Here is a 144179-nt window from a genome sequence, read left to right as displayed (position 1 = left end):
CACCTGTTTTCACGTCAGCAACATCAGGGGTTGAGGGTGGTGTCAGCGCCTGGCAGGAGAGCCCGTCTGTCCTCCTGTCCACTCTGCTCAAGCCAGGAAGGAGACCGACCCAGAGGCACGGCATGGGCTCACCCCTCTTCAGTCCTGCACGCAGCTGTCCCCATCACTGGTCACAGAACTGAGGGGCCCAGGTCCCCAGGCAACAAGGCCTTCAAGAGGAATTCCAGTTGCTCAAAGCAGGGCTGGCTGTGTGAAAAGTCATGATGGGATGTCCCCTCCTTGTCCCCTCCTGATCCTCGGAAGTCAGTGGCCTGACCTGGAGGACCTCCATGTTAAGGGGAGACAGGCAGGTGGACCTGGGCCTGCAGCTTGTGGAGGTTGGTGCGCAGAGGCCTCTCTCTGATAGCCAGTCTGCCCCAGCCATCATTAGCTCCCAGACGGACGTGGTGGCGCCCTTGGGTAAAGGCCCAGGGCTGGGCCCTGACTCTCACAGCGAAGAAAGAACTCTGCCAACTGTGGTAGCCGGCAGCTGGGAGCTTGGCCAAACTTGGGAGTTTCCCAAATTAAAGAAACTCTTCTCCTTCCCTGAGCCCAGGCAAAGAGAAGAGTTGATGGGGACCTCTCCACCCCTGTTCCTTACAGCCACCACCCTCCTCTAATTTCACCCGGCTCGCAGGAGCAGTTCCCTCACCTGCGGCCAGAGGGCGCCCTGCTCCAGGAGGCCCAGCCCCTGCCCTCCTGCCTGCCTGCCTGCCTGCCTGCCTGGCTGGCCCGGCTGCCACCCGGCCAGCAGAGAAATAGATGGCCTTGGGCTCCTGGCCCTCTGAGAAGAGTTTGTGGGCTTGATGAGTTTACTTTACCAAGTAGTCCCAAGTATGATCCCATCTGGGGAAGAAGGAACCCTTGTGGCTGTGTGCGAACGTATGTAAATACAGGCACCCAAGCTGCCGGGGCCGGCAGAGGCCCAGGGGAGCCCTGGCGTGCCTGGGGGGCCAGCTGGAGGGGAGGCAGGACAGACTCTTCTCTGGGCTTCTTGAAACTTTCTAATCGACATTTTCCCTGTGCACTAGAAATTTTTAAAATGCAACTGGGCTTTTTTGCATATGCCACAGGCTTGTGGAGAGTCTTTTCTGTGTGCGTGCCTGTGCGTGTGTGAGTGTGGGGGTGGGTGTGATGTGCATGCGTGTGTGGGATGTGGGTCTGCATGCGTGTGTGCATGCACAAGCTTTCATCTTTGGCAGGTGGCCCCATGGCCAGGTGCAGGCCCAAGCAGGGCCCCGTGTCCTCTCCGGGGGACTGTGCGAGGTGAGGGTCAGCCACACATGGGGAGTCGGCAAGAGCAGAAGTCTGTAAATCCAAAAGCTCCTCCTGAGTCTCTCAAACAAGCAGCTTCTGGAACTACAACGTCCTCACAGCCCGCACAGCTGGGACCTGCGAATCCTTGCATGGCTCTCAGCTAAACGCCTCCGAGCTTCTCGGCCACCAAAGGCAGCAGAGCATGTCTGCAGTTCAGCCCCACAGGCCCCGTTCCACAAAGCACAGCCTGCCCCTTACGCCACGGCCTCTGAGGAGCCTCTGGGCCACTGGAGGCTCCTAGCACCCCAGGTTCTGCCTGGCTCCCCTCATTCCAGAGCTGCAGGTCTAGAGCCGAGAAACACAGGACCTAAAGCTACAGGAAGGGCCATGGGTCCTGACAGAGGTGGGTTAGCCAGGCAGCCAGGCAGGGATCTTCCACTGAACTAAGTGGCCCTCTGAGTTCCTCTTAACCCTGAACGTGCCTCTTCAGCTCAGTCCTAGTGAGAAAGGCAGAGGTGTGGGGGCCTCCCCTGCCATGTGGCCCGGCGCACTGGCGGGCCTGTGAGGACCTGTCCCACGGTGGTCAGGAAGCGAAGAAGGCACTGGAGAGGCCTGGCCAAGGCTGTCTGTACCTGTAGACTGTGTCTGGGCACAGTGGGAAGGAAAGCTGATGAGGGTGTGTCCCATTGTGTTTTCCCAAGACGTCCAGAGCAGTGTCCCCCATCTGGGTGCTTGACTGCAATTGGCTTTGACGTTCCTCCCATCAAGGTAGGGGAGGCTCTGCCCACACCCTTCCATCTGGGGAGGCTCATGACTTGCTTGTAGCCTGTGGAGTGATGCTGTGCGACCTCGCAAGCTCAGCTGGAAAAGGGAGAAGAGCTGGGTGATCACCTCTGAAGCCCTGAGCCACCAGGTAAGAAGTCAGATGATGTGAGGAAGCCCAAGCCACGTGGAGATGCCACGTGCAGGCGCTCTGGCCGACAGCCCCGGCTGAGGTGCCCGCCAACGGGCAGCATACGATGGGGTAAACATGAGGGAAGTTGCCTTCAGATGATTCCACCTGAGGCCTCAGACATCACGGGGTGGAGGCAAGCCAGCCTGCAGTGCCCTGTCCAAATTCTGGACCCGCAAAACTCCAAGTACAGGGAGTGGTTTTATGCTACTAAATTTGGGGATGGCTTGTTACGTGGCAACAGAAACTGAAGCAGGTGGCCAAGGAAGGCGTTCTGAACACTGTGTCAGGCAACCCTCCTCCCCTTCTCCGTTCACGGATACTGCCAGGACATAAGAGGCCACCAGTCTTTCGGAGAGCTGCAGATAATGACCCAGGCCGGGGGCCATGGGAACTGCCCCCTGCAGGGCAGTTTCACCGTGAACCCCCGTGGCCCTGGCCCAGGGAACCAAAGTCAGCAGGCACTGCCAGGCGGAGCTGGCCTGCGTCTTCCCAGGCCCTAGGAAGGCACCCGTGGCCAAGAGCTGGCTGTTCACACTGGCTGGGCTCCAGGACGGGATTTGCCCGCCTGCACTCGGCCTTTTTGAGCCTAGTGGCTGAATGGAGCTTTTGGGATGGAGTGATGGGTTACTGCAGCAACAGGGTCCTCACCAGGGGCCGGAAGCAAAGCCCTGCCACTGAGGAAAGGTGAACTGAGAAGCGGAGCAGGCCTTCCTTTTGCCCCTCGCTCCTGGCCGGGGCTCGGCCTTCCTCTCCATTGGCTACTCAGACTGCTTGGGAGTGGATGGGCCAAGGTTTCCCAAGAAACAGCAGGGCAGCAGGTGCCTGTGGCTGCAGAGGAGGGGCTGGGCAGGGGGTTGGGCAGCCTGACAAGTGCTCCCAGCTCCAGGGGCCGAGTGGTCTGCAGCATTCAGGGCCGGGGACGGTCAGCAGCCACCTTCCAGGGCCACCAGATGATTTGTTCCCAGGCCAGAGGCCCTGGGAACCCCACAACACAGATGGTGGGGTTCTCCCTGCCGTGATGCCTGCCAGGGGGCTAAGGGCAGGAGAGAGGCCCCGAGGTATGGGTTTGGCCTTCCACACAGTACAGCCGGAAGTGACCTTGACCTTCTCCGACCCCACAGTGCACGCCGGGGGAAACAAAGCCTCCAAGGAGCAGCCAACCCAAAATGTGTCGTCACCAAGGGCAACCAGGCCCTAGCGCTCCCAAGGCTGAGAAAAGGTTGTTGTTCTTCGCAGTGGGGGTGGGTGTTTGTTTTGTTTTGATTTTTTTTAAAGCCCAAACCCAATCAGCTTTTTAAAATGCGGCTCCAGGCCACGGCGCTGCTTGGAGACAGCCCGAAGGGGCAGATCCAGGCAGAGTTGCCTGCATCCCAGCAGAAGCCCTTGGGGAGGCCCAGCCACCTGAGCGCAGTGCCGAGACCAGCACGACCTGCCGGTGTTTGTCCACTTTGTCCAACGAGCCACGAAATGAAAAGATCGGGGGTTTGTAGGGGGTTTGCCCACAGTGTGATGCCGCTGCCATATTTTCTCTTCTCTGAGAAGTTAGAAATCTCAGCGAGGAGGGGTCACTTGTCATGATTGCATGTGGTCACACTCATTCCATTAATTGTCATAGCAGACCAAAAAGCAGCATTAATCCAGCTATGCGGGACATGACTCCAGGCGTCTTTGTGAGGAACCGTGGTCATTATGGCAGAATTCCAACCTCCCTTGTTACAAGGAACCAAGTCAGCAGAGGCCTGGCTGGTGGTTCTCTCCTCCCATCAGTCCTGAGCACCCACCGTGGCCCCCAGGCATAGGCAGCTCTCTCTCCAGATCCCCCACCTGGGACCTGAGATGCCTCCAAGGATGGGATCTCGAAAATCTAGTCATTAAAGGCACAACTGATTGTAAAAATTTTGAAAGGTCCATGATATCCAATGTTAGTGAGGCTGTGAGGAAATCCCACCCTTCGCAGACAGCCAGTGGAAAGGAACAGCCACCTTGCAGAACTATTTGACAGTAGCCATTAAGCCTTTAAATCCACGTACCCTTGGACCTGACTCTTCCATTTCATGTTTTTCTCTAAAGAATATGTCACGGCATTGCATGTATAATAAAAAATAATGATAAATCAGGTAAAACAGGACCACTAAAATTTTGTAAATTGGGTTTTAAAAGTTTAGGAGACACAAAACCACACCCTTGAGGGTGGCTGTTCTTTAAAAGAAAAACTGAAGTTAACAAGGGCTGATTAAGATGTGGGGACATTGGAACCCTTGGGCACTGTTGGTGGGAATGTAATAAAAGAGCTGCTGTGAAAAATAGTGTAGTGGTTCTTCAAAAATTAAACAGAAAATTTCCAGATGATCCAGCAGCTCCACTCCTAGAAGAAGTGAATGTAGGGACTTGAACAGATATTTGTACACACCGTGTTCACAGCAGCATTTCTCACAATAGTTGAAAGATGGAAACAATTCAAGCCTCCATCGCCCATCGGCAGATGCAGATGAATAGATACACAAAATGTGATATATACATACAATGGAATAATATTCTGCCTTGAAAAAGAAAAATTCTGACCCCTGCTACTATGTGGATGAAACTTAAGGGACACTGTGCTACGTGAAATAAGCCAATCACAAAAGGACAAATACTGTCTGACTGCGCTTAAAGGAGGTTCCTGGAGGAGTCAAAGCCATGGAGGAAGAAAATGGACTGGCGCATACCAGGGCCTGGCAGAGGGAGGCGTGGGGAGTTAGAGTTTAACAGGTACAGAGTTCCAGGTGGGGCGTTCTGGGAACAGACGTGCTGGCTGTGTAACATGGGGACTTCGTGCATTGTGAGTTCACGCCATGGAATTGGGCACTTTTTTAAGTTCAGTGGTTAAAATAGCAAATTCTCCGTTATGTATAGTTTACCATCAATGTTTCTTCAATGTTTTTGAAGTTGCAAGACGATGTTACTTCTGTAAATAAACTTCCTGGGAACCCAAGAGGAAGTCAGAAAAAATGAGTGTGGTTTTGCAATGCAATATCCACAGGGCCCACAGGCTGGTAGGCAGCAGACCCAGGCCCAGCATCCCCTCCTTGGGCCTGAGATCGGGGCCAAGGCAGTCTAGGTGGAGGGGTCTCCAGGCTGGAGCTTGGGTTCAGGTCCTTCATCCCCAGAGCCTGTGGGAGCCGCAGGCCTTCTGCTCCGACACGGGGCAGGAGTTCATCACCGCCCTCCCCTCCCCTCCGCCCCCACTAGATCAGGTCAAACAGATGTCTTTCTGTTGGCAGTCCAGTGGAAAGCAAAGAGCACGGTCTGAGGGGGGTCACACTCTGATTCAAATCCTGCCCCTCCCTCCAATGGGTTGACTGATCTTGACAAGGCCCGAGCTTCCTCAATTTCCCCACCTGTAAAATGAGGAAGACCAAATGAGAAAACGTATGCAAATCACCTGGACATAGTAGGTGGTTGGTAAAATGTTACTTATTTTCCCTTGTGGATTCCCTTGTGAACATTTAATTTCACGTGTCAAAGCCAGAAGTTAGCTCCCTCCCACTTAGCAGCCATCTGGGCCCCCTGTAGTCACCAGTCAACACGGAGCTGAGCCCCATGACTGGAAGGAGCAATCTCTGCAGTTGAGGGGCTTGGGGTCCAGCAGAATAAAGAGGAGAAGTCACCCACAGGGCCAGCCAAACCACTGCAGGTGTTATCACCACCTGTGTGGCAGCCACAGAGCTCATGAGCAACGCCAGACATGGGAGAGTGCCTGACGGTTGCAGCGCCTGGTGTCTAGGAAGTGCTCACTGCACATTTGTTTCCTGTTGCCTACCATGCAGACTGGAAAACTGTAGCCCAGAGACGCTGAGCGGCTTGTCTGCAATCACATAGGAGTGGAAGGCTCCACGTCTAGGCCTCTCTCCTAATTCCACTGGAAGAGAAGCCCCATGAGAACGGAACTCCTACACTCAGGGCTGAAGGCAAAGGGTCGTTCTCTTGGGATTTGGTGAAGTGCTTCAACAAGCCTGATCTGGCTGGAACATCCAAGAAGAAAACTGGGCTTCCTCCCCGTCGTGCAGGTCTCTGACTGTGCAAAGACCCTTTCTAAGAGGATGGCATCAGAAACTGCAGACTCTCCTGCATCTGGGACTTGGCATGACTCCCTTGCTGGGCAGCTGGGCAGCTGGAAAACTTAGCCACTCTTGGGTCAGGATGCCACTGTCCCCCCAGACTAAATGGTCACACTTATCAAGAGGATGGCCAGGTTCCATTCAACTTGCAATGAAGCTGACACAGGCTCCAAGGGGGCTGGTGGCTGTCACAGCTTCTCCTCACAAGGGGAAGCCCTCTGGCAGGGGACTCTGGCCCCTGGCTTGGCTGGGTCCCACCACCAAGACTGTCTCTGGAGCTCTGCTCCATCCTGACAGCCATGGGCCTCGGTACCCAGGGAAGTGAGACAGATGCAAACCCTCTGGTCCTTGGGAACAGGGCCAGAACCGGCAGCTGCCCTGAGATGAGGATTTAGTAGGCGATGGGAGCTCATTCCTTCCATGGCAGGGTGCCCCTGAGGGGCAAGGGCAGAAAGTAGGGACAGGAAGTGTTCTGGAGGCCCCCCCTTCTGCCCAGAGCTGACCTGCTCAGGCTGGACCAGCCCGTGGTTGAAGTGCTGAGACCCCAGGGCATCTGAACAGTGTACAGGTTTCCTCTGAAGCACCAAGACAGTAGATTCCACATTCCAGCTGAAACGCTGAGGGGCTAAAACGTCAGGGACAGTCAGGGACACAGAGCAGAATTTTAGAAAGAGCCATTGGTGTTCTTTGGGTTCCCCTCTCTACCCCCAAAAGGGGAAGAAGTGTAGAGGGTGCTTCCTCCTTCAGATCTCATCCTAGAGAGGACCCCTGGCACACAGCGGGTCAGTACCACGCTGTGGGCCAGCACACTGCTTTGATGGCAGAGTCGGGGCGCGGGCAGACTGCACCCCAAAGCTGGTCCAAAGGTTAAGTGTTATGGGCCAACATGCTAGAGAGAAGCTAGGGGCGCCAGCCCTCTGGAAATGTGCTCACCTAAGTCAAGGGCACTCAGCAGAGCCCAGCGAGTGCGGGGTAGGGTCCCTGAAGAACTCAGTGCCCAGAAAAGAGAGCCCTTTAGAATATGCAGCTGGTCTAGGGAGCCTGTGAGGTCTTAATGACAGTCCCAGCCAAGTAATAAATAGCCTCCCGGATGGCCCGCGCTCTTCTCCTTCTCCACTCCAGGACCAGGAGAGCTCCAGCGCCGGAACCAGGAGGGGGCGGGGAGAAGAGGAGACACCAGTGACTCCCTTCCCTGGCTCCCGGTTTCCTGAGAACCCAACCAGAAACTGGTGAATGCATTGCCCACCACTGGGAGGGAGGCGGACGCCCGGGGCGACCGAGGGCGTCTACGCAGGGGCTGTGCCAGGACTTGGGGCATCCAAGGAAGCGGGATTCTGCTCGAGATGGGGTTTGCCAGGAAGCAGGGACGGTTCTGTGATTGGGTGTCTGATAAATGATAAATGCTGTGTGCAGGAGGCAGGCTAGGCTGAGGGAGGGAAGAAGCAGTCACTGGTTTGAACCCAGGGATAAGGACATGAGCCATTTTGTGTTTGCACCTCGGCTTTGCTTATGTCTGTGCTTAGACGGGACTGTCACGTGGCCTTGGTCTATTACTGCGTTTCATCACGGCCCCGGGGTCATCTCGCCCGTGTTGATGCCCCATGAGGTTGTCTGAGTCCGCAGGACCCCGGGGCTGGGCTGGGAGTGCCAGGCCAGCCCCCACCAACCGCAAGGCCCATCTCCTGGATGCCAGGGGCTGCGCTTCCCTTTCCCGATAAAGACAGCTGTCCTCAGCACGGCCCGCTCTGTCCTCGCCCACCTCTGCTCCAGCCGCACCAGCCTTCCTGTGCCTTGGACACGACTTCCTCCTCCAGCCACGGGGCATGCCTCCCCCTCTCCCCACTTCCCTGTCTTCCGGAACTCGGTTGTCACTCCTCCAAGACCCCAGGATAAGCTGCCCTAGCATTTTCCTCTCTCCTACCACCGGCGCAACCGCGCGTTTATTCCCGTGGGCCTCTCACCGTACCACTCCCCTCTTAGCCGAAACTCCACCGGAGCCAGGACTCTCTCTCTTTTGCTTTCACCGTTGTACTCCCAGCACCAACTTTGGTGCCTGGCACTTAACAGCTATTGACTAATGTGCCCTGAGAGGCAAGCAGGCCAAGAGCCTCACTGAGAGTCCTGCCCGAAGTATGGTGTCTGAAAGGGGACGCAAGTCAGGGAGAGACTGTGACTGACTGGCGATGCCTGCCACAGGCATGGAGCTGGAGGAGATGGGACAGGTGCCTGCCCTTGGAGTCCTCCTGGAGCCATCATCTTCGAACTGTAAAGCCCAGTGGGACACAGAGGAGCTGGACTCAGAGTGACAGTCTCCACCCCTGCAAATTACATTTGAACGTTTGAAAGATCCTCTGATCAATTTAAAGCAGTCGTTGCCATTACTCTGCAGAAGAGGTTGGAAATTTAAAAACTCCAGGCCGATTACACCAGAACAGGAGGTTTTGCTTGGAAATGACTGTCTCCTTTGAACACTAATTAGGATGTTGATTTCTTGCCAGTGTTAGGAAATTGTTTAAGCTCTTTCCAAAGCCCCACAAGCTAATAGGAACTGAGGAGGCATGTTCAATCAATTCCAAGTTAAAGGCAGATCCCTTCACTTTCAGATCCCTTTTGGAGTTGCCAACAAATGTCAAAGCCCAGAGAGCAAGTGGCAACAAGGCAGCCCTCCGCCCCTCGGCCCGCTGAGTACTCGCAGGGGTGGCTCCCTTTCAAGGTCTGAGGCAACCAACGCTGCAGTTGTCATAAAAGTAGATGAGAATGTGCAGATATCCCAACCTTTTAAAACCACGTTTTTTTCCAGTTATAATCCAGAAGGCCTGGGTCATCCGTCCACACTCTGGCTTCATTTCCAGTGTCTGTGCCTGCAGAGTCGTTCAGGACTCACTCCCTTGACAGCTAGAACCAAGTAGCACCTGGTGGCAGCAAACATCCTGGGAGGAAAGCTGTGACATTCCGGCTCGGGTGATGATGGAAATTTTCCCCAAGTCAGAGTCCCTCCTGGAGAGTACCCAGTACCACCACACCCCTAAAGTGTCCGAGGCCACCCTCACTGGTCCTTACAAGGCGGGGCCCCTCCCTCAAGGGCAAGCTGAGACCCACCTGCCAGGTGGTGTTTGGCTCGGAGCCAGGTGGCTATTGCACACAAGTGTCCCTTCCTGACCAACTAAAGCTGACGCTTATGTCCTTCATCATCTGATCCCACGCTGATGAAAGTCAGCAATGGGTGGTCACGATGGCGCCCCAGGAAGCCCTGGGGTAGCTTCCCCAGGGCTGTGCTGTGATTCTTGGCTGGCCTGGCGTCGTGTTTGTGTGTCACAGCTGGACGACTTGGGGAAGCCGACTCATGTGACTACACTCAGAACTGCCACATGATTCATTCACACAGAGGGGGGCTCTCTTCAAGGAGCTGAAATGAACTGAATCCCCAGAAGGATTTCTGGCTAGAATTTCCAGAAAGCCAAGAAATACAGTTGGTGCCGGGTGCGCATGTGTGCTGAGAGCACAGGGCTGGGGAGGTGTGGGGAATCCCTCCTCCAGATCCAGGTGGGACCCAACCCAGCATCATCCCCTTGGGCCTGATGGATAAATCCAGACAAGCACTTCCTTCCCCCACTTCCCACTTCCTCGTCTATGTTTAGTAGTGACCACCCCTCTTAAATAAAATAGGATCTATGACAACAGTATATACAACAGACAATGCAGGAGTTTGCAGGCATAAATGTATTTTATGTATTTTATGTATTTTGATGTATAACCGTGGTGAGACAGGATGAAAATAATTAACTCGGGGTTGCACAGCCTTCATGCTCCTTGACTCTCACATAAGGGACCAAAGTCAAGAAGGATTTTCCAAAAAGGAGGAAAAGAAAGCAGCGAGGGTGGGAGGATGTGCTCTGGGAAGGATGCCACTCGCCCGGGGACCTCGACGTGGCGGGGGCTCACGGTGAGAGGAGAGCTGGGCACGGGACGGGGACTGGAGGGAAGGCAGGCATTCCCCTGGGATCTCAGAGTGTTAACAAGTCAGAGGGCTCGTGGAGATGTGAGCCAAAATCATTGCGGACCAAATACTTCGATGTTTTGGAAAGATGTAAATACAGTTGGAAATTACCACACGCACTGTGTCTCTTGAAGTGTGACACAGCTTTGGGCCTGGATGCAATTAAAAATGGCAAGTTACGGTTGATGGGGTTTCATATCAGCCTTATTTTCCAATTTGTTGTTGTTGATTTTTTCTGGTTAGAGAATATTAAGGAAATTCTGATTCACAGAGACAATTGGTTGCAAACAGTGATTGCTGTTAGTAGGTTTGTCACAGAGAGGGGGAAGTTGTCTCCTAAGGTTTACACTAAGCCGAGTTAGCCTGGCAGCACGAGCCAGTGTGTGGACACGTATGTGTTAATAGCTGGTCACTTTGAATGAGTGTGTGTCAGTATGTGAAAAAGGTGGGGGAGTGTGTGCTTAGATGCACGAGGTCCTGGGTTCAATCCCCAGTACCACCATTAGAAACAAATAAATAAACCTAATTACCTACCCCCCCCAAAAAAAAACTCCTAAAAGTAAAATAAATAAACCCTTTTTTAGAAACCTTAAAGAAAAGTCATTGATATTACATGTCCTCACCCTTTCCCCGCCCCTCCCCACCCCACCTCCACTACTTCATTCTCTCTCCTTCATACCTTCACATGGACCAGAATGTATTCAAGAAATCAATCATTTTCTGTTTGACTGAATACACTTTAGCAAAGGACTGTTTTTTCAAAACCAATCCCATCACTTACTGTCAATTGCCAGCTGGCTAATTTGCTAAACGCCAGATTCAGCCAAATGACATTGTCACTCTCCATTTGCAGACACTCAGTGTGACATCTCAACGCTGGAACTCCCTTCCCCTCAACACACACCGGACTGATGCCAGGACAGACTCTCGAGCCGTGAGGCCGTTGTGCTGTCTTTTCTGACTCTGTCCCCTTTGGAAATGCTGGATCCCTGCCGATGCAGCGTGACAGGTGACAGCTCGGAGGCTGGACACAGAACCCCCCACCCCCGGCCTCCTCACGACCTCTCTTCCTCGGCTTCCTGAGCCCCACTCTAATCAGACCCCAGTAAGGAGAATGTTCATGACATAATTTTTTAAAAGGAAGCAGCACACCAATGTTCATGGCAGCATTATTCGCGATAGCCAAACACTGGGAAAAACCCAAGTGTCCCTTGACAAATGAAAGGATACAAAAATGATACATCCCTACAATGGACTGTTTTATTAGCCAGTCTTTAAAAAGGAAATTCTGACACACGTTACAATGTGGGTGAACTCCATCCCCCTCTCCTTCTCTCATCCACGGGCCCACCCTGGAAGCTCAGAACACAGACAGATGCAGCCCCTCAGGTCTGACCCATGTGGGAGAAAGGAGCAGGGATGAAGCTGGGATCCCAGAACCCTGGTCCCAACCTCCTGGCCAGCTCTAGCCTCCCCTCCCCTCCCGATTCCCATCCTGGCCGCCCCTCCCATCAGCGCACCCACCCTTGCCAGATGCTGCCGCCACCATCCCCACCCCCACAGGTGTAGGTGCTGCACCTGGGCTCTGACGTCCCCATCTGGGAGCTGAAGAAGCACCCTCGTGTCCCCCAGAGCAGGAGGCCTGTGAGGAAGCAACACCACACCCCAAGGGACATGGGTGCTTTGTCTCTGTGGGTTCCAGGGAAAGCTCCCACAAGGCTTTGCAACAAGCTGCCCCCCACCCACTCCTCCCCCATCCCCGATGGGGACCCCAGAACCTCACCTTCCTGCCTGTGTCCAGTTGGGAAGCATCGATCTGGACTCAGGGCGTCAGATCCACCCTCCCTTCCTTCCACCACTACCTCTCCAGCTCTGGAAAGGTCAGTGACAGATTCTGTTGTCTTCAAGATTCCCTGGCCAGGGCTCCTGAGAAGAGGCAACAGGGAGCCTGGGTTGACACCTGCTTCAGGCCCAAGCTGGCGCCCCACAGCGATCTGCAGAATTCTGAACAAGATCCCTGGGAAGTTGTGGGTTGCCCAATCTAATATGTTTTACAAGTAGGTGCTTCTGGCCCTCGGGGTCCTTGCTCAGCAGCTGTGGGTACCACAGATGAAGCAATTCCTACCTTGGATGAACTCCCTGGGGCGTGTTCCCTGCTAAGCAGTGAATCCTGCCAGGGCAGCAGCAGGGCATCGGGCCTGGTGCTGGGTCCCTGAAGGATGGACAGAGACCCAGGGAGAAAAGTGGTGTGCCCCCCACCTCCACCCCGGGAACCTCCCCTTTCCCAAGCCCACCCTCTCCCTGGCTGCCCTCGTGGGGTTCACCCACCTCCCTGAGACCCATCCTCTAATTCTGAAGACAAGAGGATTTCAGCCTGTCCAGGCTGTGAGGACTGGGGGTAAGGTTCCCACTTCAAACTTTCAAATAGCCTATGCCTTCCTTGCAGTATTTCCAGTTTTTGTTCCTGTCATGTTATTCTTTTGAGTGGTTTCATTGATGGAAGAACAAACCACACTAATCTGGTGCCTTTGTGAGACTTTTCGTATTTCTATATAAAGTCACAAATCAGAAAAAAAATATTTTGTCAGATAAGGGTGGTGTTTATTCTCTCTAAACACGTATATACTTAATGTCTGTAGCACACATACACACGTATACACACACACACGCATATTTGTACATGATGGGTGTGGTAAGTTATCCCGACTCCCTTGTCCGTTCTGGTGTGGGGTTTCTCTGCTACCCACAGTGCTCCTCTCCTACCCATTCCCCCGGGAGAGTCTGGCTCCAGCTGGTGAGGGCTGAGAGCACAGACCCATGTCATCACAGCCAGCCAGGCCTGACAAAGGACAGGGCCCTGGAGGGTGATGACTCTCCCCGGGGTGGAGTTAGTGAGGTGGACAGAGGGAGGGGCTTGGCAAGGGCACCTCCTTGGCCAGGAAAGTCACAGAGGTGTGGCTGACCCTGCACAAGCATGTGTGTGTGTGTGTGTGTGTGTGTGTGTGTGTGTGTGTGTGTGTGTGTGAATTACATGCTCTTTGGTGTTACTGGAAAGTAAATGTAAGAAGTAACTAGCAGAAAATGAGTGAGTAGCCACTAGAAGTCAGGCCACGACAGGACACGTGGACATCCTCTCGTAGGGCTGTTGGCACCCTCAGGAGACACACAGGTCACCTGGGGAGCTAGGCAGAGGTGTCCCCAGGCCCAGCTCTCGGACCTGGTAGGACGCAGGAGTGTGCCTGTTTCACAAGCACCTGGATGACTCTGAAGCAGCCGTCTGGCTGCAGGCAGGAGGCCAGGAAAGAGGGCCTAGAGGCTTTCAGATCAGGGTCTGAACTAAACTACTGATAGGAGTTGAATGGAGGGATGGATTCCAGGGAATCTGGTCTTTTTAATTATCTTTTTAATTGAGGTAAAACATGCATATAGGGAAACAGAAGACACATTTGAGGGGGAGGGCATAGCTCAAGAGGTAGGGCACAGGCTTAGCAAGCAGGAGGTCCTAGCTTCAATCCTTAGCACCTCCTCTAAAAATCAATAAATAAACCTACCCCTGCAAAAAAAAAGTTTAAAAATTAAAAATAATTTAAATTTTAAAATAATTTTTAAAAATTTAAAAAAAGAAAAAAGAAGATGCATTTGAAAGGGCTTGGTGAGGGATCTGGGGTGCATTTATGTTGGGGAGTTACTGGGGTGAGTGAAACACCACCTTCCAGTTTGAATGCTGGCACTGTTGGAATCTGAGCAGGCTCTGGGTGAGGAGATGGTGCGCTCTGGTTGGGATGGGTTGAGTTTGAGATGCCTGGGAGTCATTGGAGTGAAGAGAGCCAGCCCTTCCCACCCACCCAGGGAGGCGTGCGCTACAGCGGGGCTGTGCCCATCCCGAGCCTGCTGGAGCACCAGAGTACCTCCCCAGCACGTCTGTGCCCAGAGCTGTGCAGGGTCTGCCTGCTGGTGGCAATCTAGTTTGGGATGCAATTCTTTTTTTTTTTTTTTAACAAACTTAAAAAAATTTTTTTTCTTGTTGGGGAGGTAATAAGGTTTATTTATTGCATGTATTTATTTCCTAGTGGGGGTACTGGGGATTGAACCCAGGACCTCAAGCATGCTAAGCAGGTACTCTACCACTGAGTTATACACCCCCCATGCAATTCTTAAGTAAAGACATAAAGACAGTCTTCAGGGCTGTATGCTGGGTAGAGGCCACTAGGCATTGTGCTTAAAAAGCCCCCAAAATGCCTCTTCTGCTTGACCCAACAATTCCAGTCTAAGAAGTTTTAGGAAATGTTCCCATTTACATTGAATTCACAGGTACGGAGATGTTCACTGCTGTGTTATCTAGGCTGGGCTCAACTGGAAACCATGTAAATGTCTAGCAAGAGGAGCTAGTAAAGTCAAAATGATGTATCCGCTTGAGATCACAATGAAGGCGACCTAGAAAACGGAAACAGCTTGCGAATTCCAGTACTGTGGCTGCCTTGCTTCTCATGATACCGACTGCACAAATGGCCTGATGACCACAACGCCAACAATGTGGGAGACATTTACTGCCTTCCCGACAAATTGTGACACTGTTTGCGCAATTTTTAGAAATCCTTGCAATGCTCTCAGCCTGAGGAATTCAAGGATCAAAGCAGTAGTTACTGTAGCCCCAGAAAAATAGTCTTGGTGGGAACAACACAGGACCTATTGCTTCACAGAAGAAGAGCCCAATCATATGCTGAAAATGAAAAGCACGTTGGAAATTTTAGTGCTAACACACCAGTATCGCGGAGTCTCCGAGAGAGTTTTAAGCTTGCTTTCTGTCTTTCCTCCTCCCTTCCATTCTCCACCCCCGCCCCACCTCCCTCCTTTCCTCCCTTCCTCCCATCTTTCTTTCTAACCAACATTCCTCTCACAAAAATAATCCACCCCATCACTAAACAGCATTAAAAGTTAAACCCTGGTATTCAGGGGGCTTATCTCCACCAAGTGGTACCTAGGGAGTTCTTCATTCTAAATTGCCTTGTGCACAATTCATGAAGCAGCCTTTCAGCACAGCCTTTGAGGAGCTGGTTCCTCCTCAGCCAGGTGCCGGGTCCCTGGACCAAAGCCCGAGATGCATTGCCATGTGGATCAGGCTGGCCAGGCGCTGGGGCTCCAGGGACACACTCTTGGTGGCTGCTTTTCTTTGGTTCTGGCTGAGATCTCTGAATGATATGTTCCCGCAAGAACAGCTTGGGAATATCCGGAGCTGTGAGGGGAGGCTGGAGGCTCGAGGCTCGCCAGCAGCTACTCTGAGGCCCCTTGTAGCATCCCTGGGTGCTGTGGAGGGCAGCCAGCCCTGGGCCCAAATCGCCCCACTGGATGCTGAAGCAGATGCCCCAGTTACAAAACCCAGCCAGCCTTAAGCAACTTCTAAGTCTTGGGTTGCACCTGGGTCCTAACCACATAAGGATGGAATTTCCACTGTGATTCTTTACCTGCAGCCTAAAATCCCAGCTTTGTAATGTGGCATCTGAGGCCTCCCTCTGTTGCCGGTAGATGCAACCAGTGTCCAGGTTCTTGTCCCATCCCAGAAAGAATTCAGAGACAAGACGCAGAGGTTACAAGGTTAAGAAGGTAAAGTGAGGATTTATTAAACGATAGAGTGTACACTCTAAGAGCAGTCAGGCTCAGGTGAGGGCTGCCCTGAATTTGTTTTGTTATGTTTTGTTTTGTTTTGTTTTGTTGCAAGTTGGTTACATTCAGTGTAAAAATGAATGGGCAGAATATTCATTGGGGAGGGAAGGGTTTGGGGTCCTATTCCCTGATTTCCATCCCAGCTCCACCTTCCTGAAGGGAGGAGGGATTTCTGTTCTTATTTTGTCTGGATCGGAAGTGTCACGGCATCGGTGCATGATGGGTACTTCTAATCTGCAAGGCTAATTTTATTGTAATGAGGATATAATGAGCAAAAGGTTACATTCAGACACTGAAGATTCCTGCCTTTTCACACCTTTCTTTGTCAGCCTCCAGGCAGCTCAGGACCCCAAAAGTTGTGACAGCTTATCAGCCCAGAGGTTCCTGCTTTTCTTTCTTCGCCCAGGGACCCCTGGTGCTTACATGATGTATGGTTTCCTGCATTTGGCCCTGTGTCCCTCCTTTCTGCCCCATTCCTGCCATTTGGCCTGTGTCCATCTTTCTCTGCTCATATCTAGCTGTCTGCCCGCTCTGACACCTCAACACGTCCTGCCTCTCCTGGGGATTCTTCTAGGACACACCGTCTGCCTCAGGCTTCTGCACTTTCAGGATTCTTACGCACCTCCCTGAATGCAGCCTGCTCCCTTCCAGAACACTCTTACCTTCCACCTGGGTTCACTCCCCATCCCCCCATCCTGACCGCCCCAAACCCATCTCAGTCATCACTGGGGTCCCTCCTCACTCTTGGCATTTACGTTGAGCAGGGGACCACCAGACACCCTAACTCTCTGCAGATGATCCTGGTTTCCAAACCTCCACCCTAGTGTCCCCATGGATCTTCAAGATGTCCTAGCAATTTTGCACAGCTTGCTAGCCACTAGCAGAAGGGATCATGCCCATAGTGATTAGAATGAAGACGCATCTCTGAGACAGGAGGGAAGGGGGCAGGACACAGCAATTAGCAAAAAGATGGTGGAACATTCATCTACCAGTAGACCTCGAGCTTCAATATACACTCATTGAAACACAACAGCTGCTAACTGACACTCCTATAGGTGCCAGGACTGTTTCAGGGCTGACCATAAAAGGTCAAAGGGTGAGTGATGGCCCATTTCCTGGGAATTCCAGCCCCTTCCCCAAAGTAGTTGAAATAACCCTCCCACTTGTTAGCATACGAAGTTCCCCAGCCCATAAAAACTAGCAACCCCCACACTTAGTGGCTGCTCTCCCTTCTGAGTGAGACGGCCCTTCTCTGTCTATGGAGTGCATATCTCTCTGAATAAATCTACCTTTGCTCAACTGTGGCTCGCTCTTGAATTCTTTCCTGCAAGAAGCCAAGGACCCACACTTGGTGGGGTGTGTCCCAGGGATTCAGAGGGAAGCAGCCTGGGCAGTAGTCTGGGATCTGCCAGCCCCTTCCCAACTGGGCAGGGCCCCAGGCTCTCAGAGGACCTCCCCCTTTGGCTTGGCTGGTTCCAGTGTCAACAGAGAGAGGGAACAGGGAGAGGGCCCCTGGGGGGTGGGGGGAGGCAGCATACACCCCTCTCCTGCAGGAGGGCTTGTCTTCCAGCATTTTTCCAGTTCAGCCCACTGGGCCGAGAGTTTCCTAGGACAAGCTCAGTTCCTGGAGTCTCGACTTTTCAGCCTCCAGTCAGACAGGACATCTGCACCCTGATGAGTGGGTCCCTCTTCTCTCATTCATTCATTTGCTCCTCACACTTAGGTCAGGTGCCTTCCATGGGCCAGGTTCTGGATCAGGCCCAGGACACCACGATGGATGTGACAGCCGAGGCCCCATCCCCCTGAGGAGACTGACATCAACAAGCAATAAGCAGCAATAATAATAAGAAATAAATGAGAAAGACCGTGTGGGGCATGACATGTGGTGGGAAGAACGTTGGGCCAGCAGGACACAGAGAGGCCTGGAGCAAAGCATCTGATGTTGGCTGGGTGGACAGGAGGCTGGAGGAGATGGTCTAAACTCAGCATGCTTACTGAAAAAATTGGGAGCAGACACCCCAACTCCAAGAGGGGAATATCCAAGGAGGCCAAGACTTAGCCAGGCCAGACTCCCTTCCTTCAGGGTGTATAGGGCTGGGACCTAAGCCCAGCTCCCCCACTGCTCTCCTGGGCAGGTTGGGGCTGCTCACGGAAGGCCCAGGGGATATGTAGGAACAGCCAAAGAAAGCTTTAAGGGAGGCAGCGCATGAAGGCAGCAGAGCCCTGCAGGAATGGAGTGGGTGAGGCCTTTGGGGTCAAATAAGCCTGTCATCCTAGCTCCTTTGGCACAAGGTAACTCAAACTCTCTGATCCTCGGTCTCTTCTCTGTAAAATGGATCCTGCCCATCCTTCAGACTTGGCTCAAGGATCAAATGAGGTAACATAGGGAAAGCGTCTGCTCCCTGTGATGCAGTGTGAGATGTGTATCATACATTGCAGGCAGCCTGGGATTGGAGCCAGTGGACCCCCACGTGACCGGCAGCCCCACTTCTCACCTCTCCTGTCTGTACAATAGGGAGATTCATGATCCAAACCCTGTGGTGGATCAGAGCATCACCCAGGGCGGCTCTGCATCCTGCCTCCCACAGTGCGTTGCGTCCAGCGTGAACAGGGACCCATGATTGCAGGGAAAACCTGCGATGCCACTGGTGCTCCTTCCATCGACAAGGAAGCCATTGCTGCAGAAATAGCATGTTCCTACACAAAGGCATGAGTGGAGGGGCCATCTCGAGATGTGGTTTTAGCGGAGTGCCTCTAACCTGAATTTCTCCAGGGCCGCAATGTCTCAACTCCCAGAGCCAACGTTTATCAGTGAACTCAACGGCCAGCAGCAGCGCGACCCTGAGGCGACTGAGGGCAGCCACAGGAAGTGCCGGTTCTGAAAAGCCCTCAGGCCTGGTGGGGGCCTCTGCCCGTGTCAGCCTCCAACGGGGCCTGGCCTCTGTTCTGCCTGCAGTGCCCTGAGATCAGTGCTCTGGGGAGACCTGGGGTCCTCGAGCCAGATGGAGAGACTCTCCGTCTCCTTCTGGTTTCCAGGAAGCTCACACAGGAGCCCTCTCCTCCCCTCCATTTGCGCTCCCTGCTCCCAGAGCATCTCACAGGAAGAGCCTCATCTCTCAGGAGGCAGAGGGAAGGTGGGAAGTTATGTTTTCCTAAAGCCCCGCCTCCTGCCCCGCCCCATGCCCCGAGCCTGCCCAGTGCCCCGCCCCGCCCCAGTGGCCCTAGAGCTGCATGAATGCATCTTGGGCTTCTCACGTGAGCCCCTGGCTCCTGCCAACGGGAAGGCAAGTGTCCCTCCCTCCCACTCCAACTGTCCCCTCCCCGGGGTTAGAAGAGCCCCATGGCAGGGAATGTGGCTGGGAAACCGCTTCCTCAACCCCACTCCCTCGACCCCACTCCCATATTCCTAGGCTGTCTCACTGCTGGAATGAAAGCAGAAAGCTTGTGGTGCTGGGATCTGGTGGCCAGACCTCCAGGGCTCCTCCACGGGAGAGAGAAGGGATCAGGGACTGGGGAGTGGGTCTGGGGAGCAGCCGAGGCCAGGGCCATCGCCTTGAGGACTCCCAACCAGGCGTGGGGCCTGGAACAGCTTTGTGGCCAAGGAAGCTGGGCCATCCTCCCCAAGACCCCCGCGGACCTGCTGTGTCCTGGGCCCCCAACTAGCCCAGCAACCAAGGTCCCTGGGTTGTCCCCTACCCAGGCCTCCATGGTGAGGGGAGGACCGGCTAAGCCAAAGTTCTAGGGGTGCTGCCTGCTCGGTGTTTCCTCCGGGACCCTGGGAACACGTCTCCCATCGCAGGGCGCTCTGAGCTGGAGTGTCCCGCTATGAGTGAGAGCCAGAGTCGCAGCCCAGGGCTGAGCTGCCCGCTGCTGAGCCCCAAGGGGTTCAAGCACTGCGGGCCAACTTTCCAGCCTGTGCAAGGCCGGCCCGCCCAGCAGTAGGCCCCCTGGCAGGGCCACCAGGGAGCCCTGTCCCTCTGAACACTGTGGTCCCCCAGCCCTGTGCTCAGGGCCTCTCAGGCAGGTGTCCACCACCTTCCAGAAGAACATATGAGGCCCACAAAGGCTCAAAGCTGCCCAGGATCCCAGACCCTGAGCCTCCAACCCCACAAGCTCCTCGCACCCAGCATCTCCCAGGCCTTCAAGGTCAGCCGGGTAGGTCCTTTGCAAACTTTCATTGAAAAAAACGTTTTTCTTAAGCAAAATCTGACCTGGACATTGGTTCCATCAGTGAAAACCTCATAAGGGCAGGAGTTGGCGTGGTGCCCCGAGCCTTGCTCACCCTGTTTGGAGACCCTCAGCAAAGCCCCAGAGCTCAGAAGAATGGGATGAAACCCTCTGATTTAGTTTTAGCTCGGAGCATGGGTGCCCCACTCTACGGATGAGGAAACAGGCCATGTAGGCAGAGTGTGTGGCGAGGCTGCTCAGAAGAGAGGCAGACGCGGGCTGCCCTGCCCCGCACTGTCCCCCCGCCACCTCCCCCACCTCAGCTCACACACTGGAAATCCATTCACACCAGCTTCTGCAGCCTGCAGACCACACTCTCCCTGGCTCCTGCCGGAACCCTGATGCATCCCATATTTCTGGTCTGACAGCCAGTAAAACTCAGCCTCCTCCTTGTAATCGCCAATTCGTTTCCCATTGGAGGAGCTGACTTTGAACTTGCAGAGAACAAAGACCTTTTTGTGAGTTGCTTTTGGGAAGGGAGACGGGAGAGAATTGCCTAAATAGTATGAGAAGCAGCAATCCCAGTGATATTTTGTAACCTCTCTGGTGAATATGAAATAAAAACCACTTTATGTGGAAAGCTGCAGCGGAGCCAAGTTTCTGCAGCCTGGACACGGAGGCTGGGGGCCTGGGGCCAGCCAGCGGGACAGTCGCTGTGCTATCAAGGGCAGCCTGGCCAGCTGTGAGCACCCCGGGCTGCTCCCCGGCCCTGCTCAGCCCTGGCAGGGCCTCAAAAAACATGGCATTAATATATTTTCTTCCAGCTGCAGGAAGTCCAGGAGGAAAGTCATTTCTTTACCATTCGGAGCTGGAAAGAAAATGACTGTACCCCTCCTTTCCCTGCTGCTCTCAACCACGCGTGTCTTCCCAATTTTCCCTCTGGTCTCTTCCTGCCAACACTCCGGGCAGGGACAGAGGGAGAAGGGCTGGGCCTGGGGCCCCTGCAGGGGCCAGGGTGGGGGCTGCAGCTGTCCCCCCTTCCAACTCCCGTCCTCCCCCCGCACAGGGGAGGCCGGGCTGCCAGCTCCCCGCTTGCGGTTTCTTCACACACTCCATATTCTGTCAGTTGCTTGGCCTGTGCCCACATGCTCTCTTCTCCCTGGAACAAAACCCCGTCCTTCCCTTAAGTTCAAGGCGCATGTCACCTTCTCTGGGAAGCCCTCCCTAAGTCAGTCGCTTCCCTAATCAAACTTCCCCTAATAGTACCAGGCAGCATGGACTGGTCTCAGGTCTGCCCGCTCAGTGGCCTGAGGCCCTAACGGAGGATGTAATTTATCCGTGTGCGCCCAGCTCCCAGCCCCGGGCCTGACACAGTGGGAGCCTGTGAACGGATGCACGGCCAGGTCCACGTGCTTCTTACCACATAATGGTGGAAAGGGGATTATGCCTGTTTTCATGTCTTTGTGTATTTAAGTAACATTATAATGAAAATAATTTAAGTCAATACTAGGAAATCAAGGCAATTTTTCCCTCTAAAAAGGGGTTTTACTGTGGTAAAATCATCCATCCCCTTTGAGGTATTAATAGCCAATAATCGATTTAAGGAGGAACTAGCCCTGAAGAGGGTCAAAAGCTCAGGGACAGCCCTGGGCTTGAACACACACCCCTTTATGAACTCCGAGAGGGGAAAGGGATTTGGTGCCTCTGAGCCAGTTTTCACATCTGAAAAGCAAAAGACGGGACAAGAGGTCGCTTTCCTCCAAGGGTCATCCTTCCGCAGGAGAGTCCACCCAGACTCCCCTGGAGAAGCACCTTCAGCCAAGAAAAGCCCTCCTCCCGGGGGAATGCCAGGCCCCTGACACTGAAGAAGACTTTTTCCTTAAGCAAAATCTGACCTGGACATTTGCTCCATCAGTCAAAACTTCAGGAGAGCAGGAGTGGGCGTGGTGCCCTGAACCCTGCCCACAGGATAGGAGAGGGTTTGGCTGGGGGATGGGGCACACTGGCCCCCCAAGACCCAACAGGATCAGCTGCCCTTTCCCCTGTGGGGCAAGGATCCCACAGCCCAGCTCTCTCAAATCCAAACCAAACGGTGAACTCAGCCTCACTGGCGGCCTCTCCTAGCAGGAGGAGGCGCCGCCACCCCCCCACCCCCAGCGCCAGTTTAGCTTGGAACAAGCAGGAAGGCCCAGCAAGTGTGCCTCTCGGAGCTGCCAGGAACTCCTGACCTGGGCTGAGGGCGGGGAGGTCGAGTTTCCCCAGGAGACCCAGGCCCCCAGTCCCGGCTGACAGCCTGCCAGCCTCTGAGGGGCCCAGCACGAGGCAGGTGAGCTGGGCCGGGCCCTGGAGGCCGGGGCAGATGGGCTGTGGTCCTCTCAGCAGGGGGCTGTGGTTACCCAGCGGCCTGGCACCCCGCGGGGCCCTCCAATCCCTGGCCTTGCTGCTCGCCCTGGAAGTTTGGGGCCCTGCATCCAGGGTCCACCGAACAGGAGCTGGTAAACTTGACTGACAAGGCAAGGATCTGAATATTTTTACTTTTCAGGGCTGCAGCCACCAAAATGAAGGCCGCTATTGAACCAGTGGCCACTAAAAATAAATATTTAAACACCACATTTGTGCAGCTGAGCCAGGCCACGCCTCAGAGGCACGCTGTCTCCCTCAGCCGCCAGGGACAATGACACCCCCGGGCCTCCAGCCCTGGAAGGACCAGGCCTGGCCCAGGAGGAGGACAAACACTGTGATGTCCATATTTCCCAGTGTCTTGGGGAGCAGTGACTGGTTAGAGAAGGTCAGAAGGTGACCAAGAAAGGGAACGCCTGTCCAGAGCGCTGTCCCCGCACTGGGGTGTGAGCAGCCCCCGAGAAAGGCCCTGACAGTCCTCCATGTCCTGGGTTTGCTCCAGCTGCGCAGGCCCCACCGGGACACCAGACATCACTGCCCTGCTGCAGGATGGGCTTCTCTGCCCCTGCCCACGTGGGAACAGGGCTTCTCGAGACCAAGGCCCCGCCTCCTGGGGGGCTGATCCTGCTCAGGAGAGCTTGCTGGGCAACCTTCTCTCCAAATGAAGTTGAACCAAGAGTCACAGGCAAGATGGAAAAAGCGGCAGCTTGCCAGGTACCTGTAGTCCTGGGCTGCAGCATGAAATAAGGTTTTCAGTAAGTCCGTGTTGTGAATAGCACAAAAGATTTCCACTGTATTCTTGTGGGTGCAAATGTTGTCAATTTGTGAATACATTGAAAATAGACCTCAGTGCTTGCAGTCTTGTTTTGTCTGTCTCCTATTTCTTTTTTTCCCCCCTGTATTGAAAAATTCAAAAAATAAAAGAGACCACAAGTTGCTTCCACCTGAGGTCATGTGATGTGCCAGTGTGGCTCTGTGAGGTCCCTGGTTCAGAGCACAACAGAGCTCCTGTGGGCCTGGCACAGGCTCCAGGACCTGGAGCAGCTCCTTGGGGTGATGACTGCCCCCTCTCAATGCTCAGATCCTCAAACCCTCTTTCCCCTTAGGAATCACTGCAACGAGGGGCCCTGAAAGCCAAGTCGCCCTGGGAGAGCCTGCTGGCTGTGGCACTAGCTAGGGCTGAGCAGCCAGGAAGAAAGGGGCTCCCAGCCAGGTGTTCCACCCACATGGGAGGACTAGCCCAGGCTCCTGAAGCACTGCCAGTTTTGGGTAACAGGAGTTAGTAGCAATGAGGCTCAGCAGAGATGTGGCATCCTTGAGGCTTGTCCCTGCCCCTGACTTAGCTGGGTGTTATTCCTGAAGGTGTTTCCTCTTCTGTCTTCTCCAACCCTCTAGAAACATCTTGAAAGAATCACAGTGATGAAAAATAATATTTCACCTTGTTTTCATCCCACAACATAACATAGTTACATATTTTGTCCCATTTGATGTTCACAAAAGCCCCACCTTTTCTCCTGCCACACTGTTCTGTGCTCTTTCTCAAACACACCACTTTCCTGCCCCAGGACCTTTGCACATCCTCTTCCTCCTGTTTTAAATACTCTTCCTCATGCCACATTTCCTCACTTCATTCAGATCTCTATCAAATCTCACCTCCTCTGAAAAAAACTCACTTTACAATCATGCATAATCCATGTGCAATCCAGGAGAATTTTCTTATTCTTAGGAGACACATGCTGATGTGTTTAGATATTGTTATGAATTAAAAATGGCCACAGATTTTTGAAGATTCATTGCAGCTTCTTCCATCAAAAGTCACAGTCTATTTCCTCACCCTTCTAATCTGAACCAACTTGTGACTTGCTTTGACCAATAGAGTGTGGTATAAGTGATGCCAACTGACTCCAAGCAAGAGACCAGGAGAACTTGCAGCTTCCACTCTCATTCCTTTGGAACCCAGGTGCCTCTGAGGAAGCCCAAGCCAGCCTGCTGGAGAGGCATGTGGAGAAGAACCATGGTGCCAGGCCAACAGCCCAACCAGAGGTAGTAAGTGGGACCACCTGGTGGCTTGTTAGAAATATCTAACTGAAACAAGAGGGTAGCATCAAGGTCTGCAACTTACATTTTTCAAAATTAGAAGTTGCTTTTAAATTTTTCAAAATGAGAAAGGAAGGACAAACAGAAATAAAACATCGAATAGCTACATCTCTGGTCAATTGAGTTTCACCAAGGATGCCAAGACCAGTCAATAGAAGAAAGAATGGTATTTTCAAAAAATGATGTTGGGACAACTGAATATGCACCAACAAAAGAAAGAAATTGGACCAGACTCGCAGCATGTAAAAAATTAACTCAAAGTGGATCAAAGACCCAAATGTGAGAGCTGTTAACTGAAATATTCTTAGAAATACACATAGACATATATCTTTTTCATAAAATTTTTTCTAATTTTTATATTTGTAATTAAAAATATATAATATACCGAAACATACATAGTGGAAGACATTCTTGATATTATCTTGAACAAACTGTTACCTGTTAGATCAACTAAAAATCAGAAAAATAGAAGTTTTTACTTTACCTGCACTTTCGCCGTCTTTAATGTTCTTCCTGGCTTTATGTAGATCTGAGCTTCTGGCCTACATAATTTTCCTTCTCTCTAAAGAAATTATTTTAACACTTCTTATAAGACCCGTCTAATGGCAATAAATTTCCTCAATTTTTGTTTGTCTAAGAAAGTCAGACATTCTCCCTCACTCCTTATTTCTCCTTCACTTTTGAAAGATAATTTTGCAGAGTACAAAATTCTAGGCTGCAGAATTTTTTTCCCTACAAAGTTTGAAACATTTCAGTCTACTATCTTGCTTGCATCGTTTCTGAGGAGAAGTTGAATGTTCTTATCTTTGTTCCTTTATTAAGTATGGTGGGTTTTGTCTTCTCCTCTGAATTCTTTTAGAATTCTTCTCTTTATCTTTGATTTTCTGTAGTTTGAAAATGATAGGCAATTGGTATAGATTCATTCATTCATTCATTCTTTCATTTGCATTTATCCTACTTGGTGTTCTCTGAACTTCCTGATCTGTGGCTCGGTGTCTGATATGCATTTGGGGACATTCTCAGTCATTATTGTCTCAAATATTTCTTCTGCCCTTTCTCTCTTGCTTCTCTTTGGTGGTATCATTACATGTATATTACACTTTGTATAGTTCTGGGTTTGTTTTCTTTGTTTTTCGGTTTTCAGTGTTCCTACCGATATATTCTTGAGCTCAGAGATTCCTTCCTCAGCCATGTAGTCTACTAGTAAGTCCATCAAAAGCATTCTTTATCTCTGTTACAGTGTTTTTGATCACTCGCATTTCCTTTCTGTCTTTTCTTAGAATTTCCATCCCTCTGCTTCCATTGCCCATTTGTTTTTGCATGCTGTCTCTTTGTTAGAGCTCTTAGCATATTAATCATACTTGTTTTAAATTCCCTGTCTGATAATTCCACCATCCCTGCCATGATTCTCTTTCTGATGTCTGATGGTTCTCTGTTTCTTCAAAATGTATGTTTTGCCTTTTAGTATGCCTTGTAATTTTTCTTGATAGCCAGGCATAATGTCCCAACAAAAAAAGAACTGCTATAAATAAGCCTTAGTAATGTGGTGAGGGGTGATGGGAGGAAGTGCTCTCTAGCCATGTGATCAGGTCTCAGTCTTCCAGTGAGCCTGTGACTCTGACTGTGAACTTCACACATGTTTCTCAGGGTTTTGTTGTTTTTTTTTTTTTCCTCCCTCCAGAAAGGCTGGAGTAGTCTGGAGTGAGTATTTCCTTTGCCCCAAGTCAGTTAGGCTCTGATAATACCCCAGCAGTTTAGGCTCTAGGTTAACTAGTTTCCACTGAGGGCAGATTTTGTTAAGAACAGAATGTTCTGGGTATATTTCAAAATGGTTCTTTTCCCCCTCTCCCACCAGATGCATGAAAAAATTTTTTTCTTCTGATACTTACTATGGGAACCTGGTCAACTCCTGGAGGTCAGTGTCACCATGGGGGCCCCTCTACCACTGGTCCCTGGAGTTTTTAATTCTCCGACTTGCCCACGCTGGGTCTCCAGCAGTTCGTCAATTACATTCAGATGTCCTGCCCTGGCACTAGTTCCCATGGTGGTTTCCGCCTGTGAGTCTCTGCCCTGGGAAGCTAGACAGTGTGTTCATCTCTGTCTCTCCAATCTTGTGGGCAGGGGTTGACCTTCTGTCCTCTCCTCCCTAATGAATACAAGAAGAGAGTTTGATTTTTTGGTTTGTTCAACTTTTTCCTTGTTAGGGCAGAGTAGCAACTTCCAAACTCCTAACATGTGGAACCCTGTCTATTAGTTTTCAATTCATACTTTTCAAAGAACATGTTTCAGTTTTAAAGGCACTATTCGAATTTAGTAAAATATTTCATATATGAAAAATTTGCACTCACCTTCCAGTTCAGACTGGGTTATACTGTTTTAAATTTTAAACACAAATAAAAGCTTCAGGGGTCACAAAGAATGGCAGAATGGAAGTAACTCAAATTCTGTATCTTCCTCTTTCTAATCACTGTACTATTGTCATTTTTTCATAAGCGCAGTTTAAATGGAGGAATTCATAGTTCCCCAGGGTTAGAGACAGGAGTTATGCCCCAAATGGCTTCCAATTTCTGACAACTTACTTTGGACAACACATTTTTGGGTCAACTGTACAGCTGGGAGTTCTCCAAATTAACTTTCATGTAGAATACAAAGTCTGTTCAAGGATGAGAAATAAAACCATGCTAATCTGTAGCATATATATATATGTATATATATACTCACAGTAACCCTAGCAATTGCTTAGAATTTAAACCAACAAAATACTGTCTCTAGGAGGAGTATTTTATCACACCAAGTGATTAAAAATAATAGCTGTCTGGCTTGGCGGATTTCATTAGTTTTCATCTCTCTACAGACAGCACCCCTTTACCGCCCAAACCCAGGCAGATGGCTCCCAACACCCTGCCCGTGATTCACCACCTCTAGTTTCTGTTCCCCTAATGCTTTGTAGTTTTTATTTTAGTTAGTCCTCAGGAGAAGTTTATGAGGTTATTCTACAAATGAGGAAAGACAGGCCCAGAGAGGTCAGTGGCTTGTCCAACGACTAGTTGGAGAGGACAGAGCCTGGCAGTCGGGTCTGCCAGACCCCAGGTCTCAGCCACTCCGGTTCGGGGCTCAGCTCCCCACCCATGGGACCCCATCCAGACTGGCCTCTCTTAATGCTGCCATTGGTGGATCCACCAACCACCTTTCTGCTGTCAGCCTCACCCCAGCCATACTCCTGGGAAGCTGTACTCAGCCTAGTATCTACTGTCTGCCTAGAAAGAACCCAGAAATTCATTCACACTAAGGTGTCCAGAACTGATAACAGGTATCTTTCTCAGGAGGTATTGCCTTGAACAAAGAGGGTACTTCTTAATTAGCAAAAGATGTTTCCAAGGACAAGCCTCACTAGGGTTCCAGGATCATCTGTACATAAATCCCTCTTCTTCCACATCACCTCAGGGCCCGGGAGAAGATGCTGGGAGAGAACAGAATCTCACAAACACTGGAAGCGCGTCCTGCCCTTCCCAGTGCGCCAAGATGCTCCCCTCCAGAGTCGCTGGATGTACCAAGCTTCTACATGCCAGTTTTCTCATTCTTGTCCCCCAAGACCTCACAACTCACTAAAAATCCTTCTGCACAGATTGATGAGGGAACAGGCCTGAGAAAAATGTATACCTGCTTTTGGGGGAAGAAAAAAAAATGGTTTCAGATTCCACTGTATATCAGTCAGGGTTTAGTTTCAGGAAACAGAAACCAAGCTAACAATTTTCAGCAAAAAGGGGTTTAGACAGGAAATTAGGAGCTTACAATTTTATTGAAAGGGCTGGAGAGGCAGACGTGGGCCAGGCCTGCTGGAGGGATGCCCAGGACAATGCCTGGGGACCGGCTGGTCGAGGGCTGCTACCTCAGCCCTGCCAGCCAGGTGGCGGTCAGGAGGTCACCACTGCTGCCTCTGCACCTGCCTCTTGACCACACGAAGGGGCTGCATGGACCCCAGAATACCTCTGCAGGAGAAACAGCCACCACAACTTTGCCGGACTGCAGGCACAGCCCAGAGCAGCAGGGGGACACTGTTGGCCTCAAATCGTAGTGACACGGAACTAACTGGCAGAACTGAGCATGTTGGAGCCAGCTCATTCCCGTGAGTGTGGACTGTGCACAGCAATTCTGGCTCCACATTCAGTGACATCATATAAGTAGCCTGATTGAAGTTGACCCTGGTGGGAGTATTTATATCTGGGAAATCAGCAGGCACTACAAACCAGGGTGCACTTTTTAATTTTTTTCCTCCTGGAGAGCTAGTTGTTCACTAATGACCAGCACACCACCAGGCTGAACACCGTTCACATCTAGAACTCTAGCTGCAAGGGAAGCAGGAAACACCATTGTTCCCCTTCCAGCCTTTGAAGGACACCAAAGGATGCTAGCTGCCAAACCACAGCCATTACACACGCTTCTGGGAACGCATCCTACAGTAAATTTGCACATGTGTGAAACGATGTATGACTGATGGTGTTGCAGGATTATTAAGAATTGTGTCCAAGCAAAATTTCTTAACACAAATTGCTCTGGAGCTTATGTCGAAGTTTATTAACCCTCCAGCATGGGAACTGGCAAGGTGACAAAAAAGTGGGTTGGTTCAAAGAGGGTTTGGAAGTTGTTGATGTGTATCTGCAGGCGGAAAAGAATGCTTGCATAAGCAGCTCATTAAGAAAAGAGTTAGCTAATAAGGTCAAGATTACAGTTTCATTTACCACGATCATTAAAACATCATTTCTGTGTCTGCTGCAACAAATGAGACTCGAGGCCCAACAATCCGAGAGATGACTTCTGGAGAGGCCAACTGTTCATCAGAAATAACAAGCTACACATCCAAGCCGTGCAGCATCTGGGGCTATTAATTAGACAGACAGAGTTACTCTGTTCCCTGCCCCAGCCCAGCTGGACACGGGCCAGGCAGCCCGGAGGCAGCAAACGTGTCAAGTAGAGGTCAGGACAGAGCACCGAGCCACCAGTTCCTGCTTTGTCTCCACGGCCAGCAGGAGCTGGCTTCCGGTTCAAAGGTGCTGAACAACCCTTGGTCACCTAATCCTTGGTTTTGTTTTTTATTTGACAAGAGCCAAATGTGGAAACAAGGTCTTACGAACTGCACTGTGTTCCCCCCCCCCACCGAAAATTTGGATGTTAAAGTCTTAACCCCCGCTGTGACTGTAAGAGGAAATAGGGCCTTTAAGGACGTAATTAAGGTGAAATGAGGTTGTAAGTATGGGTGAGGCCCTCATCCAACAGGACTGGTGTCCTTTTAAGGAGAGGAAGAGAGAGCTTACTTTCTTGGTCATGAGAAAAAGACCCAGCAAGAGGGCAGCTGTCTGCCAGCCAGGAAGTGAACACAAGAAACCAGCCCTGAGGGCAACTTGATCTCGGGCCGTTAGCCTCCGGAACTGTGAGAAAATAAGCGTCTGTTGTTCAAGCCACCCCGTCTGTGGCATTTTGTTGTTGGCAGCTTGAGCTGACTCCACAAAGCTAAATATCCATTAATAGGGAACTGGGTAAATAAATGATAGTGTATCTCTCCCGGGCCACATCATATACCATGTGAAGGGGATCCCCTGTTGTTGTGCCAACAGCAGTGCTGACTCCTACAACAAAACGCGATGCAAACATTAAAATACAAGCGCAAGGAATAATCTCCATAGTTGTAATAAATGAAAAAAAGGCAGGTACAAATTGTTATGTATCATATGCTGCTATTCAGTTGAAAAGTGGTCCAAGGAATCCATACATGTGTTTGCTCAACTAAGTAAAACCATCTCTAGAAAGACACCCAGGAGAGTGAGTCCACTGCCTGCCTCCAGGGAAGAGTCCCTGGAAGCAGAGCGTTTCACCATATGCCTTTTTGTACGTTCTGAATTTGGTACCAATGTGCAACTAGTGCCAATTCAAAAATATTTAATTTTCTAAAAAATGCATTTGCAGGAAGAATAACACACTGGTCATTGGAATGTGGTGCTTGGCCCTGGAAGGGCAGGGGCTGGGCTGGAAGAAGCAGAGCATCGCCTTAGGCACCTGCTTTCCTGCGGGAATTAACCCTGGACTTCAGGGCACACGGGGGCCTAGGGCCCCGGACTATCATTGGACGGGCCACTCACCCCTGTGGCCTCAGTGTCATCAAATAGACTGCCCTTCCTGGGGGACAGACAACACCTATGTTTGTCTGCACAAACCCGGTGTGAGGTGAGCTCTCTTCCTATGCGAGGCAGGGGTTCATTCAGGGCTTCATTGTTCCAGAGGCCAGATCAGACCCCAAACCAGACACAGCTATCAAACCCTGACCCTGGGCACCGACAAGAAGGCCACCTCCCCACTCCATGTGCAGGAGGACAATTGAGCCAGTGGTACCACTGGTCAGTAAGAGTGGTGGTTCTGGCCCCCGCCTGGCCCACGTCCTGGCCGTCCCTCACTACCCTTGCCCGTGTCTAACCTTGGCCCGAGGGACAAGCCTGGAGCACTCTGAGTGGCGCTGTGGGGACGGAGGAGACACAGTCCAGGGAGTGGGTGGCATGGGCCATGCAGAGAGGCTTGTAAATGCTTCCCTCAGGTCCAGCTCCAGCTGGGAGAGGCCATCACAGCTGCTTCGTGCATCCCTGTGGCTAAAACATACAAATCTTAAGGCTTGCTCAAAGGAACAGATGGCTCAGCAATGAGGGGTGGACAGGCTCCCTTTGAAGCATGAATGTAGTTGCCCTTGGCTGGCCCTGCTGGGCCCACTTAGGGAGGCGGGCCAGGCCAGCCACAGGGTGCTGTGTGAGAATGCAGCCAGGCCAGCCCCTCGGGCCAGCACCACTGAAGCCCTGGCGGGCCAGCAGCGTTATTCACTCATTCATGAAATGTTCTTCATTTGCCCTGTGCTCACCTACCTTTCCCCCAGCCCCCTGACCTCTGACCCTCCTCTTCCCCAGCCCTATATCCCTGCGTTAGGTTCCAGGGGTTGGCAGGACCCTAGCAGGCCAGGTCCTTGGTCTGGCTAAGCCCCAGCTGCCAGGCACCTCCCCCATCTGTCAGGGCCCCTCAGCCATTTGTTTCTAATTCCCTGAGGTCAGACTCCCAGGGCCTTGCCCACCACCCTTGAGAAAAGCCCCTTTGTGCAGAGGAAAGCGTCTCTTAGGGGTCTGGTCCCCAACAACATGGTATTGCTGCTGATCCCTGGGCCACATGGGTGATCAGACTCACCGCCCTCCACTCCTGACGACCAGAGAGGGGCTCAGAGTGTGCTAGTTCCCTCCCCAAAGGGCTTCTTTACTTTTGCAATTGCCAAGTTATCAACAGGGTGAGGCTTCATGCCCTGTGAATATCCCAGTCCCTAGAAACCTCTCACTAAGTGGTTTTAGCCTCCACAATGGTCCTGGGCTGAACGAGTCCCTCACTGAAGGCTGCAGATCAGTGGCCTCAGAGTCTCTCCATATTGACACTGTTATGAGAAGAAGCACTTCCCTCATCCCCTGGGGTGAACAAGTACTTCTAAAAAGGTGTCGTGCTCACCTCCCATGGTGAGCAGTGGGTTTCTCTTTCTCCTCTTGCTTTCTCCCTTCCTTTCTTTCCTCTTCTCTTTCATTCTTTGCCACTGTCTTTTCTGTTTTTGATGATCACAGTTGGCCGGGGATTTGTATGTATCACTCACTGTGTTCAGTTATAGTCATTATGCTCTTTGATGGTCCAGCTGCCCTAGAAATCTTTGAGCACTTCCTTCTTTCTGGCAGACGATGTCCCGGGCCCACCTCATGCTGTCCCTGCCCCAGACCTAGGACCAGCTGGGGTCCTTGGTGTGAAAACAGGATTTAGAACCCAGGATCTGGCTCTCGGGGTGCTCACTGCTGTGGGGGTGACCCACTTCCTTGTGCAGAAGAAAGATCTGACATCAGAGAGTGGCTAGGGATTAGCCAAAACCCACAGGCAGCTGGAGCAGAGTGGGGCCTGAACTCCGAGACCCCAGCTCTCCACTCAGTCTCTTTGGGGTGGGAGAGGTTTCCTGGTAGGTCAGTTCTAGATGTATATCCTACAGCCTGTGGTTTGCCCACGGAAGGCCTTGTCAGCGTCCTTTTCATATTTTTGGTCTCACCCCTGTGGTCAGGGCCTTAACCCCAGACGATGAGTAAGTTCAAGGGCACTGGAAAGCCCAACACAGAAATAGAGCTGCCCACCCACTAGTGGTGCCTAAAATTCCACCATGCACTCCTAAATGTCAAGATTTAGATCTCTATTTAGGAACAAGCTCCCTGAGGCGTTCACTTTAAACATTCAGGTGTTACCAAGGGCAGATGCCACTGATGAGACAGATATAACCCCGAGGTCCCTGAGCCCTAAGGTTGGAGGGACAGGCCACCTTGCATGGGGGAGGGGCCTGGGGACTTACACAGACTTTGGAGACTGTCTAAGTTCAGGCACTACCTCACAAGTGTGTGTCACAGTCTGGTAGGTCCAGCCCCTTGCCCACCCGCTGCTCTAGGGGCAAAAAATACATCACCTCTTGCACCTCCAAGACCTCCAGGGGGGCCCTGGGGCTAGAAGCAGAACCCCTAGCTTCTGCTGGGGCACCGAGGGCCTTTATGGCTGCAATACATTGAACCCATGATGGTCCATGAATAAATCCATGTGTTTCCTTTTCCCTTGTAACCCCCACCTTCTCCAGGGACCAACAAGGGACAAATGGAAATGTTATTCTTTTACAGAGTCGAGAGGCAGGGAGTGAAAGCATCAGGCCAGCTAAGAATGGTGGTAGGTGGAGTGTGTGTGGGTGGGTGTGTGCACGTGCCAGGAGACCTGGCTCGAGGTGGCATCTGTTTTCAGGAGTAGGCTAAAAGACTTGAAAGAGGCTACCACCTTTGAGCTGGGTTCACTCCACCACTCTGCTCTGCCCTTCCCACCTGTCCCTCTGGGATCCAAATACCTTTCAGTCAAGAAGCTTCTACCCCATTAACAGAATAAAGAAAAGGGTTGTTCTCAATTCACAGGGAGCTATTTCTGTTTGCGGCAGGATAATACTTCAACATATTAACCAAAGGGTTGGGTTGGGTTTTTTTGTTTGTTTGTTTGTTTTTGTACTTTTCGCTACCCCATCACTTAGCCCATTCAGACAGAGGGTAATTTTAGACAGGCTGTCCTCAAGGTGGGGCCAGAGTGGAGCACAGAGCACGGACAAGCAGGCTTCTGACTTCCACTGCTGGCGCCTAAGACTCAGAAAAGGATGGTAGGAGTCAAGGCTTCACATTGCAAGAGCCAGTTTTCGAAAAAGAGTTTTGGTTGTGTGTTTTGTTGTTGGACCTCAAAGGCTCCGAGGACAAGGGTTAACACCATAGCCAGCAGGGTAAGAAAGGATGCAGGCAGTCAGTGCGCCACTGGAGGAGACGGAGTGTGTCCAGGGGGAGGGTAGGAGCACAGAGCGGATGGCAGGAAGCGCGAACCCAGCCCATCCCTGCCCATCAGCCCCGGCCGAGGCTGCGCATGCGCAGGAGAAGACCATGACAACCCCGCGGAGCTTGGGAGAGGACCGCGAGTCAGGGGAGCCTCTCCCGCCAGCATTTCTCATCGCGGCAGGTGAGCTAGTCATGCTTAAACGTGGGGCCCAGGCCACCAACAGCTTTTCCCTCCACTGTCCCTGGAGTGTCCCTGGTCCTCAGGACTGGAGATGGGACTCTAGCCATCACATCCGTGCTCCAAACATCAAGATGGAGGAAGGGGGAGGGAGGGCAAAGTCTGTACGGCAGACATGTCTTCAAGCTGTTAACCAGTCGCTGCCTCACAGCCCTTCTGCCTTTTGGTGAGTAAAAGGTCACTCGGCCCCATTCAGGTGCCAGGAGGGCTGGGCACACATGTGGTCTTATTTCAAGCGGCCACGAGCCAGCTCAGTCAGAAGACCTGGGAGATGGTGAAGGGATGTGGCGTAGTGACCCGCGGTCTCGGCCACTGTGTGTCCAGGCAGGAGATGCTCCCAGCCGGCTCTGCAGGATTACTGTCCTGGCAAGACAGTGGAGGTCACAGGAGTCCCCAGGGCTGTGTCTGCCAACGTCTCTGCTGTAGTGGCACCCCTCCCCCCTCTCCCTCTGGGTTCTCAGGTTTAGGAGGTCAAGGGCTTCCCTGTCCTGGACCTTCCTTGGACAAAGCTATTTTACAAATGACAGCTGGCTCAGCCCACCGGAGCTATGCTGCCCCAAACAGCCGCTACGCATCTGTGGCTGCTGAAATATAAATTTAAATTAATTAAAAAAGTAAATTTTGGTACTTAACATCACTAATCGTCAGGGAAATGCAAATCAAAACCCCAGTGAGCTATCTTCTCACACCTGTTAGAATAGCCGTCATCAAAAAAAGGAAGTAACAGGTGATGCTGGTGTGGAGAAAAGGGAACAGCTGTGCACTGTCAGGAGTGTAAATTGGTGCAACCACTGTGGAAAACAGTATGGAGGTTCCTTTAAAAATTAAAACTCAAACTACCTTATGATCCAGCAATTCCACTTCTGGGTTTCTAGCTGAAGGACTGAAAACACTACCTTGAAAAAATATCTTCACCCACAATGTTCGCTGCAGCGTTATTTGCAATGGCCAAGACACAGAGGCAACTAAAGTGTCCATTGATAGATGAATGGGTGGAAATTGTGGTGTATATATACAACTGAATATTATTCAGGAGAAAAGAAGGAAATCTCGCCATTTGCAACAACATGCATAGAACTTGCGGGCATTATGCTAAGTGAAATAAGTCAGACAAAGACAAGCCATGTGAATTCTTTATTCACTCACAATCTGTTCTCTGATAGCCAGGTCTCACTCTGTGTGTATTTCTTCTTCTTCCTGTCTTGACATCACATGCTGTACAGACACCACCGTTTAAACATTTTTATAGTAAAAAAAAAAAAAAAAAAAAGACAAATACTGTACGATCTTACTTATATGTGGAATCTAAAAAACAAAATATAACACTCAACTCACAGATACTGAGAACTGATTGCTGCTTGCTGGAAGGGAGGGAATGGGGTTTGGGCAAAAAGGGTGAAGGAGGTCAAAAGGTACAAACCCTGAGCTGTAAAAGAAATCAGCCTGGGGGTGAATGTACATCATGGTGGCCACAGGTGATAAGACAGTGTTGTATATTTGAAAGTCGCTAAGAGAATAGACCTTCAAAGTTCTCATCACAAGAAAACAAAATTTCTAACTAGGCATGGCGATGGATGGTCACTAGCCTCGTGATCATTTCACAGTAATACAAATACCAGATCATTGTGTTGTACACCTAAAACTAATATAATGTTATATGTCAATTACATCTCAAAGAAAATATAAGAAACAAAAAAATTAAATAAATTTTAAAGTCAGCTCCTCTGTCACACTAGCATTTCAGCATTTTAAGTGTTCAGTAGCCACCTGGAGCTCGTGCCTACCATACCAGACAGCACAGATCTAGAACATTTTATCATCAAAGAAAGTTCTGTTGACAGCACTGCCCCAGAGATATGAGGGACCAGAGTCCACAAGCTTCTGTTTGGGGAACTATGGTGGTGGTTCCATTCAGAGATCCTGATTCTTCCATCACCACAGTCCCTACTTTGGTGATTAGTGCCACATCCCTGTCCCATCACACCGACAAATGGGATGGACACTGTCTGATGCCAAAGCCCAAAGGCCAGCCAAGTTGCAATGCCCCTAGTATGGGAGGGGAGACCAGCAGGGACAAGGGGGAAGACAGGGAACTGAGGGTGAGGACCGCTGGGGTGCTGCCAGCCTCTGTGGTAGCCGACTGGGCAAATGTAGGCAAAGCTCCACCCTCAGCTTCCTTATCCACCCACCCATTCATCTGTCCACTCGTCCACCCACCCATTTGTCCACCCGCCCGTCCATCTGTCCCACACTCCTGCTTTCCAGGCACTGTAGGTACAAAACAAACGAGCCCCAGTCTCCCACCCCACTGGGAAAACAACTAGAAGAGTAACAGCAACAACAGGGACACCAGTCGGCCTAGGTGCTGTGACAGGCGCGCTGACAGAGGTGAAGGGAAGGCCTGCTGGAGACACGGTTCACGGTAAACACTGGCTAAATGGGGAGGAGACCTCCCAGATCCCCCCTCCTCTAAGGAGTCCATGCTTCCCAAGGTGGCCTGAGGCTGTCAATCCACATGCTGGGGACCTCCCCAGACACCCTGAGGGAGGCTTGTGGGGGCTGAGTGACCCCCCAGGACTAGTTCTGGCCTGGTCACTCAGCCAAGGTGGCCTGCCCTGTGGCCCCATGTTCCCAGGCTGCCAAGTCTCTCCTCCCACAAGAGGAACAAACCCAGGAACTCCCAAGGTGCGGCCTCACCTGCGAAGGAGCCTGGCCAAGGCTCCCTTTGACTTTGGCTTCCCTTCTGAGGAGTTGGAAAAGGCGCTCTCAGGGCCTGGCCGCAGTCCCAGCTCCGTTGCTGTCTCTCTGAGGGCTTCGCTCAGAGCTTTGGAGGCCCCCGCTCTAACATGCAGACTCATTCATCTGGCAGAGCTGTGTGAGGATTGCAGCTGATGTGAATAGAGGCCTAGTTGGGGGCTGGCATACAGCTGGTGCCGACTAAATGCTATACATGGTTACAATGTGTGGAGGGTTTCCTTTCCACTCTCACACACTCTGATGCTATGAACTAGAGATGTGAGGCACTAGGATTATTCCTGTAACTTCACAAGCCCGGACAAAGCCATCCTGTGCGTGGGCTCTGGCCTGTACTCAGCCGGAAAGGACAACAGACCGTAAATCACAACCCCGTGGCATGCCTGGGGGGTCTGCCCTGCCACACACTTCACTGAGTCTTTGGAGAATTTTCATCACACATGTCAACGTGCCAGACAGCCAGGAAGTCTGAGGCCTCCAGAGAACTGCCTTTTACAAGCACGCGAACAACCACAGTGGCTCGATTCGTGGCGGGTGGTAGACAGAGCCCGTGCACACCTGAGGGCGGGCTGGTTGGCTGCATTTCACTGCTGGTGATGAAAAAAGTTCAAAATCAGTTCAATTAGTTGTAAATGCAGCCAGAGAGCTGAAGGGGCCATAGGTTTGCAAAACCTTTCTCCCTGACAAGAACATATCCTAGAGGCGATATTTGCCCAAGTGTTCAATTCAGATGAGGCAAGAAAGATCTCTGGAGTGCCGGGTGCTGGGTTATGTTTGAGGGGTAGATAATAACATCATTCAAACCACATTTATTTATGGAGTGCCTACTCTTCAAGGTACTCTGCTAGTCAATGAATACGGCAAGAGTGGTCCCTGCCCTGGTATTCATGTTGAGGAACAGATAAGGAAACAGTCAAAGAAAATGATTACAAGTGTTCAAGTGTTGTGAAGAAAGTTTAAAAAAGACTGAGATGATAATAGCACTGGATCATCAGAGGCTTATTTGATAGCGTGACATTTACACTGAGATCAGAAGGATGGAGAATGAGCCAGTTATGAGGAGAGTGCAAGGAAAAACATTACACACAGGGAGCAGCATGTGCAAATGCCCCGGGGCAGGAAAGAGCTTGCCATGCTCAGCTCCCTGAAAAACAGGCACAGTAAGGGAGGTGGGAATAGATGGCGTGGGCCATGGAAACCAGTGTAGAGAGTATGAGTTTTATTCTTAATTATTATTATTGTAGTATAATTAGTTTACAGTGTGTGTCAGTTTCTCGTGTACAGCATGATGTTTCAGTCATACATATATATGTATTCATTTTCATATTCTCTTTCATGATAGATTACTACAAGGTATTAAATAGAGTTCCCTGTGCTATACAGAATATGCTCAGTTAAATAAGAAGCTATTGGAAGGCTTAACCCAGAGGAGCCACGTGCTCACATTTATGCTTGAGTTGCTGTGTGGAGAATGGACTAGAAGAAACTCAAGTGGGGGCAGATCTGTTAGGAGGCCTTGGAGCAATCCAGGTGAAAACTGATGATTTGAGATGCCCATGGAACAACCAAATACAAGTGATCTACGGGCATCACGAACTCAGAGGAGAGATCTGACCTAGAGATAGAAGTGTGAGGTCATCACTTCATAGATGAAATTGTCCTGGTGGAGCAGGACACCTCGGACCGCGAAGTCAGGAGGAGGAGGGAGGGCAAGCTGAGAAGACAGAGTGGCCAGAGGAGGAGGAAACTCAGGCAGAAGTGGGGTCAGAGAAGGCTAGAGAGAAGCGCTTTCAGAAGGAGGAAGTCAACACGGTACCTTCTGCTGAGAAGTTAGATGAGCCCCGAGATCTGCCTGGAAGTCCATGGGGAGGTCATGGTAGACTGGCCAGAGCAGTTCCACTGGGGCTGTGGACAGCAGGCAGGGTGGGGAATGAAGAGTGAAGGACAGATGAGAAAGTGCAAACAGCAGATGGGGTGACACCTGTCATGTTTGCTGGCTGCCCTACAGCTTGAGAACACTGCAGCTCAGTTTGGGGACCCTTCGTACCTTAGGGGTCCTGTGTTCCTGAGTAGAATGGAGAAAACTCTTCTTGGTCGCCTTTGAACCCAGGGTGCAGGTGTGTGACCTGGGATCCTTCAGTTGGATTCAACCTAATGAGACATCACGATCTCTTCCCAGCTTTGTCCTAGATACGTGCACCCCAATGTCTGTAGCAGCACTATATACGATAGCCAAGACATGGAAACGACTTACATGTCCATTGACAGATGACTGGATAAAGAAGCTATGGTATATTTATACAATGGACTACTACTCAGCTATAAAAAATATAATAATGCCATTTTCAGCAACATGGATGGACCTAGAGATCATCATTCTAAGTTAAGTAAGCCAGACAGAGAAAGAAAAATACCATATGGTATCACTTATGTGTGAAATCTAAAAAAGGAAAAAGGAAGACACTAATGAACTCATCTACAAAACAGAAACAGACTCACAGACATAGTAAACAATCTTATGGTTACTAGGGAAAAGGAGGTGGGAAGGGATAAATTTGTGAGTTCAGGATTTGCAAATATTAACTACTACATATGAAAATAGATAAAAATCAAATTTCTTCTGTATAGCACAGGGAACTATATTCAATATCTTGTAATAACCTTTAATGAAAAAGAATATGAAGGTGAATATATGTATGTATATGCATAACTGGGATGTTGTGCTGTAAACCAGAAATCAACACATTGTAACTGATTATACTTCAATTTAAAAAAAATGGAACTAAATGGTCAGCCACACAACCTAGTAATAATGACCAACGAAAAAAGTAGTTATTTGGGAAAAACACAATGTGTAAACATCTTAGAATGACACATAATGCTTCCAGACATAGAAAACATATAAATATAAAATAGCTGTGTTAAGGTAAAACAAGATATAGAGAATTACATTTTAGTTTTCAATCTATGACGACTTTTATTTTTCCTTCCAAAGTTGGGTAGTCAAGAGGCCAGGTAAGAGCCACTTCCTTTTATTTAATTGGCATCAAAGCAAATTAGTGAGGTGTTCGTAAATATCTGCTACAAAAGTTTTCCAATTCATTTTATAAAGCTAGCAAAATGGTTATACCAAAAAAACAGACAGCAAAACAAATCAAAATAAAACAAATCATCCCTTAATATTTTTATAAATGAAAATTTGAAACCAAATAACTTACAATATTAAGAGAACAAAAGCTTGCAGACACATCCCAAAACTATATACATTTAAGAGTCACAAAAATAGGCGCCCTCCCTCCTCCTCCCCTTCAGCCCCACACCTTGGACCCTTCCCCCAGGAGTTCCTCTGAGTCAGTCTCAGCATATGACCTGATGCCACCAATCAGATTCAACCTCACAAGACATCCATCCAGAAGGAGGCTCCAGAGGGTAGCAGCAGTTGGGCTTCAAGCACCAAAGGACACTGGTGGTGGCAGCAGTGCAACTGCAGTGAGGTCATGCTCCAGGTAACAGACACGCTGTAGCATCTAGTGTTCTGTGGGACAACGGCAGTGGTTTCCTCTCTAGCCAGTCCTGTGACTTTATAGTGTGGGTAGTTGATCCTTGGGGCTTAGTTTCCAGCCTGCTACTTCAGCCTTTCCCACAATTCCCCTTCATAAACTCTTCTTTTGTTTAATCATCTTGACTCAGCTTCTGGTGCACAAACTAAGAAACCTGCTTGCTTTAGAAAGATAGGAGGAAAAAAATAGCAGAACAGAAAGCAAGGAAGAACCCGAGTGCCCTGACACCCTGGATGTTGGGTCATCCCTGGACTGCTCCAGGCTTCCTGTTGTATGAAAGCAATAAATCCCTCCCTATTAAGCAGTTTTCCTTGCATCCAGGTGCACTCCTGAGCCCAAATCTAGGAGCTAGCGGTGGAGTGCTGCAGGAAGGGGCTAAGGGATGTGGGGGGCAGATCATGAGAACCGCCAGCTCTGCAGGAAGGGCTGTTGGTGACCTCTGTCACACAGTGGCAAAACATTTGGCCAAATGGTCACTTGCTGCATGGTGGGTCATAGAGTGCCAACCGAGCCTGTAGAGTTGGGAAGATGTTAGGAAAAATCCAGAAGGGGGCTCTTAGTGTCACTTTGGTCAATGTTCCACAAGAGAGGAGTGTATTAAGAGCAGAGATAGCCACATTCTGGGTAAAGTAAGTCAGAAAGAGAAATACCATATGATATCACTTATATGTGGAATCTAAAAACAAAAAGGACACAAATGAACTTATCTACAAAACAGAAACAGACTCACAGACATAGGAAACAAACTCAGTTACCAGTGGGGAGAGGGAGTGGGAAGGGATAAATTGGAAATTCAAAATTTGCACCACTTGGGGAGTGATGGATAGCTATCTTGATTGTGGTGGTGGTTTCATTGGTGTATATACATCTATCAAAATGTATCCAATTGTACATCTGAAATATGTGTGGTTTACTGTACAGGAATCATACCACAGTAAAGGTGTTTTAAAAAAAAAGAGCAGAGACAGTCAGATGTCAGGCAGTGATGGAAAGGAATGTCACCGTGCTGAGAAGTGCCACTCCCAGTGGCCTGCAAGCTGAATCGGGTGAAAGTCCAAGAATTTAGAATCCTACAGGATTAAACACACACACACACACACAGAATTTCTTTACCACAGACTGAAGCTCTTGCTTGCAAATTATAGCCGTCGCAGGAGACACAATTGAGACAGACACAGGGTCTTTTGCCAGAAACTTCTGTTAAGAACCTTTCTCCAGAACCATCTAACAGAGGGGTCCCCAGAAAAGAGCATGTGAAGAGGGTATTGTTGCAGCAAAGTGTGTTACAGCTCAGTGTTACAGCTCAGTTTGACAGCAACCTGGATCCGGGCAAGAGACCAAGCAGCACTCAGAGAGTTGGAGAACTCAGGTTTATTATGCCAGTGGGCCCAGAGGAGTTAACACTCCAAGCACTGGATCCTGTCTATAGGTTTACACAGGCTTTCATAGGCTGCCAGTCTACATCACATGTAAATAAGTTGTAACAAAATTGACTAATTTGGAACGAGCTTTGTAGAAATGGACCAATCAGGAGTGATAGAAATGGGCCAATCAGGAGTGAGCTCCATGCAAATGAAGTGCTACAAACGGACCAATCAGGAATTAGCTCAGGGAACCAATAGACTCTTACGGGTAAGTTCCACTTTCCTAGAAGCTGTTTCAGAGGCAAAAAGCAAGATAATGCCGCAGGGCCAGGGAACCGGATGGTGCTGGCAGGAGAGTAGTGGCCCTGCCTGGGGTTCCTGCCAGTCTTTTTCATGGGACTTGCCACATCAGTATCTCCCATGAAGCTATTGTTTTGAATCACCCCAATACAGTAACCATTCAGTTAGGATGAGGGTAAAACACAGACGGCAGCCCAGTGACATAAATGGCCTTGCCAAACATTTTCTAATAACCGTCCATTTTCCAAAACAGGAATGATGCCAGCAGTGATGTTCATGGTGCAGTGAGCTCTACACTTGCAATTCTCCCAACCTAGTTAAGTGGAGTCAAAAAATAAAACAGATCTAAATCAGCGTTAAATTTTTATGATCTCAGTAAATATTTTCCTCTTGCTTTTGCTGACTTTCCCATAGAATAGGGTGGTTAAGATATGGAAGTTCCCAGACGGGCCTTTTGGGGATTCAGAGGTGAATCTGGAGGGAGCACCTGATGACTGAATAGAGGCACGTGCCCCAGACTTACAGTCTGGCTCCTCCCCAAGGGCCACTGGATGGAACGACAGAACTGAGAGCAGGCAATCAGGTAGTTAAACCACACAAATTCCTCCCATAGGCAGGAAAGTGTTGGGAAAAAATAATTTCCCCTCATAGTTTCAGAGCTCCCGCAGAGCATGGCCTTTGCAGTGGAGTCTTACATTGTGTGCTTTTGCCTCTTCTTAGAGCATCATCCTAGACTCATCACTGTTTTGGAGACGCTGCCCTTCCACCCAGAACAGTTAGAAAACCCTTGAAGGACATATAAAAAGGAAGAGGACAAGGGTCAGGAGCCCACATTTCCTAGGTGTCCACCCAGGCCAGAGGGCCACGGTGCTGTGCACATTCAGGGGTGTGATCTCACTTAATTCTCACAGCCCCCCTGTGAAGTAGAGATGACACCTCCATTTTACAAATAAAATAACTGAGATTAAGAGAAAAGGTAAATATGAAAACGAATATATGTATGTATATGCATGACTGGGACATTGTACTGCACGTCAGAAATTGACACATTGTAACTGACTATACTTCAATTGAAAAAAAAAAAGAGAAAGGGGGTAATTACCCAAAGTTGCCTGGCTGGAAAGTCACAGTGCTGGGATACAGCCCAGGTGCATGCTTGAAGCTACAGCTCTGTCTCCAGACCCAGCGGCTGGAGTTTCTTTAGGTGAGTAGGTGTGTGAGCATTTGTCCTTTTACGTCACTGAAGAACTGTAGAGGGCAGTGAGTAAACTCACAGACTCCAGAGCCAGACAGCCTAAGGGCGATTCCCAGTTCCCCTACTCACTGGCTGTGTGACCTGGGACAAGTTTCTTAACCTCTCTGTGCTTCAGTTTTGGCATCTGTAAAATGGGGTTGATGAGAGTAGCACCTACCGCATAGTTAGACTGTGTCAGCCCTGAGGACAGCGGCTGGCAAGTGAGAAGCCCTGAGTAAGTATGAGCTGTTGCTCGTTTATTATCTTTATTGTTGCTTTTATGACCATATGACGCCAGCCTGGGTGGAGGAGCCTGTGAAACTGTGTGGCTGAGGCAGTAATGGGGGAAAGAGTCCTGATCTCCGCCCACCCCAGAAGTCCAACTCAGCAGTGGCAGGCATGGAGGGCGGCAAGCCCCGCTCCTCCCCACCGAGCCCAGGCACTGGCCCCCCAGGAAGTGGTTTTGGTTTTGTCTGACATTTGTTCTGAGTGTTCAGATGCAGGCCTTCTCCGGTTCCTGTCCCCACAGAGCCTGGCACCCAGCTCCCCGAGTAAACATGCCCACCATCATGTCCTGGGCAGGCCCCGGCTCAGGCCTCGGCCTTCCTCAGGGGTGGCCAAAAGCGTGGGCCTTGACAGGCACTGTTGGAAAAGTTAGCCACCTCTGCTGGGGGGCACATGTGGGTCTGTGGCCCAGAGAGTGTGGCCCTCATCCTTGAGCCATGGGTCCTTGCCTGTCCCTAGGAAGGCCCAGTCACCAGGAAGAAAGGCTCTGGCTGGGGGGCAGGGGCTCCACTGCACTGCTTGTCTGCTCTGTGGGCTTTAGTGCCACCTGGACCCTCCTGTTGTTTCTCTGGGGGCCCTGCTCTGCCTGAGTTCGGTCCTGCATAGCTCTAACCGGCAGGGCCCAGCCCCTGTAGCTGGGACGCTAGCCTGAAGGTTCAGACCCCCTCAGGGCACTCTTGAGCCTGGCCCAAATCACCCGGGCCTGCACCCCTGAGAGGGCAACGCAAGGGCACTGGATATGCAAGGCTGCCCAACCATGGTTGGCAGTCCCCTCAGATGCTTCACTCCCCACCTCAAGTGCAAGTTCCCAGAGTGTGGGGACAGAGTCCCTGCAAATAGACCCTGTCACCCTTCACCAGATTCCCAGACTGGAGCCCTGCACAGCAGGCACTTGGCCAGAAAGTCCCCAAAATAACTTTATCAGTCCAGATAGCCACGAAGCCTTCCTGTCTGCTGCAGCCTGGTCCCACAAAAATAGAGCTGCTGATTAGAACCTTCCAGAAACACTAAGGCCAGAGCCCTCCAAGGTACTGGAGAGATGTTCTGGTGAGCTTTCCCTGCCCCACTCTCTATCTTTGAAAAATTGCAAGAAATTTATTTTGGGTTTTACAAATTAGCACAGCAGAGTGAGTCATTTTTCCTGGATATCGCCCATGAACACATGTTATTAAACTTTGATTTTCTCCTGTTTTGAAAACAAAAAACAAATTAGCACAGCATCTTTGAAAAGCAATTTACCACTGTTTTTAAAAAGACATAAAAATATCCATCCCCTTTTACCTAGAAATCTCATTTCTGAGAAAGTAGCTTAAGGAAATAGTTGAAGGGGAGAGAAAAATAATGGCTAAGGCTGCCCACGCAGGTGTGACCAGGGCATTTAAGCTGACTCTGGAAATGGCCTCCTTGTCTGTCCAGCACCAGAAGGACGCTGTATTCTTGCATGGCTGTCAACTCGATGGCGTCCTGTCTGGCTGTTGAAAATTATGTCTGTTTCACAAGGAAAAACATGTAAGTGACAAAGAATACAAAATGGCACATACACCAACCGATGTGTGCTTGCACGTCGCCCAGAAGGAGGTGTGTGTGGGGACAAGGGGATGGCGAGGCAGCCACCCTCCCTCCTTCCTTCCTTCCTTCCTTTCATTCTCTCTTCCTTCCTTTATCTGGAACATGGCGTTTACTCCTCAAGAGGCAGGGATGAGAGCCTCCAGGAAAGAGGAGGAAGTGCCCTCACACTGCTTCCCAGATTTGCTTGTCGCATCCAAATCCTTGCTCGCCTTTTCAGACCCTGCAGAATCCAAACAGCAATAAAGTAGCAGCAGCCACACCATTGCCTCTGTCGTTGAAGCGGGAGGCACCTTAAACACCCTCCCTGATGAATCCACATTCTCCCCGAGGCCCTGCCCTGAGACTCCAGCTCCAGAGACACCGCCCTGGAAGGCACCACATGGCAGTCACATCACAGATGCATCCCGGAGCCCTGATGTCCCAAGCACCAGTCACACTCAGTCATTCCAGCCAGTCCTGCAATGGGGAAGCACATTAGATGGAAAAATGAATCCAGGCCCGAAAAAGGAGCTAATGATGGTGTGTGACAGTAGTTAACGGGGTGGGCCTGGGGGATCCGGGGTGGGCCTGGGGGATCCAGGCTGCTCCTGGAAGGTTTGGGGAGAGGGGGGCATCTCCTGAGCTCACTCTGGCCCTGAGAGACCGGACTTGCGCGGACCAGTCCTCAGGAGGAGCAGACTGGGTTAGAGCCTGGGCACCAGTCCTTGGCCTTGAGCCCATGGCCCAAACATCTGAACCACTGTCTGCTCCCGTGTAAAGCGGGGATCCAGACTCTGGCCCAGGAAGGCTTCTTGGGCAGGAAAAAAGTAGCGCCAACTGTAAGTGGAGGATTGACTCATTTGACCACATTGAATTATGAACCGTTATCAAAATGTTGCCAGAGAATAGGTCCTTGCCTTGCACAGGAAAGAATTCAGGAGCAAGGCATAGTAAAGTGAAAGCAAGTTCCTTCAGAGAGAGACATGCTCTGTAGACAGAGCGCGGGCCATCAGAAGGCAAGAGAAGGAGCGAGCACCGAGGTGCAGCGTTGTCAGTTTTCATGGGTTCAAGAATTTCATATGCTAACAAGTGGGAGGATTATTGCAACTCCTTTGGGGAAGGGGTGGGTCTTCCCAGGAACTGGGCCCCTGCCCACTTTTTGACTTTTTATGGTGAGCCTAGGAGCTGTCGTGGCGCCTGTGGGTGTGCCAGGAGGCTCAAGGTCCACTGGAAGCCAGCTCTCCTGCCATCTTGGTTGTAACCAGAGTGCCCTGTCCTCACCTGCTGTATCATTCCTTCAGTGGTTGTGCCCTGCCCCCTCCCCTCCTGTCTCAAAAAGACATCATGAAGAGATTAAAGACAAGTCACCCTCTGAGAGTATTCACAACCATTGTAACCAGTTAGTATTCAAAGCATGAAAGAATGCCTCCAATCTGACAGGGAAAAGATAAGCAGGCCAGTGGGAAAATGAGAAAAAGACGCACAGAGGCATTTATTTGTAAACAAGCAAACTAAAATTACAAAGAAAGGAAATGTTGTTTAACCTCAAATGCACAAGAAAGTGAAGCTAAGAATGTGAAGTGCCGGGAATCCTCTGCTTGTGGGACTGTGATTCAGCACAGACGGTCTGGAAGCATCTAATGAGAAAATACCTACCTGCCCTGCGAAGGAGCAAATTCACTGTTGGGGGTACGTTGTAGAGGAAACTCATGCGCAGGCGCACTAAGGACCTGGGAATATTCATACCCCATCCTCCAAAACACAGAACACTGGCAAGGGTGCAAATAACCCTAAAAGATAGACTGCTACTTTTTAAATGTGGTCCATTCATTCACCAGATAAATCTCAAAAAAAAGTCATTTTGTGCAAAAAAATGGGGAGAGAGTCACAGAATTTAAAAAGAATGACTTTAATTTCATTTTATTTATGTAAAGCACAAAAATAAGGAAAATTGTCCCATGCATTAATTTGAGACACACACAAATGGGGGTGCTAAGAGCCTAGAGTTTGTCTTACCACCGCTATCTAAGATGTACTTGAAATGACATTTGTGCAGTATGATTCATTGCACCATAGTTTGTAATAGCAAAAGATTAAAACAGCTCATGTCCATCAATGTAACTTACATATCCCAATTCAATAGATTGCTTCCCCATGTGTCATGGTGCAAAAGTCAAAAAACAACCCCCCAAAGCAGGCTGGCTGTGTGACCAGTTTTCCAGATATATGGCTAAATGGGAGACATAAAACCAAGGTATAAAACAGGCTGTGGGAAACACACCTTCCTTTCCTGTAGAAAATGAAGAAAATAAGAAAACATTTCCGTTTGTTTGTCTTCGCCTGCTCTTGCTCCCCAAAACCGGGGTGACCATCTGTCCCCATCCAGCTTTGTGCATCCAAGATTTTGCAAGTTCCTGCATGTCCTGGCGTAATTGAATCATACCTTTCCCTGTTGGTAAGGTCTTGGTTGGAGCAATAAATTACATGGATCACCCGAATCCGAATCCATTTCTTCTCTGTCTTGAGAACAAAGCAAGACAGCATTTCTCAGTCGCTCCACAATTAGGCTTGGCCTTGTGAGTGAGTTCTCGGCAGTGGAATGTAAGTGGAAGTTGAGTCATGGTGCTCAGGCCTGGCCTGTTAAACTCTACCATGTGAGATCATTTCCCTTCCAGCTGGCTGGGTGTCAAGGCCAAGGGCAACCTCAGAAACCCTGAGCTGAAGCTAGCGCAGCCCCTGGCAGCCTGGATCCCTGAGTGACCGTGTGGAGAACAGCTGCCCACCCTCCACTCCCTGCCTCTGCTGCCCTGCTTTGATGAGCAGAAGGAAACGTCTTTGTGTTTTAGCCATTAGGCATTTGGAGCTTATTTGTGACATTGGTCACCTTAATTAAGGTGATTAATTTCTTATTAAAAAATCAAATAAATGTACAAAGATCTGTTACATGCTTCTTTATTTGTAGGATATATTTTACAGGGAAAATTTTTTAAAATAGAGATCCCTAACCCACAGGATTACTGTGCAGATTTAGAAAATAAGGTCTATAAAGTCACCCTTCCTCAGTGACTGGAGCAGAGTTGGTGGTCTAGAATTTGTAGTAACTATTAATTTATCTATTTATCCAACTGTCGAGTTGCAGGTCATTGTCAAGGCTGAACATTGGACTGTCCTGTCCCCAAAGCTACTCCCTCACTCTTTTGTGGATGAAGGAGCCCCACCTCCCCCCCAGTGGCACCTCCGGCGGGGGCCAGGGCTTAGTTCTGCAGGAGGCCCCGGCAAACCTCCCGTCGAGATCAGGACTGGAGAGGCCTTTCTGGTTCCTCAGACGGCAAGTGTCCCTCACCTCCACCCACCTGGCCACAGGCGGATTCTGGGCAATTAACTTCCTATTCCCTCACTTTTAATTTTCTTTTAAATTCTTAAAGTGTCCTTCTCTCCCCACCTCCAATTATGAAAGTATTAAGTTCTCTTTTAGGGAATTGGGAAAACATATTCAGGCTCCAGGAAGAACACTGAGAAGTCCACAGCCCCACCCACCAGAAATGACCTTGGGGCTTCCTGGTGAGGTGGGGTGTGTGTGTGTGTGCGCGCGCGCTCGTGCGTGTGTGTGCTAAACTATATATATACAAAATTTACCATCTTAGCCATTTTTAAGTGAAATAAGTACATTCACACTGCTGCACAACCATCACCACCCATCATTGCCAAAACTTTTTCATCTTCCCAAACTGAAACTCTAAGCCTCTTAGACAATAACTACCCATTCTCCCCTCCCCCAGCTCCTGAAAACCACCATTCTACCTTCTGTCTCCACGAATTTGTCTCCTCTGGGGATCTCATATAAGTGGGATCATACAGGATTTGTTGTTTTTGTGACTCACTTATTTCATTCAGCATAATGTCCTCAAGGTTCATCCTGTTGTAGCAGGTGTCAGAACCAACTTCCTTTTTAAGGCTGAATAATATTTCATTGTAGGAAGAGACCACGCTTGTTTACCCATTCATCCAAACACCATTTTAATCTGAGTGTTTTCTGTGAGCTTTCCTCCCCTCTAACACTTACTGGGACCCTGAGGGCCATTTTCCTCTCTCAATTCACAACAAAGTCTCATAGAAGGTACAAGAGCAGGAAACACAACAATTTGGATATACACCTGTAGGGCCGGGGGTGCGGAGGCTAAGAGATGGGGAAGAGGGGGAGGTGAAGTTCAGCTTATAACTGAGCAGGACCCTACTGTCATTGGTGGCCATCTGATATCTGTAATGGTGTCTGTAACTTCTTAACTGTATGATGGTTTAAAGGATTTCTCTCATACTCTTGCTGGTCAGGGTGGGGCTGGAGAGGAGGGAGGCTTGGGTGGCCCACCCAACCCCCTTGCGGTGCTGTGTGCAGGGAGCATGCTCAGTGCCCTGCTTTTGACCCCAGTGCCCTCCTCTTGACTCCTTGTGGTTTCCTTGGATCCTGTTGTTCGAGCTGCAGCCCTCAGCCTGCAGTAGGAGGTCTGAAGCTTCGGCCTGCTTAAAAGGCTAAAAGCATTTATCAACCTGACTTTAAACTGCACACGTTTTTCTCTAGAGCTCTTTTCCATGGACCCCCTTCCTATGTATCCTTTGTTCTAGGTGCAAGAATATTGAGTCCCAAAGCCAGAGGTGAACTTGCATCTGCAAAAACAAGGACAACTTTGCAACAATTTGTTACCCAGTATGTGATTTTGATGGAAACTAGCTCTGCCCCTTGAATTCTTGAACTTTTACTATAAAACCCCATGCCTTCTCTCCCCAGCAGGCTCACAGTCTCAGAAGCATTAGCCCACTGTGACCTCCTTTGCCTGGCAAAGAAATAAAGCTGCCTTTTCTACTTCATCCAAAATTCTGTCCTCAAGTCTCAACTTGGTAAGCAGGGTACAAAGGCCATGTTTCAGCAACAAGCTGGAGTGGTCGGTGGGTAGGATGGAGGTGGACAGGGAACTCTTCCATGACCTGGGCCTCCAGGTGACCTGTGCCTGACATTCCTGGACACCTGGGGGGCTGGAGGTCAAGGAAAGACCCTGCTTCTGACAAGAGGACAGGAACTGAACTAGGGAATGTCTTGGAAATTATCCTAGGAAAGACTGGTAGACACATGACCTCTCTTCAACTTGCACAGATCCATGGCCAAAACCCTCTGACCAGCGGGTGGGTTAATTGAAAGAGACGGTTAATGTGGAGAACGATGAAGGAAAACCACTCTTACAATTTTGTTTGTTTGGGGTTTTGGGAGGTGAGGTAATTCATTTCATTTCAAGGTTCATTTATTCATTTTTTTTTAAGGGAGGTCTGAGGATTGAACCCAGGACCTTGTGCATGCTAGGCACCCACTCTACCCCTGAGTTACACCCTCCCGCCTCAAGCTTCTAACTGAAAACATACTCAGCGACGACACTTTGACGTAGGTTCCTGGCCCTCTATTTGAGAATAAGCTACTCAGTGGAATTCCACATCAGCTTTTCTTCCCCCACAAATCATTTTCATGACGTAGGTCTTTAATTTCCACCTTGGTTGCCTTTAAAGTGGGGCCAGAACTGGGAGAAGTGTGGGAAGCAGGTAACTTGAGGGCAGGGTCCCTGTAGAGGGGGTTTCCTGATCTTTGCCCCTGCCTGCCCACATCTGGTTTGACAGCAATGTTTGTTAAAATGACTCACCTTATCAAGCATTTCCAGAGCAGTCAACTTACACATCCCAGAAACAACAATTCCTTCTTGTTACCCTCACATGTCATTGGTTTGCACCATATTTCATTAGATTGCATCCTTATTATAACAAGTGCAACTGGCATAAACAAGATTGGGAATAGATATGCAGAATTTTGGGGGTGGCTCAGCATGCTTTTGGAGGGAATGGGGAGCCCTGGTTACAGACCCCCACACACCTGCATAGGTCACAACATTGGGGTCTTGCTCAATATCAATGATCAATGAAATAAGACTTGCAAAGTGCTAAAACTACCGGCTGCCTTGGTACCTGTTAGCTGTTATAATTACTATTATGATTGGTTTCACACCTTTTGAGCATCTCACACAGGCTGGGCTCTAGAGGATGTGAGCAACTCACACCCCAGAAGCAGGGTTCTAGGAGAATGGCTGGGAAGTGGCCTTAATAGCATAGGCACAGAACGAGTCCCCCAAGCAGCACTAGCAAGAGGAAAGTCCACGTGACTTGTGGACATAAGGATGCGTAGTGCAGAAGACCCTGCTTCACCATACCCAGGTTCAAGAAACACTTCTTTATTTTTCAAATAAAACTTTCTGAACCTCCTCTAAGACAAATAATTGCTCGAGCAAGTTGTCCTGGAATACATCCCCACAGTGGAAGCCCAGCACCTGGAACCACCCTCCACACTGTTCCCTCCAACATCCAGCTCTGCCCGCCCAAGACTGAAACCCGAAGACCCATGGCTCCCCACGGGGCTGGCCCAGCCCCTTCCACCACCCGGGGGCAGCTTCCCCTTCCTGGGCTGGGGGTGGGAAACCCTCTAGGGAGAGCACAGCTGCAGAAAGAAAAAGCCACACACTCAAAACCTACAACAAGGAGACATCAGGTCATGTTTTCACCAATGACTCACCTTTCACACCCTCCCCCTCTGAGTCCTTGCAGACCCTGTGTTCCTCCTTCCTGTGCTGGGGCTGAGCCTCTGCCCAAGGCTGTGCTGAGGTGTGGGTGGGGGAGGTGGGAATGCCAGATTGTAATAGAAAAGAACAAAGCTGACTCCATGTTAGATCTGCTCCCTTGGCTCTAACCCTGTGCTGTTTCCTGGGCTTAGTCCTGCTGGTTCTGCACCTTTTGTAAAAGAATGTTGCCTAGAGCCTGAAATAGACAGGAGAGCCCAATCTCAAGGCTCTGGCCTTTAAGGGTATAACAGCTTTCCATTCATACAGAGATAAAAAGTTACAGACCAGAGAATAACACTTGTCTTGTTGGAGGTTTACAGGGACACCATGATCTGACCCAGGGGGACAGCTACAGGAACAGAGGATTCCAAGAACAAAGAATTCCTACACCAAGAAGTTTGCAACAACCAATGACACCCCTCTGCTTGTTAGTACAAAAGGAGCCTGAATTCTGACTTGGATAAGATGGTTCTCCAGGACATTAGTCTGCCATCTTCTCAGTCTGCTGGCTTTGCAAATAAAGTCGCTTTTCCTTGCCCCAACACCTCATCTCCTGATTTATTGGCCTGTCATGCAGCGAACAGAACAAGTTTGGACTTGGTAACAAAATGTCTCCCTAGCAAGTCTGCACCAGCCACCACAAGGATGATTTTTCTCATACTCATCTTGTTACACAAGGTACAGACAACGAACGTATAACACAGAGGCTCTTAAGGGACAGGGCAGGCAGAGAGTTGGAAATCAGAGCACTTGGAAAGCTGTCTCCCCATTCCCTGACTACTGGAGGTCCCTAGAGGGAACAGCCAGACATAAAAGAAAATAGGGCAGATCTGAGCTGGGTGGGATGAAAGGTAGAACCGGGGAGGTCGGGGAAGGGGGGAATGCATGGAGGGACCGATGAAGGACCTGGGAAGGGGGACTTGCATTAGTTTTCTGTTACAATGACAAAAACTGAATTCAGGCCAGCTTAGGCAAGGGAGAATCTATCGGCTTATGCACCTGACAAATCCAGTGGGGGATCTAGTTTCAGGTATGGCTGGATACAGGGACTCAAACAATAATATCATTCTCTCTCTTACCTGCATTCTCTTTTCATTTCCTTGTCTTGACTCACCTTACATTGGTATGTTGACCTTTTGTTTCTCCCTGCAGGTGGGCTATGCTGTCAAGGAAGAAGCCAGTAGCCCAGGCTTATATCATCCCAGCTTGGCAGGCCAACCAGAGGGAGACATTTCTCTCAGAGCCACATAGATTGGCTTGGCTCACATGTCCACCCCGTGAGCCAACCCCTGATACTACGGTGATGGAAGCAGTAAGACTGGGCAAGCCTGGGCCAGGAGGGGGAGGGACACTGTGACCCACAGCCCTACTAGAACTATTTCAATAGGAGATGGAAAAGGGTGCTGCAGACAAGAAAGAGTCTTTCTGCTACAGCTGTCCAAGTTGTTGGAATGGCATAAACAAAGCCCAGAAGATGGAAACATACAGCTGGAGCAAAACATTCTTGCTGCGAAAAGCAAGTGCACTGTTGGTAGGGCTACTAAAAGGCACAGCCACTGTGGAAAACAATATGGCAGCTCCTGAAAAAAATTAAAAATAGAATTACCATATGATCCAGCAATTATATTTCTGGGTATATACTGAAAAGAATAGCAAGCAGGGTCTCAGAGAGATATTTGTAAGTCTAAATTCATTGTAGCCTCATTCATGATAGCCAAAAGGTGGAAGCAGCCCAAGTGTCCACTGACAGATGAATGATAAATGGGTAAACAAAATGTGTCCTTTATATATAGAGAGGCCACATTTTATTTATCCATACACACACACACACACGACTATTATTCAACCTTAAAAAGGAAGGGGATTCTGACATATGCTACAACATGGATGAACCTTAAAGACATTAGATTAAGTGAAATAAACCAGACACAAAAGGACAAATAGTATATGATTGCATTTACATGAGGTTCCCTAGAATTGTCCAATTCATAGGCACAGAAGGTAGAATGATGGTTTCCAGGGGCTGGGGGCAGGGCACGGGGAGTTGGTGTGTCATGGATACAGAGTTTGAATTTAGAGAGATGAAGGGCTCCATGGATGGATGCTGGTGACGGCTGCACGACGATGTACGGGTACCTGTCTTAGTCAGCTCAGGATGCTGCAACAAAAGACTACAGACCAGGAGGCTTAAACAACAGACACTGACTTTCTCACGGTTCGGGAGGCTGGGAGCCCACGATCAGGGTGTCAGCACGGTCAGGTTCTAGTGGAAGCCCTCTTCCTTGCTGTGCACTCGTGGCCTTTCCTTAGAGGGTGCTCATGGAGCAAGAGAGAGAGGGAGAGAGAGCTCTTCTCTGCTTCCTGTAAGGGCACAAATCCCACCACCAGATCCCCACCCTCATGACCTCATCTAAATTTGATCAGTTCCCACAGACACCACTTCTGTCTCCCACTGCGATAGAGATTGTGCATATGGATTTGGGAGGAGGGGGCTGGACACAAACATTCAGTCCACAGTGGTAATTAGTGCCACCGAACTGTGTACTTCAGAATAGTTTAAATGGTACAATTTTATGTTCTAAGTATTTTACTAGAATGTTAAAAAAAATTACACAAGTGAAAAAAAGCCCAAAGATCTCCTGTGGAGTGAGTTAAAAACTGCAGTCCTTGGGCACCACCACAGGTGATCCAATCGCTGGGGCTGTGACGGGACCCGAGAGGCTCTGATCTTTGATCAGCTACAGGCAAATGAGGTACACACACCAGTCTGAGAAGCATCACTGTAGGCAACAGGGAGCCATAGACGTTTTCAGGGCAGGGCTATGCAAGATGCAAATAGAAGGTTGGATGGCAGAAAGAAGTTTCAGAGCCAGCCAGCCATCCACGTGGCTTAGGGCAAGAGGAAGAGGTGGGAGAGAGAGGAGCGAGTCAGGAGGGGACAGGGTTGAGGGGTCTCCAGAACAGTGTGAATGATCCCCAGAGAAGTACTGAACAGAAACCACTGACTGCAGGACCATTTCCACCTGGGCCAACAGCCCCGCTCAATGGAAGGGGAACTTGAACTCCTTGCAGCCCGCTCTCCTAGAACCCCCCTGACGGAGGTGGCTTGCAACAGGACCATCTGCAGACACAAAAAGAACAGCTTCTTCCACTGGAGGAAACCAGCCGGCATCTCTGGTGCCTTGCCAGGGACAGACTCCAAGCTTGGGAGCAACCAGCAGAGACAAAGGCATCTGTGCTGTCCCAGCCAACAGCCGCCGGGAGGGAAAGACGAAACCCTCTCTGGGAGCCCAGAGGCTCGGCTCTGACACTCTGGCCACAGATGACCGCTTATCATTTGAGGGGACAGTCCTGGTGGAGAGACATTCTGAGGCCTGCCTCACACTGGCTATTTCCGCTGCCGCTGGAGCGGAGAGGCCATTCTTGTTTGGAGACACTGCAGCGGCTGCGGGAGGCAGGCCTAGGTCCTGCTCTAAGGCAGGGTCTTGGCCAGGCGAGATCAGAGGTACGTTTCTCACGGGGCCTTTCTCTGCCCTCCCAATGCTTTCCAAGGCTCAAACCCAGCTCTGCTCAGAATAACAAAGAGGCTGTGGGAGCCCTGAGCTTGGGCACTGGTCCTTCCTTCCCCTCCAAGGAGAGTCCAGCTAGATGGCAGCTGGATTTCCCTAGAGAAAGGTCGAATGGGAGGGGGCCAGAGCCAGGGGTCCTTCTTTGCCCCACAAAAGAAGACCTCTGGTGGTGCAGGGAACAGATGGGTTTTACGTTAGTTCTTGGATTCTGCTGGCAAGGAGGTGATCGCTTGGAAGAATATTTTCAGATCAGCGTCCCTGCACTTGGTGCTGAACTTTGGCCTTGGACGTGCTCCCCTGGCTCCATGAGGCTCTTCCCAGCACAGGACATTGTCAAAGTCTCCATGACTTACCAGCAGAGAATCTTAGGTTTCCTCCCCCTCCCCCACATTATACATGCTTTTTGTGAAAGCCTGAACAATACCGTACAGGTGGAAGGGTAACTCCCTGGCCCTTAAAATTCATTTGATGGAGTCCTAATGCCTGGTACCTCAGAAAGTGCCCATGTTTGGAAATGGGCCATTTCAGGTGTAATTCATCAAGCTGGGACGAGTTCATACTGGAGTAAGGTGGCCATTAGTCCAGAAAGACCATGTTCTTATGAAAGGGGAAATTTGGACACAGAGATACACACATAGAGGGAAGACCACTTGAAGACATAGGAAGAAAGCCTACAAACCAAGGAGAGAGGTCTGGAAAAGACCCTTCCTTCCCAGCCCTCAGGGGGAAATGGCACTTCCGATGCCTCCAGAATTGTGAAACAATGCCTTTCTGTCGCTTAAACCACTGGCTTATAGTGTTGCACTCCGGCAGGCCTAACCTTAAACACAGAAGGGTAAAAAGTACAAAGGGAAAGCTGGCTCCCTCAGCCCCCTTCCCTCCGATTCCCCTCCGAGGTGGCGACGGAAATAAAATACACTGCGTAAAAGTTGAGAGTTATGACACAACATTGTAAAATGACTATAACTCAATAAAAAAATGTTTATATATATATTTTAAAAAGTTGAGAGTTATGTTTTATTCAGCAGACATTTTTGAGGACTTAAGCTTGGGATGACAGCCTCTGAGAGCTCTCTGAGGGACTGCTCCAAAGTGGCAAGGTAGAAAGAAGCCAGGATATATGAGTTTTTGCAACAAAGACCAGTAGTTGGGAATCAAATCACTGTTAATTAAAGAAAACCAGGTATCTCAAGTTAAGGAATTGAGCACTTTTCTGTGTATGGGAAGGTGCAAAGGTCTGGGCTCATTGAAATCATTCCTTTGAGACGCACCTGGCTGTCTCGGGCCAGTGCCCTGTTCTTCCACCTCCTGAGGCCCCTGAGGGGGCACCGTTGGGGGTGGCAGCAGAGTCCAGGCTGCCTGCTTGCCTGCACCCTGAGTTCCCTCTGCTCCCTGTCAAGGGAGGCAGTAGCAGCTGATGACTTGATGGCCACAGCGCCCTTTGCTTACTGAAATGGCTGGCAATGTTTTTTGTTCACAGAAGTAACCCCCATGGGTGGTGTGCTGGGGCCACGCTGCTCTAAACGCCATTCACCAGACTTTCGTACGCCTGGGTTCTGCCCATGAGTTAGGTTCACCAAGGAGGGGCATTCGTGTGCGATTTGAAAGGTAAGACTGAGGTACAGGCAAGCCTGTGGCTGCTCCTCCTGCTGGCAGATACAAGGCCATGGCTGTCCGTGGCCCACATCAACATACTGCAGCATCTGGAGATGCTTCGTGGGTGTGAGAGGGTGTGTGTGGCAGTGACAGCTGGGGCAGCAATGACCTCTGAACTAAAGCCACATGGTGCACTCTCCCACAGATCAGTCCAGTGTTAGCCTCTGGCTGCCTCTCTTCTTCCAATGGCACAGCAGGCACCTAATCTCCTCTGTTAAATTCCCTTCCTGGAAATGCCTTGAGAGGCTCCCATTTCCCACCATGGAGCCCGACTGATTGATAGAAATAATTTGGTAAGTCTTATTTCAGACTTTTCTGCAGAGAATTTCCTAACATGTATTGATTTCCTATTTAAAAGTAGAAAATCAACACCTGTTCATTAAAATTTGGGAATTACTTAAGAGTATACAAAAGAAAATAATCATTTTTAACATTTTTCAAGTTTTTCCATTCAATCTTTTCTCTGTGAATATGTACATTCCCCTCTGAGCTGGACTCATAGTGTGCACACGGTTTTGTAACTTGCTTTTTATTCTCATTAACATGTGAACAATTTCCATGTTGTACAATTGTCTTTAGGAAGATGAGTTTTAAATGGATATGAAATACAGGGCCAGAGTTCGTTTTTTGTTTTTACTCATTTCTCTTGTGAGATAACTAATAAATAGAAAAGAGACCATTAATATATATACAGTTTAAATAATAATTATAACATGAACATTCAGGTAAAGAAACAGAACATTTACTGCACCCCAGAAATCCTTCCTGGATTTAACCACTATCCTGACTTTAAAATATTCTTCCCCTGCTTTTCTTAGTAGTATTTTTACTATCTTTGGAGTCATCTCTAAGCAATATTTTTAGTTTGATTTTTTTTTTAAGTTTTTGTGAATGGAAACATACAGTAATGTCTTTCTGTTGGCTTCTTTCCTTAGTTTGTGGATTTATCTTTTGTTGCCTGTAACAATCGTTTGTTAGTTTTTGTTGCTATATAGTATTTCTTGTATAAATATATGCTTACCCTTTTTTATACATCCACTTATATTGTCTGTGGACCTTTGGGTTGTCCCCAAGTGTTTGGCTACCATGAACAATGCTATTATGAACATATGTGTATATGAATTCTAGGGCACATGCCATGCACTTCTGCTGGGTAAGCACTTCGAGTGGAATTACTCCCTAGACAAAGTATGTGTATCATCAAATTGATTAGATAATCTCAAACTTGTTTCCAACATGTCTACACCAATACACACGCCTGTCAACAGTGGAGGAGTTCTCATGTCTCTCCATCTTCACCAACACTAGGGACCATCTGAGGTCAACATTTTCACTAGTCTAGTGGTATGTGAGAGCATCTCATTTTGGTTTTAATTTTCATGCTCCTGATGGCTACTAAAACTGAGTTTCTTTTCCTATCGATTGGCCACTTGGATTTCCTTCACTGTGGAGTTCTTGTTGAGATTTTTTTGTTCATTTCCTATGGGTTGTCTGTCTTGTTTTTATTGGCTTATGAGAGTGCTTTACATATTCTAAATATAAGTCCTTTGTCAGCTATACGTGTTGCAAAATCTTCCAGCCCATGGCTTGTCTTTTGGTTTCCTTTACGATGCCTTTTGATGTGCATGAGTTTATTAGTCTTTGCCTTGATAGTTAGCACATTTTTGGAGTCTTGTTTAAAAAAACTCTTCCTAACCCCAAGATCAAGAAAATATTCTACTGTGTTCCTTTCTAAATGTTGTATTGTCTTGTCTTTCACATTCAGGTCTTTAATCCACCTATATATATATATATATATATATATTTTTTTTTTTTTTGCATATAGTGTAAGGTAGGGTTCCAATTCTCCCCATTTGTCCCAGCACCATTATTGAAAAGTCAATCCTCTCCCACAGATCCATGCAGGGGTCTGTAACCTCTGTAACATTTGGTATCCACGTATGCACAGACCTGTTTCTGAGCTCTCTAGGCCTCTTGCCCAGGGATCTGTTTCTCTGTTCTGCCCCCAGGCTTTATTTAAGAGTCCCCTCTTACAGAACAGTGTGGCAGAATCACCTTTTGAAAACAAATGTTCCCTCCACCCCACACCTTCCATGTTGTTCCCTCATTCCAGCAGCTGGCCTATGAGACATCCATTTCCTCAAGGGATGGTTGATGAAGCAGAACACAGATGAGGAATAGCCACATTCTTGACTTCTGAATTTCAAAAGGATACAGATAAGTCAGAGCGAGCATCTCATACCCACAAGATGAGGCAACGATCCCCTGGAGAGGAGGGGGAGGAGAAGCAAGGGGTGGAGAGGGCTGAGGGCAGGCTTCCTGTCTCTGGGCCATCTCTCTTGACTGCTTACATTATTGGGACTCTAAAAGAAGGAACTGATGCCCCAACCTGAGTAGGATTGGGGATACTGGTAAAACCTCAGATTTAGCTCTGTGCCTGGCATTGCTGGAGCCGTGAAGCAGCAGAGGCCCAGAAGAGGCCTGAACAAATACTTCCTGAACGTGTCAAGCAGCACCACTGAAACTGAGAAAGGGTGCCCCTGCAGACAGGCTTTGCAGTGGAGTAAGAGGACACGAGAGTGACTTTTGGGGACCACAGCCAGAGTCCTGTGCCCAGGACATTTCAGCAGATACTCCCCTCTGCTTACCAAGCCTCCAGCACAATGTTGAAGAGAAGCAGTGGGAACAGACCTCTTTGCCTTATTTCCAGTGATGTGGTAAAGTGGTCAATACGTCCGCATTAATGTCATAATGGTGACATTATGACACCATAATGACAGCACTCAGGGTATTTTGCAAACACCCTTTATCAGCCTGATGAAGTTCCCTCTATTCCTGCTTCATGGAGTTGATATCATGGATGAATGCTGAATTTTATCAAATGTTTTTTCTGACTATATGAGATGATCATATGATTTTCTAGTTTATTCTATTAATCTGATCCATTCTATTGACTGATCTTTGAATGTTGTAACAACCCTACATTTCTGACACAACCACCATGTGGCTAGACTCAGTTTGCTAATAAATATTTTATAAAGGATTTTTGTGTCTATGTTCATAAGAGACAATGATCTTTTCCTGTGATACCTTTGTCAAGTTTTTTATTGGGGTTATGCTGGCCTCAAAAATGAAATTGAGATGTGTTTCCTCCTCCTCTATTTCATAACAGAGTTTCTGTGAAATTGGTATCAGTTCTTCATTTATTATTGATATAATTAACCAGTGAAGCCACCCGGACCTGGAGTTTTTTCTCTGGCCAGGTTGTTTTTTTTATTACAAATTTAATTTCTTAGTGTATGTAGGGCTATTCAGATTCTCTGTTTCACCTGGGGTCAATTTTGGTAAGTTGCATTTTTAACTATGCCCATTTCATCTTTGTTATTGAATTCTTTGACATAAAGTTATCTCTTATTACTCTTTTACTGTAGGATCTGTAGTGATACCCTCTTTTTCATTTCCAATATTGATAACTTGTGTTTTGTCCTTTATTTTCCCCCTTGTGCAAACTGTTAGGATTTTACTAATTTCTTTCATCTTAAAAAAAAGACTTTTGCAATTTTCAATATGCCTTTAAGTCCATCTAGTGAATTCTTCATTTCGCATATTTTATTTTTCAGAATATCCAAGAAGTTCTTTTTTATGTTTTCTATTTCTCCTTAAGATTCTCCAGAGAATCACTTCTTATCTATTTTTCTAACAGCTATTTCAAAGACCTTGTCTGATCATTTGAAATCCTGGCTCTTCTCAAGATCTGTTTCTATTGCTTGAATTTTCTCTTGACTATATGTCACATTTCCCTGTTTCTTCACATGTCTACTAATCAGAAGTTACTAGTCAGGTGTGGCAGCCAGATACAGATCTTGGCCAAAGCCCCCATGTAAGTGCTAGAATTTTACACGGCACGGTGCAAAGAGGGTCCAGGATCAGAATGGGAGCCATGACTAAAATTCTTCCCAAGGTGCCAAGAAAGATTTGACTGAGAGGGAAATTCTGTATCTCATAGATGATCTGTTGTACAATGTCTGGATTTTGTTATATTCCTCTAAAGAGTGTTGATTTTTGTGAAATTCCTGACTGTTAAATTCCTGGCTGATCATTTCGATTTTGTGGAGACTTGTTTTTCACACTTGTTAGGGGAAGTCTGTTTTGATTTTGCCATTTAGTTTTACAATAAATCTGAGACATAAGCTTTGCTCCTAATATGCAGCCTATTTGGAGTTTCAATGGACATCCCAAGGTGTTTGTGAAGCTCCTCTAACTTAGTGAAATTCTAACTCCAGACTCTGACTTCCCTGCAATGGGAAGCAGCTGAAATTTCTAATTTGCTTTCCCAGCTGTTGTTTGCTGTTGTGTTCCTTGGAGTCACAAGGACAGCTGCAAGCACAGTACAGGAGGAGCTGAGGTCGGATGGGAGTTGATTTGTCAATCTCGGGGTCCCTGCTCCATGACTCCCTGCTTCCTGAGATCTCCTTCTTCTACTTCCCGCTGTTCTGTCAGCTCTAAACTCCATCCTCTGATGCCTCAAGTCAATAATGATGAACCTCTCTCAGTCCTAATCCCCCAGTGCTCTGTGGCCTGGAGAGTGCCCTCCAGGAAAGAGCTGGACAAATAATACGCATCATCATAACAATAAGCAATTCTCTTCTTTCAAAGGTCAAATCTCCTCCAGTATCTGCCTGATTTGGGTCACTCTCCAGTGCTTCAAATAGTTTTTTCCTTGTTTTTTTGTTTGTGTTTGTGTTTATTTTTTGCTACTTGGTCCATCACTGCTATCTATGGGATGGTTAGTCTGATATATGATACACCACTGTTACTGGAACTAAAACTCTTCTACATACTGTGTATTTTGAAAAAAAAATGTTTTTACTGCATCTATATATTAAATTGCATGTATTGGAATCTCAAAAAAAAATTCAGCCTTTTAAAAAGGCAGAGAAAAATCTGAAAAACAAAGTATGAGTTCTGATATTCTCCTATGGTTCTGAAAACATCCCTGTTCAGTGGGCTTCCATTTCCTGGTAATCTGTGAGCGCTTTAAATTGAGTGCCTTAAATCTCCCTGACAAGTAGACACGCTGCTTTTTTCCCTCCCAGGCATGGATTTTGGAAAAAAGGCTGGTCTGGTGTGAATTTTGGATCTGCCATTTATTAGCTCTGTGACCTTGGCCATGTTGCTTAAGCTCTCTGAGCTTCTATTCGTCCCCTGTAAACTGAGGTCAAGAATACTGATCTCACAGGGATTAAGCAAATAAAGTAACTTATATAAAGTGCCTGGCACTTAGTAACTGTCCCGTAAATGTTTCATAAATGTTAGTTTCATGATTCAATAGGGAAAGCATTCCATGTCTCTGAAGTAAGGTTCACGTTCTTACAGCGAAAGCTGTTTGATTGTTTCATCTGAAAACTAGATGTCTGAGGCTGTCTGTATAGATATATTTCATCGTAGTTATTTTCCCTTGGCCAATAACCCCGCCAAAAGCCCAGAAATTAACGGAAACTAAAGTTGGTGACACATCATGACCTGCCAGACCCCTGATGGGTCACAAACATGAGTAAGCCTTGGTCGTGGCCAGTCTGGTGTGGCAGCCAGGCACCCAGCAGACGGAGACAAGAAGCCCCCAACAAGGAGCTGGAATCTACAAGGGTGAGCAGGAAGGGGCCTGGGATGGGGTGAGCAGGGGCAATGAAACTCCACCCAAGTGTCTGGGGAAGGGTGGACTGAAGGGTAACACCGCCATAGAATCTGCATGTTTGCTCAGGGAGCAGGGAGGTGGGCCTTCCAGATCCAGGGCCAAAGCTTGGAGTTTTAAGAGAGATTTTCTGTCTCCCTTTGTGTGTTGCGGGGGGGGTGGTGGTGATGGGGGCAGGGGTTAGGGCTCAGATGAGCCTGGAAAGGCAGGCAGAGGTCAGGTCGAGCGCTTAGGGCAGTCAGCCATGACGGCTGAGCTTGAACCAGGGTCCTGTCTAAACAGAGTCCAGATAAGGTTTGCTTCTTTAGAAAGAAGAGTGTGATGACCGAGGAGAGGCCGGACTGGAGAAGCAGGACGTGGGCAGGACCATCTCTGTCTGTCAGCTCCGTGGGGAGAGACCGGGGTGGGGGTGGGGGGACCACCCTGGTGACTTTATCCAGGAGGGATTTGTGAGATCTGATGACTCACCGGATGTGGGTCTGGAAGGCGTTTTGAGCAACTGAGACTTCTAGGTGGGGAGGAGGAGTGGGGGTGACACATTAGCTAAAACAGTGACAGGAGGAGGGCCAGGGCCTGTGAACTCTCTCATCGGTCTTGGGAGGTCGTCGTAACTATGCCCATTTTTGGAGGAGAAAGCTGGGCTCTGCTGCAGGGAACTCGTCTGAGGTCACACAGCAGCAGGCAGATGAGCACAGGCATCGTCTACGGAGTGGACCCAACCAGTGCAAACCCGTGTTGCGCAGATAAATCCTGCTCCCTCTCCCCCCACCAACAAAGAAACCTGATTTGAAGCATTTGCCATTTCCTTTTCCCACCTCGGCCAATTTCAGGCCACCAGTGTGCCATCACTCAGCATGAAGTTGGGCAGGGCTTGTACAAGCCAGCGCCGAGAGCAGGTCCTGTCAGGTATCAGCCAGCACTGATACTGGGCCTAGCCGGTCCCATCAGGTACTAGCCGGTCCTAGCCGGTCCTAGCCGGTCCTAGCCGGCTCCAGCCCACCACTGACGCAACCCCACGTCTGCCTGGTACCGAGGCCCCTTCTCCCTCCACAGTGCCACCAGACACCTCACAGCTAACCCAGTCTTTGTGATTTCAGTCACTGTTCTTCACCCAACCTCCCAAGGGTTTATATACCCACAGATCGGTGCATTAAAAAAAGAAAGAAAAATACCATATATCACTCATATGTGGAATCTAAAAAAAAAAAGACAAACGAAATTATTTACAAAACAGAAACAGACTCACAGACATAGAAAACAAACTTACGGTTACCAGTGGGGAAGGGGTGGGAAGGGATAAACTGGGAATTCGAGATTAGCTGATACTGACTGGTATATATAAAATAGATAGACAGGCTTATACTGTATAGCACAGGGAATTATATTCAATATCTTGTAATACCTTCAGTGAAAAAGAATATGAAAATGAATATATGTATACTCATGTATGACTGAAGCATTGTGCCCCAGAAATTGACACAACATTGTAAACTGACTATACTTCAATTTAAAAAAAAAGGGTTCTGGGGAAGTATCTATCAGTAGGGCCGGTCACTCACCCCCATCCTGCGCCCACCCCCAGGCCTTGCAGCGTCAGGAGGCCCAGGGCGATCACATCTCCTGGAGCCACGTTACTGCGGCAGATCTCACGCAGGGGCCTTTCTGCTGAGCGCGCACGTGGTTGTGTCTGGAGGACGCTGAGGCGCTGCACTTGGCAGCACTCCTGAGCCTGCTGGACCGGATACCTGCTTACCATTCAGAACCCAACCCAGTGGTTTCCTGTCCCAAGTCGGAATTGTGTTGTGGTGTCACAGCCTGCGAGTGGGTTCCACCTGCGCACGCGGCACCTGGCTTCAGAGTTGGCAGTGCTGCATCCTCACAGACAATTCATTTTTGGGACAGTATCTGCAGCATTTGAGAACCACACTTACGAAAGTCCACACGTGTCACATTTTGTCCCTAGGCTTGTGGTTTGTGGGTATTTTCCTTCTAACTTGGGACTGACTGCTGCGGAGGCCAGAGGAAGGCAAACACCAAGCCAGGAATTAAGGCAAGCGGAGCCCTGCTGACCGTGCACTTCTGCGAGTGAAGAAAGGGGCTCTAGGTGAGATGGAGTGATTCTGTGATGAACTCACCTCCTAAAGCGACGAGGGGGCAGTGGGCAGCAGCAGCTCTGAGGGGATGGGCAGTATCTGGCCCGCAGCCTGGAGGCAAGGTGGGTGCACTTCAGGGCCTGAAAAAACGGAGGGTCTCGAGGCTAGAAGTGGAAGCCACGTGTCCTCCCAGCTTGGGGGACACCTGGCAGCTGAGTCCCAGCCCCTGGGCAGGCACAGCAGCCAGGCCACCCTGTGCCTCTCTGCAGAACTGCGGGCCCCCAGCTGGGGCTGGATGGGGCTTCCTAAGACCACCGAGCTGGTGAACACAAGCCTCACATCCTCCAGGGATGCGGCCCATTGGGGACTACGCTGATAATCCACCTCAGAGAACCTGGGCCTGGTGAGCTTTTGCTGGAAGGCACATCCTTTAGGGAGAAGGAAGGGCTCATCCCCACATCTGATTTTAAAAACGGCCCGTGAATCATAACCCAAACTACTCATTATCCAGGGGCTGTGTGGTGACTGCCTTAGACCATCAGCTCCAGATGCAGAGAAGTAGGGAAGGCAAGCGATAACCACATGATCCCTGAGCCCAAGACCCTCTCCGAGGCTTCCTGCTTACTGAGGCCCCACAGGGGTCTCCAGATGCCCTTCGCTACCACGAGATGCCCTGTATCTTGCCTTCACTACTGCTCCTGCTGTAAAAGGATCATTTACAGAGGCCCCAAGTCCCGGGCTCCAAATATCATCCTGAAATCTACTCATGGGCTTTGGTTTTCAGGGAGCACAGACACCAAGTAACAACAAATTATAACTAATACATATTTTCTATATTATCTAAAATATATAATGAACCGTCCAAACCTGCCCACAACATAGGTAAGGGGTCAGTGGTTTCATCTTTGAAGAGTAAAACTAATTTCCATCTGTGTTCAAAAGTATATTTTTCTGTCTGGAAAATGCAGGCTCGCTTCTGGCTGCACAAAGCCTGGTGCCTCTGGGCCCATCCACACCCTCCTGGACCCCCACTGCCTCTCAAAGTCTGGGAAGAGCCCCTCTTATCTTGAGCTGCCACTTCTGTGCCTCACCCTGTGCTTTGATCTCCTGGGACGAATGTCTGTGGCCTGGGAGTGAGGAAATGTCCCTGGTTCCCAAACAGGCCATCTGTCTGCAACTTGCCTCTCCTCACCCCCTGAGTCATTGGTAAAACTTTCTGCCTTTTTTCTCACTTTGCAGTGACTCAAGTTTTGCAAGAACAGAGTTGGGTTTGTGGGGTTTCCATTTTCCCCAGAAGATGTAACCAAGACACTGCGTGCAATATCCTCATAGTATTTCTTGAAGGTCACTTAGTTGTTCAGGTTTATTTTGAAAAGCTTTAATTAGAATGGCTGGTAGGTACAAGTGTCAATGTTGACCAAGCGAAATACCAGATGACTTAGTGTTATGCCGGAAGTGGCCAAGCACCAAGGTCCCTAGAAGGAAGGAGGTGACCTACTTCTGGAAATCTACTTGATGATCCAACGTATGCAAAGGGCTTTGCGCAGAAGACCTCAACTGTGGTGTTATCCAAGCTGGGACAGGACACTTGAGGCGGTCAACAGCAGGGAAGTTCTCAACTCGAGGAGACACGATGGCCTTTAAAGGCAATTTTAAGGAATTAAGGAGCTTTAAGGTGGGGAGGGGGAGCAAGACACCAAATTGGAGGCACACGTACATCAAACCCTAAATACGTTACAAAAACCCTGAGGAATCTGCCGAAGCGGGAGCAGGGTGGTGCAAGAGGGAGGTAACGCAGGCCATTCCTTTTCCTTCTCTACTTCTCAATAAATACATATTTGCATTGTGACGGCATTGTTATTTACAGCGGAAGACACAGGCTTCATCTGAAAACCCAAAACGCTTCCTTCCCAGCACGAATGTGCAGTTTCAGAAATGGTACATTTCTAGTTTGCAGGGGGCATTTTGAGCACATAAATGAATTCCCCTTTGGCTATGAAACAGGAAGTAGGTGTCTGCCTAAAGAAAGACCCAAACTTAACTTAGAATGAATGAATTTGAAGGTCGCATTGAGGTTGGGCTAGAGGTGTTTCTTTTTTTGCAATGGGTTAGGCCCTGACACTGGCGGAGGCGAATCAGCGAGAGGAGGTGGCACCCCAGAGGCGTCACCTGCTTAATTATGATTGCGTAATGGATAGAAATGTATTACAGGTGCATCAGCGTTGTTCAAGTAGATTCCAGAGCTGGCCTAATTTGCACTATTAAATGATTTAATCAGTTTATTGTATTTTCTCATTAGAAATTAGCCAGGCATAACTGACAACTCAGCCTTATTTTATTTTTTATTTCTTTTGGGCTTTAAAATAAAAAATTGGGGAGGGGGGTAATTGGGTTTATTTAAACGGAAGTGCTGGGGATTTAATCCAGGACCTCGTGCATGCTAAGCAGGCGCTCTACCACTGAGCTATACCCTCCCCCAACTCTTATTATTTTAAAGGAAATGTTGCTAGAATATTCTTAAAGGACAAAATTTTGTTTTTGTCTATTTGTAAGAAAAGAGGATCTTCATAACTGGAATATAATAAACGGTAAATTGGATGCATTAAAAAAAAAAATCTGACAGGCACTTAAGTGGTTTAGCTTGTGCTGATGACAAGCCAGCCCCTAATCTGGTTTGGCCCTATGGTTTCTGGTGAATATTTTTTATACTCCATCCCATCCTCCACTCTCACATCTCTGTTAAAAAACAAACAAAACCCTGAAGCATAGCAACCCTAACAAGAATTTGTTTTTTCCTACTGGAAATCACACAAAATGAGTTGCTGTCATTTGAGCCACTGCACTGTGACATTTACATGTTCACTGTGTTTATAACCAGTTAGGACTAAGCAGATTTGGTGTGGGCAGCCTTTTCCCTCAGGCGGAATGGAGGGCTCGGAAAGTAGTGGGACCCACAGAGACAGGTACCACCCTGTGCGGCTCCGCCAGCAGACAGGTCCCCCGCTGCCCGGTCACTGTGGCAGTAAGCGCCTTTGTGGCCGAGATTACAGCAGTTCACACGCAATAGTGCAGCCTAATCCCCTGGGCGGGGGCCTGTGCCCAGGAGGTGGGGCTGGCTCCGCTTCCTTCCGTGACAAGAAGGCACTTGGAAGTCTGGGGCCAGGGCGGAGCCCCTCAGCCATGAGCAAGCTCTCCAGGGAACAGGTAGCCCCCAAGATGTCACCTTCCCAGAGGACGGGCCTTGAAAGGCAAAAAAAGCTTCTGAAAACCCACCACTCCTTAACCTGACCACTGTCCTCGGCTCACTGGGGCATACGTTTTACCCCGGGGACACACCGAGTAGTGGACGGAGGTGGCTGCAGAGGATACCTGAACCTCCAGGCGACCCTTCAAGGGCATAGGACTGAGGCAAAACGTGACTCGTCCCCTAGGTTGGCCGCACATCACAACAAATGGTGTGAGTATTACTGGGTGAAGGTGTGTTGGCTGTGCCCCCGCGGCCACCACCAGCAAGGCACGTGTCCGCTCCGGGCTGAGGCTGGGCGTCATGAGGTAGGATGTGGTCAGAGGCCGGGGCAGGAAGGAGGAGAGGCCAGACTTATCTGCAGAGATCAAGAACCTGATCGTCTGAGCTGATGGTGTTCGGGGCGGCGAGGGGAAGACCAGGTCCAGAGCGTCAGATCTCCTCCTGTCTTGGGCTCGGGAAGGGCCCCGCTGAGGGGTCACCAGCATCGCCTGGCCCCTTCCACTCTGACTCTGAAAGGGACGGCACCTCCCTTGTACCCACAAACCTGGGCTGTGCAGGAAGGGCCCGAGGGCTGGATAGTTGGAGGGAGGAGGGAAACCTTTGTGCATTGTGACCCCCACCCCTCCCTTTCACCATCTTCACTTATTATCCTTAATTTTTATTATTAACAGGAGTTATCTGGTTTGGGGGTTATGGGCCATTTAATTTTCTTAATACTTTCCTGTATTTAATATAAAGTAATGCAAGCTAAGAGAAAGTCTAAAGTAACAATGCAAAGAGGTTTAACCAGAGTGTTCAAGAGTTTAAAGGAAGAAGGAATTATCTCTGGGTTATGATGCGGGGTGGGGGGGGGACAAGGTCACAGGCCACGCAGTGGCGGGTGGGAGCAGTGGGCAGGCAGGACAGAGGGCATTCCACTGGGAGGAGTGCATGGGGGGAACACAGCACTGGGGCCGGGTGGGGCACCACCAGCCATTCCAGAGGGCCCAGTGCGTGGGAGACCCAGGCCTGTCCTCCAGTGAGACTGTGTCTCACCTACACTGGAAGGGCCCAGGATGACACCAGGGTGGACGATGGGGGAGTTTTAGTGGGCCCCTGGAAGATAAGTCCAGGTGGTCAGTGGACTGTGGTGGGCAGAGAGCTCCAGACAAAGGGAAAGCACGGGCAGGCGAGAGACTAATGTCCCCACAAACCAGGAGCCCAGTTAGGCTAGAGGGGGGCGTCTTACAGAGTCCACTCTCCGGGCAGCAGGAGGGCACGAGAGCTGCCCGTTTAGAGCAGTGCTTTAGGAAGAGGGAGTGGACAGGTGAGGAGCCCCGCGGCCAGTGGGCAGAGTCCAGGCCTGGGCACTACAGGGAGGGCATCAGAGTGAAGCGGTCGGACGGCATTTCCGGAGATGGAGCCTGGCTGAAGTGAAGGCAGCACCTCCACCATCCGCAGTGGCATCAAGAAGAGGAACAGACATGGGCAAGAGCGGGAGCAGGGCAGGAAACAGCTGGTTTTAACAAAGTGTCACCAGGACATGTGACAAACATCGAAGTTCAGTAAAGCAGCTGCTCACACCCTGTCCTAAATCCCTACAGCTCCCTGTTACGATAAATAGAGAATTTAAACGACTTTGTCATCGAGATGTATACGCTTCCTTAATGAAGAATAAAAATGTGCTTTTTCCCAAGGGAAAACTAAACACTCCCACAAAGTAAATGGCAATAAGACTGAATGACAGCCATTCCTACCGTGAGCACAGTGTCATTATACCGGACCCTCACTGTCATCACACGGTAAACACCTGCCCTGGGAGTGTAATTCGCATCCACAGAGCTTGCTACCTTGGCATCAAAGATCTTACTTTTTTTGAGTCTTGGATTATACAGCGGCCATAGGCAATCTATCCTGTAGCTAGATCTACTCTAAAGCCCTGGGAATATTCATGTGCACAGTATCACGTGGGCACTTGTTAAAATGCAAATTCCGCTGGGCCCCGGCAGGTCCACTACGGGGGCCTGGAAGGTACATTTGTGCCAAGAAGCTAGATGGGGCTTGGACCTGGTCTGAAGCCCTTTGTCCTAGAAAACACAGATTCAGCAAGTTCTTTAAGAGGAAAAGAGGATGACAAGTTCATTTTAGGGCAAAAAACCGAGGAAGAGGCACTTGAAAGCTCCATTTCACTCCCAAACTGCACTCCACATAAACATTCCCCTCAAATAACTTGAAAAACCTTATGAATCAGTGTTTCAGTTCTTTACTCTCCAAATGTAATACAATTCTTCAGCTAAAACAGGAGTAATGAGACAAAATGGGTCTGAAAAGTACAATAGAAAAATACTGTCCACTGGTTTATTTTTCCAAATGAGCAGCAGGCTATTTACAAATAAGCAGATCTCCAATGATGTACATTAAAATGGCAAGTCTATTACTGTTGGAAATCTAAATGAAAAAAAAATTTATTAAGGCACATTTGATCTGTGAGTTTAAAACAAACTTTCTGGTGTAACGACAGATTCATTTCACTTTTGTCCCCAAAATATGTGAGCACCAAAATTGTCAAAGAACACTTAATATTTAGTAAAACAGTAAGGAATGTAAAAATTCAGGAGGGGGAAAAGCGGTTTCAAAAGGAACTCTTTGGAGATCAGTTTACTGCAAATAAAATACACTAAACACTCCCGATGCACATAAATACTCGTAACTAACAGGTACTCGGGAAACGGCAGCGTCCTAAACAATGGATATTAAATAAATTAAAGGTATTTCAGATACAAAGGATAAAAAAAAACAGTAATTAAAGAATGAAATAACCATCTCCACCAACATAACACAGACACGATGAAGTGAACAAAACCAAACACATTTTTCCTCAATGCTTTCACTAGGGCGGGTTTTTTCCATTTTTGTTTCAGCTCGCATACGTTAGATTTATTACGGTAATTCTTCTTTCCCTTCTAAATATTAATATTTTACCTTCAAAAAGAAGGGTCAGGAGGAGAGAAGATGCCAGACCCTTCTCGAAACTGAATGCCAGGTCCATTTAGGCCACACTAATTACAGCAAGAACAACCATCTACTTTACTGGGTTTCCTTTGTTCCCCTTGCTTTGAAAAACCTACAAAGAGGAGACACGTTTGGGGGAAACAATCAAACTCTGGAAAGCTCTCTGGAAGATGATACAACTACCATCACATTTCTTTATTTTACAACTGGAACACCAAACGGCTTAAAAAAAAATTGCTGTAAAAAAAGACAAAAGGGAGAATCTGTGCAAAGTTAACAGTTATAACAAAACATTTACCAGAGTTACAGTGTTTTGTCACAATAATGCTTTGCAGGAATGTTCATGTTTTCTGCCATAGGACTATAGCAAAGAGGTCTGAAAAAGAAATGTGTAAAAAAAAAAATGTTTTGTTCATCAGGTACATTTCAAGTCATAATTAAGCAGGTCTGCTACATAATGTTTAGCAAGAAAATATGTTCAAAGGCAAACATGATCACATTTTTGTTCAAAAAGCTCAATCTTCAAGGAGTCCTTTGTAAGAAAATCCTGTGTAAAATATACCCTTGTGTGGACTTCAAAAACTGATCATACAAAAACATTTTTAAAAAATAAATTAGATAATTAAAAATGTCTTTTCCAGCAGAGCTGGACATTAGGCTGTCCTCACTGAGCCATTATTATTGCTGCTTTTACTGTAACTTGGGTCATTTTTTTCTAGCCACATTTCAGCCAGCTGCTGTGTGGACCCATACGTTGATGCTTTGGACCCCAAGCACATTTTGTACTGCTTGGGGTCCAGGTTGGGATCACAGAAGACAGGATGGTGGATGTGGACTACTCCTACTTCTTGGCTCCTAAACGTCTTCAAACCTGCCTGGACAACCTTGTTGAAAAGGTCGACATCCTCGAGCCCCCAGCCTTGGATGGAAACGTCAAAGCCGCCTACTCGGACGAGATCGCCTTTATAAATGCAAGTGATGCCAAACCCATAGTTCCTCCAGAAGCCAGTCTTCTGAGTAAAGGCAAAATGGTTGTCGCTGGGACTCTTCCCACTGTAAACAATCTTTGGATCGTACTGGCTGAAGATGATTGGAAAATAGATCTGCTGGCCCAGAACTGTATTTGCTCGACATCGCTGAAGAAAGTCTGTAGTGAAGACAAGGTCGACGTCACAGAAGAAGAGCAAAGACTCGTTATTAAACTGGGAAGATCCTACCTCCAGGGCCAGAGCTCTTGAAAACTCTCCAGACACAGGCAGAATCTGCATGTCGGCCTTCGGGTACTTGACGCGGTAGTCTCTCATGAGCTCGACCTGTTTGGCCTTGTCAGGGTTGGAGTCGGAATTGAAGAGCAGAACAACGAGCTTGACGTTCTGATTCGGGATGAGACACGTCTTCTCAAAGTTCCCCATAAACCTCACAAACATGTCAAAACGTCCAGACAAAGGAATCAGTATGTTGATCTTTTTCTCTTTGGGTTCTTTGTGCTCACTCTTGGACCCAGGGAGCTGAAAGGGGACAAGCTTCTTCAGGGAATTCGAGAGAAAGGACAAGGACCCGGATTCCTGGTTGATTTTGTTGGCCAGATCCTTTGCGTCCAGCTCCTCATGCTCCACAAACTGGATCTTGCTGAAGGTCTGCTGCAGGTAGGCGTGCCTCCGCACAGGGACAGTCATCTTCTTCCCTTTGTGTTTCTTGTACAGAAGCAGCAGGTCCAGGATGTACTCGGCCCCGTACATGGGATTCACCCGGCGATAGCCATACTGGATCTCCTTAAAGTCGATGATGCGCCCTCTGGTCTTGGCGTTGGCATTGATCATCTCCATGACCTGCATGACAATGTCATCCAAGGCCTCCCTCTGTGCGGAGTCCATCCCTCTCCGGGGGGGCTGGCCGTCAGTGGCCGAGTACAGATACTTCCCAGTCAGGAACTCCCATTCCAGAATCTCCTCCCGCTGGCGGGGCTGAAACCGCGTGAAGGAGGGCGGAATCCCCAGCTGGAGGTCCTCTTTGTGAATCTCGGAGCTGCTGTACTTGCTCATGAGGACGACCTCCCGGTGCAGCTGGATGGTGCGGTGCCGGAGCTCGGCCACCCGGCGGCTGAGCACGTAGCTGTGCAGCCGGTACTGGTAGGGCGGACTTTTGTTGGGGTGCAGCGTGATGGCTCGGTGGATTTTGCTGTTGTGGAGATCTCTGATGTACCCTTTCTTGTTCTGTTCGTAATTCTCATAAAAAAGCTGCTGCATCTATTAAAGAAGAAAAAATAAAAGATTGCTGCTTTAGTGTTATGTGACTGAGTGGCCCTCTGTTCTTACAGTTCCTTACATACCTGCAGATTCTAAAAAACCTAAATGTTAGAGATCTTCCTAAATGAGCCACAGCTTAACCAAAGGCCCTATCTACAGCAGTCCAGTGAGAGCGGAAGAATGAACAGCTATATACTGCTTAAAGAAATAAGACTTCATCAGTAACCTCAGTTGGCCAATGTAATTCTGCAGGCAAAGAGAATTATGAAAAAGTTTCCCATAAAGAAAAAGAGTAACCTTGAGTTCACAGTGTGCCGACTCAGAATACCTGGAAGAGAGTACCACCCCTGGTCCCCACCAAGCCCACGAAAGGGACCCAGGAGCCAAGGTCCCCTCCCTGAAGCCTGGCGCCCAACAGGAGCTGCCATCTGCACAGGAATAAACTCCATCAGTAGAGTAAAAAGAAGAGCTCCAGAAGGACAACCTGAGCACAGGATTGATGTTGCTTCTAGGGAGCTGAGCAGAAGGAAAGCCATTCATCCACACGCAGGAAGCGGCTGCCATCAGGAGGGGCATGCTGTGGGTAAAACCAAGGGTCTGCAAGGTCGCTGGAAATGCACCGTGGGAATCCTTTAAACATCTGTGTGTTCCTGTGCAGGCAGGAGAGGTGCATGGGGACTAACACAGACAGGCTATAAGATAATAATTTAAAAAATGGGAGGAGTAAAAATTATTCTCAATATAGAATTCTCTTCCCAACTAAACAATCTATCAAGTAAGAGGGAGGAGAAACAGTTTCAGATATTCAAGGACTCGGTTTCACCTTGAATTCATTCCAGGTAGTTACTAGAGGATGTGCCCACCTAGAACGAGAGGATAAATCCAGAAAGAAGAGGACACAGGATCCAGGAAACAAGGGCTTCAACACAGAAGGAAGGAGAGCGGAGAAAGCCCCAGAATGACCATGCAAGAAGTCCCAGAAGGGCAGTACTAGGGAGCGTTTGGGTCCCCCCAGATTTGCATGTTGGAACCCTAGTCCCCAGTGTGATGGTATTAGGAGGTGGAGCCTTTGGGAAGTGACTGCGTTTAGATGAGGCCATGAGAGTGGGGCCCCCACGAGGGATTGGCACCCTTAGAAGAGGTGAAGCACCAGAGCACTGTCTCCCCACCACGAGAGGGCACAGCAGGAAAGCAGCCACTTGTAAACCAGGCAGAGTTTACAGACCAGCACCCGACCACACTGACACCTTGACCTCGGACTTCCAGCCTCCAGAACTGTGAGCCATACCTTTCTGCTGTCTAAGCCCCTCGGTCTACAGTATTTTTTTCTAGCATCCGCAACAGACTAAGACAAAGAACTTTGCAGCAGGCTGAGGGGGCCAGTCCACACGGGAAAAGGCACAGATGTTCACTGCCTGTATTCCCCAGAGTCCAGCTCAGTGCCTGACACACTGCAAGATGCTCAACTCAGAGTTGATGAATGAATGGTTAACAGTCAGGTCGTTAAGCACAGCAAGTATCAAGAAACTGAATGATCCTCAGTGCAGAAGAACACACTTAACATGGACAGACACAATACAAACTACTCGGGTTCCTCTGACCAGGATACATTTTAAAATGTAAAAATCAGCAGCACATTTTGAAGAGTATGTACTCTGCCACCAAAGGAAGCAGCTGTCATTTGTTTTTCACTGCCCAGAACACCAGCATATAACTGTACATTTTATTCACGGCTATCAAAACCCCACACGTGGAGAATGAGGTCCACTGGGAGTCCTCCGCGAACGCATGTCTTCCGTGCATGACTGATTACTTCTTACAGACTTGCTAGGACACCGTGTCCCCAAACATTTTCAGGAATACATTTCTTGAAATGTTTTAGAAACCATCTGTGGTCATAACTTTCATAGCGACTGAAGTCTAGGCAAGCTTTGCCTGAAACAGAGTGTGCTAATAAAGGCATAAATACAGAGAAAGGCATAAATACAGGGAAGAGAAAATTATTGACTGGCAGGCTTCTAGAAGCCTTAAAACCCCCTGGAACCACTGCAGACTGAGAATTTTAAGCTATAGTAAAGTTGTTTTAGGCACCTTCTGGCTAAACTCCGACTCTGTGTGGCCCTGTGCTCTGCCCAGATCCCCAGGGCCAGCCCCTGGCTGCAAGTGCACAGCACCCCACTCACTGTCATTCACCCCCATGGCCCTTTTACCCCAGGTCACCCTGTCCACTGTTCACATCAAGTTATCTTTTGCACTCTCGGCCCTCATTTCTGCCCTTGCATCATTTCAGGTATTTGCATTTGATTTTTGAATCCCTGGCAAAGTTCTCCTTAAATTATCTTTGTTTATCCCTCGACTAACTTCTAGTTTCTCTGCTGCTATTTGGTTCTTCCCACCTTCTACTTTTCTCTGAAGGTGCCCAGTTGCATTTAAGAAGGCATGCTGTGGGTGGGATGAAACTGAACCATTTCACTCTTAGGTACTTGAATGAGAAATAGATGGATCATGAAGCTGAACATCTATACCTTCCACCTACCGTCCCTCTTTCCCTCATATTATAGCTGATTCCACCACTCATTACAACGTCCCCCGTTAGGCAGGTAAGATGCAGGTAAGACTTAATTTCTGAACTCCAGGCAACTTTCTGGACTCAAAAGGACTGAGGTTCCCAATCTCTCATTATTCTAAGAGGAATAATCATATGACTAAAGGAAGTGTTTAGCAATTTTCTAGTAACAGAAGTGAAACTATTATTTCTCTTGAAGAAAGTTTAGAAGATAACAATTTAAAAAATAAAGGTTAAGAAATTGACTACATAAAGACATTTGCTGCTTCTAGGCCACCACTGAGATATAAGACCTTGGACAAGTGACTTGAATTTGTTGGGTCTCAAGTTTTCTCCTTTATACACGGACTGTATTGTACCAGAAGCTCTTTCAAGGTGAAGACTTCTAAGACCTTATGTGCTAATTTTAGAACCGGTCACATATAACTCTAAAGTCATGCCCTGATGTTATCCAGCCCACCCACCCAGATACGGCTGAAGGTGTAACAGCAGAACATTACAGGATTCTACCTTTGCTGAGTCAAACTGTATTAAAGGGTTAACAACACATCCCAAAAAACTGTTTCCATTCCATAACAACAAACCTCTAGTTCTGCTATAAATAAAAATAGTTAGGAATATGAGATTCGTAACAGTTCATTTTAATAACTCCAGAGGTAATACATATGTAATTTTAAAAATAAAGAATATATACTTTAAACAGTACCAAGTTTAGAATGTGGATTTTATTATTAAAAAAAATCTCAGTAATCTACTGGCACAGTCTTTGGAAGAATATTGTAAAATGGAAAAAGTTAAAAAGCACTGCAGAAAAAAACACAAATCAATGCATATAGGTTATTTAATAACCACAAGGTTATTCCTTGTTTAAAACACACTGAAGAAGTCTCTCTAAGATGCATAGAGTACCACTGATGGTTTAATTTCCACCATCCATAAAACAGCCCTTAATCTTTAAAAAGTACCCGCCTAATCCTGGAGACCAGCAAAGTCACCTCCCTCACTGCAGGATGTTCTAGGGCTCTGAGTCATTCCATGGTAAATCTGAGAGGGGATAATAAATGTCGAGGTCACGCTATTCCCAGGAACTTCCAGCCGGCTGGGAATAACCACGAACTACCCACATCTAATTTTCAGTTAACAAATACCTTCCACGGTCTTCGCTAGCAAACGTCCCCCTTGTCCTCTGCAACGAAGGCCAACGTTCTCATTAAGTCAAAGTTTCTCCCCATTAACTGTTTACATTAATGTCCTCATTAAGGATACATTTCAGCAACATCAACAGAGTGTAACTGCTGCAGACTGACAGCCATTTCTAATTCCGATTTATACGGTGTTTCAATTCATTGCAGAGAACTTGTTTTCTTATCCTTTTGTCCTGAAAATTGGTTCCAAGAAAATATGGGTTGTCCAAATATCAAGAGACCATAACTGGCGGTACTTTCAAAATAGCCATATTTCCAAGTTTTAAATGTTTAAATTAACACTGTCATATACCTGCACGTAGGGTTTCCAGATAGTTTATTGTCTGAAGCAGGATCTTCTGAGGTGAAACAGGAATCCGTTAATAATTAGGCCAAGACCACTGGCATAAATTGGGCCTGTCCCCAGCTCTCAAAACATATGGTTACCCTACTTGTCCCTATTAGGTCTCTTCTAATTAGTTTTGTGTAGGCTTTGCCAATTTTTATCCAATTAAGTTCAGGGATTAGGTGCTTTGTATTTTAAAGACTCCATTCAAAAAAGTAAGTTTTTCATGGGAATTAAGCTGGATCTCTAGTGGTGAAAAATGGGAACTGTGTGTGTGTTTGTGTGTGTGTGTCTCGAATCATCAGTGTCAAATTCTGGAATCTAAATACCTTTTAAAGAAGACTGACACATTTCAAAATAATTGAGAATTAAGCTTGGCAAAGCAAAACATAAACTACTGGCAATAATTTAAGATGTCTACCTAAGACAATAAGCAAAGTGATCAAGCTGAAATCCAGAGTTTGCAAATGAACGTTCCATGGTTTGAATAGTTAACAGCGACAGCAGACAGAGGAGAGGGCCCTTACCTGCAGTCAGGACACTGAACTCTCAGCTCTGCTCTTCACTAATGTCTGACCTTGTGGGAGTCACTTAAAGCTTTTTAGGCATCAATTTTTTTTTTTTTTTGTATCATGGCAGGATTGTGAAGGGTCAATGTATGCAGCACTATCTTTAAATGACCAGAGCCTTATGCAAATACAGAACCAAAAACCTCCTAAACATTCACATTAAAGACACTGTACCAGGAAGGGAAAATTCAGAAGGCCACAAAGAAAGGGTAAGTGCACATGAGTGTACACACACACACACAACAGAGCAGTGGGCAGCCTGACAACCCCGGCCCTGGGTCTGCTCACGAAGGACATCAGTGAGGGGCTTGGCTCTAAAACCCAACTCACAACAGATACCTGCGTCCAGCCCCCACCAGCCTCCATGGACGTGTCCCTGACCGGGCTGTTTCCTAACTCCAGTCGACCTGTGACCACACCCCAGCTCTCGCACCTGACTGAAAGTCTATATGATAAACCAGTGAAGCAGTGGTCTAGGGGATCATGAGAAACCAAACCCAAACAAAAGCAAAACTAAAGACACACGTCCAGGGGCAACACAGGGCAAGTGTACCAGGCTGGGGAGTCAGAAGAACAGGACACACGGGAATGTCACATGCCCAGTGCAGTCAGATCTTCTGACTTTTTAAAAGAGAAGCTAGAAATCTGGCTGTTTTGTATAGAGTATCTTAACTTTTAAATGTCAGCAACCAGTTCAAATTATAAAACAAGAGACAGACAGAGAAGGAAACATGAGCCAAAATACATCTGGGGGTCAAATATGGCCTGTAAGTTCACTTCTTTCTAGGATTTTTAAAAAGTCTATTCCTGATTCATTGTGGAATCTCATTCTATTTAAAGACATTTTGTACCATTTTAACTAACCACATTTATCAAATAATATCTTACCCCCCAAATCCCTAAAGATTCCAGCAGACTTTAAGGGACGATGGCCTAATGAGTTAGGACAACCCACTGGAGCTGCTATCACAAGACAAGGCCGACAAGGCGAGGGCAGCGAGCAAATGGGGTGGGGTGGGGGTGGGTGGGGACAAAAGCACAGCCCAGCTCCTGTGCACACAAGCCTTGTAAAGCGCAGCTACCACTTTAGAACCCAATGGTGTGTATCACAGCTTTGTTTCACACGTTAAAGTCAGTATTTCCGCCACGTCCACGGCGCTGAGGGATCTGCAGTGGGGGGCTGGGGGGTGCCCGGGCTTAACGAACCCTACGGGGTTAAGGCAACTCGTGTAAGTCTGAGCAGGGAGTCTCACTCCACAACTATCATACAAAGCCTTGAGTTCTTAAAGCTTTTATTCACAGAAGATCACACCACTCCCCTGGGATCTTGGAGGCTGTAAAAGGAGGAACAGCAGTACTGAAGCTGTCCTCACGGCGCTTGTACCTGCTACACAGCATGGGGGCTGGTTCCAAACAGGGCTGAAACAAATGAAAGAAAAAAGATCAGAAGAAAAACTGCTGGAGAGGAGAATGGGGAAGGACAGGGAGTGGGGTTTTTTGCGAGGGAGGGGAGATACTAAAGCTTTATATTCCATAGTGTCAAACTTCTAGAGAAGTGATACAAGTAAACGTTTTCCAAATACAGGCAACCAACAAAGGAGGAGAGGCAATACAACAGAGTAAAGGTTGTCTTTTCAACAAATGATGCTGGAACAATCGGACATCCACATGCCAAAAAAAAAAAAAAATCAATCTGGACATAAGACTTTAAACTCTTCACTAAAAATTATCTCCAACTAGATCCCAGACCTAAATGTAAAACACAAAACTATAAAACTTCTAGAAGATAACAAGAGAAAACCTAGAGGACCTTGGGTATGGAGATGGCTTTTCAGATACAACACTGAAGGCACAATCCATCAAAGAAATAACTGATACACTGGACTTCATTAGAATTAAAAACTTCTGCTCTGAGAAAAACAACGTCAAGAGAATGAGAAGACAAACCACAGACAGACAGGAAATATTTCCAGAAGGCACATTTGGTAGAGGACTATTATCCAAAATATACAGAGAATGCTTAAAACTCAACAATAAGAAAATTATTTTAAAATGGGCAAAGGCTGTAACAGACACCTCACCAAAGAAGATATACTGATGGCAAATAAGCATATAAAAAGACGTTCAACATCATACGCCATTAGAGAAATGCAAATTAAAACAATAAGATACCACTACACTCATTATTAAAATGGCCAAAATACAAAATACTAACACCACCAATTGCTGGTGGGGATGTGGAGTAACAGGAACCCTCATGTGTTGCTGGTGGGAATGCAAAATGGTACAGCCACTTTGGAAGACATTTTGGCAGTTTCTTATAAAATGAAATATATTCTTACAGTAAAATCCAGCAATTGCACTCCTTGGTATTTACCCAACTGAACTTAAAACTTGTGTCCACACAGAAACCTGTGCGCGAATGATTACAACAGCTTTATTCATAAATGCCAAAACTTGGATCAGCCAAGATGTCTTTTCAGTAGGTGAATGGATAAATAAATAGTACATCCAGAAAACAAAATATTATTCAGCAATAAAAAGAAATGAGCTATCAAGCCATGAAAAAACACAGAGGAACTTTAAATGTATATTATTACGTGAAAAAAGCCTATCTGAAAAAGCTTCATACTATACAATCCCAACAGTATTACATTCTGGAAAAGGCAAAACTACAGAAACAATAAAAAGATCAGTGGTTGCCAGGGGGTTGGGGGGAGGGGGGATGAAGAAGTGAAGCACAAGGATGTTTACAGCAGTGAAACTACACTTAGGACACTGTAACGGTGGATACAAGACATCATGCATTTGCCAAAACCCAGAGAATTTACCAAGAGGGAACCCTAATGTTAACTATGGACTTTGGGTAATTATGGGAACTCTCTGTACATTTTGATTTGCCTCAATTACTCTAAAAAAGTTAGAGTTTACTAATTAAAAAAATCATACAGGCTGCCCATTAGGGGAAAAAAACCCTCAAATTATTTACGTTAATTAAAGTAGATTCTAGGGGAAAACAGTAAATCTTTTTTCTCTGGATTGTTTATAATCAATTCTTTCATTCTTTCCTTCATTCATCCTTCCACTCACAAAACCTTTAGAGAAATATATAAAAGACTCTTAAGCTTCAGATCCTTTGTGAAAAGAGGTGGGTGGAAATAACAGTGATTATTCACAATAAGTGTCATTTTTTGCTCTTTAAGGCAGTCCTCTCAGCTACAAAGCCTTACAGAAGGAGAAGAAATATTTTTTGAGTGTCTGACCATCTGCTGTGAAACACCAGGCTTTCTCTCTGATTCTCTCCATAAATGTACACTCTTCACAATTTTAAACCCTTTGAGGGAAAAACCCTCACTGCCCCATCAGCACTTGCTGAGTAAATGAACAGATATTATTTCTCCCATGTTACAAATGAGGACAAAGACTGACCACTGACAGCACGTGGCTCCAGACAATATTTAACATTATAAGGGAAGAGCAGTGCTAGGCTAACCTTAGAAAAGAGAACTCTCAGCAAAGAGCCTACCGCATCTGCCCGCCTGGCCCCCTCCCCTCAAACTCCAGACAGCCCAAGGGGGCCTGGCGGGCAGACCAGCCAAAGGCAAGACACGTGAACCCTGTCGACCTCCACCCCCTCTCCGACTCCCAACAAAATATGGTGACAAGAGCTGAAAGGACAGGACTTGAAAATAACTTAGCCCTCAGAGAAATGCCAGAGGGAAAGCATCCTTAACAGAGGTTCAGCTGGAGCTCCCACACATTACACTACCCGTCCCTGTTGCTTGCCTCGAGTAAGACTCCTTGAAGGCAGGTCTCACCCCAGCACGCCGGCCACAGAGCCTGGCACATAAAAGATTCCCTTATCAAACACCCGCCCCAAATAAATGAGAATTTCAGTGCACGAAACAGAGAGCTCCAACCTGACACTTCCAGAACAACCCCCTCCGCCACGCAACCACCCAATAGAACCCCCTGTGAGTTGCACGTTAGAACGCGCGGTCTGCCCTCTAACCCTTCACGCTGGGCTTGACGAGCAGGGCTGGCTCCCCCAAGGCCCTGAGGGAAGTGCAGCACAGATAAGCAGCATCTCCGGGAGGCTCTGCTGGGCACCCCCCATGCACGCGCGCACGCATCCCAGGACGGGGTCCGGTAACTCTGCACGCACCACAGAGCGGGGACTTGGGTGTTTAGAGGCCTGCCCGATGCCTGATGGGGGTGGCCTGGGGGTGATGACAGGGGTGGCCTGGGCTGGGGCTGGGCGAGCCCTGCTCTCTGGGGAGCTCACACTCCAGAGGTGGTACAGGAAGTTGACAGAAACGAGGTGACACAGAGCTTTGAAGGAACAGAAAGCGAGGGAGACAGCAGAAGGGGGAAGGAAGCTCCACAGACTCGGGAAGGGGAAGGCTCTCTGGCAGGGGGAATCTGCGCCAAGACCTGATTCCGGGTCTGAGCCAAGCCCTGCACGGAAGGGAAGTGTTCTGGAGGGCACCGCAGGTCAGAGACCAGAGGGAAGGCCTGCTCCCTAGAACTGTCTTTTCTTCAGCGAATTTGCTCACCTACTCTGTGCCAGGAGCAGGCGCCAAGGCTGGGCACCCTGAGCTCACCAGCCGAGGGCCAACCCTCCTGTATCCACACATTTTACGTGTGTGTGTGTGTGTGTGTGTGTGTGTGTGTGTGTGTGTGTGTGTGTGAGAGAGAGAGAGAGAGAGAGAGAATTTTAACAGCATAATCAAATATGAAAGGTTTAAAAGCTAGAAATGACTACCCCAAACTTTCTGAACAAATACATAAACTGTGGAACCAAATTTTGGTCAGACACAGCATAAGAGCCAACAGAAGAGTGGAAAAGCCCCTATTTGATGTGTGCACAACACAAACATTCCTGGCACCAGGGAAGATATGGTGGCGGCACCAATCCTCCACACTGGGACAGTGGGGACCGTCACTCCCCGGGTGCTGGGAGCACAGTGGGCTCATTCTTACCAGTGAGCAGGTGGGGGCGCCGAGTCTCAACAATGGGGGCGCAGGAGAGGAGGGGCCGCTCCAGGGCTCGTGTCAACTGGCATCCAGCACAGACCTCCACACCTCCCTCTCCACCCACTTCCTTCCTCCTCCCGGGCCTGGCCCAGCACCAGAACAAAGAGGGATCCGAGCGCCAGCCTGGCTGGTTGTTAAAGGCTAAGTACCCAAAGCACTCAGCAGCCCTGCCCCAGTGCCCTCTGAAAGGGAGCGGCTGGGTCTCCGGCAGCAAAGGCACTGCCAGTAATAGAAGTTATGTAATCTTTAAGTTAGAAGTGGGGAGGGTACAGCTCAGTGGCTGGGTGCATGCCTAGCACGCCCAAGGTCCTGGGTTCAATCCCCAGTGCCTCCACTAAAATAAATAAATAAACCTAATTACCTCCCTCCAAAACCAAAAAAAATATATATATATATACATATATACATATATATATATACATATATATATACATATATATATATGTATATATATAATAAAAATTAAAATCTTTAAGTTAGAAAACTGAAAAGCAAGCTGTTCCTAAAAATAAGAACGGGTAACTTTTGTTTTATTACTAACATTTATCACTCATAGGCCTGGAATACTCCAAACCAAAAGGAAACAGAATGAAAAAAGTTCATTCACGGTAAAGTTATCTCCACTAGTTAAAGGGTTTACTCCCCTGTTTCTTACCCAGCCACACATTTCACATGGGGCCTCAGCTGCCTTTAAGCCGGCTAGCTTAACACCTGAAAGTATCTCAAAATGATGTATTTTAACAACTGCACTTAAAACAACTTCTAAATTAACTTTCCTCTGAATGTTGTGGCCAGTACAACTCTCTAGCCACCAATTTCACCCGCATGTCCCTTGCTTCCTACTTAATATTCTGCACCATTAAATACAACAAATAATCAAGTACTAGGAAGAGATTGGTAGGACTGCTTCTAAACAGCAGATGCAGTGGTCTTTAATCACACCCAGAACTTTCTGCTCCTGCTTGGAACAGAACCACTGCACAAGTCCATGCACACCCCACCTTCTAATCTTGCCTCTATTTCTAAATCAAGTCACAGTCTCCGACTGTGTGTGCATGGGTTTGGTTGGGGGAAAAGATGAGAGCCATGAAGGGAGATGGGGGGGGGGGGGGATGAAGACTGGTGCCTTGAAAAAGCCAAAATTCTATTTCAAGAGTATACTTCTGAAAAGGAAGCCAAGCTTCCCCCCCCCCCGCAAAACAAACAAACAAAAGACTAAAAACTCAGAAAAACAAAAAAAAAATAAGATGTCATCTACTTCTTTGTCCAAAGTTTGAACATTTGTGTCTTATAAAAGACCAACTAGTGAAATAAAAGAGGATTTCATGAATGTAGTCTTACACACAACACTTCGTAAGACTGCACTGTAAGCCAGTGACTCTTAAAAATGACATCTTGCAAAAACACTTAACTCACTTATAATTACTATTTTTAAACTTTTTTGTTATTATAAAGTAACATACATTCATTATAAAACACAGAGAAGAGAATCACTCATAAACCTGCTGACATTTGAAAAATACTCGTTCTAATTCACTCCTATGAATATCTTCTTTATTCACCTACATATAAGGTTACAGAATCAAATTGTACTTGGCAAACTATATAGTGCGTATATACTTATAAGTACATCATATCTGAGTAATAATTCTACTTTTGATCACCTTGTTTCCCTGAAACAGTTAACAACACCGACTGCTAAATAAAATCAAGCTGTTCCACTATTTGTCAATCAGGACTTTAACCAAAGAAAAAGAGACACTAAAATTATAAGCTACAAGAAAAGCAAAAATTTCATAGAAGTGAGAAAGCTTAAAGGCTAAAAGTAAAGGAGTCAGTCATACATCAACCAAAGGTTAAAAGTACAAATTTCTGTCATAAAAAAACTGGGGGGGAGAGGAGGGGGAAGTAACGAGAATTTTATGTAGACTCAAATTCAAGTTACATATTATCTTGACCCAAGTTAGTCAATACAAATTATGTTTAACTACACAAAGTAGATGTATATGTAAAATAAACATACTCTGACTAAACAATGTAACACTCGTAAAATCCCATAAATACGAGTTACACTAGAAGAAATGAAAACCTTTTTCTCAGCCTGTTGGTCAGGCATTTTCCTGTGTCCCACTCTGATGTTAAGTCCAAGTGTCAGGTTGTCCTGTGCCATTGCCAAAAAAAAAAGAGGGGAGAAGTTTATTACACTGGCAGAAACCAGGAAAACTCAAGAGAGGTAAAAGGAAGCAAGAATTCTGTTCTTACTCACCAGCAATAATCACTGTTACTATCTCAGAGTACAATGAATGTCAAAATAACTGAGAAAAGCCACAGTACCATAATGCCACCAAGGAGGATCACATGCTGAGATCCATGAGTAAGGCTGCAAACTACAGAACCATTAGCCAATGTGAGCAAAAAAGCCGTAATTTAAACGTGAATGCTCTGGTCCTTTCAGATGCATTAGTCTAAAGCACTACAATCTTACACCAGGTGTGTGTGAGCCTGCCAACTCTCAGTGAACCACAGGGATATTCCTAGGACACAGAGGAGCAATGCACATTTAGCTTTAGTTATTTCAGTCTTTGTCGTGCCTTACAAGTGCAGCGTATCTATGCAAATACGTAACAATCAGAGACTCGGCTTTACTTCTTCCCAAAGAAGGTGCTGTTAGTCCAATTTATTTTCCCTCAAATTATTGATAAGCTTGACTGAAAGCCCATTAATTATTATTCTTTCTTTAAACATCATGTTAAGCTTCGATAACCAATAATAAAGCATCTCTATGCCCTCCAAATGCAAGTTTCATGACAAATGCATTTTCAGTCCCAATTTTACAGTTAGGGGTAAAGCTAAAAGCCACAAGATAAGTTTAAAAGGAGACACCCTAAGGGAACTTTCCCATCTGGACTGATTTGCCAGTTTCAGGCTGTATTTTGAGACTATTCCCAAGTCCTTATTATATCCTACTATTACAGCCAGAATGCTTTCTCATGGGGAAAAAAAAAATTCAGGTGAAGTATCTAAGGACACTCTGAATTATGGCATTTATATAAAGTTAAATTGTAAGAGCATCATACATACAGCAAACATGAAGCCCAAACCACAAATGAAACCAAGGCCCTCTAAGACCGAGCCCCCTACCAAGTTTATGATTAACCTCTCCCACCCCAAACTGTATCCCCTTGCCTGAAAGCCATCAGGGAGCTCGGGCCTTTCAGGTTATGAGCGGCCCGTTCTCCTTGCTTGGTGCCCCGCAAATAAATGCTGCACCTTCCCCCACCACAACCGAGTAGATTTTTTCACCACATTCAGCAGACTGGCTTTGCAGCACATGGGTGAGCAGGCCCAAGTGTGGTTCGTTAACACAAATACATACTGATCACCAGTTCCTAACAGGCAATGATTCTTGCCAATGGAAATGCTTGCTAGAAACCTATTTCCTATTTGGGTCTCCTATTATGAGTTTTTTAACCTAAAGGTCAGCTAAATGGCATTACGCAGCTGTACTTCTTAGACATCTGACCTTGGTACACTGCCATGACTTCCAATGTCCAGATGTCTTACACCAGCAACCTGAGAAACGAAAATCCAGTCCCCCAACGAGAGGAAAGGCTGCTCTGGATTCACTACAGGATGTAAAGACTTCTTCGGGTCATGTGGCACAGACCTGATGGCCATAATCTGTGCCCCCTTCCTCTGTGGCGAAACTAGGCCTGGCTCTGGCTGCTTGCCTCCTACCCCACTCCAGTTAGGTGTGGCCACATAGCCAAGTTCTCCCCGGTGGGCTGTGAGTGGAAGCAAAGGGCTCCTCTGCCAGCTGGTGCCTTGTTCTCAAGGCCTGGCTTTCTCCCCAGACCCTGGTCACCTCCTGTAGCAGGAACACCATAGCCATGTGTTTGAGGACCATGCTGAGCAATGCAGAGAAACAAAATCGGAGAACCTGGGACCCTAAATGACTGTGAGGAAGAGTCCCTGCCATCCTGAAACACATACCTCCCTGGGCAGTTTACTCCAGAGAGAAATGAACGTCCATCTCCACTGTATTCCTCAGGTGGCCGTCACAGTGTCAAGCCCTTTGTCTACTATATTCAACACGTGCAGCAATGCATAAACCATGATTTAGTGCAACTCTGAAGGATGGCACCTCACAAACATTCCAGTAGCAACTATTTTCTGGGCGGCATTTTGCATGTTATTTCATGTAGTCTCATGCCAGCCCTAGGGATTATTCCCATTTAATAGAGGAGAAAAAAAGAGCTCTGAGAAACTGGCTGAACTGACAAGGAAACAGCAAGTAACAGCAGAGTCAAGGTCTAAAACACCCATGCCTGTAACTAGGCCAGAGGTCGCCAACTACCGCCCGTGGGCCGAGAGGTGAAATTGGCCTGCCGCGTGTGAAAAGCTTCGTGTGGACACAGGCATGCTCGTTTGTTCAGCTGTCGTCTGTGGCTGCTTTTGTTGGGACAGAGACATTATGGCCCACAAAGTCTAGAATTTCTACTCTCTGGCCCTTGACCCCTGATCTGGAGTCATTCACCATCGCAGATGCAATCCAGGCATGTGCAGACTTCGCCCGAACAGAATATGTTCCCCAACGTGATGTCCTCCCCACACGGTTCACCTGCCCGCCACAGCCCGCGTCTCCTGGCTCCCCGCTCCTGCCCCCTAACCCACCATTCCTGACCACTCAGGCTGCGTTTCCCTAACACAAGACACTCCGTTTCATCCGTGGAAGTCATGACCCTGGCTTCCGACCTTCCCAGTGCTAACAGAAGTCCTTCAAAAAAAGTAATTTCCAAATTAGATTTTTATATAAGTGGCTTAAAAATAAATGCATTTGGGTCAAGCTAAATTAAAAACCTGAAAGTAATAACATCAGAAAACACAATGCATCAAATTCTGCACGCCTTATACTTTGTGGTATACATTCATCCTCCTTTGGTTTTGTGCATAAAAGGCAGTTTCAAGACACTAAAAACAGACATAGTACTCCCCAAAATAGAACCCTCAAAGACCACGAACAGCAGAGTTACGCTCATTTTACCCGTTTCTAACCATCATGAGAGCTGCCATCAGCAACTGGATATGAATGAGTCACAAAAGCTCTCAGACACATCATTCTGAATAAGGTACAAGAAAAAGTGACTTCATTCAGACAAATCATTTCTCACAACAAATATTTTGTGATTACCCATTATATGCCAGGCACAGTTGTACAGTTATCCAATACTCTACAGCATGAAGTGAGTAGTTTTTAATTTCAAATATTCATCATTACTCAGGTGACAACCTAGACTGAGTAAGACAAAATGCTGTTACCACACGTAGTCATTTCATAAGCCAGCTTACTTCTAGAATTCTTCTTTGATTTTCATTTTCATGAGTTTTGAGGTTAAAAAAAATAAGAGAAGCCTTGACCCTCGAATTGCCAGCTATGAACAAAATTACGAGGGTGTGCTGTACTGTGACGTCTTATGTGACTGGGGAGGATGCTGCGAAGAGGAGACTGAGAAGCTGATCCTGCTCTGCTCCTCACAGGCTCTCTGTCCTTTAGTAAGTCTCAGTTTAATTGTGGAATCAGGGAGTTAAACAAGAAAAGTCCCTTCCAGGGTTAAAATTTAGGGCAAATTAATAGTATGAACAAGATTAGGGGGGATCACTTGAAGACTGTTCTCCAAGACAATAAGCACAGGCCCTGACAAGGATGCCTGGTTGCCCCCTGTCCCCAGCCTGCACCCTCAAATTGGTCAGTGACCAAACTGGGAAATGCAGCCTGAGTCTCTCCGACATGTTCCCTCTCTGCAGCCCACCAGCAAAGGCCCTGCTTAGCTCTGACCCTCCTCATTTCTCAGCTGGCTGCTGCAGAAATCTCTTCTGTCCTCCCTGCCCCCAGCCTTACCTTCCTCTAAACCTGCTGGAGTGGTCTTTCAAATGTAGAACTCTGTCCTGATGTCTGTTTGTTGGGAATAATCAAATCCATGGAAAGAACTGCTCTAGGGCCCCTCACATCCCAGCCACCTAAACCAGGCTCAATTCCATGGCAGCTCTGTGGCTGGGCTGGCAGCCTGCACCCCCCTCCCACCACGTGCCAATCTCCTGGCTTGGTCGGCCTCTGGGATCAACTCTGTCCATCTGGGACTCAGTCCTTCTCTGAGCCAGTCTGTGGACCCCAGCAGGCCTGGGCACTTTCTGTCACACAATCCCCCGTTGCCTGTTTCTCAGCTCTCCCTCACAAGATCTCCCAGGGTGTGTCCACAGGTGTAGGGGTGTGTGTGGGCCTGTGTGTGTCTGTGCACAAGTGCACGCACACGCTGGAAGGTTTGAGGCGAGACAAGATCAGTTTCCTTCCATTCTCCTTATAGAGCAGTGATTCTCCACAAGGAACTCATGGCAGAATCATCCGAGATTCTGATGCGTGTCACCTGTCCCTGGCAACATCCACTCTATGAAGAGTATGAGGAGGCTGATGTTCGGAGAAAGGAACCTCAGAAAGTGTTCCCTGTTGCTCCCGCCTCCCCCTCCAAGAACACGAACATGAAGGCACTCTCGAGAAGGGTCATCTCTCTAATCTTAGGGAACATGGTGGGGAGCAAATGACTGAACTAGAAAGGACTGCATAAGAAAGATGCTCAGAGTGGACAGGAGGCTGGTTAACAATCCCAGTCTCACTCCTCTGTGCCTTTATGGGGCTAATCTGCAGCATTTAATGGGTGGAGCAGTGGGCTCCTCTTCCAGCAGGACACTGGGCGGGCAGGGAGGGCAGGCAGAAGGCACCGAGTCAAAGGAGCTAAATCTGAGCCGAGGGTTGCAGCTGTGAGTCACTGCATGGAGAGATGACAAGAGGTTAGAAGCACCAGCAACAAGGAAGAAATGCAGACAGGCGTTCCCCGACAGCTCTGGTGGCCCTGGGCTGGTAAGGGCTGCCCTTCTCTTTTTATTGGAGGGATGTGTTCTCAGGAAGACCAGGCTAACCAGACGGAAAGGAAGGAAAGGAAGAGTGTCACCTTCCGCCTTTCCTGAACTGAGCCCAAGAGAGTGCTAGAGGCTGCCTTCGGGCCCTTCCAGCGGTGACAGGAGGGGTTAGAAATGATTCCAAGTCAGCAGCATCCGAGCCAGGGCCATCACCACAGCTGGAAACAACTTCTGATTGCACCACAGCTCTCAACCCCAGTTAATGTGATGGGTCAGACTGCATTCCACGAGCTTCAGCAACTTCAGGGGCTACTGCCACAAGCTCTCGTCCCCACCCAGCCTGCCATGGAGGGAGGAGACGGCAGGCCTGGAAGGGGATCTGGGTTTAGGAGTAAAGTCTGCAGTGTTAGGCCAGGGCTTCTGTGACCACTGGTGGCACTCACTGGTGAGACAAGGTGACCCCAGTTTAGGGTGTTGGGTTTTTTCTTTAACTTTAAAAAGGTTGATTTACAAACAGTAGTTTGCATGTTTAGAAGTTGTGGAGAGGTTGTGAAGACTGAATGATAAAGACCATTAACTGAGGACCAATACTTACTGTAACTTATTTAACAGGGAGCTATTTAATAGAAAACACGCAAGAAAAAAAAAACCCAAAATATTTGTGAGATAAACTGCTTTTGTGTTTTAGATGGCTTTTTATCCCCACCAGCCTGTATCAGCTATATTTGGGGGAGATTACCATATGTAGACCCAGATTCCATTTTTTTCCCCAAATCTACTTTGCCCTGTAATAGAAAGGTCACTTGTTTCTAGAAGAAAACATTAACAGCATCATTAACATGTAAAATTTTTTAAAATGTGATAACGGGATTCAGTAACATCTATTTCCAATTAAAATCATTCTACAAAATTAACCACAGATCAATTTTGTTAAGAACTGTTTACACCTGAAACCAAGCCTTAATATGGACTATGCTGGGTTCCAGAAGCCACAAGCCCCTGAAAGAGGGAAGCGAGGTGGAGTGGAAGATATAAGACAGAGCCGTCCCCAGAGAGCGTGAAATAGGTCCTGTCTCACAACGCCCACAGGCCACACACCTCCTCCTCCTGGGCGCCCGCTGCACAGGTCAAGGTCACCACCCAAGAGAACAGGATGACACAGGAAAAGGGAAACACTACTTAATTTCAACACAAAGGTTTCTCACATTTACAGTCACCTAAACTACTTCTAAGAAAATAAACAATTACAAAAAGGCCCAGTTATAAAGCTGCTGGGCATAAAAATGACCATCTGGTGGAGTCAAGAATATCACCATTTGACAAACATCAGAGTAATTAGTTCAGGTAAGAATCACGAATGGATGCTAAAATTAGTGGATGGCATTAGAGGAGGAATAGGATAGCTCATGGTCTCAAAATACAGCCCTATAAAATATGTACATATTAATTACAGAGGGAAAAAATAGTAATTTTGCAGCAGAAGCTCGGCAAGTGATCAGAATTACTTCTGCCTGTTGGAGTCATAATAACACCATGTACTCCCATTATGTCCTTGTTCTTAGAAAACACACAGTGAGGTATTTAGGAGCAAAAAAGAGTATTATGTCTGCAACTTACTCTCCAGTGGTTCAAATATATATCCCTAACCCTAACCCGTACCCTAACCCATACCCTAACCATATACATATTTATTCGTTTTATACATATATATAATACATATATAAAATGAATAAATCATAAAGCTGATGTGGTAAATGTAAACTACCAGGGAGTCTGGGCAAAGGGTATATGGGAGTGTTCTGTACTATTCTTGAAATTGTTCTAAGTCTAAAGTTTTTTCAAAATTTAAAAAATTACCAAAAAGATACGTTAAAAATGTCGGTGGTTTTTTTGCTGTTGTTAATACTATTCTTAATAGTACTGTTATTGTTGTTAATACTGTTGTTAATACTCCATTCACCAACAAAGAAATCACAAATGACGGTAAGAGATTTCTTAAAGGTTCTTCAGCTGTTCATCACAGAGGTTTTCCGAAGTATAAAGTACTTCTGCGATCAGTTTTATTACATCTATTGTTTAGATATTTTGTGTTTTGGATCATTATCCCCCCCTTTAAAAAAAAAAAGTTATCAACATGGCAATACCTCATTATATCCTTTGAGGTTTCCTGGACAAAAACCCGTTACTATTTCTGTCTCTAATTCATCCTTTTTGCCTGCTGTGCTGTGGGTATGACATCAATTTATTATAACCAACAATTTACAGTGCCTCCTAGTCACTAAATTACCACCATGCACACTGATGATTCAGAGGCGGAAAAAAAGCTAGCATATACCACTGGAACCGGCATACTCCTCAGTTAAGAAAAAGCTTGGTCCTTATATTTCCCCTTAACAAACAAAGCAGCCATCAATACCAATCTACATGGATGTTACAAACCTTCCTGATAGCTGGAGAAAACAGAGCTCTTACAGATTTTTATAGCTACTTGTTGAAAGATACATACTGAAACCTAAATGGTATTATAACAAAACTTATGAAACTGACACTTCAATTGATGACTATTAGTACTAGCCACTCTGACATTTAGACACATAAACCTCCACACTCCTAATCTGCTCCAAGTGGGGAATGTTCAGAAGGTGGTTTAATAATTTGTTCTACCTCCCATGCCCCTGGTATGGTACTGTTTTCTATTTCAAGAGCCCACGGCCAGTAAAACGTTCCATCCTTATAATAATAGTATTTAAGGGCATTCGATTTTTGATGAACGTTACATAGTGTTTGCAGGACTAAATAAGAAGTTTAATTTCAACCCCAAGTCTGCACTCCTTTCTCTCCCCCGGCAGTCTCCAAGCAAAGAGATACGACCTAGGAAACAGACAGGCCACACGAGCCTAGTCAGGCCCACGTGCCAGGCGTGAGGTTACCCAGATGACGGAAAACTTAACAGGTCTAAGAGCAGCAGGAGAACCACTTCCCACGGGCTTGTTTCTGAAGAGTCGGATGATCTATTAAAGAAAGCAACGAAGGCGCCTGAGACTAGGGTGGGGGCAGGAGCGGGCGGGGGGAAGGCACCTCACAATACGCTTGGCGGGGAGAAGCAGCACCTCCTCCGTGGGCTTAGCTCCCGGAGCTCTGAAGGCGGCAGTGTGCTGAGCGCCACGGTCACAACTGAGATTTGTTTCCCATGGAAGTGGTCTGGAACAGAAGCATTTATGTGGCCCAACTTCATACAAGTGACACTTGAGAAAAATAAATGAAGTTATCAAATCATTCACTGAAAGAATATGGTGTTCTATGGAGAGTTAGTAAACTAGGGAAGCTGTGAAGCTAGGAAAGGGAACAGTGTTAAGACAACATCAACAAACTGGCTTCAGAAAAGAAAAGGGTAAAATCGACTGCATAACCTATGAGAAAACAAATGTAGTTTCTTCGTCTTTGGCCCACGGAGTGCATGAATGTTCCCACAGTTTGGGGGAGGGAGCCTAGCCGAAAGCAGTCCTCCAATAAATATTACAATTCTTTTTTCATTTTTTATCTTAAAAGGTCACACAAATTTACCTTATAGTCTATGATATCCATGTTTGTTTCATTGTAAAAATGTCTCTCCCTCCCCCCGGACTTGATATAAAATTAATGCTCCAGGGACTTAAGCCATGTTATTTTCTGACTACCAGGTACCCCCCTAGCATCTCAGCACACACCTGAATAATCTTTTGGAGAAACCTAGTTCTAAAATTAAATTTTTATTTAAGAGAAACAAGACCAGACAAAATGAAACAAAACCAACAGCAAAGAATTAAAACTTAAAGGGGGAAAATCCTAGAGGAATATCTGAAACAAATCTTGTCTATTCAGAAATAGTCCCACTCCTGACAAATGTGATTTTATATTAACATAGCATTTAGTCAAAAAAAAAAAAAAGAAAAGAAAAGAAAAGAAAGAAACCACTCACTACCTAAAATGGGAATAAAAGTCTTTTCTTCTATACTTCATCTTTGGAAACAAAAAATTTTGGCTAAAAGAAGAGGAAAGAGTTACACCCACCAAAAAAAACTTCAGAATGGGAAGAATTAGTATCACCAAGTGCTTCTCAACTTTGCCAACTAACAGTATTTTAAAAATTATTCATTCCAATTTTCAGAGAACAACTCATGATGCTGGCTGGCTGGCAACACCTATACACTCCAGCACTTTATATGGTATTTTATCTCAAAGGCAGAAGACCACTTTTCTTAAATCTCCAGGTAATTTTTAAAATCATATTCCCTATATATGCTAATTTATCGTTAATTATTAATAATGCTTAAGACATTAGCCTCTAAGAGGAATACAGAAATGGTTAAGACCCAATTTACTAGGGAAAAAACAAAGTCGAAAATCTGGTGCAAAGAAACATCCCAGAAAAGAAGATCTTCAAGGAACATACTATCAAACAGAAATACTGCTTCGCTAAATTTGCCAACAGGATCTTAAAAGGAGGGCTATGTTGCCATGTGACAGGGTCAGGTACGTCCTAGAATCCAGTAACTGAAACTACAGAAGCCCATGTCAAGATGGATTTAGGCAGGCTTCCGGCCCACCCTCCACCTTGCTCCTGAAGTAAAGCCACCAGTGAGGCCAAGCAAGGTAGGGTCCCCAGTTGGGGGCGGGTAGTATCCAGCATGGGGTGTCAGGGCCTGAATAGAATGAAAGAAAGGGGGTGTTGCAGCAACAGATTAACTACATACAACAGAAACTTGCCCAGTGCTAAAGGATAATGGGAGCTAGATTCCTCAACCATCAGAGAAAGGAGATCTAAGCATGGAAAGGGAGGTAAGAGAATGAATCCTTTCGTGTGGAAATGGGACTCTGGGTATCAAAGTAACCTCATGGACAGACAGATGCACACACAATCCCTGGTTCAGTTCACTGAACAGGCCTGAGAGGGGCAATACCCTGACAGCAACCAGCAGCACACTGGCTTCTAAGTATTTCCCATTAAAACAAACCAGGGTCTCTTAGGAAATGGCAAACTGCAGAGCTGGGGCAGTGAGAGGAAAAAAAGTGCCTGGAATATCTCGTGCCAGAAAGCAAGAAACTTGCTCAAAAGAATGACAGAGACATGCCAAAAAGACACAGAAAAATATAATAGTAAAAGATCATAACCCACTGAATAAAACAGGAACAGAAGAGTCCATCCTCATACAAACACATACACGATTGCATTCATGGGAAGAACAAGCTTTCACCCTACGTTCAACTTTAAAGGCGGAAAGAAGGACTGGAGTTAGAAAAGCACCATGTGGCAATCATCACAGTAATCATTTATTCAGCCAAGAAACATCAATGGTTGCTAGAACTAGTGGGTGTTTGAGTTTGATGGGGAACAGGATCTTTACATAGTCCAAAAGTACCTCTCCACAATGACACTTCTTAATTATAATAACAAAGAGAGTAACTTTACAGAGAAACCTGGCCAACAACACCTCAATCAAGTGATCAGTGTTAATAACACCAAGAGCAGAATAAATCAATGTCATGAACTCTCAGAACACAAGAAGAACCCAGCGTCACTTCTGTAATATTCCTGCCCTAAATGCGTAACTTGAGTTTAATCATGAGGGAACAATAACAAGTCCAAACTGACGGACATTTCACCCACAACCAAAGAAAGACCGAGGGCCTACTTCAGACTGAAGGTGAAAAAAAGAGACACACGCTCAAGAGCATTTAAAATGCCATCCACAGGTCCAGCTGTAGCAGGATGCTGAGGACAAGGCAGTCAGTGTGTGACGGGCCTGCAGTAAAAGATCGTTTAGACAGCAAGTTCAATACAGAAAGTGCAAAAAGTGCCTTCAGCCTTGTAGCTTAGACCCTTTAAGATCACTACGGAGTTAGTGGTGTTCAAATACCGATCCAGTGTCTCAAAGTTCTTGTCTTGGACTTTCAGTCCAGTATCTCTCTCACTGCCTATTCACTAACCCTGGTAAAACTTTCTGGATGCTTCAAGGAAAAAGCATGGAAAGGAAAAAATTAAGCTCAAAAGATCTCTGTTTTTAACCTTGGTACAAGATTTGATTGTAATTACTCATTAAATAGTTTCATTAGACAGAACCTCTTATCGGTTAGGTTTTTTTCCACGCAATTGGCCACAGGAAGTTAAGGTTAAGTGGTAGAGTTTAGGATCCTCTTATCCTGGAGCAGAAACAGCTCAGGAAACCTCTTCAGTAAGACTCTACAACACAGCTTTTCAACTACACTACTCTGCACTGACGTCTTCCACAGAGTGTTGTTAACTGTCAGGAACGTGAAGGAAGTTTAGAGTCCTTACTTCCATCACAGAACGGGATGGTTCTGATTTGCACAAGTTCCTTCGGACACACCAGGCAAGGTAAACTGGGCAGATGTGACGCCCTTTGAACAAATAAACTGTGGAAATCTTTAATCTCTGCACTGTAATTACTTTATCTGTTACACAAAGCTTACCTTTTCCACACAAAGACCTATTAGTTTACTTGTTAGCTAATCAGGTAAAAGGTTTTTTTGTTGAAACATCAAGAAAGTCCGCACAGAATAGGCCACATGCTGGGTACCTTTATCCTCTAAAATAAAACCTAATCACTTTAATCCATCCATCTTTCCAGTCTAATTTCCCCACCACTCTGGTCAGTCATACTACGCCACGTGTAGTTTCCACAGCAGGTCAGACTGTCCCATCGCCCCATGACTTCATACTTACTGTTCCCTTTGACAGGATGCCCCACCCATGTGAGGTCGAGACCATCCAGGAAGGCTCTGGGTAGCAGTCTCGCCCACACGGACTTCTCCCTGCCACCCCACTCCTCCACCCCGAGCAGTCTGTCTTTGGTTTCCTTGAACACCCTGTTCCCAGCTCTGTCAGCACTTCCTGCTGAGATGTGTGATTACACATGTGCTCTCTCCCCTGCGGGATCACGGGCTCCTTGAGAGTAGGGTTCTGTCTCACTCATCTCTGATCCCCTGTCCGGCTAGGAGGAGGAGGAGGAGTCCTGTACCAGTCTGTACCGCTTCTATTAGACAGTGAAACTGTCATCCAGAAAAATCCAGTCTCTGCAAAGTGCACTCAGTTATATCTCTGGCAATTTATTGGTCTATTGGGAAGTGGATGGGTGTGAAGCATGAAAACCACCTCTGCGGGGGGGAACATCAAAAAGAAGAGCGCTATTACTGCACATTTCCAGACTCGACCATCTGACTACCCTTAACTTGGCCCCCGCCTGCTGGTTACACTCTCCACCAGAACTCACCCTTCAGACATCTCTCCCAGAGCCCCCGCCCCATGCACACAGCTCTCTGCACTCATCTGCACAGGGGCACCATCACTGCAGTTGATCTAACAGTGCCCTGGCAAGGGTGCACACTGCAGAGGACAGGGCCTTGCCCACTGCTCAGCCCGGAAGCCCCAGTGCCAGGCACAGAGCCAGCTCACAGACATTTGCAAAGTGTCAATTTTGCTGAGTGTTGAATGAATCATAGAAGGTTATACCTCATGTCTCTCCCATTAGAAAAACTCCAACACGGCAAGGATGGGGACACAGTGACTCCCTGCAGAACCCCTGCCAGTCATACAGCACCACCACCTCATGGCTGGCATTTCATGATTACTTATTGAATGACAAACGATGAACAACTCCTGTATGCCTCTTCAATATCCCTCTCACATTGTTAACAGTCACCTGGGTATGAAACATGGAAGGTAATCATCTCCTGTACACTGTTCAGACTTGTTCTAAAAACTTTTGCCATTATTGTTAAGGTTAAATGCTCTGTATTAATATTCTAAACGCCTAAGGCACATGAACAGACATTAAAAAAAAATGGGGAAAAATTCAAACCCAACCTCAGAGAAGATCAATTCAACAATTTTCCATATCCTCACTATAGTCAAGCATAAACCTGTCCAAGCTTAATATTATAAAAATACAGAAATGGAAAGAGCCTGAAATATAAACAGTCAGAAATAACAGTACCAAACAAAAGCGCACCAGCCTGGACTAAACTATACACAGGGTCCTAAAATCCTCTTCCTGAGACAACAACGAGACATTAGGACGCACCTATCAGAATGGCTAAAATCCGAATCACTGACACCCCAACTGCTGGAAAGGATGAAGGCAGCGGGAACTCTCCTCCATTGCCAGCGGGGATGCAAAGTGCCCCAGCCACTTTGGAAGACAGTCTGGCAGTTTCATACAAACCTAAACACATTCTTACTGCAATCACACTTCTAGGTATTTACTCAACTGACTTAAGTACTTACGTCTACAGAAAATCACACACACGCAAGTTTTACAGCCACTTTCTACATAATCGCCCTAAGCTAAAAGCAACCAAGATGTCCCTTCAATCAATGGACAGATTAACTGGTATATCCAGACAATGAAATATTACTCGGCAATAAAAAGAACTGAGCTGTCAAGCCACAAAAAGACATGGGTGGAATCTTAAATTCATATTCCTAAATGAAGAAGCCAGTCTGAAAAAGCTACATAGTGTATGATTCCAATTCTATGACATTCTGGAAAAGGTAAAATCACACAGATGGTAAAAAGAACAAGGGCTTAGATAGTAAAGGGAGGGAGGGAGGAGCATCAGACAGGTGAAGTACAGGGATTTTTTTAGGGCAGCGAAACTATTCTACATGGTAATATGATACCGTAATGATGGATTCACGAAACCACGTATTTGTTAAAACCCACAGAACTCCACAGCATTTAAAGTAATTTTAAGTCATTTGAGAGGTCAGGGTATCCGGGGATAGAACATAGCCTATGACAAAACAATCAAACTGTTTTACGAATGCATGAAACTATCTCAGTTAAGGGAGCTGGGGGGAAGGTGCTGACTTAAGCAACAATGGAAATGAGTAAAGACTAAAGGCAAATGGAACCGTACGTAAGCACTGTACTCTAGGTGGTAACGTTTCTCACGGCATACATGTTGACAATTCTGAAAGCACTACACATATATCCTGGAATTGAACAATCAAGCAAAGGGATGGTGGATGGTGACAGCCAGGTCTCTCACTGCTGAAGTGGGAGGGTTACGGTGAAGCAAAGGGAGAAGGCTGGAGTGATCCAGCCGGTACTGATTCCAGCTGGAGACATCAGTATCAGCTCATGTTTGGTCTAATCAGATGCAGGCGGCTATATACAGAAGTATTTACAGATCTGTGTGTGTACACGGGTCACCATCCACGCACCAATGCCCTTGTTCTGTCATAAGAAGGGGCCTAAAAGCAAATGACACCCCAACAGCAACAAGCACACCCCCCGTTGATCTTGATTTCTAACACCATTCTCTAAAAGGAGGAGCCTGGGCTCCTTGAAGAAATGACTGATTCTAGGGCTGGGGCAGGAAATCTACAAGAAGAGCCTGCAGCATCTTCTAGCGCCAGAAAGTAAGAAAGGGAATCCGACTGAAAGAACTCCCAGTGGCCGAACCCGGAACAATGTTAGCAACCGACCAAAGCAGTATGTAACCCAAAATACCCATGAGGCCACAGGGGATATAAATTAGTAACTGAATAAATAATGGCAGAAGAGACACATCTGTGCAGAATTCTAAATAATATACACACACACTGCAACCTCAAGGCCGGGGGGGCATGACTCCCCACGCCTTAAGAGTGGGGGCTGTGCTGAGTGACTTCCTTCCACAGACCACAGGGTGGAAAGGGAAGAAGAGAGTTTTTAGAGGAGAAACCTGACACTCCCTCGGCCAGATGATCAAGGTCACAATCTACAGTGATAAGCCAGGCGATGAGGGACATGTCATGAGACCTCAGGGTCTTCCTCTCAAAAACCCCAACCTCGGTCTAACGTGAGAAATACAGGACCATCCTAATGGGGGACATTTTACAAAATACCTGACCAGCACCGCTCAAAACTGTCAAGGTCGTCACAAACAAGGGAAGCTTGAGAAACTGTCACAGAGCAGAGAAGCCGAAGGGGACAGGGTGACAGAAACAAGGCAGCAAGGAAAAGCCAAGGACATGTGCCTAAAGTACGGCCTTTTCTCTTTCTGCTCACTATTCTGTAATCCACCGAGCCTCACACCAGGGATTCTCAAAGTGTGGTCCCTGGACCAGCAGCATCAGCATCACCTGGAAACCTGTCAGAAATGTGAGCTCTCAGGCTCCACCCCAGGTCAGCTGAGCCCACTCTTGGGATGCGGCTCGGCAATCTGTGTTCTGAAAGGCCCCTCAGGTGGCTCTGGTTTCTGACGCAGGAAGTGGGTGGGGCTTGAGAACCAAGTGATGCTCAGGCTGCTGCGCTGGGGACCACGCTGTTGAGAATTGCTGCTTTGGACAAACCAAACGGTCAGAATGGCCATTCGTTACTGAGCGCTCTAGGTGTGCAGGCACTTAGCACAAGGCACCTGTGAGAACGGTTCCACCACACCCACATCACGAGAGTGCTAATCCCCAGGCCACACCGTCACAGGACGGGATGCTGGAGCCTTTCACCTGCCCTCTTGAGGGGCTATTTTTCTGGGTAACATTCTGTATTTGTCTCCTGAGGCTGCTGTAACCAATTACCACAAACTGGGCTGAAAGTGCCCAGCAGGGCCGTCCGTGTTCCTCCGGGGAGCACTCAGTCCTCACCTCTTGGCTTCTCGTGGCTCCAGGCCGCACAGCTCCAATCTCTGCCTGTCTTCTCCGTGTGTCTGTGTTACGTCCTTTCGCGTCTCTCCCAGAAGGACACTTGTGATGGCATCTGGAACCCATCTGGATAATCCAGGGTAATCTCCTTATCTCAAAATCCTTAGTCTGACTACATCTGCAAAGACTCTTTTTCTAAATAAGGTAATACTGACCAATTTGAGGGACTGGGGCTTGATGCCTTTGGGTGACCATTATTCAACCTGCTACACATACTGTATGTCAGGATGCTATTCAATGGATTTCCCCTATAAAATTATAGCAGAGAATAAAGATTTCTGGCCAAGGATCTGTCAGCTGTTTTCTTTCTACAGGGGTGACCACAGGATAGCATACAAAATCAACTGCAAGTGTGGAATACTGCCAGCTTCTAAACGATCTAAAATTCAACTTACAGTTAACACTCTCATCAAAGCCAGAGCATCCAGGGAACTTGTTTTGGAAGATCCTGATCAGCATCTTTTTTTGAGACTTTTGAGAAATTTTAGGACTAGCTAAAAGATTTCTCAAGAAACTGATCTGGGAATGTTTGCTCTGTTATGTTTATATTGACAATTTCCTAAGAGTAAATCTAGGGACTGGAAATCAAACTTCTCTTCTGTTTGTTCTTTGGTTGAGGTTCACCACTTTAAACCCATTACACCACTGCTTTAAACTAGCCATTTACACTGGCTCAGCAAGAGTTGCAAAGAGAACTGACAGAGTGCAATGAGGTTTAACTGGTGTCAGTAAGATATTGTCTTAAACACATGAGTATGCGAAAAACACCCCACCAAACAAAAGAACATTAAGAACCATGAAAATTTTCCCTTTATCTAAAATTCCTAACAACTGAACTTTATTGGTTATTTTCAAATGAATACTGGCAATATTGATAATAAAAAGTAGAGTGCACTGCATTATACAGAAAAAGAAAACATAATTTCATCAGAGCGAGAACTGCAGGCTCTGAAGTTAGAATGCTTTACCATCTGTACGGCCCTGGATGAGTTAAGTAACCCTGTTTCAGAGAAGAGGAAACAGTCTTGGAGAGCATAGTTTAAAGGAGTTTTCTCTCTGTACTGAAAGAATAAAATATCCTTTAAACCTCACCGTGAAAACATTATTTATTACAAGGTGTAAGTGAATCAATGTTCAATTAAAACTTTCTCCTAAAATTAACAGTGATTTCTGCCAAGTTAAGCACCCACTCGCAAACCATACTGATCTATCAGAATTATTACAAAATGACTTAGCTCGCCTGGTGATCAGCAAGCTCTCCATCAATCAGGAGTTTTATGGGCCAAAAATTATACCAGGAAGGCTGAGCCCCTGGTCCATTTCTCTATCAATTTCTAAGGGTTGTGACGTGATTCTATGATGACGTGTCATTCTATGGAGTGGCTTATCTTTTTAAAAATAAGCACAATCATGCAGTTTGAAATCAATGTAAGTGCATGTTCAATTTTATGATGAATAAAACCTCTATAACACAGGGCCACAAGCCTCAGAGCTTACTACTCCAAGCAAACAGTATTTGGCTTCTGACCAGGTGCTGACCACCCATCACCTGTGGTCCACTGGTCCTTAGGCTGCACCTGGGGTTTATCAGTTTTAAGTACTATTCCACATACCAGTCGTCAGCAGATAAAAAAGTCCTTCATCGTTATGCCAGCACACCTCCCACCCCGTCTACCAATGTCAGGAAGTTCTCTTTTTAAAGAAGATAATGTTCACTCTTGATAAAAATCTCCCACATAACCACCTTCCAAGCCAACTGTAACAAGTGCCAAATGGTCGGTGTTTAAACATTGCAGGTTCAAACTATGCAAACATCCATCAAAGGTAAGGTCTTCTTCTCATTTCACTGGCCTCCCCTGCTCAGTCTCCTCTGCTGGATCCCTCTCCATCTCTGACTTCTAACCCCTGGCAGCCTCTGGGCTCAGCCCTAGGCCCCTTCTTCTATCTCCATTACCTCCCTAGGTGATGTCACCTGTCCTTTGGCTTTAAATAACATCTAGATGCAGATGACCCACATTTGTATCTCTAGCCTGAACTTCTCCATCCCTCAGTGGCTCAGGCCACTTTTCTCTCCCCACCTCTTATCCCTCAACGAGTCCCATCAGTGCTATCTTCAAAATTCATCCACAATCTAACCACCTCTCCCTACTCCAATGCTACCACCCTGGGCCAAGCTACCCTTCCTCTTCCTGAGTTACTACACATGCCTGCTCACCAATCTCCTTGCTCCCACTCTTGCTCCCCTGCAGTTTCTTCTCTGTCCACAAACCACAGAGGTCCTTTTGAAATATCAGCTCCCCAAATTCCTCTACCCTCAACCTCCAGTGGCTTCCCAGCTCAGAACCCAGAGCCCTTAACTTGGACAGGCCTTACAGGATCTGGTCTCTCTCGCTCATATGCTCCAGCCACCCGGCCCCCTTGCTGTCCTAATCAAGCACACAATTCCCTGCCCTAGGGCCTTTGCACACCTCAGTCCTACCACTGGAAATGACCCTCCCTGGATATAACAAGGTTCGCTTCTCACTCTCTCATCTAGCATAGCATTCCCCCACACTCCATCACTCTATCCCTTTACCACGCTTGTATATCTTTAGATGGCTTAGCACCACCTGCCAGTATATATTTGTCCCTTTATTCTCTGATGTCCCCGTGGAGAAGTAAATGTGTCATGAGCGCAGGCTGTGCTGTACTCCCTGCCGCAGTCTGTGTCTAGAACAGGGCCTGCTACAAAGCAGCCATGCAAACAGAACTAAATCAATCATTTAAAAAATTTTTAATTATGTTTGCATCATCTCGGCTACCATGTCCACCTGAGCCTAATAAAACCACCAGAATTCTGAGTTATTACAGAATCAATTTATAAAAACCTAAAAAGCAAACAGGTATTCCTTGGGTGGTAAAAAAGAATTAAGAATGGATTCATCCTTCTGCCTACAATAAACCACATCGTGATAAACAAAAATAAGCTTTATGTCTTTAAATGAGTGTTCCTGGTGAAGAGGAATGAACAGATGTTAACATGTATGAAAGGGAAAACAGCACCTACAGTATTTTAAAAATACCTCTGAAAATAAGTGCCAGACATCAAAAGAAGTAACTCCGCACTGATTTATGCCTGCAAGGGTTCACTGAGAGAAAACACAGAGACAGAACACTGCAGGGTTAACCATAGCGACGTTAGCAAGAGTGCTAGCGTTAAATTGCTGAGTGAATGCTGAAAGCTTCTTTTTAGCCAGGGAAAACTTTTGCTGTAACAGTACCATTACAAATTTCTTACAGTAATAACACGGTACATTATAAGCTTGCTCGAATGATAAGCTCTTTATGAAGGTTAAAAGTCTGCGGCCCTCTCAAACAAAGGCCTTTCTGTCCTGGATTTCCTAGAAGTCAGTAAGCTAAAAATCACATCCTGCATGATACCCACTTAGACCCACAGAAGAGCCAGTCTTCTGCGGCTTCACCCGGCTCCCCAGGGCACTGAGCAGTCAATGGGATACAGAGGCAGAGACAGCAAGCTCGCTTCTGTGTCCAATTAGATCATCTCTGGGTTCTCTCTGCTTTTTATTTTGAAACAATTTCAGATTTACAGCAGAGCTGGAAAGGCAGCAGAGAGAGTTCCCATCTCTTCACCCTGCTTCCTTCAGTGCTAACATCTTGTGTAGCTAAGCGACACATCTCAAAACTAAGAAAGTAACATTAATACAACACTATTAACTGAACTATAGACTTTATTCAGATGTCATTAGTTTTTCCGCTAATGTCCCTTTTCTCTTCCAACCCAGGACCTCACAATGCATTCAGTCATCACGTCTCCTTGGTTCCTTCCATCTGGGGACAGTTCCTCAGCCTTTCCTCGCTTTTCGTGACCGTGGCACTTCTGAAAAGTGCTGGCCAGGTGTTCTGTCTCTCAACCTGGGCCCATCCGTTGTTTCCTCGTGACTAGAATGGAGTTACAGCTTTGGGGGAGCACTCAGGCGGACGTGACGATCCTCAACCCAGCCCATGCCGTCCCGTCTGGGAGTGCATGAATATAAACACGGCTTAATACTGCTGATGGGAAGGTGGTGTCCGCCAGATTTGTCTACTATAAAGTTATTATTTTTCCCATTCCCTACTGCATTCATTTAAAAAGAGTCACCAAGTCCAGCCCACAAGGTGAGGGAAATTAAGTTCCACCTCCAGAAGGGAAGATTATCAAATAATTTGTGAGTTAAAACCATCATAGTGATTAATAAATACACTGTAACCACTTTTTTTAAATTGAAATTTGTCTGATATACAAATCTCAAGTTACGGTTCATGGCAACTAGCAAAAGCAGAGGCTTAAAATAGAAAAAGAAGAAGAAAGCAAACTGAGGCTTGAGAAAGATTTATAACCAGAACACACAAACAGGCATTTGTGAAATCATCAATTGCAGAGACAAAAAGATATTTTAAAATATCATTTAGTTTTAGCTTTAAAGTATTTGTCAGTTTAATATCTGGCCAAAAGTTCTTCGTTTTCATCACTGCATCTAACAGAGCTTCCTCCCCTGTCATTACTCAGGATTTACTGCTGACCAGCACTCATCATCCCTGACTTTTATCTGGCTACACAACTCACTGCAATTAACATGGCTTCGAGGAGAGAAGAAAGGAAGAAACATACAAAGCATGAGCCTATCAAAGAGATAGGATGTGCCAGGTCTGGCTTCCCTACCAGCTGGACTCTACATTCCTTACCAGATAAAGACAAAGGTCTAAACTGCTTTTCTGTCTCCTCCACTACCCAGGACAAAGCTCTGCACAGGACAGGTGCTAAATAAGACGACGCCAATTAACCGAAACAGAACTGCATCCTCTACGCAGTTCTAAAACATCACTGGATCAGGAGAAGTTTTGTGAGGGTATAAACGGCACTGATGGTTCTTAAACACGAGCAAGAACGAGAATCATCAGAGAAGCCTGCGAACAGTGCAGATCATCAGACTACACCTGTCAAGGGGCCAGTTCTGGGTCTGGGCCCGGAAATCTGCTCTGTAACAAACACCTCAGGTGATTCTCTTACAGATGAATCTCCCTTTAAGAAAGAGCAACCTGGTGTAAGACCTACACGTGATGCTACTGCTTAAAGCACACATGTGCGCATGCACACACACCCACAAACAGGAACAGACATACAATTTTCCCACTGAAAGAGGTCCCTACGTCACTCAAGGTTGAGAAACGCTGACTTACAACACACTCCCAAACCTTACGCAGCAGCTTTACCTCTGACTGCTTCTTCCTCAGTCAGACGTCACGTGCATTCTTGCTCGTGTTCCTCATTTGTCACTTTCTGGACATCAGACAGGCTCATCCATTCAAAAAGATAATTAAACGCGGGCATTAAAACCTTTAAAAAGCTTTGCTATTGCCATTCCTAGATCTCTTACAAATCTGATGGGACACCGTCCTGACTGTTCGTAACAATCCAGAAACCCAGCCATCTTCAGAGAAGGGGGAGACCCAGATGACGCAGGCCTCCTCCACACTGTCCGAGCAATTCACCCCACCCCGCTCCAGCCGCCCCCCAGACCCTGCACACTCTCCTGTGTGGCTTATGCTGTTTTCCCCTGGTTTATTGCTGGTTTAAAACTATTATTAGGTAGTGAGGTTATTTTTTCATATAGATCAATCCATTTTCACATACTGATAATATGTTTTTAGAGCTCATTTTACTCTTTCTACCTCAAAATGGCTCATATAACACTTTGACTACAGAGATCCAATTTAAAAGGTAGACTGTCAGCTTATTACAAGAATCAGAGTGATAACATCAATCTTCTCAACTATACAGGAAATGCTCTTCTGCTGTATTTTAAGATAAAGAGGAGGATATATCCATGCCACAATGTCCCCTTGCGCCCGGCGCAGCCCTCCAGCACAGAGGAGAGCAGAGCCTTCCCTTTCTGCACCGCTGCCTCCATCTAGGGCAGTGTCTGGGTTGTGTCCAAATGTAACTGGAAAAATGAATGTGTGTGACTATTGTAACTGATTGGTCGGAGGTCTTTCTAATTTTTAGGGTGCAATTTCCTGACTTCTTAGAGGACACTCAGAGTGATATATCTAATTGTGAAAAGCAAAATTAAAGCTGTGAAGCTAAGGCCACATAATGGATAGTCTCAGTCCTCCGAAACTTCTCTCCTCCACAAGAGCAAAGATAACATGGGCAAAAATTGTTTCAGGCAACCTTTTCAGGACTCTGGATGTTAGCCAAAGGCTTGCAGTAATCCAGGAAGCATTTGTGCAAGAATAACAGTGAAATTTTGGTAAAAACAGTGAGCTCTGTGACATTTTAACTTGTCCTATATTTCCTTTCCTGGATTCCCCAGCAATGTGGTAAGTTTGAAAACCAAGAGTCCACAATCACAGTGAAAACCAGCAGCCTGGCAGCCATGGGAGGGGGCAGAATGAGGCTAGAGCTCCTTCAAAGCCCCATTCCCAGAGAACTGTCATTATCTGACCTGTCTGGTGGTTTCCTAGAAGACCCCACTTGCAAGGCTGTCTTTATTTGCCCTGACCCAGAGCTCTCCCACTGCAAACAACCTCTTGGTGGGGAAGAGAGGAGATACTTGTTAAAAACAATCACAGGCAATTGTTGAGTATCATCTGCCTGGAGAGGAAGAGGAGGCTAACAGGGCAAACAAGGCTAACCAAAAAGCTTAGAGAAAAGCTGGGGTATGAGACGTCCATAAGGGGCTTTGAAAAGCGTTACCGTATTCCTGGAAATCTAGAAGGTCATCTACATGCGTGGGGCTGTGCGCATGCCCAGGGAAGACCTGAGAAGGCACTAAGCTCTCATCTCTGATTGACCTTGAGGCTCTGCACAAGCGGGAAGCAAGGCTAAGGAAGAGCTGAAAACTGCATGGTGAGTGTTGAAGGCAAACACCAACAGGTACACAGAGCCCCCCAGCGAAGACTAGGGAACGTATTTGTTCCAGCACCTAAGGAAATCTCCATGCAATCATTAGCTGACCACTAAGCAAACGAAGGAGAGGTTTTAGTGACCACAAACACAAAAAGAAGACAGACTTACAGAATTAGAGGGGAGGGTATAGCTCAGTGGCAGAGCCGGTGCTTAACCTGCATGAGGTCCTGGGTTCAATCCCCAGTCCCGCCATTAAAGAAATAAATAAGTAAATAAATGAATCTAACTATCTCCCTCCCCTCAAAAAACAAAAACAAACAAAAAATAACACCAGGCTTACAGAGTTAATTCTGCAAAGTCACTAAACAACAGCAACGTCATCAAACCATGGGAAGGGGGCAGAATCTGATTCCCAAAGTTGCTACATTATTTAAAAGGTCCAATTTCCACCAAGAAGTTATGAGACATGCAAAGAAACAAAGTATAAGCAGCCAAAAAAGGGAAACTATAAAGAAGAGCCAAACAGAATTTTTGGAGCTGGAAATTACAGTAACTGAAATGAAAAATTCACAACACATCTGAATAAGTAGAAGAAAGAATGAGCAAACCTAAAGTCAACTGAGATCATCCGATCTGAAGAGTAGAAAGAAAAAGGAATAAAGAAAAACAAACAGAGCCTGAGCATACGTACAATGGCAGTCCCAGAAGAAGAGCAGGCAGAGAAAGGGGCAGAAAGATGACTGAAAGAAATAATGGCTGAAAACTTTCGAACTTTGATGAAAAACAATCTACACACCCAAGAAACTGAACAAACTCCAAGTACAATCATCTCAAGAAGAGCCACATCACAGACACATCACAGCCAAGCTGGTGAAAGCAAGCGAGGATTAAGAAGCAGCAAGAGAAGCAATGCATCACACATGAGGGGTCCTTAATAAGATTAACGGCTGATTTCTCATCAGAACCCACGGATACCAGAAAGCCCCATTCCAAATGCTGAAAGAAAAAGACTGCCAACCAAGAATTCTTCATGAACAAAAGTATCCTGCAAAAGTGAAGGAAAAATTAGGACATTTCTAGATAAACAAAAACTGAGAGAATCTGCCACGGGCAAACGTGCCCCCTGAGAAATATTGAAGGAAGTCTTTCAGATTAAAATGAAAACACTAAACTGTAACTCAAATACACATGAAAAAAGAGCCCAGTAAGGTTAACCACAAAGGTAAATAGAAAAGATGATAGAAATGTAGTTTTTCTGTTTGTAATTCTTTTTTCCTCTAATCTGATTTAAAAGACAACTGCATAAAGCAATAATTATAAATCTGTGCTGATGGGCATGTGATACAGAAAGATGTAATTTGTATGACAATAAGCATCAAGTATTTGGGGGGAGAATGGAGCTATACAGAAGCAAAGATTTTGTATACTATTGTTATTAATTGGTCTTAATTTGAATTAGATTATCGTCAGTTAATGTGTTAACTGTAACACTCAGAGTGACTTCTAAGAAAATAACTAAAAATAAGGTAAAAGAAATGACAAGAGTGAAAATGTACAGAAAATATGTATTTAATACAAAAGAAAGCAGTGTAGAGGAACAGAAAAGACATGACATAGAAAACACACAGCAAAATGACAGATGTCAACCCTATCAGTAATGACATTAAATGTAAATGGATTCAACACTCCAATTAAATGGTAGAATCAGCAGAATGGATTAAAAAATGATCTAACTATAGCCTTCTACAAGACACACTTTAGATTCAAAGACACAAATAGGCTACAAGCAAAAGGATGGAAAAAGATATGCAAAAGTAACCAAAAGAATGCTGGACACAAATGACAAATGCTGGAGAGGCTGTGGAGAAAACGGGACCCTCCTACACTGCTGGTAGGAATGTAGTTTGGTGCAGCCACTGTGGAAAACAGTATGGAGATTCCTCAAAAGACTAGGAATAGACTTACCATATGACCCAGGAATCTCACTCTTGGGCTTATATCCAGAAGGAACCCTACTTCAAAAAGACACCTGCACCCCAATGTTCATAGCAGCACTATTTACAACAGCCAAGACATGGAAACAGCCTAAATGTCCATAAGAAGATGACTGGATAAAGAAGAAGTGGTATATTTATACAATGGAATACTACTCAGCCATAAAAAATGACAGCATAACGCCATTTGCAGCAACATGGATGTCCCTGGAGAATGTCATTCTAAGTGAAGTAAGCCAGAAAGAGAAAGAAAAATACCATGAGATCGCTCATATGTGGAATCTAAAAAAAAAAAAATACAAAACAGAAACAGACTCATAGACATAGAATACAAACTTGTGGTTGCCAAGGGGGAGGGGGGTGGGAAGGGATAGACTGGGAGTTCAAAATTTGTAGATACTGACAGGCATATGTAGACTAGATAAACAAGATTATACTGTATAGCATAGGGAAATGTATACAAGATCTTGTGGTAGCTCACAGTAAAAAAAAAAGTGACAATGAATATTTATGTATGTTCATGTATAAATGGAGAACTGTGCTCTACACTGGAATTTGACACAACATTGTAAAATGATTATAATTCAATAAAAAATATTAAAAAAAAAAAAAGAACACTGGAGTAGTTATACTAATATTAGACAAAACAGACTAAGACCAAAATTGTTCCTAAAGACAATTTTTATAACGATAGAAGGGGTCATCAATCAGGAAGATGTAACAGTTATAAAAACAAATGCACCTAACAACAGAGCCCCACAATACACGAGGCTAAAACTGACATAATAGAAGGGAGAAACAGACAATTCAACAGTAATATTGGAGATTTCAACATCCCACTTTTTAAATAATGAATAGAACTAGCCAGACAGACAAGGAAAGAGAAGACTTGATCAACATAAAAACCAACTAGACCTAACAGACGTCCACACAGCAGTCCACACAACAGGAGCAGAACACACACTCTTCTCCAGTGCAAAGGGAACATTCTCCAAGGTGGGCCAAATGTGAGGCCATAAAAAAGTCTCAATACATTTTTAAAAATTGGAAATAATACAAATAATACAAAGTATGTCCTCCAACCGCATGGAACGAAATTAGAAAGAAATCAGTAACACAATGGTTGGCCTCAGACTGCTGTCTGGTCCTGGTCTCACTTTCTCTTCTCAGTTCTCCTTTCCACTCAGTACTGATACAGTCTTTACATAATAGCCTTCTTTTTTGGGGTGGTAATTTGCCCTTCTAATCTATTAGGGGCTTGGAAACTGAACCACCAAACTGGCAGAACAAGAGAATGAGGCTCAGGCAGCATCAGCGCTCAGGATTGAAGCATCTATTCTAGTCACTTAGAGGGCTGCCTGGTTCTTGGAATGGCACCCCCATAACACAAATCCACTTACCACAACTAGCAGTTAACACATTTCTTCTGCGATTAAAGAAAAAAAAAATCCCAAGCTTCTAACGTAAGGATGTTCAATACTCCTTTGAAAGCCAGTTAGCTAATAAGGAACAACTTCTCCTTTTACATATTTTGCTCTAAACTCCCAATTTCCTTGGTGATATACCTCTCTATTAAAAGAACATCATAGATCTTACCCTCCCCTGTACTGTTTTATATTTAAAATCAGCATCATAGGGTTTTACACTTTTAAGTTTTTTCAACTTTTTCACAAACACACGTTTTTGTCTCTTCAACTAGACTACAGTCCTTGAGGCAGAGAAAAAGACCATTCACGTTTCCTTCTTCTTTTGCGATCTCCTGCCAGTTCAGAAGGCAGTACCGGGCCCATTAACGGTCCCTTAACAAATACTTACTGGTTAACTCATAGCGTCCCGACTGGTCCTGGTACGCTGGTATATCCCAAACAGTTCTAGACGCGCCAAGATAACAATCCTTTCAGGTCTGGAGGGGGCGGGGGAAGAGGACAGGGGTTGGGGCGCAGGGGCCTTTTCGGGGCAGTCACCGCAATACATGTGCCATGGTATGAAAAAGGTTGGGAAACGCTGGATAAATGACTGGTGAGAAACACTGCTGAAAAGAACTGGAAATAGCCTGAATGTCTGTAACACAGATGAAGCTCTTTATGTTCCAAATGGAAAATCTTCCAAGACATGGAACTGAAAACCAGCAAGATGTGCACAGGATGTAAAGCGTGCTACGGTTCATACGCAAGGGGGAAGATACACAATCTTAACTGCCTATGTATGCATAAGGTCTGTCTGTAAAGATGCACTACAGGAGCTGCCTCATGAGGGAACCCAGTGGCTGTAGACAGAGGTGGGAAGACTTACCCCTATAAACCATTTGCACTTCTCAGTTTTGAACCATGTGACAGCATTAGCTATTTAAAATTTTTTTTTTTAATTTTGGTAGCCGAATCTATCTATGCCTATTACTAACTTTCATTAGTAACAATTATTTTCTACTCCAGACATTCATTACTAGTCAAACATCGAGTCAGAATAATAAAAGCAAGATCTGGATGCTGGCTACCCAGCTGTGTCCAGTTTGTGAAAATCCACTGAGCTCTACACTTATAGATACATGTACTTCAATAAGAAGTTAAAAATATGAATACATTACTTACGTCAATTTTCTTTTTTCTCCCTCTTATTAAGAGAGTAGCATAATATTTCATATATTTGCCTAAATAAAAATTTCCAAAAATTTCAATAATGGTTCTCAAAAAAATAAAAAACTTGGCATAACTTGAGTTAATAATGCTGACCCCGTGTGACAAGGGGAAACCAGGCTTGCCAGGTCCTCCTTCCTCTTTTCCAGCTGTATTAAGGGCCTCAAGCCCCACTCTCTCTGCTGCTGGGTCCTCAGAGTAGGCAGTTTTAATAAGCCTTGAAGAGCGTTACTAAAAACTGTCTACTGGTTTACCATATTGCAGTCACATTTTTCCATTATAAAAATGAAGCTTTTAAAGCCACTTAACGAAAATCCCAAGGTCATAAAAGACAAAGAAAGAGGCTGTGCAAACGTTCCAGATTAAAGGAGGCTAGAGACATGACAGCCAAATGCAGTACCTGACCCCAGGCTGAAGCCTGTGATGGAGAAGGAAGAGCTGCTATCGGGACTTCAGTGGGTCTGCAGAAGTTAGATTAAATTTACTTAAGCTGTACTGTGGTGGTTGGCTTTTCCTATTCTTAGTTAAAATACATTAATGTTATTTAAAGCGAAGGGCCACAAAGTAAACTACCTGCCCTAAAGTAGTGGTGGGTTAAGTCTACATCTCGGGGGGGGGGGGGCACACTCAGAACACAAGCAAATGATAGTGCAAATGGAGTAAAACCTTAACAGGTTACTCTACGTATAGTGTGTATGGATGTTCTTTGTCCTTTGCGGTTTTTTTTTTTTCAATCTCTGTAATGTTTCTGTGAAATTAAAATGATTTCCAAATAAAGTTTTTAAAGTCATGTATTAATAATTAACCACCAATAATAATCAAAACAAGCTCAGAAATGAATTTGGATTTTGATTATGACAGCTGTTTCTGAGGATCCACTTTAATTATGTAAGTGTAATCCCAAGGTATTATTTCGACTTGCAAAAAAAAAAAAAATTACACCTTCTGGCTAGGTTTATAATAGAGCTAAATAAGTACCTTCCAAGACCCAAAGCTTAACTTAATTGTCTTTAACATAAGACTCCACCTCAATAATTTCTCGTAATGTGAGCCTTAATGGAGAAGCTAGATTTACAGGAAGTTTAATAGAAGTTCCTCATGCACAAGAGGGATTAATCTTGCCTGAGTGGTGAACACAATGATAAATCCTAATGACAACTTAGGTTAGAAGCACTTAAAGCCCGACAAAAAAAAAAAAAAATTAAGAAAAGAAACAGAAGAGAAATTAAAGAGTTAATAAAATGGTAAATGTCCCGACAGATTTTTAAAAAATGATTAACGATGAAGAACTACACGTGAAAGGCAAAACTTTAAATTTACAGAAAAATATATAGAAAACTCCTGTGACCCCAAGGAACGGAAGAATGTCCCAAGACAGAAAAAGCACAAACTGCATGGGAAAAGAGTAACAAATGAGACTGCACTTAGATACGACAATCTGCATATAATAAAAATGCCAATTTAAAGTGAAAAGACAAGCCACTCTCTGGGAGAAGATATTCTCCCACAGAAGGACAGTCGTCTGGTACATGCCGGGTGGAGAGCAAGCCAGCAGCATCCAGGAAAAACCCTGGTCATTGGGCACTTAGAGGAACGCAAAGCAGCAGGGACAGCAGGAGAAGCTGACTCGAGAGATCCTGGGCAGGGCCAGGGAGTGACCCAGGGCAGGAGCTTCCTCCCTGACCAGATCCCTTTAGCTAATAAGGTCATTTACCAGATGCATCGAGTCTAAGCAACAGCTCCAAGCGTGCAGACAGGACGATTCCCAGAACGCCGACGTCGGGCCTTAGAAAACGTGGGCGATTACATCATAATAAAGGGAAACAATCTCAAAACTGTCTCCCAACCCCTAAGTCCCCAGGACAAAACTTTCTCACTCTATCTTGGCGAAACGCTAGGTCAAAGTCCTTGATAAACTCAAGATACTGGCTCTGCTGGTATCTCTCTGGCAACATATACAATCTAACAGCAGCGTATTACTCAGACACAGAGGTTTAAAAATTCTCTCTCAAAGGCAGGCCTACCCTTTACAGTTCCAGCAGGAAGGCCAGCTTTTCAGGGATGGAGGCAGCATAAGCCACTCCAAAATATTCAAGGCATCACACATTTTAACCATAATGAAACACGTAAAGGTTAAAACTAACTAAAGACGGGGAAAATGCAGGAATACTGCCAGTTGTATTTTGCTTAAAACTGCACAAAATCCCCAAACAGCTTTCCCAGTAGCAAAAATCCATGACAAGAGAATTCTCCCCTAGATCCAGTAAGCAATGGCCCGTGTGCAGGGGGGCACACACAGAGATCAGAGGGTTTGCTCAGATCACATTTGCGCTCTAAAATGTATCTTTTATAATTAGAAACTACATGTAGACTACTTCCTGTACACTTGAAAACGTCCACTTCCCTATAAGTTCAAATGAAAAAAATAGTGATTAAGAGACATTTAAAAGCAAGTCTGGGGAAAAGCCAAGTACAGGCAAGAATTCCATTTCTTCACACGAGCACTTAAGAAAACTAACTCAGGAGAAACGCTAACAGTTTACATCTGAAAACGAGTTTCTCTTTCTTGGAAAAAGGTCTAACAATTCCCTCGGCTCCTCACAACTATCGGTAGTTTATCAATCTAAACATGACACAACCTAAATAATTTTTTCCATTCTGACTAATATCACATCCTGCAACTGCAGGCAAGCGGGGCATATCTGCCAATAAAAACAAAAGTCAAAAAAGCTAACTCATTTTCTCCAGAACTATTAAAGAGAAAACATCTCTAAGTAGGTTTCCTTCAAAAATTTGCATGTATGTGTCAAAATAACTCAGAAATTGACTATTCTGAAACGAACAACTATATTACAAATTACAGACCATAATAACTCTCTAAAAAAGTCAAAGTTTAATAAATGCAAAGCCGAATACTATTGGCTTTTTCACATCATTACTCATTTTATGAATTCAAAACATGTAAGTTTCTAAACCGTGTGGGTCAACATGACCAGATGAGGCCTCCGGGAGAAAGGGACATTTGCAATCACATCTGCAAAATCAGATGAGATGAATTTTTCTGAAAAATCATGAAAACATCACTGTGACCTGCAGCAAACCTTTTCTTTGGGTCCCGAATACCATTATTTATTAACTGAGGTATTAGGACAAATGTACACAAGGCATGTTCTAAAAACCAAGAGAAAAGGTATTAAGAGGGAATTCAAATTAAAAGAACCAAGTAAAAAAATGTATAATAACTTAAGACCAATTTTTAAGCCTCAGAGAGGATAGTATCACTCATGGTTTCCTACGACTAGTCCAGAACTAATGACAAAAGTAACAGATTTTCTTCTGTTCTTACCTCATAAGACCAGACACACTGCACCCCAGCAAACCTCCGGACACACCTTCCCACCTCCACATCCTCGTGGGTCGTGTACATTTCCCGGAGGCACTTGCCAATGTGAGGTACCATTCTCCGGAGAACCTCCCGGCTCATGATCACACCAGGGCCCCCCATGCAGAAGTTCTCGCCAGGTTCCAGAGCCAGTTTCCCCATTTCCTCCGTGGTGCCCAGTCCCGTCTGTCCGAGAAAGAGGGGTTCACTGCTATTCAAACTCCTCAGAAAATTCTCCAGACGGTCTCCTTTGATGTAAACATCGTCATCTGCTCTCATAAACCATTCATATTTGTCCAAGTAGTGGTCATGCATGTACTTGAGCATCATGAAAGACTTCTTCTGGGGTGGGTAGGAGTCGTCCACGCCCCGCAGTGGCACTACTGGAATCGGGATCGATGTGTCTGAACCCTCACTAGAGAAGAATTCGACTTTCCCAGGAATTGTCTTGGACCATGTTCTGGAATTAAAATAAACATCAGCGAGAGAACAGTTTATTCCAAGCATCCCATTTCCAGAAATTCCTATATCTACTCATGTTGAATCACTGCACATTCAAAAGGCTAATAAAAAGCTACTTGATCTGCTTACTTCCTCTTAACGGAAACCCACGTTACCGGGTATTGCAAAGTCTTAATTCATTTTCAAAAGAACCCCAACAACAACAACAAAAAATGATGATGTGTTAACATATTTCCAGGACAACTATGTTTCAGCTATGGCTGAAAACCAAATTGTCAGGGCACCAAGACTAAACATTCAGGTTAATTTTTTGATATTATCAACTCCTTATCTACAAATTTCTGGGCTCTGTAAAACCAAAAATTAAAAAATAAAATTGTTCATTGGATGCTTTTTCTTTGAATGCTCGTCAAGTGCCAGGTATGTGCCAGGCCACAGGGATGAGTGGTGAGCAAAATGCAGACCCTGCAGCTGCCATGGAGCTGCCACGAGGAGGGCCAGACATTAACCCACGAGTCCCACCAGCGCACACCTCATCGTGAATGAAGACAAGTGCTCTGAAAGCCAGGCGTGCAAACAAAGAATGCAAACCAGACCCGGAGCAGAGAAAGCTTCCCCAAGATGAGGTGAACGCCAGGGACAAGAAGCAGAAATGGATGGAGTGCAGCGTGCGGCAGGGGGGGGGCTGTTGTGAGGGGGCTGGGGGAGACTGCAGGGCCTGGCAGACCCCCAGAGATGGGGCCCTGATCCCTGATGCTTCCAAGCCACAACAAGCCACTGAAGTCAAGGTGAAGGGCCATGTATTCTCAATTACAAGAGTTTAAAGGGGAATTTGCTCATCTCATTGCCAGAGGAATCAGTGGTCAATTCAGAGGAAACAGAGTGAAGAATCTCGCTGCCAAACAACCGCCTTAAGGCCATCAGGCCGCATTTTTCCTGATACCTTCTTATGCTGTGTATTGAGAGCTGATGTAGTCTAGCCACAAAAATGCATTTATATACAGACAGCTCCTGGGAAAAACACAGAGAATAAATGAAGTAGTACATTTAGCCTTAATGCAATCAAAAAAGCACAGTTCCCAGATGATGGCCTCCCCAATGTATTTTTATCTTACTTAACTGTTACAACTGTATTTCTTACAGTGAAAAGTGACATGAAGGACCAACAAAAAGCATACCTATCTTCACTATGTAAACCTTAGGAGAGAAACACCTGAAAAGATACACCAACCTCTGGGGAACAGGTACAGAAGTAGGGAAATGGGGAGGGGCTGGGATTAGGTAAAGATGACTTTCACTTTTTATTCCAAGTAGCTCTATATTGGGGGAAACTTTTATAAACATGATACTACTTTTTTGAGAAAAAATTTAACTGTGATAAAATATGTATAACTTAAAATTGATCATTTTAACCATTTTAAAATAAAGTATGATGTTCAATGGCATGAAGTCATTCACACTGTCCTGCAATCATCACTACAATCCATCTCCAGAACTTTTTCATCTTGCAAAACTAAATTTCTGAAGCATGGCAACACTCCGGTAATTTTAAATACAACTTACAATGAAATACTCAAAAAAATAATCACTGGCTTTTAATTCTCTTCCTAACCCAAATATAAGGAATACAAAATGACTTCAAACTTATCCAAGCAGAGGAAAAATTCAATGAGACTGAGCTTTTGTCAAACATGCTTCTGAAAAAGTCTGAGGATTAAATATCTATCAATTTCCTCAACTCTAGGATGGTCATTATAAGATGCATCACTGTTTTATGTACCAGTAACAAAGAAGAAAACACAGGCATACCTTGTTTTACTGCACTTCACAAATACTGCATTTTTTCCTTTAAACAAATTGGAGGTTTGTGGTAGCCGTGCATGGAACAAGCACCACTTCTTCTAACAGCATTTGCTCACTTCATGTCTGTGTGTCACACTCTGGTAATTCTAGGAATATTTCAAGCTTTTTCGGTACTATTATATTTGTTATGGTGATCTTTGATGTGACTACTGCAAAAAGAGTCCCACTTGCTGAAGGCTCAGATGATGGTTAGCTTTTTTAGCAATGAAAGTATTTTTTAAACAACATATGTACGTTGCTTTTTAAACATAATGTTATCGCATACTTAACAGACTACAGTATAGCCTAAATGTAACTTTTATATGCACTGGGAAGCCAAAAAAATTTGTGTGACTTGCTTTCTTGAGATAACTTGCTTTTTTTGAGGCAATCTGGAACTCCCACAATATCTCTGAGGTATGCCTGTGTAGCCAATCACAATCACATCATGCCAGCAACTGTAAAATGCATCTTCGTTTCAGAAGTGTTAACATGTGAGAAAAAAAAATGCACATCTTAGAGTGGATGTTACACAGTAGCTGTCACGTTTCTCCCTTAATGCCCTGGGTTTAAAATGGACCTACGGAGTCTTAGGCTACTTTCAGAACTCTTAAAGAAGAATTTGACACATACGAAACCCGAAGGCACTACACATGCTGTAGTGGGTACTTTACTTCATTTTTACAAAGGATATATGCTCCTGAAAAAAAAGATGTAAACATAGTAGGAACAGGGCAATTAATTTAAAGAGAAATCAATCCCCGCCATAAAGAGAAAAGTCCATTTTAAAATGGGAATGAACCCCACCTACAATAAACCGTATGATAACCTAAGCACACTCTTCTGACACAGGAACATCATAGACATATCCCAGCCTGGGGAAGTCGGCGATGATGACGTTGTACCGAGAGAAAACCCCTCATCCAAGTCAAGGAGCCCCTGACTCCTCCCTTTATGCAGAAACGACTTTTGTCTGGCAGTCACAGCAATTTTTGAAAGACGTGAGTAATTTTAGTGCTTGGCACGTAATAGAGATCAATAAATACTGCTCATCCACGCGAAATAAGTGACTTAAAGACGCCATGTGTTGAGTGTATGCAAAAGGGCAGAAATTTTTGTCTCGTATCTTTGAGAAATTTCCAGGTAAGCACTAAGACCTACCATTTTTACAGGCAAAGAAACCAACATAATGAAAACACAACAGGAATACACAGAGTAAGAGGTAAAATCTACAGGAATGCTAGAGTTGAAACTTACTACCACTCGTGGTACTTCTGAAATATAAATTTAATGCTAAATAATCTAGAGGATCTTACAATTGATTTTAAGAGAATAGTGAATAAAATCAACTTAACTTTAGCTTCTACCCAACCGCTTCAGTGATTAATAAAACAGAACAAGTTCAAAGTAGTACTAAAGTAGCCAACCCCAGAAGCCATTGAACTATGGAAGCACCATGGTATTACTGAGAGCTTGGGGTTGGGGAGACACACCTGCCTTCAGAGGAACAAGCTGCTGGGAAGACAATACAGTGTTTGATCCTTAAGAGCATGGACTCCGGAATCAGGCTGCTGGGGTGAGAACCCTGGCTTCACGCTGGGTGACTTACTCTGTGTTTCTCCCTCCTGATCTGTAAAGTGGGGATAATATTAGTACCTGCCTTACAGGGTTGTGGTGAGGGTGAAATGGATTACGATATCCAAAGTGCTTAGAAGTCCGCTTGGCATGAGGCAAGCATTACTAAGTGTGACTTACTAGGGAAGATAAGAGTTTGCAAGTAAAATAGGGTATTGAAAGAAAAAAACAAGGGAGACAGGAAAGTGTGGGCCGAACTTGAATCGTCAGTCTCAAGATGACACATCTGAGTGAAGGCACTAGGAAAAATGCTGCTTCTCTGATTTCTGGCTAAAATCCTGACACTCAAGCTATATAAGAGAATTCTATTTTACTATCACTCTCAAGACAATGTCAGTCTAAAAGACCTTAAAAGTGTTTTCACTTAAAAACACTAGAATCTTGCATAGTAGACTGAGGATCAAAATTCATCTTGTCCGGCCCTGTTTCCTACGTGCCATGCCAGAGAGAATACAGTGATGGAAGCAGCAGTGGTACCACCATCACTGATGCGATTTAATACCTAAACTGTAACTTGAAATGGTGCAATTCGTCCAAGAAGAGAAACCAATTAATTTTAAAAACAGACAATCTAACCTCAAACCATCCTTAAAAGCCTCTCTGCAGTTTTACAGTCACTCCACCCAATTATTATCTTTTTCTTTTTTAGGTAAGCCAGGGAAAAACCTCATGTTGCCCTTTTCTGTTCTTAAATGACTGGTGATTTGGGGAAAATCTCTCTATGTAAAGTTTTGGTAAATCCTCCAATCTTAAGAAATTAGGATCTTTTTACTCAGGGTACCTTGAGCTTAAATGGCTCCATTAAGTTCAAGAGTTCTGGAACATGAATCACGAGTCACCATCCCCGGGTAACCAGGGGGAGGGCATCAATGATTTCAAAGAAATGAAGAAAATGCTGCTGAAGGTGCAAGCTGCCCCCCTCCTGAGACAGAAACCAGTCAGCTTTCTTTATTTTCATAAGCAAATGTTAACTTTGCCATCAACACATTTGTTACCAGGAGCAAAGAGCTCTCACTTAATTGAAACCACAGAACATTTGCAAAGGCCGTTGCCGGAAAGCTTCAGTTTTCAATGGACTGATAACCAACTCTTGCTGAAGCACAGATAAGACAACTGAAATTGGAGAGTGCCAAGTCAGCAATCTTCCTTTCCTCCGGGCTTCTAAATGCTCTCCCTACACCAAGTTAAATCACAGTTAAGCAATGCAGCTGGCCAGCATTAGCTTCACTGGGGAATGCCTTTGCTGAGTTAGGATTTAGTAACAGTCTCCACTTCCATTCATGTCACTCTAAGAAAAACTACGTAAAATACATTTCTGTACAAAACTGCATCTATGGCATGACTAATGTCCTGGGTACACACTTATAATATACGGGTAAGCTTAAAAAGCAAGCAATAGGATACTTGTGACACAGACTAATACGGGAACAAGAGCACACATATAAAATAAAATAATATACAACCCTACCCCAAAGTGTTTACTATGGTTATTTTTGGAGAGACGATCAGAAGAGATTTGCTTTTCTTCATGTTTTCTCATTTTTTTTCAGTTTTCTGCAACAAACAGTTGTATTTAGAGTTTAGGGGGAAATTTTATTTTTAATCTAGGGCAAAGCTTTAAACTATAAAGCATCCAAACAGACAATTTTATTTGCGTAATAAAAAAATTTTTAAACTCTATCCAATGGACAAAAACTAAAAAAAAAAAAAAAATGAAGACTGAGTACGTTCTTTCACATTCTCTAAACTTCAATAGTTATATTAAGTTTTATAAATAAGAAGGGGAGATTTTTCTGAGTTCCCCCAAGTTACTATTACGTGTGTGGTCTAATGGTCACTGTGGTAAGTTTGAAAGGATTCAAATTATCAAATAACCTCAGAATGTGGAGTCAAGAAAGGAAGGGAGAATAGTTTCCCCCCTGCAGAACTGAAAGGTAACAAGAACTAAATGGATACATTTATATTCTTCCCCATGTGAATTGAAAATACTGTCAGCCATGTCAGTAAACAAAGGATGCTGCCACCAGCAAGTCATCAGCGGCTACCACCACCCCTGACAGTGATGGGAGGGAACTCAGGATGGAGAAAAGCAGGCAGCCCAGCCTCTGCTGCCACCCTCAGTGGTGCCCCCTTTGAGGGAGGGAACTCAGGATGGGAAGGAACAGGACACTGGCCCCAGACAGCTAAGGTGCACATCAAAGGCATGATCTCCATGAGCCCAGACCTTTGCACCTTCCCATACACAGAAAAGCCCTAAATTCCTTAACTTGAGATGCCTGGTTTTCTTCAATTAACAGTGATCTTTTGATGTTCCGACTACTTGGTCTCTGTTGCAAAAACTCCTGTATATCCTGGCTCCTCCCTTGCTTCTTTGGAGCAAGCAGTATCTTAGAGAGGTCTGAGAGGCCGTTTTCCCGGCTTGAGTCCTCAGAAAGTCTACCAAATAAAACATCTTTGAATTTTTTGGTTATGCTTTTTTTTTTTTCAGTCAACTCCCATTGCAGAAAGGATTTGAGACAACTTAACCAAAATGTATACAGGATGAAAAGAATAAACAAGAAAACCAGGCCAAAGAGAAACAAGCGTAGGAAAGTGGGAGGAAGGAGTGGAGGTGGCGCCTGTAGCAGGGAGGGGAGAATCCGGGTAGGGGCTGCCCGCTCAGCTCTACACTGGTGGAAGGACCTATCAGCCACCCTGGGGCCTCTGCGTCTGCTAACGTGGGGCCAAATTCAGCTGTAAGTCTTTCAGCTGGCAACCAAGAAGTCACAAGACTGTGTCCCACTCTTTAGGGGTTAAGTGAAATGATGATTCCAGATACTGAGACCTCAGGAAAATTTCTCCCCTGATCTATGGAAGAGAAGTGCGGGAAATTCATCGAGTATCCTTACAGGAAGCACAGTGTGACTGACGGAGCAGCAATCTTAGCTCATCCTCCCAAAAAAAGTACATAGAGGACAGTTCTATGCTGCCAGGCAGAGCAGCTATGAACCTGGGAGAACCCAGAGGGCTTCCCAGGCTCCCCAGGGAGGATTCAAGGCCTCTCCTGGAGCTGAAGGAGCACCCCCAGTGATAGGCAGGACGTTATAAGCCTTATTCAGCCCGGTATCTCTGGGTCTTGTTTTGGCGTGGGGAGCACTGCAGTCAGAGTACTTAGCTCCAGGTTCCCCCTTCTGTTTATGTGGTTTCCGGATATGTGGCTTCCTCTTTTAAATTCTGTCTCACTGTGTATGACCTTTTGATGTGAGCAATCTCATGTTCATTTTGGAAGGAGGTGGATAAAGATAACAGTGATCACAAGTGGTGGGGAAATTTTTTAAAAGAAAAATCAAATTAGACTCTTTACCATTAATCCTAAAAAACAGACTAAAGGTGAGAGCAAGCATTAGAGATCCTTTTTCACCCTCAATCAAGCTACTGAGGGGTGGATTACAGCCTCCCACCTCAACAATGGTCTGGGCACCAGCCCAGGAGGCAGCTCCAAGGCATTAAGAGCTAAGAGCAACCTGCCCTCTGAGCCCAGGTTCACAGCAAACAATGGTAATACTCATCAGCAGAGACCACAAATATGCCCTCTTTGAAACACAAGAATTAAAATTTGGAGTGTTAATGGCAGAAGGCAAATTCTGACCTTATGATCCATTTCCAAAGCTTCAAGTCTTGGAGAGCTACTGTATACAGTTCGTATTTTGCTGCTATACACTTAAAAGTGTAAATATGCAACTAATTCTGAATCCTGCACAACCAAAATTAGTTTTGAAATCTAATTCTAAGCAAAAAAATTTGAAGAATCAGTGTTGTTTAATGCAAACAATAAAACCAGCCTGAACCCAATTTAGCCAACTCTTTCGCAAGCCAGTCTTCCTCTGTTGAGGTGTTCCCTGGAAGCAAGCCTGCTTCCCAACTGCCAACAGCCACCCGCCACTGAGGAGTTAAGGCATGTGGGGCACTGTGCTGAGGGCATCAGACACTCAACCTCATGACAGCTCCAGGAGCTGTGAGAGGTCCCCTGACCCACATTTTACAGATGAGAAGACTGAGGCTCAAAAGCCAGGTAAGTAATTTGCCCACGAAGACAAAGCTAATAAATGTCAAAGCCAGGATGCAAGAGAAGTCTGACTTTAACACCAACACTGGCCAGCCTGTTGGCTTGTCCATCCCCACACCTGTCTCCCAGGTCATCGCCCACATTTCTTCTGCAGTCCCTCCTCTGCTGCTAAGGCTGAGAAGAGAGTCATCACAGATAAGGAGAGAAGCCTTACACCCACTTCAGCCACTTCCTCCCATTCCATCTGCCTGGCCAAGCCCTGCCCGTCAGGGACGCCTTCAGAGTCTAGGCTGGTACTGAAGGTCAGAAGACTTTACTCGAACGTTAGCTTTGAAACCTTCCTTCTGTGTTTGGGTCCCTTTGCTACTGTAAATTCTGCCCAATCATTTTCTGACATTAGGCTGGAAACACACAGAACAAAATTTAACACAAAATCAGCCTCTGTATCTAGGTAAAGATTATAAAACAATTGTCTCAATGGTATTAAAGTCTACATTTTCAATAATCCTCAAGTTTTGCAAGTTCAGAGTTGATGTCAACTCAGAACAGACTACACCTTATTTTTAATCACCCATAAAGAAACGTACTCAACTACAGAGCAAACACGGTAGCTATGAACACTTGAGAAAACGACACGGAATTAAGGTGAGATGGACAACCTCAGTACTTTTAAATCGTAACTAAGTTTCTTGTTCCTCCAGTTCCACCCAGAACCAGAAGCCAAAAAGATACTGACAATAAGTGGAGGTGCTGAACACTTACATGAATATGTGGCAGCCGGGGCCCTCACGTTAAAAATGCTGCCACCCGATTCTCCCAAGTATCACCTGGAAGCGGGGAGTCACAGTAACTGAGGAAACAATTACAGTAATCAAACACAAGTGTTAGCCCTGTATTTGGGGGCAGGAGCAACTGTCAGTTACTGAGACAAGAACGACCCTGACTTGAATCCCCAGGAAACCCCAGGTCAATATGCCATCTGTGCACAGCAGTCCTGCAGGTACCTACAATTTAACCACTCAAAACTACACTCACATTTCCTCCCAAGAGCTGTCACCTCCTTTAAAAAAAAAAAAAAAAAAACAACTGTAGTTTGTAGCTTTATTACAATTTAAGGGCTCAAAATACAGAGAAGTGCCAAGGAGAATATGAAAAGTCATTCAGCATCATGGCATGTGTATTCTTTTACACCTTCTTTTCTATGTCACATAAACACGAACATTTTACTTTACTTAATTTTTAAACAAAAGCGGTCTCATACTGGGTATACAACTTTAAAACCTACTCATTAATTCCAGTAAACATATTTCAGCCACACCATTTTTTAAAGTTAGAGAAGCAGATCCCAGTCTGGGTAAATCAGTGGAATCAGTGGTCCCCAGCTTTGCAGGACACCAAAGATACTTGAAATTTCCACTTTGGTCTTGAGCACATCTTTAAATTGCTTCGGAAAAATTTCTAGAGGAAGTGCTGCATCTCAGACCCCAGCCCCAATGAACTGTCCTTCATCACTATCCCTCCACTACCTCCGACCATTTCACGTCTCCAGGAATGTACCTGTCCCTGCCTCCAAATCTCCTGCTCATCCTTCAAGACTAAAGAAGGGAAGAGGGGTAAGTAGGAAAGTGATGAGACCTTCCTGGAGCCCCTTCATGTCAGTGCAGGCCTCTTTCTTCCATATCCACACAGTAACTAGTCCAGGCACCCTGTGGGCCCCTACCACCCAGGATTATCATCTGTTTCCTACCCTGGACGATGAACTCAGCAGGAATGGAATTATTAATCTATTTCCAATAAACAGCAGCTTTATTAACAGACGGGGAGAAGTGAAAACTGCCAACGCGGTGAAAACACAATCACGCACTGACAACTACGACGTCCTTGGAAACTTCTAACTGTCTGAAGGCATCAGGACCTGGAACCATGACATGTGACACTCAACTCACCTTCAGGATCGCAATTTTCACTAGTTTTCTCACACCCGTAATTCATAACGTGAAATGGGTTGTGCCCCAGAAGTTCACTTCCGGGTTGATGATGTGGATCACAGAAGGCTTTCAGTAAGTTTTTGCCAAATTGAATTCTATCTGAGAAAGCAAGCATGGCTCTAAACTGTTTCAAGATAAACATAGTTTACTGAGTTCAAGAAAGAAGGAGAGAACTCTGAGCGTTGCTCATTAAGGTTGGTAAAAGGAGCAGTCTACCTTCATTTAAAGCATTAGGAAAAGGCCATTAACTGGTTAAAAAAAAAAAAATCCTGCAGTAAGATTCCTTTATCTAAAGCTAGTGTTTCTCAAACTTTCTTCCCACAATTCCCTACAGACTGATGCGAGTCCTTAATGGTGCCCTTTCTCGCCCCTGGGGCAAAGAAGGGAAACCATCTACCTCTTTCCTCTGAGAAAGTAAAGAAAGAACAAACAGTTTCCCCATTTTCAACCCAGGGGAGGCAAGAATCAAGATAAACAAAAGGTGTTGGATTAACCTAGTGTTCTGGGCATAAAAATGGACTAAAGAGCTAAACATGGATGCTTTTTTCTTTTTTATCAAACCATTAATTAAAAAAAGTATAAGCAGCATCAAAACTCTCCAAGCATGAACAGGTAAGTATATGCCAAGAAATGTTTGAAATAGAAGAGTAACAAAGGGGAACTTGTCTTCCGGATATTAAAATATTATTCAACCTCCAGTAACTTCAACGGGTGGTACTGGCACAAGAACAAACAGAAAGATCAATGGAACAAAATAGGAAGTCCAAAAACATACCCAGGAATTTTGAGTATGATGAAGATGGCATTTCAAATTGGTAGGGAAATGGGAGCTTATTCAACAGATGGTCCTGAGACAATGTACCATTTGGGGGAAAAATGAGGCTAAGATGATTTGTACCCTTTCTAGAATCAGAAAAAAAAGGTAACTTAAAAAAAAAAATCTCTCCAGGGCAATAAAACTTTCTGAGCTTAGGGGAAAAAACAACCCTAAAGTCTAAAAGAAAGAAAAGAAAAAAAAAAAAAAGACTGAACTACATGAACATCTAACTTCTGCATATCAAACAATATAAGAAAAAATATGGAAAAAATATGTACTGCACCTACTAACAAAAGACACAAGGAACCCAGCTAAGAGTTCTGATGAACCGTCACTAACCAGCAAAATGAACTACTCTGCAGGAATCACAGTACCATTTTAAAGTGAAATTACCTAGAATACAAATACTTTGCAGGTGAGTAAAAAAAAAAAAAAATTATGTTTATTTGTAGAACCTCAGCTACCCAGAACCCTCGGGGAGCTCCAACACCGTAATCATTTCAGATATAAATCTTCTCTCAATTCCTTTTTAAAGTCATTACATGCGTAAGGCTAAGGATGCATCCACTTGTTCCTGTGCAAAACCAGATCTCTGCTGACTTAACCTCTTCCCCCTAAATCTATTCCTCCTCCAGCTTTCCCCATTTCAAGAAATGACATCACGACCCACCACCCTGCCTTTCAAGGAAAAAAATCCAAGAAGTCATTGTTAATTCCTCTGCCTCACCCCTATGAGCATTCGGTCAACACATCTTTAACTCCAGCCTAAGTCCTGAACCATCCCCTTCTCTCCAGCCCCAGTGCTACCACACTAGTCTCAGCCACCCTCATCTCCACTTGGACCATCTCCTAACATCTCCTTGCTCCCCTACAACCCATTCTCCACACGACAGGCAAAATTAACTTTTCAGAACATAACACAATCCTTCTTTCCCGTCTAACCCTCCAAAGGCTTCCTAATTGATTTAGCATAAAATTCCAGGAGACAATACACTCTGGCCTTGTCCTCTTTCTTTCACTGACCCTCAGGTTCCTGTCTAAGCTGGTTGCTGCCCTGTAACTTAACCAGTTCTTCCCTCTGCCTCACATGCTTATCAATGACAGTCCCACCAACGGCTCCTCATTATCAGATCCCAGCCCAGACACCACGTTCTCTGAGGCCTTCCCCAACCACCTAACAGAGAGATGACACCGCCCCACCCTGCCCTTCCCCTGTTCTATTTTCTCCACAGCACTCATCACCAGCTGAAACCCTCTTTTTAGTGTCTGTCCCATCCACTGAAACAGCAGCTCAGGAGAGCAAGCATCTTCACCCTTGTGTCCCCAACACTCAGTCTGGACCCAAGGGACCATGAATGTGTTGGTTAAACAAAAGGACAAATCCTAAGCATACTGGAACATTTTGATGAACCAGGACCCCTCCTATGAACTTAACTATGGTATCTGCTCAGTACCTAGGAAGAAGTTAGCCTTGGCCTGTCTCTGATGGGCTGTGATTTAAATTTTGTTCTGCCTGCTTGTTAAAATCTGCTTCTTGTCTGCTATCTGCTGTCACTGCACTGCTAAAATCTCTTGGTGGTCCCTCTCCCCACTTTAAGCACATGGCAGCTCTGGAAAGTAAAAATCAGTAACAATGGAGCTATTTCACTATTAAAGTGCACTACCTTTAGTGCAGATGGGTGCACCTCCCTGGATTTTTCAAAGGCTTTTTTTAAGCTCCTTTCTGGATCTCAGATAGTTACTAGTCCCTAGATCTGAATTCTAACATTTTCAATACCCTAGCATAAAAATACACCATAGTGCCATCTTCGTAAAAACACTGCCATCTCCTTCAACCCACGAGCCAAGCGATTCTTTTACTTTAATAAATAAAAACAAAAATCAGTGAGGTTTTTTTTCCTGAGGTAAAGAATGAATTTGCCTCTCAGGAGAAATGTAAAACTGAGCACACTCAGTACCAAACTAGAGTTCTACCTCGTGCTAGAAGACTTGAGCTGACTTTTTTATACTGAACTGTGCTTGAAACTTCCGATTTAAGAGCTGAGTGTGGACATCTGGCCCAGGCTGCAAAGCACAGCAAAGCCATAATCATGTTACACCCTATAACCTCCATCCCAATTTTGGCCTTCCCCGAAAGTTCCTTAAGGCTGAAATCATCTTGTGCCATCTCCTGCAGCCAGTCTAAACACAGGGTTGACAGGCTGAGAAGCAGAGGACCTTAACCAGCGAGGTAGGTCCACCCCCAGGCTCCAACTAATGTGAGTTCTTAAGATCAGAGAGATACAAAAAGAGGTAAGCTGACAGAATAGGATACGCTGCTTCCTGGTAAGGGTTTTATCAGAAAGGCAGAGTTGTCACAAACAACAGCCAGAGGGCAAATGGTGTGTTTCTACTTTCCCCTAACTGCCTTAAAGAAAATAAACAATGAGATAAAAGAGAGAGAGAGAGAGAGAGATTTAGAAAGAAAGCCAAGAGCAGAGCCTCAAGCATGGGCTTCGGGAAAAGATCATCTCCAAATGTTGGATATTAACTAGTAGGTCTCGTTTGCGTTACATTTCCTGAGCGTCACCACTGTACTAGGACCCCTAGGGGTTTGTATATGTTGATTTTGTATCTGTGAAAATGTATCTGGGGAGCAAAGAATCACACCATCTACTATTCCAACAAACACTACTCTGGTAATTGTCCCAAAGTTGTGATTTCAAAGGACTTGTCCCCAAACTGCAGTCACGTAGATTTACTTTCAAAACCATACTGTAAACAATTTATACAGCTCATCCTCAATTTCTGATGTGGATGTTTCTTTTGCCCAAAAGCACAATTCACATAAAATTCCAGGTAATTAATGGTAGACCTGGGAGAAAAGCTTGATCTCCGGGTTCCCAAATTAGTCCAATTTACAGTGCCGACATGTCTAAGCTTTTCAGGCACTCAGGACCTTTCCTGGAAGAAGCTGGGCTCTGGACTTAAACAAGACCCTAGTAGAAACACACAGGAATGGGGAATGAAAGGGCAGACTTCTATTATTCTTTCATACTCCTTTTCAATTCTTTACTTCCTCCCTTAGAAGAACATGCTTTTCCCCTCACAACATCCAATGCCTAAAAATTTAGACCAGAACTAGATTTAAAAGCTGAAATTATAAGGGTATTGGCTGTAAATCAAGAACCAACGGCAACCATCTTGGCCTTGCCCAGCAATGACTGCTCTGAAAGTCCATTCCCAGAGGACCTCCCCACACTGGTTTGTTCTGAGGCTGGATGAATCCCAACTGTCATCGGTACAGTCAGAATTTCTGCACTTCACAAGCGTAAGGTTTCCATTAAAGCCCTTTACTGAATCTACATCCTTTTTCTACCTCAAATTCATTCCAATACAAATGTGCCATTCCAAAATCACCTCTTTCTCTTCTAAAGATTACTTTGTCTAATCCTTTTGTTAATCCTGAACATGATTCCTGCCACTTTTATGACTCATATGGCCAACTAGGGGTCAGATACTGGATAACACACATCACTAAAAGGGGCTAGTTAATACCAAATCTACCATGGGCGAAGGACTACTTTTCCTAAAGGTTCTCTTTCCGTTCACTGAACAGACTGGTGTGGTTGAGTGGGCAGTGGACACCTCTGTCATTTACAGCAATGAGTCCAACAGTGAAATCTACCAGTGGAAGAGCTCTTATCAGATTAATTTACATCGGCTCCAGTTCTGCAAGGATAAAGGTGCAGACTTCAGAGAATCAAATAATAACCACCACTGTCACCGCTAACACAGGCACTATGCTAAGTTTTTCCAACAACCTTATGAGGGAAATACGTTGTCAGGCCCACTTAACAAAGGACAGGGCTTGGACATGGAAAGCTAAAGGGTCCTGCAGAAAGTCAGAGAGGACCACACCCAGAAGGCCCACCCTGGTCCGTCTAACCTCAAAGCCATTGCTCTTGAGCGCAACGCTCACCATCCCGCCTCTGACCTCTGCCGCCAATGCCCGACATCGCCCGACGGGCACCCTATTCCACAACAACCCCGGGAGCCTTGGGTCTGGGAAGCCGGTAAAGGCACGAGCCACGGGTGGACCCGCAGGGCACCCGGCTGGGATGCTGCATGCAGGAGGCGGTGCCCGGGGAGCAGGGGCTCACCTGTAGGCAGCCACAGCGCGGGTCTGCAGGTATTTTTGGGCGGTCATGACTCCCACGAAGAGAAAGTTCCTGTCGCGTGCGCTGCCATCCAGGGCTGGGCCGTGCGGCCAGAGCTGCGTCCCCCGAGCATCACCGCGCGCCCCGCCAGCCTGGGAAGCCCCAGACGCCTGCCCGGGCCGGCAACCCTCGGGGCTGGCGCGGCGCCGCGGGCCCACTCGCTTCAGCTCGGAGGCGCGGGGCAGGACGAGCCGCGAGGCCAGCACGAAGCCCAGCACGAGTCCGAGCAGCACGCTGAGCCAGGCACGCCGGCCGCGCGCGGCCATGCCCGCGCCGCTCCGCCCGCCGGGCCGCCGCCGCCGCCGCAGGCTCCGCGCGCCTTCAGCCCGCCGCCCCCGCCCGCGGAGGCCAGCCCGCCCTAGCGCCGCGAGGCTCGGCCCGGGCAGCGCCGCGGCCGCCGCGGGCCCGCCGCGCCCATCCCGGCCCCCGAGCCGCCCGCAGGCCCCGCGCCGGCGCTTTGTTCCGCACGCCCACCCCCACCGCCGCGGCCTGTGCCTTTAAGAGGGGACCATGCCCGGCGAGCGCCGGCGGCGGCTCGGGCGCGAGGCGGCGGCGGCGGCTCCTCCTGCTCGCGCGCGGGGGCGCGGGGCCAGCGCGACGGCGACGGCAGTGGCAGCGGAGCCCGAGCCCGCGTCCCGCCCTGCCCGCGTCTCCCGGCTGGCTTGGCTCCGCTGGCGCTGCGCCCGCCCCCGTCGTCTTCGTGGCCGGCGCCGCCGCTGCAGCTGCACATCCTCCGGCTTAGCTCGCCATTGCAACAGGAGCCCCTCACGTCACGCACGGCGCGTTATGAAGCGGCCCCGGCGGCGGCGGGGCCTGGCCCCTCTCGGGATCCGTCCGCGCCGCCCGATTGGCGCAAAAGTGAATGGGGGGCGGTTCACGTGGCCAAAGTTTGACGAAAAAAAAAAAACCCTCCAGACGGGCTCGGAGTCCGCCCCGCCCCGCCCCGCCCCGCCCGGCCTGCGCGGTCTGCGGCGGGGCCGCCGGGGCGGAGGGGGCGTGGGGCCGGGCTCGGCGCCTGCAGGGGCCCGGACCGCGGCGCCCAGCAGCCCGTTATCCGCCCGGCGACCACGCCCCCGCTGGCCCGCGTTCGGACGCCCGGCGGCGGCGCCCAGCACCCGCCCAAGGGGCATCTCCTCCGAGGGGCAGTGCCTGTTGGCCGCCTGGTTCTGCAAGATGCGTCGGCAGCGTGAATTTTAGGAGGGATTTTTGAAGAAAGGGCTTCTTAGTCCCCAGACTCTCCACGAACCACTCGTTCTTCCTGCATAGTCTGTCCTCAAATAAACCCCACTGCCCACGCCCTGCCCTCCAGCCAGGCGGACCTCACCGGCTACCTTCCTCGCGTCTTCTCGATTCACACTGTATCTTTGTTCCCGCCGCCGTGTGGGCAGGAGTGAGCACGTATAGAATAAACAGTTCAGGAGCCGTTTGAGACGTGCACGCTTGGAGAGTGAACCGTGAATTCAGTTACCTTGTTCCCTGCCACTAGCTTCTAAGCTAAAAAAAAAAGGCTTACTTGATGTCCAAGCTCCTAACAGTACTAGCATTTAATGGATGTTGAAGAAATGGTAGGTGATGCTAATACTGTTTTATTTATATTCTATGTGGGCAGATACTCAGCTAGTATCTCTAATCTGAATCTTTGTCAATATTTTAACATAGTCTGTCCATAAAAGTGGTGTGGATTTCTAAAGACAGGTTTTGAGAACCGGCTTCTCTATGATGGATTTTTTTTTCTTCTTTTCTTTTTTATTTTTCGTTACTGAAGTGTCGTCAGTTTACAGTGTGTCAATTTCTGGTGTACAGCATAATGTTTCAGTCGTACATATATGTACATACATTCATTTTCATATTCTTTTCATTACAGGTTACTACAAGGTAATGAATATAGTTCCCTATGCTATACAGAAGATATTCATTTTTTAAAAATCTATTTTATATATAGTTGTTAGTATTTGCAAATCTCAAACTCCCAAAGGTATCTCTTCCCATCCCCTTTCCCCCTCGGTAACCATAAGTTTACTATGTCTGAGTCTTTTCTGTTTTGTAGATGTTATGATGGATTTTAAATTTTATGCTTTTCCCCTTAAAAAAAAAAAAAAAGAAAACTCTGCTAAGGCAATAAAAGCTGAGAAAGCACCCTTACAACAAACGTTTGTACAGAGAAATATTAGTCTTGTTACTTAGTCGCAGTGTATTGGGGTTTTTTAAGTGAAACTCCTGGAGACTAAGTTATTTTCCTGGGCCTGACATCTTCCCTTCATTTAATCAAATGAACCCAGGAATGAGGGACAGAAAATCAGCATGCATGGAATAATTCTTGGGTTTTTCTTCATTGCTAAAATGACCAAATGATTGAAATATTACCCAATTTAAAGTGCCACCTTGTGGAAGATACAGATACCATCTCTGCAATTGAATGGTGGTCACTCTTGTTTATTCTTTGAGTATCACCACTTTCTTTGGCATTTGTGATTTATGTCAGAAATAGTTCATTGCCCACCTTCCCACAGACTCCCTCCCTAAGAGGTGATCCACATCTAAAAATAAAATACTCATTATGCAGTGAATACAGGATTCCAACAGTGGTCTTGAGAAAAATACAGAACACATAACCATGAATTACAGGCTCTAAAACCACCCAAAGGGGTTTCCAGTAAGACCATAAGCCACAAATGCCGAGTAGTCACCAGATCCCCCAAATTCAGCAACAGCCCCATAATTCACAATGATTTCCATAAAGCACAAATCTGGCAAAATACAAATGTTCAATTTCATGACATAATGATTTCTGTATTTTCTAATCTGCTTTAAACTTCTCTATTTCCTCATCTAGACTAAAATCTGATGAAAAGTACATAAATGTGTGATGGCAGTTAACATTCTGAGGATGCTAAATGTCTTGTCCGCCTTCGTTTCCTGGCTGCTGGATGTCCCTCAGTTCCTAGGTCAGCAACCTCGCCTGTCCACAGGCAGACTCAGCAGGAATGCCCCCTCAGTAATGTAGAGAGAATACCCTATGCTCCATGAAGCCCGAAGGTTTAAAGCACGTGGGTCAAGGAGAATACTACAAAGGTGAAGTCCTCCCAGGAAGAGCGGGGGGATGCCAGGCTAAGGGAGGACTTGAGGAGAAGAGGGAAACTGGGGATCTGTAGACGTCAGCCAGGGGCTCCAGGAACCTTCACACTGAGGCAGGGGCAGCTTCCCAGGCGCAGTCTGCCGGGGGTGAGGGGTGGGGAGCTCCTGCACAGCTGGACGGTCTGGCTGAGGAATTTCTCCTGGGGAGAGACCCAAACGTGTCCCATTAAGGGCCCTCTCAGAGGCCTGGATCAGGAAGCAGAGCTGTCCTAGTTGAGAAATTTCACAACTGGAGGCAAATGCCGGGACCGAGGACTTTGGTGACAGCCAGAGGCCCAAACAGTCAGACGTCTAAGTAAGCCCAGCATGGAAGTCCATCCAGAGACCGGCCCCACTGACTCCAACACAGCCAATACCAGCAAGGATCTGGGAGAATGGCGTGCATCAGAGCCCCTGCCCCCCAGTACACACACACACACACACACACACACACACACACACACACCCTCTCTGAAACCCTCTCAAGGTTGGGGCAGCTCCTCACTCCCCACATCTTCCTCTCCTTGATTTATCTTTAAAGGTGAGAAGTCCAGTTGATCAGATTTCTTAGGCATTTCAACTGAGGAAACTGAGGAAAGAGCTTTTGTCAAAGTAGCTGCACCAGAAATGCTCGCTGTTCAGTTGAGGGAGTCATTGACCACATTTCTTGTTTGAAAAAGGAGTGGTGTTCACTATGATCAGACAGAGTCTGTCTCAGTAAGGAAGACCCCTAATGGCACACAGCCCACCCAGGAGGGGCCTGGGCTGGATCAGGGATACCGAGTCATGGTTCTGGGCTTCCTTCTGCACTGAGCCAGTTCCCTCTGGACCAGCTGCGCCTCCCCCTCAGGGTCTCAGTTTCCTTGTCTCTAAATGAGTCTTTCCACTAGATCATGTTAAAAGTTCCTCCTTAGTGATTCTAGACGGATGATTATAAATTTGTTCAAAAAGGCCACATCCTCTAACTTCCTTTCCATTTCCATGCGTGTGATTCCTCATGACACACAATTAAAATTCATCTCTACCTACGTTACCAAACACTTTCTCACAAATTGCAACTCTGTTCCCACACATACTGCATTTTTATCCTGTTCCTAATACATTGAACGCCTGTTGCAGGTATAACATTTCAAATAATTTGCAGCAATTTCTTGGAAACCCTCAGTAAATACCTCAATTGTTTGTTGGCAGCAAGCCTGAACAACCGACCGAGTTCCCTGTAAGGGCTTCTTTAAAGACACAGCTCCTGGATTCCTGCCTCAGGCGGGGGCCCTGCAAAAAGTGGTAATAATTTTTTAAAACCTTTAAAGATGCCTCTTTTTAAGAAACAGCAAATGCAAAGTGGGGAGTTATAATAATCCATCCTTTCAGAAGCTCTGTTCATTGTCTGCAAAGGAGAAAATCTATAATGACCATTTTACTAATATTACCACTTAACTTCTATTAACCCAATAAAACTTCACTTTATTATTAATGCTGCTATTAAACTGACATTTAAGGTCCTCATTAGCTAATGAACTTTATTCGGACTTCCCTTTTATTTGCAGCATTTCCAGCTAGATGCAGGAATGGGCAAGTGATTATGGTTTATGTTCTGGCTCCAGACTCTAGTAGATCTGACATTGGTTGTTCCAGAATGTTCTTCATGCTTCCTCGGTCTGCTTATCAGTTCTGTCCATTCTGTCCATCAGATATTGAGCGTGTGTGTGTGTGTGTGTGTGTGTGTGTGTGTGTGTGTGTGTTTCTCACACAAGTGCATGTGTATATGGGAGAGAGACCGAGAGAAGTTTAGCACTACTCTGTATGCTGGCCGGATGGGATGTAACCTTACTAACTGGAAAACGTTGGCTGCCGCCAGCACAGGCATTATTGGGAAACTGCCCAAATGTTCTCTGGAAGATAACCTCACTGCAGAGACTGGGGACAGTTTGCTTCTAGCCTAAGACTTAATCCTTGTGTAGCAGAGAAGTTTGCCTTTCCCATCTGTTGCCAAGAAATGCCATTAATCTTTAAAGCAGTGCCAGAGTTTCCACAGCTGGAGAGTTTGCACAGAGACAAAGCTTCCATTCCTCAGGAGGGAAGGGGGCCCTCCATCAGAACCCAGGCGCTGGTCAACTGGCCTGCAGCATCACCACCTGAGGGCCGCACACGGTGGTGGTCAGGCTTGGGCGCCTCGTGGAAATGCTCCAAATGTGCAACTCAAACTCTCTTTGTTTTACTTGAGGCCTAATGAGGCATAAAATTGCCTGAGGGAAAAAAAATTCAAGCTGCAGAAGAAGGTTTAAGTTCCAAACTGAGGCAGCAGAAATTCAGATCCAGAAACACATTAAGTACAACACGATGAGAAGACGTCGGAAGACCTGCTAGATGACCCCAGTTCCTTGAGCTTTCACGCACCTTGTTGTCATGCTGTCGGGCCTGGGCTAGGGCCATCCAGGGCTGGGTGATAAGGGTTGTTATCAGACACGGCAGTAAGGCCTTTCCGGGAGTTTAAACTCCGTGGGATGAGCCATTCTGCTGTGGAGTCTGGAGAAAGAGGCTCTCCAGCAGGCTGGGGGGAGAGCAGAGTCCGACCACCCATTTGGAGGGCAATTTGATCAAAATGGCAAATTACAAACGCATTTACTTTTGACCTAACAATCCCACTCCTGAGAAGTTTTCCTCCAGTCATACCAGTACAGAACGACGCTTCTACAGGGTTATTCTCTGACACATTAATTGTGGTAGTAAAAGATTAGACCCGCGTCCGTTTAGTGGGGAGTAGGGGAGGAATCGCTTCCGTATCCAACGGAGAATGAGCTGCTCTGCGGATGTAAAACAGGGCGAGGAAGCGCTTTCCCTTCTGAGCTGGAGAGAGTGCCGCTCGGTACAGGACGGAAAGCAGAGAGAATAAGAATTTTGCTAGTTTGTTTTTTTTTTTTTTAATAACAACACTAGAAGAATGCACAAGAAATAAAAGTGAGACCTGCAAAGGGCGTGCTGGTTGAGACATGTGCGTGAGAGTTTCCGATGGATACTGTTAAACATCTGTCTGATTTTTTACTATGTGAGTCTATTATCTATCCCAAAAAAGTACCAATTTCCCGCAAGTCAAAGCTCTAAAATACTACTAACACAGCATCGACCACTGAGACTGTAGATTCTTCCTGAGAGCTTATTCGGTGCAACTGGTCTTGTTTAACGGAAGTGGAAACTGGAGCCCGGAGAGAAGAAACCCAGGAGCCACACAGGGAGGGCTGTCAGCAATCAGCCAGCAACCCCGCCCAAAACGCCTCAGGCTGTAGACAAGATTCCCCCGAATATTTTTTTTTCCAGTTTTGTCTCTTACCCTTTAGCAACTGGTTAAAATGAAAATTTCAGAGATCTAACTGAACTTTTACTTTCCAGTTTCCTTGGCATATCATTATGTGTTCTCCCAGCAGGGAAATATTATTGAACCTTATCAAACCAGCCAAAGGCCTGTATTTCTTCAGAATCTCATTCTCCACTTGTTTTATACTGGCTCCTCCTTGTATTTGATTCATGAATCTTCCATAATCTTAGAGCCTCATGCCGTGTCTTGTTTTTCCTTCCTTAAGCATATGAAAGTATCAATCTTTCAACAGTTTCCTGAACTATTGTATTAAACACAGGAAAGCAAAGGGCAGTGCTAGAACTTTGTGACAATGGCGCCCTCTTGTGGTATGTAGCTGTTCCTGTTAAGTGAAGGTCAGTAATCCTTGAACTCAGAATAATGGTCAGATATTTTATTTTATGGTTAATGATAACCTGTTTCTAATTATCACCTTTACCAGCATTTTGCAAAGTGATATCCCGGTCTTGAGTTTGTGGCTAACTAGCTGGTGACACCGTGAAATGAGCGGAATTGAACTAAACGGTTAGCTAGAATGCTTCTTGAAACTGAGTGAGAAACTCCGGGGGAGTGTAGGTTTAACAAGGACCTCTCCCTGTGATTCTGATACCCAGATAGTTTTGAGAGCCGTAGATCGCTGCTTTCTTGTGGGAAATGGGTCCATTTACCCATCAGATGAAAAGTATCAGCCAGTGTAAACTGACTGTATATGGGAGATTTCCTTTTGCATCTGCCTGGGGTTGCCGGCCATAGACAGGTTCTTACTGGAGAGGCTGTCTGCAGGCCCTGGAGGTCCAAATGTTTTCTTTGCAGTTCTCAAAAAGCCACCTTTAATCCTTTTGCACTCACACAAACTGTCAGTGGCATAGTCATCTGCATACAGTGTTTGCCTTGGTTGTGTCCCCCCAAGAAAGGCCCCAGTCCCTGCCCACAGCTGAATTCAGAGGGCACTCTGAAAATATGCCCTCTTGCCTAGCAAATGCAAGAGAAGTTTCATAGATTATATGTTTTTTTAATCACAGACTGGAAGTGACCTTGAGATACAGTTGGCCCTGCTGCCAGACGTTTCAGTGATGTTGAAGTAAACAGAAGGAAATTGACTGAAGTAGCAATAATCTGTTTTCTGCTTTATGCTTTCCAGGTGTTGTGACATTTGACAATCAACGTTTTGTTTGGTTATATGAGAAATAAACACTTAGCAATTGCAAAATACATTTTATTTCTAAATATTTGATGGTAATAAAGCCAAGTGCCTCAGTTATAAGAGGGTCAACGTCGGAAGCAAGGGTGAAAAACTGCATTACATGGGCTCGGACATGGGAGCTGCTCATGACACTTGCCTGGAACATAAAAGTTTTGTGATGTCAAGTGATCAAAACTAACAGAGACTCAAAGATTCCCTAGAGAGCTCTGACCCCTACCAGAACCACCTGTGCCATCAGGGTCCAGTCAGGGGATAGAAACCTCGCCAGTCATTTGAACAGAAAGAATTTTTAGAAACAGTGTTGTTGATGTCTAACTGATATACAAGAAACTGCACATTTCAAATTTGCTATTTGGTAAGTTTTTGTAAATGTATATACCAGTAAAACCACCATCGCTGCTATGGTCTGAAGGTTTGTGTCCCTCCATATTCATATGTTGAAATCCTAACCTCCAAGGTGATGGTATTAGGAGATAGGGTTGTGGGGAGGTGACTTGGTCATGTTGGTGGAGCCTTCGTGAATGGGGTTAGTGCCCTTATAAAAAGCACCCCGTGGAGCTCCCTAGCTCCCTCCCTACGTGAAGACACAATGAGAAGTATGAGACTTGGACGAGGGCCCTCACCTGGCCATGCTGACATCAAGATCTCAGCCTTTCAGCCTCCAGAACTGTGAGAAATACATTTCTGTTGTTGATAAGCTACCCAGTCGGTGGTATTTCGTTATAGCAGTCCAAACGGACAAAGACAACCACTATCAAGACAGTGAACTCTGTCATCCCCCAAAGTTACTCCCTCCCTGCCCCCAAACTCTATCTCAGGCAACCGCTGATCACGATGGACTAGTGTGCATTTTCTAGAGTTCTGTAGAAGTGGAATCCTACAGTAGGTACTTTTTTCCACCTGGCTTCTTTCACACATGTTAATAATTTTGAAATCCATCCATGTCGTTGCATGTATCAGTGGTTCATTCCACTTTATTTGCTGAGTAGCATTCCATTCTATGAACATACCAGAATTTATCCATTCACCTGCTGATGGACATTTGCACTGGTTTCGATTTAAGCTACTACATGGGAAGTTGCTATGAACATTCATGTGCAAGTCTTTGCATGGACACGTGCTTTCATTCCCCTTAGGCAAGCGCTTATGAGAGGAATGACTGGGTTATGCAGTAGTGTGATTTAACTTTTTAAGAAACTGCCAAACCTTCTTCCATTTTTTTTCTATCTGCAGTGTGTGAGAATCCCAGCTCTTCCACAACCTCACCAACACTCGGAATAGTGAGTCACTTTAGCCTTTTAAATAAATATGTAGTAGAATCTCATGGTTGTTTTTATTTTGGTTTTTTCCTAATGACTAATGAGGCTGAACATCTTTTCATGTGCTTATTACCCATCCACATGTCTTCTTGGTGAACTGTCTATTCAAAGCTTTTGCCCATTAAAAAAAAAAATTGGATTGTTTTCTTATTCTTGAATTTTGAGAGTTCCTTATATCATCCGAATTAAAATCCCTTACAATATATTCTATTTTGCCCTTTTCATTTTTTAACTGTTTTTTTTTTCTTTCTGGGTTTCATTTTGCATTGTTTCTGTGGCGCTGCCTTCAAGTTCACTAGCTGCTTCTCTACAGTGTTTAATCCCATCCCATGTCAATGCCATCCAGTGTGTTTCAACTCAGGCGCTGTGGTTTTCGTTGCTAGAAGTTTCACTTGTGTCTTTAACAGTTATATCTTCCATGTCTCTACTTAACCTTTCAAACACATGAAATACAGTTATAGTAACAGTTTGCGTGTTCTTCTCTGCCAATTCTAACACCTTTGTCAACTGTGAATCCATTTCAGCCGCTTTCTCCTCATTATGGGCTGTGTTTTCCTGCCTCTTTGCATGCTGGGTAATCTTTGGATGGCAGAGATTATGCATCTTACCTCACTGGCTGCTGGGTATTTTTGTATTCCTATAAATCTTGAGTTTCGGTCTGGGATGCAGCCAAGTCCCTCGGAAGTAGTTTGATCCTTTCGGGTCTTGCTTCTATGGTTTGTTAGGCAGGTTCAGGGAGATGCTCAGTCCAGGACCAACTGTTCTCTGCTCCTGAGGCGAGACTTCCTTGAGTACTTTACCCAGCGCCTTGTCAATGACTAGACTTTCCAGTCTGGCTGGTGGGAGCAGGCACTATTCCCGGCCCTATGTGGCTGCCAGATACTATTCCTTGGAGTTCTTTGGGAGTTTCTTTTCCCAGTCTTGAATAACATTCTCATGTGCATCTGCAGATTGGGATTCTGCCAATATCTGAGGGGGACCCTCTGCAGAATTCCAGAGTTCTCCCTGGGTACAGTTCTCTTTTTCCTGGTGCTCTCTCCTGCAAACTCTAGACACTTGGGTCGCCCCCAACTTCAGCTGTCTTTTCGATGTTAGGAGTCAGCAAGGTTCCACCAGGGTTTTGCTCTTCCTGTACCACATCCTGGAAACTCTATGAAGGCGGAAATCTGGAGCAACCCCATGTCCATCATGTTTCTTCCCATCTCTCTAGGATCAGCGTCTTTCATCTTGACCTACCCCCCTCCAAGGGTCCTGACTGACTTTCCACACTTTGAATGGAGGGGTCTGGTTTCTTTGGTGTTGGTCTCAAATGGAAAAATGTACAGAGCCCCTCCCTACTACACAACAGGTAAGACCTCATGACGCAGGATTTTACACAGAGTAAGGGCCCACACGCAGCATCCCAGCAAGTTTGGAAAGCCAGGATTTTAAAATCACAGAATACTAAAATTTGATTTCCTGTAACTGGTTACATATAGTCTTACAAATAGGGAGCAGTAATGGTAGGAAGGACCTTGGAGATGTAGTTAGACCCACCCCCATGCTCAGGAGAGAGAGGCCACCCTGGCCCACAGCAGCACGGTGGAGTGCGGAGGAGCTGGCCCTGAAATCCAGCCTTCCCGGCTCCCAGTCCTGTGCTCTGCCTCCTACACTGGCCGTGCAGGAGGAGGGGCAGAGTGTGTCAGCTGAGCCTGCCCGCCCCACGCAGGCTCAGCTCCAAGGCTGCACAGCACATCAGTAAGGCCTTGTTTCCATCCGAGGATTTGCAGTTGGGGATGGTTGGCTGCTACTTCATTTATTTAAAAAATTTTTTGTCTTAAATATTTTATTTATTTTGTTTGGTTTGCAGGAGGTTAATTAGGTTTGTTTTGTTTGTTTATGTATTATTTGTTTGCTTGTTTATGTATTTGTTTGTTTATGTATTTATTTATTTAAATTTATTTATTTAAATAGAGGTACTGGGAATTGAACCCAGGCCCTCATGCGTGCTAACCACGCGCTCTACCACTGAGCTCTACCCCCACCCCTGTTGCTACTTTACGGCAGGAGAGTAAGGGGTAGAAATGAGTAAGCGTAGCTGACTAACCCCTCCAGTGGGCCGCCGGGCTCTTCTTTCCCTCTCCCCTACCCCACACTCATCTTCAGTTCATGTGTTGACTCTCAACAGGCCATGTAGCTTTAGGCAAATTATAACCTCACTCTGGACCTCAATTTCTCCTTCAAAAAGTGAGAAGGTTGGGAAAAGATGACTGGTATTGCCAGTTCTACCACTGGTGAGACCAGGAGTTGACAGTTTTCTTCATCCCAACCCCCCACCCCCACACACGTGCACACACACACGCATGTGCACATGTAGAACTCTGAAATAATTTGTTGACTAAGTCACTTGACCAACTGGAACCAGCAGAAAAGCCTCTCCAAAATTTCAGTTTTCCAACAGCTCATTCAGTCATTCTGCCCTGATGCAGCCCCCATACCTGAGCTACAGACATGGAGACACTGCTTTCCCTGCGGGAGCTCGCAGCCACATCCCACCAGGACAGCGGGCTTGTAATCAGTGAGGGGTTGATCTGCTCAGTTACACTGGCCTCTTAAACTTGGTGTATGTCAGGACCCCTTTGGGGATACACAGTATCCAGTGGGTATATATGCCTTTTTTTTTCCTAGAAGGAAACAAAGTGTTCATACAGTCAAGGAAATGGTCTAGAGGGAGGCCGATACTTTTCATTTTATGCTTCTCTGAACTGTTTTTATTTTTTAACAATACAGGTTTGTTTGGGTTTTTTTTGGTGGGGGGAGGTAATTAGGTTTATTTATTTACTTTAATGACAGTGCTGAGGAGTGAACCCAGGACCTCGTGCATGCTAGGCACGCACTGTCACCGAGCTGTACCCTGCCCCTTTAACAATATGTATTATCCTCTCTCCCTTTCAATAGCAGTTATGCGAGCAGTGCAATTATGGGCTGGTTTTTTTTCTTTATACTGTTGGTATTATAAGAACCTCATTAGTATCAAAATCGGCAAACGTGCAACAAAGCGTAACAAATAGAAGCCACTCCTGCCTTTAGAAGGCCAGACAATAACGTCCTTGTTTACACTAACCCACGTATTCAGGTCACACTGTTTTGCCCTTTGTCCCACATACAGTCTGTCTACGGGTATGTCCATCTGGATTCATCTGCAAAAGCAAACTTTTTTTTTCCTTCTCTCACTCTGCTCCTCATTTCAGCGTCCCCGAGCTGTGTATATGGCTCCACGCCCAAGTCTCCAAATCAGAGATACAACAATTATCCTAGGCCCCTCCTGTCCCACACTCGTGCGTCTGATTTGGCATAAATCCAACTACATTTTCATTCCTCTTCATCCTCACAACTGCAGTTTCTCCAGCTCTTCTATCTCCAACCTCACCCTGTTCCCAGCCACCCACATTCCATATCAATCTCCCTCTGAATCTCTAAAATATGGATCGGGTCATGTCTCTTTCCCTGTTTTAACCTCACTAACTGCTCCCAATGGCCACCTATAAAACCTAATCATTTTCTCACTCCACTTCTTAACCTTATTTTATGTTCCAAGCACCCTAGAGTATTTTTACCTCCTAGAACCCAGAACATACACTCATGCCTTCCTAACTTTCTATAGGACATTTCCTATAAAACTTTTCCCTTTTATCTACCATTAGACTCCTCCCTAAAATCCAGCTCAGGCATCATTTTCTCCCCTGGAGCCGTCCCCAAGTCCTCTGGCTAGGACTGTTTTCTTCTTGCACACTCTCAGTGATCTCTGCGTCATTCCTTCTCAGAACTGACTATAACCACTTTATAACTACCTGTGTACCAGTCTATCTCCTCCTGCAGACTGAGACCTCTCTAAGACCAGGAACGGGGCTGTATTTCCCCTCGGGATCTCCAGAACCGAGAACAGATTCTGGCACAGAATCAGCTCTAGATAAGTATTTCTTGAATGCTGGTTTAATTATTAAAGGCAGACCATTAATTCCTCTGCGAGGCTGCATTTCCAGCTAAATGATTCTTCACCCTGTCATCACCTCTGCCCACACCATTACTGTCCATGGGTGGAAGCATACACTCACCAAACAACTGAGTCAAACAGACATTTCTGCATCCAGGGTCTTCGTGTCCCAGAGACACGAGGAAGGATGCACAGTGGCGGTGACTGATGTAGCTCTGCTTACGTGAGAGAAGAATTAACATTCACTGGGGAACCTACTATGTTCCAGGTAGTGTGAATGAACCTCTCCCTATGTTGTCTCATTTTATTCTGAAACTCTGAGAGGAAAAGTTTATATTCCCCATCTTATAGAGGAAAAAACAGAAGTTTCATATTAAGTGATTTGCTAAGGTTCTCATAGTCAAGAGCACCTGCCTCCTATGTCTCTACGGCCAACTGATCTCCAATAGGAGTACCACGATCACTCACTGAGAAAAGAACAGTCAACAAAAAATGGTGCTGGGACAGTTGGATATCTACATGAAGCTGGATCTTGACC

General features: G+C 46.4%; 1 protein-coding gene across 1 annotated transcript; it reads right to left on the bottom strand.

Annotated features, from left to right (window-relative positions):
* Positions 1-70481: 70481 nt before the first annotated feature.
* Positions 70482-131456, bottom strand: CHSY1 (chondroitin sulfate synthase 1). The gene is made up of 3 exons (XM_074354362.1): positions 130623-131456; positions 115656-116151; positions 70482-73492 (listed from the first exon to the last, which is right to left on the bottom strand). The coding sequence occupies exons 1-3, from the start codon at positions 130943-130945 to the stop codon at positions 71900-71902; spliced, it is 2412 nt and encodes an 803-aa protein (XP_074210463.1). The 5' UTR covers positions 130946-131456; the 3' UTR covers positions 70482-71899.
* Positions 131457-144179: the final 12723 nt, after the last annotated feature.

Source organism: Camelus bactrianus, chromosome 27 (genome assembly GCF_048773025.1).
Source record: "Camelus bactrianus isolate YW-2024 breed Bactrian camel chromosome 27, ASM4877302v1, whole genome shotgun sequence".
NCBI classification, from domain to species: Eukaryota; Metazoa; Chordata; class Mammalia; order Artiodactyla; family Camelidae; genus Camelus; species Camelus bactrianus.
This window is presented reverse-complemented; position numbering and strand designations above follow the sequence as displayed.

Coding starts and splice junctions, on each gene's coding strand:
- CHSY1 (XM_074354362.1), bottom strand. CDS start 130,945: ATGGCCGCGCGCGGCCGGCGTGCCTGGCTCAGCGTGCTGCTCGGACTC. Junction 116,152..130,622: donor CGCGCTGTGGCTGCCTACAG/GTGAGCCCCTGC, acceptor TTTTAATTCCAG/AACATGGTCCAAGACAATTC. Junction 73,493..115,655: donor AGTGTGTCTGGTCTTATGAG/GTAAGAACAGAA, acceptor CTTCTTTAATAG/ATGCAGCAGCTTTTTTATGA.